This window comes from Melospiza georgiana, chromosome 4 (assembly GCF_028018845.1).
Source record: "Melospiza georgiana isolate bMelGeo1 chromosome 4, bMelGeo1.pri, whole genome shotgun sequence".
NCBI classification, from domain to species: Eukaryota; Metazoa; Chordata; class Aves; order Passeriformes; family Passerellidae; genus Melospiza; species Melospiza georgiana.
The window spans coordinates 65888497-66007224 of record NC_080433.1 but is presented as its reverse complement, the minus strand read 5'-3'; the positions used below and the strand labels follow the sequence as shown (position 1 = coordinate 66007224).

Below are 118728 nucleotides of genomic sequence, written 5' to 3'. Positions count from 1 at the left end.
CTGCAGAGAAAGGAAAAATAAACATTCTCCATACTACTCCATGTACACTTCTTTGTTTTTTTCATCTAAAATGGATGATTTTAGGTTTAATCTCAAAGGATCCCCACTCTCCATTCTTGCAAAAGGTTTATGTTGATTTAAGGTTTATTTTGTGTAACATGAATTGATGGAGGTAGCCTGAATCAGCTACACTGGCTGAAGTAGAACAAATTAAATGAAGGGGACAGGCACAGAGGGCTCTGCTGTGCTCAGTGAGCCAGACATAAAAATCTCTTCTGAAATGGCCTGATGAAATACTGCATGTCTTGGGATGAAGAAGAGACAAAAGAAGATGTGACTCTGCCACAGCAAAGGAGACTCAGGAGGAGATGTGGGAGCTTGTTGGACCTGAGCATGAGCTCCCAATAAAAGGTTTAATCAAAAAGGAGGTAGAGCAACCTCAGAAATAGAGACAAGCAAAGGCTAAGTTTTCAGCCCTCTCCACTCCTTCTTGGTTCATGCAATTTTGCAAGCACTTGATAGCAGCCCCACCTCCTGTTTTTGGTGAGACCAAAGTCCAGAACTTGTGGGATACAGAAAAATCCTTCCAGTCTCTTGCCAATAGCTCAGGACTATGCTGCTTCCTCCCACTTTTCCCTCCCTCTCCCCCACATAAACACACATGGAGGGGAGATAATGGGGGGGTGCAGAAATTAAATGTGCTGCTGATCTCAAACTCCTGCAGATACAGGGATTATTTGGAGAACAAAGGACAAGCCTCTTAGCTGGAAAAGTGCTGTGAAATGCAATCTATTTCTCACTTATCAAACAAGATTGCAAAGCAGAGCAGAACTTGGTGTTTGGAATACTGCTGGAACTCACACCTGCAAGGTTGCTCACATCAGGCAAGCTGCTCAAAATTTTACCCTTTCTGTTGTTGGGCCCTGATTTTTCTTCATGCTGTCCCCACAGGTATCACTCTTAGCTGATATTTCATGGTCAGGAATGATTAGGCTACATTGTGTCTGCCAAGGGAGATGTTCACTTAACAGGACATCTGTGGCTGAATAACCATTACTAAAACTGTTGTGAGAAATACTCTCAGTTGCTAGTTGCCTTCTCCAGATCCTCTCTTTATCAATAGATGATGGTGGATGATGAAGTTCTTCTCAGTTCTGCCATGGCTGCCCACTTTAGGTCTGTCAACCTTTTCCTTTAAATCTTTGTCCCAATATTTCCTCCAAGCAGTAATAATGCCATTTTGGAACATTTTCCTTCTATATCAAGAGCTGAGATCATAAATTTGTAGTACTTCTTTGGTAGACCATGATGTCACAATTGCTTTTCAATCATCCATAAAAGGTCTCTAAACTCCTAGTATTAAAAAAAAAAAAAAAAAAAAAATTAGACCCAGATAACATAGAAATCTCAATATGAATTCAGAGGAAGCAAAAAGGAAAGAAACACTTTTCTCTGCTTTTTGAAAGGGTGTTGATCAGTTTTTTTCACCACCTGATTATGCTTTCTGGAGAATAAATCTGAGATAAAAAGCATGGCAATTATGGGATCTATATATATGCATATGTACATATATATATATATATATATATATAAAACTTGACACAATAATTTTGAAGATACAAGCAATGTTCCTCTCTTTTTCCTTCCACAGGCAAAGTCTGATGGGAAAGCTGTTCTGAGCCATTGCCAAGCTGGAGAAGACAAAAGAACAGTTTCATAACATTGACGTGTTTTTAGATCAAGCAGCTGGAAGTACTGTACTTAATGGCAGAAAAGAAACAATTATTTTAGTAACACATAAAAGAAAATAATATAGGGCACAAACTATGCAGCATTTCATTATTTCTTAATTTGTTTCATGTGATCATAGAGGTTTTGAGGCTAGAAAAAGAGAATGTGTTTGAGAAACTCTAACTTAAAATGTCTGGAATTTATAGGCAGCTGGAAAGCAATGGGAGTTAAAACAGCATTTCCAGTGTGATGCCAAGGGTTTGTTTGCCTGTCTGACACAAACACTCCTGCCTTTCAGCACCTAAGGGAAGTTCCAAACCATGAAGCAACAATTTGAAGATGACTGTTATGTCTTCAGGAATTCTTTTGTGCATGGATGATGTTCTTCTTCTGTGTACATTCACCAGACAACAGTATTTTCGTGTGTAAGTCTTTCTTTCTTTCGTTGTAAGTCTTTCTTTCTTTCTTTCTTTCTTTCTTTCTTTCTTTCTTTCTTTCTTTCTTTCTTTCTTTCTTTCTTTCTTTCTTTCTTTCTTTCTTTCTTTCTTTCTTTCTTTCTTTCTTTCTTCCTTCCTTCCTTCCTTCCTTCCTTCCTTCCTTCCTTCCTTCCTTCCTTCCTTCCTTCCTTCCAACACTTCCGACACTTCCGACACTTCCGACACTTCCTTCCGACACTTCCTTCCTTCCTTCCGACACTTCCTTCCGACACTTCCTTCCTTCCAACACTTCCTTCTGACGCTTCCTTCCGAAACTTCCTTCCTTCCTTCCTTCATCACTTGTAGATACCCATTTGAATTCTATTTTGAAAAAGTAGCTATTTATATATTCATAAAATAGACTTGCACATTAAATGTTAATGTCAGGCTGGCAATAAATATGGAATAACAGGATGTTTTATTAATGATTGTATAGGAGATTATGACACCACTGTTAGATAAAATATTTGTATACATTCTTGGTTTTGATTTGTCTGAGGACTCAGTTTCCTATTTTGGGTGGTGCATAGAATTCTTCCTGGCTTTTCTACAAGTAGTGCATATGACAAAGGTGCTCCTGTGACAGGATTTTAGTTCAGACAAGGAGCAAGCTTCTGAAGGGCAGCTCCTGACTGTCCCCTTACTGCACTTGGGTCTAGGGGCACATGAAGTGAATCTTTTTCACATGAGCTGAACTAGAACAGGCTCAGTGAGACAGTATGGAAAGTCTCCATGGCTCCAGCCATCAGGGAGCATTCAGGCTGTGTGGGAGTCAGTGACCCATAAAGGGCCTGGGGTTGCTCTTGGTGCTTCAGCACCTCGTCTTTCTCCAGGGCATTTTGGCCCTATTGCACTGTATTGCTTTCTAAGTTAGACATGTCGAATCAAGCCCAGCAGTTTGGCTAAATTGTTTGAAAACTGCTTGAAGCATTCACTAAAGATTAATAAAACTTGTGAAAGAACAGAAATAAACAAAAAAACCCAATTAGGTAAATTTGGGGTTTTTATTTTTGTTTGAGCTAATCCTTACAGCTCAGGGAGAATACATGTTGTATCTTTTTCCCCTGCAAAACCTCATTCCTAACAGAAATTTGAAAAACTTTCAGTCTAACATCTGGAAGGACAATGTGAACCCAGCACTACCAGCAGAATGTTAAAACACTCCTAGTGCTCCTCTTTCTGCATTATCAGTTTAGCCTGCTACTGCTAATTTTTATGGGACAATTAATCAACTCTCAAACTCCTAATGTTACATCTGTAATACTGTTGTGATATTTTGATTTGAGGTGCAGAGGTTAGATCAGCAGTTACTGAAATGTTGTTTTATGAAAAAAGCAGAATACTTTTAAATGTGACTCCAGTTTTTTTTTGTTTGTTTTTTTTTTCCAGTTTTTGTTTAGTGATACTCACTGCTAGGCAAATAGTCTCTGCTGTAAGCATTATGGTTACTTCAGATATTCTTTAATAGCCTTTTGTTCTGCAACACTCAGTTCCCAAGCAGAGTGGTTTCTCTCTCACTTTTGTCTGTTTTGCTGTTATTCTTTTTACTGCTCCAGATCATCACACCCTTTAATTGTTACTCTTTTGAGGCAGGACAACTGTTGATTATTTGGCTTTGTGTTTTTAATAGAGCCGTTATTAAGCTTAATAAGCATATCTACTGCCGAACCTTAAAAAGCAATAATTATCTTATTATAAGTAGATCTCAAAATCCACCCCTAAAGTGCAAATGTTTTCTCCTTGGTTTCTTCTTTTCCACCTCTAGAAAATAGAAGACACTAATTTAGAGAGAGCATGAAATTTATATTCCCCGTAGTTGCTCTTATAACTGATACAATTACAATGAGTTTTATGTGTTAGTTCCTATGCAACCCATCCTTGCATATGTTTAACAAGTCAAGCCTATTACAGTTCCTTTTCTTAATGCTATTTGTTTTATAGCATTTATGACTATAAATTGCTACAAGGAGATTATTGCTATGTGCTCTGCTTTCTTTGGTCTTACTGAACGTGGGAAATAAAAGAGATGGAATGAGATTGTTCCAGTTTAAATGCAGTATCTGCAGCCAGACTTGGACATGGTGGGGGTGCCCCAGTGCAGACAATGGCACCCCCAGAGGGCATCACCCCCACTGGAGCAGGCTCCTACATCTGCCTGGGTCCAGCCCAGCCTGGATTCCACTGCTAGCATTTGCTAGCTCTCACTGCTCCCAGCAGGAGCCTAGACACCCATCCCCACATGCACATCTACTCTGGAGGCTTTAATACCAGAAAGATTTCCATCCAAGTCAACTGATTCTAAATTGCAGCTATTCAGGTCATCAGGCAGCAGCATATTGGAACTGAATAGCAAATCTCACTGTGAAATTTTTTCCCCTAGATGAGTCCTCAAGAAAGTACAGGAGGGAGGGCTCCTGCTTGAGATGGTCCTTTGGTTCCATGGAATTGATGCCCAGAAGGCCCAGGCAAGCCAGTCTGTACAGCAGGTGAGAGGCCACATTTTCCATAAACTGTCCTTCAGCATGAAACATATTGTGCTGCAGAAAAATAATATTAACTGAAACACTGCAAAACCAATCACAAGGATGAAGCAGTTTATGCTATTCACACCATAACCTGTAAAGGTTTTGTCAACAGATAGGAAGAGACACAATAATTGTGCACGTGGACTTAGGAAACATGAAAATGAGCTGTGGTTTTCCTGTTAGCACAGTTCAGAATAGCACAGCTGGCCACAGAACAGTAGTTTTAGAGCTTTTCCTCCTTCCCATTCAAACTGTGGTTCTTTTAGCCTGATGGAACCTACCACACAATCCCTTAGACTAGTTTTAGAGTTGTCTCTGTTTTTTAAATTTTCTTTGAAATTGAGTTTTTAAAATTTATCTGAAGAATAACTGAAGAGCAAGGCTAATAGTTTAAGCATTAACTTTGGGAAATATTTGCATCCTGTATGTGTGACAGCAATGACTAACTGGGGGCTCAGCTAAGTGATCTACAGTAGCACTACAGGGTGCCATTAAAGGTTGGCTTGTGGGATAACTGGTTCCTTAATCTTGCTCTGACAACCAGACAAAAATAGGCAAGTGATCGGTCTTACTGATGTTGCCTAACAAGTTTGCTCTTTTCCTGTTGTTTCGGTCCTGCAGCAAATGCTACAGGCAGGAAAAGCTGGATCTTCAAACTGTGTAGCTGAAGCTGTAAGAAAAACAAGGAATGAAAACAATTTTTCTTGCAGAGAGTCCGCCAAAAAAAAAAAAAAATCAAATAAAACCTAAACCTCAAAAGCCCACCACAATCTGAAGCATTACTTTTACAGACATGTTGTTGCTGTTTGTTCTGTTACATGCAAGCACTGGGATGCATTAACTCCTAGGCTTTATTTCTGCTCAGGTAAGCTGCTCAGGGGCCCATGGGCCTTCCTTGGGAGTCCCAGGCTGTGGTGTGGAGAAAACACACACTCTGGGCACCTGGGGAACTGACTTCAACAGACAACATGTCAGGCTTTAACACATTTACATTTCATAGGTATTTTGTAATTTTGACAACATTTCTCTTAAAATCTGCTAAGGTATAGGGATGGGAAAATCCTGCACAATCCTACAAATCTACAGTAAATTGTTGAAGCAGCAAGAGTTGACAAAAACAATCCCAAGGAGTGACTGAATTTATCTTTAAGAGATAGTATCTTTTTTCTGTGGCCATGACTTTAGCACATCCCTGCTCATCACTGACCTGCCCTAAGAGCTGAAACACCCCGAGTGAAATAATCCAGCAAAACACGGAGCAGCCTGCAGCTGAGAGTGCCTGCAGCCACTCTGCCCACAGAGGCAGGGGGAGCACCCTGCAGGCAGCAAGCACAGCTGGCACAGGGCACAGCTGGCAGGGAGCACAGCTGGCAGAGGGCACAGCTGGCAGAGGGGACACTGGCAGGGAGCACAGCTGGCAGGGAGCACAGCTGGCAGAGGGGACACTGGCAGGGAGCACAGCTGGCACAGAGCACACCTGGCAGGGAGCACAGCTGGCAGAGGGCACAGCTGGCAGGGAGCACAGCTGGCAGAGGGCACAGCTGGCAGAGGGCACAGTTGGCAGGGAGCACAGCTGGTAGAGGGGACACTGGCAGGGAGCACAGCTGGCACAGAGCACACCTGGCAGGGAGCACAGCTGGCAGAGGGCACAGCTGGCAGGGAGCACAGCTGGCAGAGGGCACAGCTGGCAGAGGGCACAGTTGGCAGGGAGCACAGCTGGTAGAGGGCACAGCTGGCAGGGAGCACAGCTGGCACAGGGCACACCTGGCAGGGAGCACAGCTGGCAGGGAGCACAGCTGGGAGAGGGCACAGCTGGCAGGGAGCACAGCTGGCAGAGGGCACAGCTGGCAGGGAGCACAGCTGGTAGAGGGCACACCTGGCAGGAAACACAGCTGGCACAGGGCACACCTGGCAGGGAGCACAGCTGGCAGAGGGCACACCTGGCAGGGAGCACAGCTGGCAGAGGGCACAGCTGGCACAGGGCACAGCTGGCAGGGAGCACAGCTGGGAGAGGGCACAGCTGGCAGGGAGCACAGCTGGCACAGGGCACACCTGGCAGGGAGCACAGCTGGCAGAGGGCACAGCTGGCAGGGAGCACAGCTGGTAGAGGGCACAGCTGGCAGGGAGCACAGCTGGCAGAGGGCACAGCTGGCAGGGAGCACAGCTGGCAGGGCAGCTGCCAGCCAGCCCAGTGGCCGGGGGGGGGAAGGTGCAGTTCCAAACTTCAGCTCAGAGCACAGGGGCCTTTCTGGCTTCTCCAACCAGCAGAGTGGTGACATGGTAAAGCACCAGTGGTGACATGGTAAACTGATGCAGCACCAGCCAAGCCCTGTCTTTTGGGACAGCAACTCAGTTCCTGACTAGGTGGATTACATGATGAAAAGGGAGATGATTAAAAGAGGAGCAGACTGCAGCCAGTATGTTCTGAGGATGGGTAGTTTTCCTTGCTGCAAATTGTCTTGCAGCCAATCCCTTAAAAGTTTGTATTATTTAAACTCATGTGTACAAAATATTGCTTGCCAATGGGGAGAATTTTTCCTGGCTTAGGTGCATTGATTTAAGTCTCCTAAGACACTCAAGACTCCTGTTCTGTATTTCCTAAGGCCTCTTGAAAACAGTATCTGCTGCTCATGGCCAGTCTGTGCTTGAGGACAGGGCTACAGCTGATCTCCTGTTCTACAGCACTATAACTGTTCAAAGCTGCTGTCCATCTTGTCTCCAATTTTGTATTCAACTTGCTTCTCTCTCAAACAGGGCTTTGGATATTAATGGAATGATCCATATCTTTGCATCTTATAGGAATGTGTTTGCATTGAACTGCACTGCACCATTATTCCAGGGCACTCAGTTTACCATGAAATTCCAATCACTTGATCAATCTACTTCTTTTCCTTATAATGGTCTCCATTATATTTTATCTGTGAAGTTTCCCAGTAGAGGATAAATACATTGAATAGGACTGATCCTGATCCATCCATTATAGATGCTCTCTAGAATTACTTTCTGAATCATATTCTTTTTAGCATATGCAGCATTCATTTTGTATAGTGCTAATTTTTAATCAACACATCATTTGGTGAGAAATTAAATCAAACCCTTTAGTAAAATCATTGCATTGCATTGTCTCCATTCACAGATTTTATCAATAGAAGTAATTATCCAGCATTATTTGTTTTCTGTGTGCTCTCTGTTACCCATCCTCTGAAGTTATCTTTAAAATCCACATGTTGAACCTTAGCCTAATTTAATCTCTTTGAGGCAGGAACAATTCCAGTGTTAAGACAGTGCAGAGCACAAAGGGAATGCAGAGAACTATTAATAATAACTGTGTGCCAGCTATTCTTCAGCTCTCTGCTGTGAATTAGTTGCTTCACATTCATTGCATTACTTTGGTCAGAACAGAATTTGAAGTACCGAGTCCAGAAGTACCAAAGTACTACAAGTTACGTCTTGAAGTGTCCAAATTATCAAATTCTCCCTTTAAGAAGAATTTTAGAGCTGATGTTAGAAGTTCACACTTCTTAAATAGAACATACACACTCACCAACACCTGAAAAAGAGAAATAATTAGAATTTTTCTCCAGGTAGTAGTAGCAGGTAGTTATTATGTGTAAATGATGTATTGGTGACTTCAGAGAATGGTGCAGTGCAGAGGAGCATCGTCACAGTGTGATAGCAGAGACATTGCAAATGGGGGCACAGGATGCCAAGTGTGAGAGCAGAGGGGGAAAAGAGAGTGCTTGGGATGTCCTCCTGCTGGGCACATCCCAAGAAAGTCACCTGTGGTTGGTAAGGAAGTGCAGTTTGAGAGCTGGACAAAGCCAAAAGGGCTGAAAGAGCAAAGCTCACCACATACAGTAAATTTGGATGTAAAATGGAGTTGCAGGGCAATGAGGCAAGAGCTTGCAGGACCAGTCTTGAAAAACTGCCCCAAGTGAGGGTTCTCATAGTAGGGAGGAAGAAACCATCAACACCATACACCTCCTTTCAGCAAAGAAGGAACTCCATCATGGACAGCACAGCTGGCCTGGCAGAGGGCATGAGGAGCTGATGCTTGCTGCAGCCCTCTTTTCCTCAAGCACTGCTGATGCCATCAAACACAGCACCAAACAGCAAAGTCCATGGCAGAGCCCAAGAGCAGAGCTAGATACTAGGAAGGTTTTGTACAACAGTTTTGACTCCATTATTAATGTCATTCTGAATTGATCAGATAATTTGTACTGCAGCAGGAAGTATTATTGGGACTAGACAAATCTTAACAACGGTCTATTGTATTGTAATTAGTATCGAGATTTTCATTGGACTGATAAATTCTTGGCTTCCATATAAAGTGTTCTCTTTCCTGCCCATATCATGATTTTGAATGCAACATTGTTCTCAGAATTCACTTTTATGTAATAACACTGTTATGGAACAGTGGCAACATGAAAAAACATTACATCATAATTTAATCCTGTTAATTTTTAACTTTATTCTGAGCAAGTCGTTTTAAAAAGATAGTATTTTTTTCCGTAGTCGTAGTTCCATATTTTTAGATAACTTCTGCAATTTTAAAGTCTGCAATAATAATGTTGCTTATACAATTGAAGCTGTCCCTTTTCATTGTAAGACCTTTTTTACATATCTGATCTATTCCTCAATATGGCAAACAGATCATGAAAGTATTTCTCTCTATGGGACTGTAAATAAAGTATATGCATTCCACTGACATCAAAAATGAAAGAGGACATGAGTAGTTAAAATCTGAACAATTCTGCAGCTCTAAAATAAGATACTTATGTTTCAAAGGCCTTTCTCTGCAAAGAGGAAGGGACATTTAGAAATGTTTTAAACATCAAAAAATGAGAGTTAAATAAAGCTATATATCATCCATTTTTTTGTGTACCAACTATTTTTCATTTGCATTGCAGATGCAATTTCGCAGAAAGAATACTGGAAGAAAAAGCCTTTGATGGAGAAGTTATATGTGTTAGTATTTGCATTTCTCACCCTATTTGTCTTCCTTTACTACAAAAAAAAAAAAAAAAAGAATAAATTTAATTAATTAGATTTAGATAGCAAATGTCTGTAAGAAGCTTATTTTGGAAAGCAGCTATAAAAGGAACAGCATATTTAAAGAGAGCTTTACAAAGATAAACTGAAATGGTAATATTAGAAATTCAGTTTCAGACAATAGAAAGAATAAGGTAAATGTAAAGTGCAAAGATTCACTGTGTAGTGAAGTTTTGAAGAGTAATGTAAAATAGATTCTCGTGCTGTATCTGCTTTTTAGGAACACCAAGGGCTGTGGGGAGGACACGAGTCAATGGTGCAGAAGATGGTATGGCTTGGCTGCTGCAACCTGAGAGACTCTTTCACTATGTCAAGTTCACAGTCTGTTTGGGAAGCTGTGCCAAGGATGGTATTAAGACCTACACTACCTTCTGCCTATGATTTGGACTTCTGTAAGGAACAAAAATTAATGGTTTTGTTAAAAAAAACAAATTACAATAACTTTTGTAACCTGACGTTTATTGCTTTGCCACATTATGTTATGCTGTGGAAAGCTATCATCAGACACTGTCAGGGTCTCTAGCTGGTCAGAGTGACCCTGAGAAAAGTTGGAAAGTCTCCTTTCCCAACCCAGCACTTGAAGAAGCAGTCAGGGCTCTTCATTTCTCGGTCTCAAGGTAGTTTATTGTTTCTTATCTATAAAATTCTTTCTCCTGCCCTGCCGAGGTCCATCCAGCAGGACAGTTCCAGGCACTCTGCCTGCCCCTGGGGCAGCGTTATGTCTTTATACCAAAAGCTACGTGTACAATGTTTACAATTTCTTTCCAATACCTCTCACCTATGTTAGACAGTGAGCTTCTACTCTAGACCAATCTGTAAGTGCCAACATCACAGCAGAAGATGGAGGCCAAGAGGAAGGAGAAGAAGAAAGGCTGGACATGCCCAGATTCCTCCGTCTTGCCCCCCTGAACCCCCATTCTAAAATCACCAAAAAATCTATTTTTCCATTCTGTGATAAATTCATTATCATTCTACTTAATTTGTTGTGGCTTGCAGATCTTCATCTAAGGTTGGTAACTTGCTCCATGGGTCATAATCAAAACCACAAGCATTTTTGGGCTCTGCGCCAGGGTCTCTGAGACCTCTGTCAGAGGTCTTGGCTGCTCAGGACAGCCAGAGGGATGCCCTGGGTCCTGACAAGACACAAAAAAACCCTGATCAGATTTGAGACGATAAGCAATAAAGACTTTTATCACATTGATTTGCTGTGTTGAGAAAGGCCCCTGTGTCAGGCCAACAGGAGCACTGTGGGGCTCAGTGCAGGGTTCACTGTGGGCCCCAAGTGCCCAGGCCTGCACTGGGTGTGGGTGCCCCCAGACAGGGATAGAGGAGGGGGTCTGAGGCTGGACAGCAGCTCTGCAGCAAAGCCCTGGGCAGACAGCAAACTGAACATGAATGAGCAGAGATCACCCAGGCCCCACAGCACTCAGGGCTGTGGCGGCAGACCCAGCTGCCAGGGATTTCCCTCCCCCCCAGGTCACATCTTTGAACTCATTGTGACCACTGCTAGAAAGACATTCAACTGCAGAGACACGTAAGTGCAAGATCATTAGAATGATTAGGGAGCTGATGATTAGATCACAATGAGCAAGAGGAGCAGAGGGAACTCTCCTTGTGTAGCCTGGAGATGAGAAGGATGAGGAGAGTAACTGCTGCTGTCTGTTGCCTGAGTGGGGCTCTGATGGTACTGGGAGTGATCTCTGCCTTGGACGTGCACAGCAGAAAGGACAAAAGGCAACAGTCACAATCTGCAGCAAAGAGAAATCTATCTGGATAAAGGGCAGATTTTTTTAAGTGTTTAGATGTTGGGAAGGGCCACCTGGAGAAGCTGCAAAACTCCAGTCTTAGGGAGTTTTAAACGTCAGCTGAACAAGACCCTGAGCAAGTTGTCCTTCCTTTAACAAAAGCCATGCTCAGAGCTTTGGCAATGGCCATGCTCAGAGCAGGAGGATTAGGTGAAACATGGAGGTCACTTTGAACTCCAATGATCCCACCATTCTTTGATGAAAACCAGCAGGTTTCCATGCTTTGGATAATGTGAAACAGGGCTTTCTTTCCCTGCTCAGTTAGCTGCCATGCCAAGACGGCCTCATGATGTATTGAGGCACATGTAAGATTAATAGTTGGACAAACATCTACAGCAATAAGTAAAATGAAAGCTAGTGATTTTTAAAAGCTGGATAAAAATGAATCTTTAGATAATAATGAAGAATTAACTGATTTTCATAACTAAGATTTTCTACCTGGAAGGGCTGTTAAGTCTAGAGATGTTAGAATCATAGAATACTAGGTAAAACATGTTTTTAATTTGAAAATGGATGATAAGGTAGGTTTTGCAGCATGATTCCTAAACTTTCCTTGCCGTACCAATCTGCAGTGAGTGCCTTTTCAGCCAATGCCAAGCCAAAGCAAAGGTTAGTCCTGCAGAAGATAAACTCAAGATTACTGATGGAGCTGCAAAAAGAAGCTGAGTTCTCACTTTGGCTGAGAGTGACCCTTTCTCACCTCCAGTGCATGATACAGCTCCTGGGATCTGAGTGGCACTTAGGAGAATGCTCAGGAGTCTGCTCCTACCAGGTACCAGGCAGCAGAGGATTTTATTTTGTATTTATTGAATTAGGACTGGTTCTTGGATTTAGGAATGCTGCAAGACTAAAACTGGACTGAGTGTTGGTATTAGTGTTATGCATAGCAATAATGTAGTGCAGTATTATGTAGAATTAACAATTATGTGTAGGAAGTTTATCCCTGTGTTAGGAGCCTAAGTTTGTTCTTTATATAGATTAATGCCAAAAACTGGCATAAATCTATATAAAGAACAATAAATATTTTCCCAAAAAGCTTTTAAAAAGTAGACACTTTCAACAGTAAAAGATTTTTTAGTGCCTTTCCCTTTCAGAAGTTTATAACGCTTCATGGGAAACACACAAACTAGACTCAAAATATATCTTGCAATCAAACTTCAAAAATTACTATATATCCCCACATAGCTATGCTAATTATACCACTATGGAAAAGATACACCAAAACTGTAAATAATTAAGGACCTGAAGTTAATATTTAAAGTGTAATATTAATTTGTACTGAATTATCTGTTAAATTCAAGAGGGTTAATTAGTTCATTGATCATTTCAGTTTTGTTGATCTCCTTTAAAGATGAATTTGGCCTAGGTTGTTTAAAATACAATATATTTAAGAATCATTCTAACCCTTCTCTTAATCATGCAAAGTAAAGGTAATTTACCATTTTAAAAGCTATTGAACTAGCTAATTTAATTTTTGTGTGTCTATAGTTAAATTTTAAATCAAACACATTAATATGAGACAAGGAATCACTATTCAAATAAAACATTTTTTTCTTATTTCAAGGAGTTTCGTGTTTATCTCTGAAGCACATTCAGAATTAAAGTCCATGTGACAATTTTAAAATTGGCCATATACTTTTTCTTTAAATTTGTTTTAGAATTCTTTGATGGTTTGTTTCCTTTTTCTTTATTTTTACCACCAGAAAAAAAAAATGGAAGTGTTTATGAAGTTGCTTTCTCAGCTGGGACAAATGCTGGTTGTGTTGGCAGCAAGCCAGTATCTTTTTTGCAGAATAACTTGAAGACAACTGTTCTATGGTTACCTAAATAGTGGAATAATTTTCATATAATTCTTGCTACTGTGGCTCTGGAAAGTATGCTGCTGGTATCTGGCAATTGCCCCAAACTAATTAGTCCTTTATTTTTGAAGATGAATGTTTATTTCACAGTCGAATAAATAATGTGTATGAAGTCATTTTAGGAAAACAAATACTGTTTTTATCAGGATGCAAAACCCTTCTGTCCTGGTTTAGGGCAAATTTGGGGAGAAGTCTCTGAATGGGATCCTTCTAGAAAGCAAATTCATTGGCCTCTCCCTCAAATGGTTTGGGAAAAATATTTCCTTGGCGAAAAGTGGAAAAACCCTGTTTATTTAACAAGCAAAGCATTCACAGGCATAAAAAATGAAATTATATTAAACAATGAAACCTCTCTCTGTTCTGAAGAGATGTCAGACTCAGGAGGTCCCTGTTGTGGCTGCAGCCCAGCTGGCTCAGCCTCTCCCAGCCCCGGCCCTGCTGAGCCCAGGTGGGAGCTCCAGGGGCTCTGTGGGCGCTCGCTCCAGAGCTGGGCTGGGCAGCCCCAAGGAACAGGAAAATCACTGTCAGGGAGCTGCTCTGCCCCAGCCAGCTAAAAACTGACTGGAAGCAAAGGAGAGCTCTGTCCTGCTGTCTGTCTGTCCGTGCTGCAGACAGTCCAGGAGCAGGAACTGGAGCAGTGAGTGCAGCTCCTGAGCACAAACTGCTGCTTCTGTTCGCCCCATCTCAGCCTCAGAACCAGCCTGAAAGGTGCAGAACTTAACATCCAGCATAAACAGAGACAGCTGGGGATACAAACATCATAAAGTCACCCAGGGCACCTTCTAAAAAGAAGAGGAAATGAAAGTTTCTTTATTAGACACAGAATTAGGAGTCCTGACACTCATCAGCACAGCCCAGTCCATGGTGCCGATACAGTTTAATTTTTCGTATTCTGTTAAGTAACAGAATCTAATTTACCTCCCATTTGAGAAATATTGTGCAATCTTCAGTGGTATTTTAAAGCTGAAAATAAATAATGGATCAGGTCTCATTTGAGTAATTTGTGGATATGAGTAAGTACATTGAGAGAGCAGAATGTGACATGTGAGAAAATGGCACTATTGTACTTTGTACTTCTCACACAGGCAAAGCAATGGTGCAATGAACCCTCCAAGCCCAGCAAATGTTAAGTGTGAGCTTTACACCTCACTTAAAAGACAGACAGCTGCTGCCCAACAACACAGTTATGAATTCAAGCATATGGTTAAATGCATTCCTGCATTAGTGCCACAGTTGTTCTGGAAGATGGTCAAACTCATTACATTATTTGGGCTGGAAATTTTCAGCCTCATTAAAACCTTAATTGCTTGAATGTTGCCATGAAATGAGAAAATCTGATGGACAGTGTTCCCAAAAGACAATCCACATGCTGTTAACTGTTTGTTTAAGGTATTTTAATTGAATGGAAAATAATATAAAATAAAAAATTATGAATGAGGGAATAAATGAGGATGAAAAAAGAAGAAATATTCCTACAAAATTCACTTTTCTATCTGCGGTTCTTTTCTGTTTTCCTGAAAGAAAAAGAAGAAACTCTGAAGTTCTTCTCTAGATATTTTAGTGACTTGCTAAATGTCAGTACTATAAGTCACACTGCCTTTTTGATAGTTCATTAATAACGCAAAATTAACCTATATCATAAATTAGTGTTTGGTAACTAGGATGGCAACTGTCATTATAAAAGGCAATCAAAATAAATGCTGTGAAGTTGGAAAATTTAATTCATAGTTATAAATGAGTCATGAGTGATTAAAATCAACTTCTCTGAGAGTTTGTATAGTCACTTTGGAGCTTGCTTCTGGTAAATTGGAAGAAAGAGAAGACAGTGTCCTGCAGTAATTGTATTTCTTCAAAATATGTTGTGTACAAGGACCTCCCTTTTGCTGCAGAGATCTCCCAGCTGTGTAGGAAATGGCCAGGCTCGCTGAGGGGAGCCCAGATCACTGCAGAGCTCCTCCCCTGAGAGAAATTCAGTGTCTGGTTGCACACTGGGAGAAAGCTATGACCTCTGAGTAGCTCATAAAATTGTATACTGAGTAGCTCATAGAATTGCATTTTATCTAAAATGACAAACTTTCTTTGAGTAGCTGAAGAAAAATCCCCTACTACTAGAGGCCTTGTCTGGAGGTAAAAGCCAAAGTGATTAAATGGATCAAAGTCTGCTTTGTCAGACTGAGCATATGACCTTGAGTCTCCTATCGAGGACTAATGATTGATAATTATGGGAGTGGAGGTGTTTCATGATATTCCTATTATTTCTCAAGCAGTTATTGCTGCCTGAGTCCTTATAGGTGGAGGCATAAAATCAATTGCAGAAGCCAAATTAACATCACAGATAGTACTGGTAAGATCTGTTACCCCCTCAGGGATGCTTTCAGCTGGGAAACAGAATGTTTTATATCCTCACATGATTTTACAAATCTTTCCAGACACAATTCCTCCTCTTTCCAGAACCCAGACCATAGGAACCCATTGTGTGGGAGAGGCTTCTGCTTTCTGGTTCGGTGTCTAACAGTGAGTTATCAAATATGACAGAAAGTCTTAAGTCTGAAGTTTTTCCTCTCTGAAAATAGAACCATGTTCTCTTTTTGCCCAAAGGGCATTTGTCGGTTTCTTCCACAAAATAAGTACAATCTTGGGAAAAAAAATAATCAAGAATTCAATAAAGTAAATCACATGCAGCCTTCAAAATTAATTTGGGACAGAGCTTCACTGTAAGCCTGACTGCATGAAAAATAATACATGGAGGAGCCTGGCAACATCCTGGGATTTCACTGATCTTTGAAGGAATACAGAAACACCCACTACTTTCTTTCAAAATGAGGAAGCCATTGAAATGGTATGGGCACATACGGTGACAAGTGTTTTGAAATTCCACTATCTTGGCTTACACTGATAAATTTGTGAAAGAAACTGTTAAAAAGCAATTGACAGAAAAGTTTGGGTTTGCTTCTTGCTGGCTAATTAGAATACGGCGTGTTACCCTGACTCTACAAGGATCCTTCTGGGAAGATGAAATGATAAGTCAAGCTCATATACCATCCAGAGTATTTATTTATGTGAGTTCAAGTGTGTGACTATTGTCAAACAGTGGATCCAACAGTTATCCAGATTAGTCCAGGTCATCCCCCTCACTGTGTACACATTTGTCTGAATATTTACAGGTAGGTCATAGATAAGCAATTGGTGCTTGACATCTGTGTTGTAATCTACTCACAAAGATTAAATCTGTGTCTATTGTGGCAGAGTTACTGATTTCTTCCATGCCTAAAATGGCATGACCCCATATCTCCTTGATGTTATCAGGAAATACACAAAGTCACGTGCATGAGTACTGAAGCCACCACCTGGGTGATGGAGGAGGATGCAGCAGTTTGGGCATTGCTGCTGTTGGGTTCAGAAATTCTGTCATGGTTTTTTTCCTAAAAGGACTGAGTTTGACTTTAGTTGCTATGAAGAAAATAACTGGATAACATACCTTTAAATTGTAGAGGCTATGGGCTTATTTCTTCTGCATTAGCCAAATTCACAAAGCTTTGTTAAATAACAAACTTTGCTTGTTAAATAAACAGGTTTTTTCCACTTTTCTCCAAGGAAATATTTTTCCCAAACCATTTGAGGGAAGAGCTGCTTGTATTTGCTTTCTAGAGGGACCTCATTCAGAGGCTTCTCCCCAAGTTTGCCCTAAACCAGGACAGAAAGGTTTTGCATCCTGATAAAAAGTGTTACATATGAAGACTTGGCCTCCCAAGATGTATTGCTAATGGTGGCATTGATTTTATGACTATTCTGGAAGCATGCTAAGGAAAAATATATGGGTCAAGATTAGGCAGAGAGAGAAACTGTGAAACATATTATTCCTAAAATATTTGTAACAAACAAATATTTTCTGCAAATCAGCTGATATTTCTTAGAAATATGGAAGGCCTAGAAGTGATTGGGCATGGAAGGGAAGGAAAAAATAATTCCAGTCATCAAGAGTAGACCAAGAATATGGGAAGTAACTGAAGAGCAAGAAGTAGATTCTCCTCTACCTCTTCTGAGACTAAAATACTTCCCTGAATTGATCAGCTGATCTTGTCACAAACATCTTGAGGTTTCATTTTGGGGCTGTCTAATCTTATGTTCATTGAAAAGAACATTGTTATTTAGAATTTTTGAGATTAACTGTATGCAGACAATCTTCTTATTACCATCCTTTCTGCCATAGTAAACACTTAGTTTAGCAGAACCTGGAATTAACTGCTACCATGAGCCAGTCATAAACTGTCTTTCTAGAAATATTATTTAAAATGCATCCTTACATTTTTCTGGTAGCCTGTCCACAAATGAAATCTGGATGGCCAATGCTCAGTTGAAGGTGCATGAATAATACTTTTTCACACAAAAACATCTAATCAATTTTCCTTGTCCTTTAAAATGAAACCTGAAGTTCTGAACTTTAATCTGACTTTTTTAACAGTTAGAAGCCTGTACTAAAAATACTCCCAAGTCACATTTTTAGAACTTGAGTTCCACACTACTTGCTTCACTCTGAGAGCCAGAAAAAGTGCTCAGTAGATTTAAAATTCCTCTGTTCATAGATGTAGAGACCTTACTATGCAGTACTAGGTGTAAGATGTGAAATGGATTCCATTACACCTCCTGGATGACTCTCAGAATGTTTCAGCAGTCGTTGCCATTTTGAAGAGCTCTTGAACTACCTGAAAATTGTGTCAGGAACCGACACTACTTAACCTGGTTCTATGGAAGAACACTTAGGATGTGGCAGGAAGAAGCCTTATGGTTGTGCTGCTGATCTCTTCTGGCTGGATCAAAGTGGAAGAAAATTTTAAATAATACAGGAAAATTACCTAGTGCTAAAGGTACTTTGATACATAACATAGTTCTAGTGTAAGTGAATATAATATAGAGAGACAAGAGTATTTGTTGGATAGCTGTCCTTTGTGTGTATGAAGAGGGCAAGTGCTATTTATACTTTGTGATTTTATTCTGCATGGAAACAGTAGAGAGGTACACAAACAAAAGCATCACTGATTTCACCGTGGTACAGAAAGGGTGAAATGATTATCTGTCTCTGCACTGATGACTCACTAACCTTCCCCACGCTTATGCCATGGTGACAAGGTTTCCTGGGTCCTCACGACAGAGGTGCTCCTGTGCAAACAGCAAGGATAGGTTTCAAAGGCTTTTAAACACAGAAGACCTAGATACTTTTTAAGAAGAAGAAGAAAAGTTTTTTTTTTGACACCTGTGAGACTGTATACCCTAGCCCTTGAAAAGTAGTCTTTAAAGTGAAACCCTGAAAGAAGTGGAGAGCTTTTCTTTATGTCTAACCTCTGAGTCTGACACCTCCTTTAGACTTTACTTTCACAAAAATAAAACTTCATCAGTATTTGTGTGTTTTGAAAGCAGATCACAAAATCATGGAGTTATAGGAGATAATTCATCCTAGAAGAATAAAGGGACTGAATGTATCCATCAGCATGTTTTATTACAGATGTTTTTTAAAGCCTGTAGCCTGTATTCAGCCACGGTTCCTGCCTATGGTTCCAATAGTGATGGTGGCACTGACGGTTCCACTGGTCCCAGCAAATGCTAAATTCCTTGTCTCTGTTCAATGGATTGAAACAATCAGCACTAGCAAAGGAGGAAATTAACTATATTAATCAAAGGCAGGAAAGAAAGATACAACAATTCTCAAACTGCAGTGTGCATTAGGATATTGGAATTGTTTCAGGGCTGTGTTCAGTTATCAGAAAGGACCGAGTTATGGCTAAGTTCACCCCATTCTTCAGGGTCTTGAAAGAAGCAGTTTGGTGGCATCCATGATAAAAATATGACATCTGATTAATGTCACTTGAGAGATCTATTGAATGAATGCTTGAAGAAGAACAAGGGAATATGTTCATCACAAATACAGACTGAGTAGGCATGTCATTGTCATGAAAATGCGTTGCAGTCACATTGTTCTGTTCCAATAATGCTGCAGCTCACTTCTAAGCTCACTTCTATAATCATCCACCTATTCTATCACATAACTAGAATAGATGCCATTTCCAGTTCCTTAACTTCCTACAGATTTGTCTGTGTGTGGTTTATTTTTTTTAGTAGTACAAAGATTTAATCATAAAGCTTCTTTTTTGAGATGTCTAATAATGGCAGAAAGCTGAGGGGGTGGAGGGAAGTAATCAATGTTTGCATCCTGTGGCATTCGGCTGCAATTATGCTGCTGAAACCTGGAAGCTGTGATGTTTTAAAGCAATCATCCCGTGTTACGCATTACAGCTATTCTGGAATCTCTAGTTTGTTCATAGTTTATGCTATAATTACTGCAAATATATCCCTCATTCCTTAAATTAGGTTGCAGGTATTGAAACAAGTTATGTAGGCATCTGATAATTAGCAACAGCTAGTAATAATAAAGTAACAATCACAAAAGAAAGCAAGGAAAATATGTCCTGCTCTCCATTGCAAAATTTTGAGAGAGTCACTGATGTCATCCAAACGTCAGCTTACCATATACCACACACAGCTCTTATGCTTCTTTTTGCACTGTAATCTTATAGGTATTTTGTACATAAATTTCAGATACTAAAACTGCCTCTCTCCTAATACTTGGACATTGTTCCAGTCCCCACACCTTAGTGGCATTTAAGAATCAGAAAATACAAGGTGCCTCTCTGTAATTTTAATAATGTATATTTAGTCCCATTGGTGCCTATCTTTCAACTACCCCTTGGTTTAGTTTTTAGTTTCTCTTTCCCATATAAATCACTCTCAGTGCATGAGAACTATGTACTTACTCTAAGCTGAAACATTCAAAGACAAAATAGTTGTGCCTTCATAAATGTGGTGAGAGAAGATGGATATCTCCCCAGCAACACAGAAGACTTGAATTTCCTTAACTCGTCCATTATTTTCATAGGATGCTCTATTTATGGAATCAGCAATCGCCAACAATTTCCATTTTTATAAGTAGAATAAAATATTAAGATCAGATAATAAAAAAGGATCAAAACAAACCCCCACGTAACCAAAAGTAAAGTGGATTAGTAGAGAATAATGTAAGATCATGTCACACTTACATGATATAATTTAAATTACTCACACCTATAGAATTGTAACAGCTATATCATTTATAGTGATGTACTATCCTTATTCTAATAACTCTTCAAACATTTTCAGTTATTCATGCCATGCCCTGTGGGATACACTGATCATGTTTGGATCCTTATAGGGGATTATAAAAGAGGGAGGAACTGTATTATAAAGCTGAAAAACAGTTTGGCTTTTTTTTCTCAAAAACTGTTCTTTAGCTTTTAGTCATCTAGTAGCTTGTTTGTACTCAGCATTAGCCTCTCAAGACAGCATTGGTCCTACACCCATCACATTACTGTACAGACAAAGACAGTAGTGAACTAAATTCCTTCTTGGGTTTTTTTTGGAGGTTTTGTAGTTTGGCTTTTTAAAGTAATTTTAGCTGTAGGCTTACTGGTTTGGCTGCCTGCAGACATACCTGGAATACTTGTGAAGGTATGTGGTTTCTTGGCTGTACTGAGAACTTCAGACAGATTGGTTTAAGAGGAAGTACTTTGGAGGTATCTGATGAGAAATTGCTCTGTGCTTAACAAATTGCTCTGGACAAGAGAATGAAAATAAGGAAATGAGATTTCAGGTGATAACTTCCTGAAAACAAAGAGCCAGAAGATTAGAACTGGGATGTGGTCAGGAGTTTCTGAATCAAATATCCATGGTATCTTCCTTGAGTTTCTGCCACCGGAGTTGTGTTTCAGACGTGCTGTGCACCGGGAGTATATCTCCTGTACACAAGAACACGTTACTGTTTTCTGCATTCCCACTGCTGTTCCTTCTGTTTGCTATGAGCTAACCAGGTGTTGACATTCAGGTTCTCTTACCGTTATCATGATGTACTACCTGAGATCAAGCATTGAACTTGAATTACAGCAACAAGAATCTAGAAATGAAATTCAAAATGAATGTATTTTGGTAATGTTTGTGGCTTTGGAGTTACATTTCTTTTACGAATAAACACATTAAACTTCTTTATTGCTGTATGTAAAAGTCTCAACAGACAGAGGAGTAGAGGAATTCAGTACATGATTTTGGGTTTCAGTATATCATTTTCGGGGACTTCAACCTGTCCTACATCTTGTGTAGCTAGAGACATGACATTTAATTTGCCTGCGCCTTAACTTCCCTCCTCTGACATGGGGATGGAAACTCTTCTATCTCTCTTTAAACTGCTATGATGAGAAATAAATATTGGGGACTACTTAGATGCCATAATAATGGATACAAGTTGAACACATTACATACAAGATGATGGAATTGTCATGATTATTGTGAACTAGTATGAACAGATTCAGGGCAACTGGATTGGTGGTCTTGGGGGGAAAAAAAAGGAATGGGTCTGCGCACGTGTGGGAGAGCGAAGCCCCCGTTTTTCAGTGTGTCACTGCACGCAGTAACCGAGGTAAATTCGCCTGTTTTGCAATGGGAAGGGCTGCAGGCTTTCCGAGGGCATTCACCGCCGCCGCGCTCCCTTTGCCGCCGCCGGAGCCCCCACCGGCCCTCACGGGCCCGGCCCGGCCCTGCCCTCCGGCCGCTCCGCCGCGCCCCCTGGCGGCCCCGGCCCTGCCCCGGGCCCCGCCGTGCCCGCCGACCGCGCGCCTTCGCCGCCCGCGGCTTTGGTGGGGGCGGCCTCGGCAGGGGCACCCCGCGCCCGGCCTTGGAGTGCGGCCCGCAGCCGCTGTCCCCGGGCGCTGTCCCCAGCCGCCGCTGCGGTTGCTCGGGGCGCAGGGACCCGCACACGCACATCTCTCACCCGCACTAACGCGGGAGGAGCGGATTCCCCGCACAGCCCGCGGAACGGGACTGAACGGCGCGGGAGTTTCCGTGCAGGAGCCAAGGGGAAGACACCGGGGAGCTCCCTTGTTCACTAACGCGCAGGGAAGAGATTCCCCGGACAGCCTGCGGGGCGGGACGGGACGGAACGGCAGTTTCCGCGCAGGGCTCAGGAGGGAAGAGACCGAGGAGGCGCGGGAGCGAAACCGCTCGGGAGCGCACCCTGGGCACGCCTCCAGCAGGGCACTTCCCCGCCGCGCCGGCCGTGGGGTGGCGGCGGCCCCGGTGCAGCGCTCCCTGAGGGCTCCGCCGTGTCCCCGCTCGGGCCGTCGGGCTCCCCGCGCCCGGGGCGGGCACGCGCGGCTCCCGCTGCCGGTGACGTCACGGCCCGCTCCCGCCTCGCCGCTCCAGCCGGCGGGCGCATCCCGCGGGTGCGGAGCGGAGCGGGCTCCGCGCCACGGGCGGCAGCGGCACCGCGCCGTGGAGGCCGGCAGGCGCCGCCTCCTGCTTCCCTCCCTCCGTCCGTCCGTCCCTCGTTCCCGCCCGCGCCGCTCTGTCCCATGTTCGGGCTGGGGAAGCCGGCGGGGCAGCAGGAGCTGGGCAGAAGCGGTGGGCTTCCGAAGATGGCGTCCGTGGGGGATTTTAACGTACTCAGCTCCAGCATCCCGGCCACCAAGGTGGAGCTGTCCGTGTCCTGCAGGTACGGAGCCGGCTCACGGCCGCGCCACCCGCTCGCCCCGCGGCGTCGGAGCGGGCGGACGGGCGGGGGCCGCTCGTCCCGGGCTGTCAGCGGAGCGGGCGGGAGAAGGGCAGTGCGGGACGCCCTCCGCACGCCCCGCGCTGTGCGAGCCGCTCTCGCCCCTGCCCTCGGAGCGGAGCGCGGGCAGCCGGGGATGCCGCCGGCGCATCCTCGGGCAGAGCCGGGCGCAGCCCGGGGCCGGCTGCCAGCCCGCTGCAGCCCGCGGGCCGCGCACCGGGCGTGTCCGGGCACCGGTGCTGCCGCCGGGCCCGGGGGCCAAGCGCCGGTTCCGGGCTCTGCCGAGACGGGCAGCGGCTGCCGCCGCCCCGCGCCCTGCCCGGAGCGGGAGTCGGGGCGCGTTACCCGGCAGATGTTGAACTTCTGGAGCTGTCCCAAGCGCCGCGGTGGGGACAGAGACCTTCCGTCCGCAGCGATCCTGTCACGGGTTCTTCAAGGCTCTCTTGCAAAACTTGGGAGTACGGGCGTGTTGTGTTGCCTCGTCATGTTTTATCGTAACGCTGCTGCCGAGAAATTGAGGGAGTGCCAACCCAAATTGCCGAGAAATTGAGGGAGTGCGTAACACCAAATGTAGTGTCTGTGGTTTTGTTCGTTTGACGCTTGTTTATCGGTGTTTCAGAAGTCCTGTTTTCTCCCGTGATGCAGAGGTTTTCTCGTTAGAGGTCTAAAAATAGTTTTTATTTGTGCGCTTTTTTATTCATGTTCACATTCCGCGACTTCCTTAAGTATTTCCTAGTAGTTGCAAAGCGGTGACGCCTTTCGCCAGCAGAGTTGGCAGCTTCTAGCGGAAAATTTGAACTGTCCGTGTATTTCCTGATGGGAAATGCGACAGAGTTTCTTCTACAGTCCGGTGCTTCATTTTGTAATGTAGCTCCTCATTTTATAATGTTGCTGTTTACCTGTAGTACTACCACGATAGAACGGCAGTGTAAACTTAGATTGTCTGACCACTCCCTCTCTTTCCTTAGTAAATGAAGTCTGATTTGATGTTTCATGAAGTGTGAATTTCAAAAGAAGGCTGAAGCAGTGAGGAATAGAGTAAGATTAATTTTTTAACACTGAAACACTTGCCGGGCTGACATACAAACACCCCGTTGTACTTGCTGTCTCTGCAAGGTTCACAAGCACCAACTTTGTCTGAGGAAAGGTGTGCTGTAATGTGTAAAAACGATCCAGGACCTTTACTTTACTTTTAAGTTCTTCAGATAGCCTGTCACAGTTACAGATATCAGAGCACTTATGCTGAATTTGACCCAATTCACTTAGTATGGGAATTCCTTTGATTCCAGGTATGATTTGTGTATACCTGCCATGTTTCACAGTAATCCATCAGGTAGTTCCACAGAAATGCAGGTACAGAACAGAGTCAGTCGATTCTGACCTTACTTGTAACTAATTTCAGTATATAGTTTGCAGCAGCAGTTTCTCTGTAGATGTTGTTAAAAGCCATGTCAGTTTTGTTAAAACTTTTTAATTTGTCTTGATGTCAAGTGCAGAAGGATGGGAATTTCCATGGAGATTCCTTTCTTCTCTATGTGCTGGATGACACTTTTTGATTACAAAATTATGCTTCAGAGCAGAGTATAAAATGAGTGACACTAGGGCAGAGATTAATGGTTAACACGTTTGTGATTCATCTGTAAACACATTCATTGGCTAAAGCTTGTGAAATGTGGTGTTAAATGAAACTGTGAAAGACTGCGAGAGCAAACTGCAAAATTCAGAGAATGCTGAAAATTCTGTAATAATTAGCAGTTGTGTATTCCTAAATACCTGGAGAGAAATGCTTTTAACAACAGTTTGGGTCATGATGGTTCTTTTCTTTGGATTTTGATGAGTTGCAGGACCAATGTGGTCACTAATTTACATCAACAGTTGTTAGTTGATAGCTGTAATTTATTCCTAGGTTTTTTTTTTTTCTTGGGTTTTTCTTTTTGTTTGGTTTTGAGGTTTTTTTTGTTGTGGTGATGTTTTGTGGTTTTTTGGTTGTTTTTTTTTTTGTTGTGTGTGTTTTTGCTTGTTTTCCTTGGAGGACATGAGGGAAGTTCTTCCAGTTTGTACAGGTAGTGTAACTTGTGGTCAGTGAAGCAGTGTTTGTGCTATAAAGTAAATTTGTGACTCTTCTTCCCCTTTTTCTGTCTTCCTGTCTGTCTTATTCAGTAAGGACACACTTTCTATTCCTTTAGCTCTCAATTCCATGTGGCTTATTTGTCAGCATTTCCCAGTTTACCGGTATCCTCACACTGCCAGTGTTGCCAGAGTATCCAGATTCAGCACTATGCAGATGGCATTGCACTACTTGATGTTCTCCAAGCCAACCTGGTTTAGCTTCAGGGTCACATCAGGTTGCCTTTAGGAGAAATGTGTCTCATAGGATGAGAAATTCTGTAAAAATTGTAAAATCCAGAAGTGTTTTGGTTGTCAGGTAATGCTCTTTCTGGAATTTCTTTATGATTAAAAGGTTTTTATATCATCTCCATAGCTTTTGAATGCCAACATTAGCTGTAACTTTAAAAAATGCTAGAATAGAAAGAAATTAATTTAATTCTAGTTATTACTACTCCATACCTATCAAATAAAAACTTCACAATTCTTTCCTGACTCTCTAAGATGTAGTTTATCAGGAAGCAGAAGTCTTTGACTCAAGAGCCAGCTCTAATCTGGCAGAAGAACTTACATATGTATCCCAGAGCATCCTCTGGTGTTGGTAATTGTCCATTGTTGTCTGGATCAATTGCAGTAGTAGCCATGTCCCTCTGCACCCTGTCTCTCCCTTCTTCACACATGCTGAAGGGCATTTATGATCTGATGAAAATGTTACTGTCACCTGCCATGCAACCTTTATTTGTCGCTGCCTGGCATAATTTTACACAATTGTCATGTGGTGAAGGACCAAGACCTTGTTCCTGCAGTCTGTGTGAAAGAGTGGAAATAGGCTGCACTCTCTCCTTCTACTCACTATGTTTTCCAGCCCAAAGATTCCTCTTCCTCTGCAGGGGTGTTTGCACTGCCTGCAGGTTATAACCCTGTGTCTAGACAGGACTTCTCTCTTACCAGCTCTGTGTGTAAGCTTGTGGTCTTATGTGAGCTTCAGGTAAGCTCCAGGCCATATACCTGTCATCCTGTTTTCCCTCTGCTGATGTCCTCCACTGATTCCAATCTAGTTAAGTCTTGGAAAAACTCCATATTCTGTTCCCATCTTGCCTCTGTTAGTGCTGTTACTATGTGTTGTCTGAAGTAGTTTATCTAAGGCTGAGAATTGCAAGATTGGGGTTATGTAGCTTGAAGTTTGTGCTCTGTGTGAGCATACAAAATTCAGTGTAGTTTAATGGGTTCAAGTTTTTAATTTTTTTGTTATGATCTGTATAATGATGGTTTCTGTTTATCATGGTTACTGTGTGGACAGGCCTAGGCTTTTTTCCTGTCGTATGTGATAAATCTGCAGCCATTCTGCAGTCTTGTGTTAATAAAAAAGTCAAGAGTTTTATTATATCTCATGTTAATATTTATTTATGGACTTATCAATCAGAATTATCTTATTGAGAGTGTTTTTTTAATATCTGTAGGAAAGTGAAGCTGTAGTTTTATCATTTTGACTTCTCGTAGTGTATGAAAGATGACATGGTTATTGGAAAGATGGTTCTAAAATATTGACAGAGTGCAGGGTCACTTTGCTAATTCAGAACGTTTGTTACGATAATAGTGCTCTGGAAGGCTTTATGTTCAATCAGGCAGTGTCTTTATTGGTCTGGGTTTATGTTGGATAAACTCTGCACTGCCTGTGTTCCCACAACAGGCGTTATGTGCATAAAGGCACCACAAACACCTGGCACAGTTAGTTCAACAGGAACACAGTTGGTTGCCCATGCCTGTTTCGGATCAGTCCTATGTCACTTCACAATTTCTACAGAAATCTAACATTAATGAATGAGCTGAATGGAATTAAGCATTCCCTATTCTCAGTAATTGAAATTATTCAGTTTCAAGTTTCTTGCACAAACAAACAAAACGTACCACATCAGAACTTTTTGTTTTGTTTGGTGGTGTGAAAGTCTTAACCAGCCACTTCCAAGTGTTTGCAATACCTAAAAGTATGTTAAATTATATTTTTGATTATCCTATGCATTGATCTCTGGCAAGATGTCTCTCCAGCCATCATACTTACCTTCTGGGTTTTTTAAAAATATTAATAATTTGTTAGAAGTGTCTGTTGCAGAAAGATATAACGATAAAAGATATATTCATAATGAATCATTCAAGCTTGTAACTCTGTATAGTAAAAATACAGAATATAAAATGAATTTTGATTGTAAACTTGGTTTTCATCTTCCTGCTTTCTTTGTGTATGTATTACTAGATTGGATTAAAAGTCCATGGAGTGGTTATGTGACTGGCAACAGAAGGTTGATCTTACATTGTTTTTTTTTCTTTGAAATGATACTACCTAGAGAACCAGCTGGTTTCAGATGAGAAAAAACATACATGGTTTACAGTGTCCATAGTCATGGAGGTGCATTCCTGATAGAGTGCAAGTTTAGTTTTCACCTGTGTGTCTCTATTGTTTGAAATTTAAACATGCAGCAGTGTGACTAATGGAATTCAAAGCAGATCGTTTGCACTACGGGTTCTGTCTAACGACAGCTGGTGATGGAAAGATGGATGCTAGTGTCTTTACAAACAGTTCATGGGTGAGTGTCTTAAGGAGAAATGGGAGTCAGTGTCTTTGAAATGGGTCTTAGTGCCTCTGCCAACCTCAAGTTGCAGAACCCAGACAATTTGACTCCTGAACTTGAGGGTAATAGACAAGCGGGTCAGCACAAAGTCTCTTGCAGAACCCACATAGCCCAAATTTCTAAACTCTGGTGGAAAATGACATATTCAAAGGGGGAATGTGGTAGGTGGTTTGGGAAGGCTGCGCCTTCCTAGAACTGCAGCCCCTGGGGAAGGGAAGAGGTCAACGTGTGGCCAGGATTTTAGGATAAAAGGGGTCGGCATCCTCAGAAATCTCGAGAGAGAAACCCCACGCTCGTGTGGCCAGGTGGACTCTCTCCCTTCATTCAAATAATGGCATAGGACTCCTCTGTCTCCTTCATGGACAGTAGCTTGTCATGGAGTGATTTTCCACACACAGGGGACAGGCTGTTTTTACCCACCCCTCAGAAGGTAACTGAAAGTTCTTTCTAGATCCCTCGTGGTGGATTAAAGTGAAACGAGACTGAATGACCAGTGTGTATACACATGGCTGGTTTATTTCAGAACAGTGTGGTTCCATTGCAAAGGAGGTGTGTATCTGCTTTGGTTATTATTAATAGAAATATATAAAAGTATAACAATATCACTTAGGAAAATATACAAGGAAAAGAAAGGGTAAGAGTACAAAAGAAGAAGAAAGATAGCACTACCCGTCCAGCACTGAGACTCGATTGTTGCAATATTGTTGTCTTTTGGTCAAAGTTGTGGTCACAGTCTTTATCTCTTGGGGCTGGAGAAGTCCCCCTGTTGTGGTTTGGATTGGAGGAAATACAGGGAAGTGATGGGTGGGAAGCAAAGATTCAATGGGTTGATAATATATCTTTAGGTGGGAAGGCCCAGGTGCCTCCCCTGGGAGTGGAGCCTTACACTATGAAATATTGTGGCTCATGCACAGTCTGGGGCTGCTTCAGGGGACTTTGAAGGTTTGTGGCCCTTTCTAAGGCATGACCACTGTTTCTCATGACTGCACAGGTTGAGCCAGTTGTGACTTTCCAGAAGCAATTAATACCTTCAGGCTTACCTGTGAGTGTCCCCATACCTCCCCCAGGGGGTGGTTTTACACTTGAGTCTCATCAGGAGAGGACATTGGCATGATAAGAAGCATTACCCCATCTTGCAGGATCTGCTTCTTACTGGCCTTTTTGGTATGGTGTGGTCATCCCCTGGTGGCTGGGTGTGCACCTCCTCTGCAGCTGGGCTGTTCATAGAAGATCAATGGTTTCACCACACACCCAAAAATTCTTCTCCTCCCCTTTCTTTAGGGGGTGCCAACCTGGCTTCAGCAAAGCACCTGTTGCTTTTGCAAATCTGATTTTTGAGTCATTAACCTTTAACATGTCAGTTCTCATGCAGGCTTCAGGTTTCACACAACCTTGGGAGTGTCAGGACTTGTTAGGTTGTGTCTGAACGTGCCTTTGCCTACGTGGAGCTTTGTTTGGCTTTACTTAGCTGCAAACCCAAACCCGCTCTCTTTTTTTTTCTAGTTACTGGGTGGCTACTGCTTAGTTAGTTTCATTTTGGCTTGTGCTTGTATAATTGTGTGGTATAACCATATTTCCTTCAGTAGTAGCTAGTAATTATTATGTGTATAATGATGTATTTGTGACCCTGACAGAATGGTGCAGTGCAGAGGAGAATTTTCACGGTGTGATAGCAGAGGCTTTGCAGGTGGGGGCACAGGATGGGAGTGTGGCACCAGAGGGTGAAAAGAGGGTACTCAGGATGTTCCCCTTGCTGGGAACCCCAGTGCTGTAAAGAGGTCACCAGTGGTTGGTAAAGAAGGGCAGTTTGGGAGCTGGGCAGAACCAAAAGTGGTGAAGGAGCAGCTCTCAAGCAGATGTCATACAGGCTGTGTGTGGTGTGCAGTAAATGTGGATGAATGCAGATGAATGAAGCCAGGGCATGTTAACTCAGCTGGGGGTTCTTGGAGTGGGGAGGAAGAAGTCAACATCATTCTCCTGCTGAGAGCACCTCTTCCACCCCTGCCACCACTGAAAACTTCATGGTTGTCCTCCGACAGGAGGTGGGACACTGATGGGTGGCTCACTGTAACACCCTCCCTCAGCTGAAGCCCCCTGTCCTAGGCCCAGAAAGGTGCCATACAGGAAGGCCTGGCAGCAGGGAAAGGTCTAGGAAATGTGCAATAACTATTTTCATGAAGACCTTCTGTGGTAGTATTATTTTTCTCAATTTTTTATCTGCCCATCTGAGCAGTGGCTCACTGACAACCAGTCCTGCACTGGCAGAGAAAGGATGAATATTACACTGATGGTATGTACTTCCCTTTAAAATTACTTCTTTGAGATATACCTTTTGAAGAGTTGTTTCAGAAAAACTGCAAAACCAATCTAGGTTTTATATGCTGTTGTACATTAATGAAACACTGTATTAGATGTACTATCCATTCCTAAAGAAATCAGAACTCACCTAGGGCAGCATATCCATGAATTTGGATGGTCTGAGTGAAAGTAACTGGAAAGGAGTGGTGAGTTGGCACTAGATTGAAAAGCTCTTTTGACCACCAGCAGTCATTAGTGCCATTTCCCAGGATACACCACCAGAAGCTCAGAGCCAGAGACTGTTTACCTGCCCAGCCCTAACAACAGAAATGTGGATGGTTTATTCTGTTGATTTCAAATAGAATTTTGGGTTGGTACTGAAGCAGAGTTCACCAGTTTGTGATAGTACTAATTGGTCTTTTTTTTTAATATAAACTGGGATAGTCTAAGATTATGTTAGGTCTGTTTCATCTGCACAAATGTATTTTTAAACCCAGTACTTTCCATCTGTTCCAACAGAATTCCTGTAAAACTATTGCTGTGTTAGAGTAAATAAACTTGGCAATTCCTTTGGGTTTTTTTTAACCCTCAGGAGCAATCAGCAGTTTTAATAGAGGTTTCATCCTAAAATTGTTTGTGTACATCTAGCCAGAGATGGTTGTGGGTTGTGTGGAAACTCATGGAAGCACTGCTGATCTTACCCTTCTCATTGCTTCTCCCTTTCTTTTTTCCCTTATGGCTTCTGAATCAATATAGCTTGACAATGAAAGTTACTGTGAGGCTGAAAATTATTTGTTTTCTGGTGAATTACTTCTCCAGAGGTTATGAAGAGGTATTGTGAATGTTTTCTTAAGCTTGCACATCAGAGATATGTTTGCTTTCTTTCCGGTTCTTCCAGTGCCCTGAAGAGTGGGAATGGTTTGAACAGAAATGAACAGGTCATCCTAATTGCCTATTAGTCAGTAGAGTCACTGTTGTCTCACCTGTGAGCCTATTGGAAGAAAACCAATTATTTTGACAATAATGTGAAATTCTGAGAAATTGTCTGATCTGCTGTTAGGTCCAGGGCATTTAGAATCTAGAGATCTGGAGGGTAATAGCTGCCTTTGTTGTGCTCTGACAGAATAGAGAAGGAGAGGGTAAATAGCTGTGGAAGGGTGACTGCTTAAGCTGCCACTGAGTAATTTGTGCAATTGCTCTGCAGGTAGGTCAAGTGGGCTCTTCACTGGAGTGGGCTCTTTGGATCCTACGTCAGCTTGGGACTGATCCTTGCACGTTCAGTGGTGCCATTGAGGCTGAGGGGTAGTGCCTACTAGGTAATAATACAGTTATGTTACAATTAGGAGTACAATGAGTACTGTTCTGCACATTAAAATGTGATTAGGATGCTCCTTTCATTGTCAGGATCTTCTGTGAAAAAGTGATGTGGGCCCATCATTAAGTGAAGGAAACAGAAATACTTTTATTTAATGAACTAGGGACAATTCCTTTCCCCATGGATTGATAAAAGTGTGAGAGAACTAGTGTGTGCTTATATAATACAGATATGATATACTGAAAATATATATTTTCTAAAATTTAATTTGCATGAGTAACCAACTGTGTTTGCAAACTGCTGAGTGCTTTATTTCACAACCAAGAAATCTTTGCATGCATTTAAATGTAAGTCTAAAGAGGAAGAGAAACATAAACCCAGAGAGATTTTGACAAATTAATCTGAAGTGAACCCCATATTTATCATTCAAGATGTCAGAGCTGTTGAAAGCAAAGTATTTTTTCCTGTCAATACAAATTTTTAATTTTTTTAAATTTTGAAACTAGAAAAGCAGATTTTAAATTGCTCAGTTCTGTAGTTACTGTGGTCTATTCTTCAAGGCCAGAATTCTGTGATTTCTGATGGGAGAATTGAATTTACTTCTGCTTATCAGCTTGGTGTAACAAAGACTTAAAAATGTACAGAGAAAGAAGTTCGGATATTGATCACTAAAATAAAGTAAAATTTGAAGGGAAGTGTATTTGGATAAGGAGAGTAAATGCTACTTTTTAGCATACATCTGACAACATACACATAGCACATAGTGGGTTAGAGATTGTAGGAAGCATCAAAGGCTGTGATGGTTCCTGGTGAGCCACCACTGCTGACTAGATCAGTGAGGCATCTGTTTTATACATGTGTCTTGTTTCAGGTTAAACATTACAAAACACTTGGCATTAGGGGGCGTTTCTGTACTGAGAGGGGGGTCAGGTGCTGGGACAGGCTCCCTAGAGAGGTTGATGCCCCAGGCCTGGCAGTGTTTAGAGGCATTTGGGCAATGCCCTCAATAATGTGATTTAACTTTTGGTCAGCCCTGAAGTGGTTGGGCCTTTGGACTGGATGATCATTTTAGGCTCCTTCTGACTGAAACATTCTATTCTAAATAACTTCTTGAGCACTGGACTGTTATTTTGATAAATTCTTACTGAGTTTATGAAACTATGCAAACAAAGATAAATATGTTTTAACTTTATCTTATTTAATGATCTCTTTCTTTCCCACCCTGGGGAAATGGCTCCCATTATACAGAAAAAAAAAATGATCCTGGCATTTCCAGTATTATTGCCATGGCTCCCATTAATTTTTTTCCCGTTAGACAGCTATGATGTTGCAACTGTTTTGGAAGGTCCACACCAGAATGGGCAGGTGCAGAATGAATTCCTTCCAGATCTGTGCTAGTAGAATAATGATTTCTGCACAGATGTTCCCAGGCTTCCTTGCTATAGTTTTTCATGTTTCACAAGAAAAAAGTTTTGTTTTTTTCCCCCTCTCTCATAATTGATAGAAATTCCTTTTCTATTTGCATTCTTTATCTGCAAGACTTAATGGACCTAGACAAAAAATATACTCACCAAGTTCATTTAAAATACAAGTCTGTTTCTCTCAATACTTCGGTTAGAAGAAAGAAAAAGAAGTTTCAGGTATTTCTGGTTTCTGAGTTTGTGAGCTTTCCTGAGACAAAACAGCTTACTACCAAAGACAAATACTTTTCTCACTAAAAAAATACACTTTGTATTGCTCAGCATGTTCAGAAAGTGCCAATGAAAATTAAGAGTGCAAAGACCACCTAAAGTTCTAGAAATCCATTCAATCTGCTTTCTGGTTTGTGTTACCATTCCTTGTAGATTGTCCTACACACAGTTACTGTGTAGTTTTCTTATATTTAAAGGAGCACTTTGATTGTTATTCCCCTGAAATGAAAACTCACAAATGTAATTGAGCAGCCTGTTGAGGCGTTAGGTTATTTACTAGCCAAATCAGAGTTGGTTTTTCGTCCTGTTTGTTTTTTTTCTTTAAAGTTCCTTTTGAAATTGGCTGCATTGCTTGAACAGCTTGCCAGTTCTTACATGACTATTTTGGTTGGCTCTTTATGATTTAGACAGTCAGGCATGCTGCAAACTTTGCTGAAGACATTGTTTATTTGTAGGAAAGTGTGTGAAGGGTTGAATTGAGGGTGTTGCAAGTTGTACTAGTTCAAAACCATGACTTCATTGTACGAACTTGTGGTGTTGTGAGGTCCCCAGGACGAGGGGAGAGATGAGAATTTGACTCCATGTTCTCAGAAGGCTGATTTATTATTTTATTATATTATATTAAAAGAAATTACATACTAAAACTATAATAAAGAAAGAGAAAGGCTAAACAAGAATGAATAATAAAAACTCATGATGACCAGAGTACTGACACAGCTGGACTGGGATTGGTTCATTAAGTCAACACAATTCACATGGAACCAATCAAAGATGCACCTGTTGGTAAGCAACCTCCAAAGCACATTGCAAAGCAATCTGATAATTATTGTTTACATTTCTTGTCTGAGGCTTCTCAGGAGAAAAATCCTGGGCAAAGAAGATTTTTCAGAAAATATCATGGTGACACGAACTGACCTGAATTATAGTGTTAAACTTGCAATCCTTTCAGGGATACTGCTTCTGTAGAAATGTTCTTAACTCATTAAAGATTCTTTATCTTTAGATTCTTTAGGATTCTTTTAGAACCTGTAGATTCTCATCTACAGATTCTTACCTTCTTTTTATGCTGTTCCTGTGGTGGCTGCTTTTTGCAGCTGCTGAAGGTATCAGGATCAACTGAGCCTTCAATCCCAGGCCACTCTTTATGTTAGTATATATATGGGAAAATAGAGGGGAACAAAACTTAAAAAGGAGCAGAAGAAGAGTAGGAAATATCTAAAGAACTCAAAGCACCTTATCTCAGTATAAGCATGACTAAAATTCCTTAATCCTAATCTACAGTGACAAGCACTAACATAGCAATTATAAGGTCATTGTATGGTCACCATGAAGAGGAATTAAAATTGTTTGGAATTCTAATGGGAGGCCTGTTCCAAAATCTAATGTACTATTTGTTCCATATAAGTCTGATTTTGAGGTTTTTCTGCAATTCATTTTGGGATAATCCAATTCTACCAGGAATTAGTGGTGTATCTAGATATGTATAATTAAGGAGGAATAGGAGGCAATTTTGATTTTGGGTTGGCAATTCCAATATTGCAGAACTTGCTGTACTGTCTTTTAAAGCAGTTTGTAGTGATTGTTGTCAACTACTGATTTGGGTTCACTGATTTTCCTGGGTTTCTTAATACTTCCAATTTATATTTGCATGATTTTCATCATGGTAGGATATGGTTTCACTGAGTATAATTGTATGCATAAAAATTACATTTCTGAATGGACTAGAGAAGTTCAGAATAATTAGTGTATGCAGAAATCAGGTGTAGTCACAAGTAGTGATATTAAAGCTAGTGTGTACTTTAGCTAGATTAAGTAAAACAGATCTGCCCAATGTTCTTTTCAAGCTGTTTTTTTGTTCAGATTGCTTGTTCTGAAGTGTGAACTTGGCAATACCTAAATTTAGAAAACAGTATATTTTCATTGCTGAAGTCTTAATTGGACCACTTAGAACACCTGTATTGAACAAAATATTAATGTGCTTTTCAGTACTGTTCAGTAGCACAAAAATAATGGAATTTAGATTGAATGAGAGTCGTTAATGGTGACCCTTGAAGAGGCTCTACTAGTTATTAAAAATAATCAGCTATAAGGGATATAAACTGGTTATTTTCCTTCCTTTTGCTCTGGTGTAGGATCAAAGACCTTTACTAGAAATTGTAGCTATCTGACATGTTGTTGAAGACAATGGATATTTCACATCATGTCTCCCACTTTTAACAGTGAAAGATGGTAAAACAGTGGAATAAAGTTCAACTTCTCTGCCTGTGGTGCAGGAGATTCAATTTATGGTTAAACCTGTTCCTACTTGCTCTGTAGGTCTGCATCGAGGTCAGCTTCCATTTGTAGCAGTTTTTCCCTCATAGATACAGTCTGTATACCTCTGGTTATTTCTGTTTTCACTGAACCCCAGTGGCTCCATATCTGTCTTAGATTGCAAGAAATTGTAATGTCCTAAACATTATTGCTTGAATTGAGTGTTTGTCACTGTTATGAAGAAGAGATGATTAGTCTGAAATGGCATTTTTGTTTGTGTGTTCCAGTATTCCTTTTCCCAAAGGTACAAGAGTCCTGACTTGCAGTCAGTTTGTGGTCAGCTGTAATGTCTAGGACTATTTTGACATAACTGCTGTATATCCAGCTCCATGTAGATATGCTGCATTTTTGCTCTAAGTTTAATACTTTCCAAAGTTTATTAGTTCTTTCTTATCTCTTTTCAATGGCATCCTGTTTTCAGAACATTCTTCTAGTCTGATGAGACAGTTTTTACAATTTATTTAATTTTTTTAATGATGAAATGTTGGTAACTGTGCTGAGAATGGTTTCTGGCCAGTCCTGATTCTTTAGAATTGTTAATTTAAGTCTGTTTATCTGTGAATGATTCTCAGCTGGCTGAAGTGTGGATATGATATTGGGACTGAATTCCATAACAAAATGAATATTTTTTCCCAGGTGTGTCCTGTGTATGGATTAGTTCTCTTTACCTTACTTGTCCATGACATATTCTTGGAGATACTTCCTGATGGCTCTGAAATCTCATAGCCAAGCTTTTGAGTAAAGTCTAAGGTTTTTGGGTTGAGCTGACAAGTTAATCTCTGGTAGACCTTTTGATTTAAAGGTATTTCTCTTCCTGATGCCTGTTACATGTATATATAACATACATGTGTTTGTTTTTTGATTCATGGTATTTGAGTATATGAGACACAGTTTGCTCAAATCCAAAATGGATAATAAAATGAAATGTAAGCTGACTCCAGTGTTAGTGCTGGCTAAGTCTTGTGTATCAGGAGGGGAGAAGACTGAACTGACTCTTGATTAAAAATTTTAAAAACGCATGTGCATTGGTATCTGATTTGCATATTTCACAATTTTTTTTATACCCAAGATTATTTTTATCTCTTTTTTTTCTTTTTAGAAATCTTTTGGACAGAGATACATTTTCTAAATCTGATCCAAGTGAGTATATAGTATTTTATTGTTTCTTATTATGTATTTTAAATGTGCAAACACTGGAATAAAATTAGGCGGGTGATTCTTTTCAGTGTCAGTTAGGTTTACATTGACTTTGTGACAATTGCTTAGAATAATTAAGCTACACTTGAATAAGGTACACTTATAATTAATGTTATGTGAACTGGAAATTTAAAGACTGTTATTAATACTGCTTTCCTGAGCTAAATAGTCTTTTATTTAGTATTTAACCTAAAGTTTCCTAAAATTAATAAATTCTGGAAAGTTAGGTTGCTGTTTCTGTTTTAGTATCTGTTGTTTTAGATCTTTTTTAAAGCTATTAGGCAAAATACTAAATAAAATAGAAGCATCTGTTGCTGCTAGTACATATTGTCCACTAATCTTAGAGTCAAATACTGAAAAATAAAATTAGGTTAATTAATCTCTGGGAAACACTGTCTTTCCTGATCAAAAATGTATGATGGTTTTTTAGTTAATCTGTTCAGACTTGTAAGCTACTGACACTCACTTTCCTCATAAACTGAGTTATGACAGGATCCCCTAAAACTCTCATGTCTATGAATTTATGATGGGATTTTTGATTTAAAATCCATTGCTGTTTTCCTGTATATGAAAACTTTAATAATGGAACCGAGATCACAAAAAAATTCCTTTCTTTTCTGATAATGTTACTCAAAGGATTTTTGTGTGGTTAATAGACTGGTCCTTAAGTTGTGGTGTCGTCTCTCCTACAACTCTCCATTTGCTTTCATCCATAAGTTCAATTTCTTTCTTTAAGCCTGGGCTTTTCTTCCTTGGGATACCACATATTGTGCTTACTGGCACTGGAAATAACCCAAGACATATATACTTGTATCAAGTCTCTGGACATGCAACCATGTCCTGATATTTGAATACTGAGTCATTCGTGTACTTTTGTTAGAGTATATGTTTTCATTCTGCATCAAGAAAAAAATCTTAGGAGAGACTCCACAGTAAATTTTTGAAGGGAAAAGCTTCTACTTCCTGGGGAAAAATGACAAGAAGTTAGGAGTATCTTTGAAATTTGTAACCTGTAAAGCTTTAAAAACAAACAAACAAAAAACAAACAAAAAATCAGAAGACATAGGCAATGCCATGCCTTTATGTGAAGATCATACAGAAACAAAACTGAGTGTTTTGCATATTCATAAAGAATTTTAGTTGACTAAAAAATTTGGTGAAAATTAGTTGGGGGTTGGATTGGATGTTCTTCAAAGGCAACTAACAATTCTGTAATTCTGTTAAAAAAGACCCTTAGTTAAGCTGTTCTGAAGAATGCTCAGTGACCTGTTGCCTGTAATGAATTCAGAGATCTCTCATATTGGCAAAAGTGATAGGGTGTCTATAGTTCTTAAGCTCAAATATTATTAAGGACAAGTGCTTCGCGTTTTTCTCAGCTGGGGCACTGTATGAGGCATAAGTTGCAGGGTTTGGGTGTGTTTGAGCTCTCTGCAGTGTGAGCTGTGTGGGGAAGGCCATGAGCACCCTGTGACAGTCACAGCTGGTGCCAGCCAGCTCTGGAAACCACGGCAGGAGTGCTTGCCTGTGCACAGTGCCCTGCTCAAACCTGTCCCAGTGAGAATGGGCCAGCAGCTGCAAGCTAGAGACAGGGCTGCTGGAGGTACTGCCAGAGCCACACGAGTGCAGACAGACTGCTGGGGATGCCTTCTGCAGAGGAGATGCTCCATGCAAAGGGCAGCCCCTCCAAAGGCTCTGTAGCCCGTGCGCAGCCCCAGAATGTGCAGCTGGGCAAACCAAAGTGATCCTGACAGGTGGGTGACCCCTTCTAGGAAAAACATGGAAACAAAGTGGCAGGATAACCTAAAGAAATCTTAGTATCTATTTTAAAATGTTTCTGAGAAGTAAACTAGTGGTGTGTTTTAATGGATTCAGAGTAAATGGAAATATTTTAAAAGTATCATAAACTTGCTTATCAATTTGAGACATATTATTTTTCAATTAATGTAAATAGCTTTTTAAAGCACTCAAATTGGTGCTGTGGTTTAGGCTCTGGTGTCCAGTTGTGAGTGCCCAATTATGCTGCCAGTCAGGCCTGTCTGTCACAGGTAAGCAGTATAAAACCATGGAGTGCAGTAATACTGTCCTTGGTGAAGAGAGAAGGGGGAAACTGTTGACTCTGGAAGTACTCATCCTGTATTTGCACTCTAGAAATTCCTTGTCAGAGCAGCTTTGATTTTGGGTATTCTCCAAACAGGGTACATCCAGTTTTAATACTCTGCAGGTTTTTTAATAGCCATTTAGTTTGTTTGTACTGTCCTTTAGCTGGCCACAGAGATATGGCCCTACTGTAAAAGGGGTGAGTAGTATAAAACATTCTTGTTCTTCTCTGTTTGGAAGTACAGCAGGACAGCTTTCCTCAGTGTCTATTCATTGGACAAAGGCCATTCTTAGACTGTTCTGTATACAGTAGGTTTATTCTATAGCTAAAAAGGGTCAAAATCAGCATCCTGCCACTGCCACAATTTCCACTTTTACAGCCACTGAATTTGCAGCCATTAGATCTCAGAGGAAAGAACCATGTAAAGTCATTCTGAATGCTGAGGTCTCATTGCTTAGGGCTAGGCCAGTTCTAATATGCTTTTCATACTCCAGTGTATTTATCTAAGGATCATACTGGTAGGGAAAATGCAATTTTATCTTCTTGGTCTTTTTCTCAGAGGGACATACAGGAATGTAGCCGACTTCCATGTCAATATAAACAGCCTTCTCCTGAAATTAAAAACAAACTTGTGATTTTCCTGGTTCTCTTAGGAGATATGCTTGGCCTTTTTTATACTGTAATTGCTAGTCAGTATTCCAATTCTGACCACTTCCCTGGGATCTAGAATATTCATGCCAAGTGGAATCTGTCACTTTGCATGCCCAGAGGCAAGTGACAGAAGTAACTGTAGAGATAGTAGATATAGATTGGATAGCCATTGTTCAGGAAGTATTTCAAACAATACTGAATCCTCTTAGTGACAGTGCTTTCTGCTCAGTGGAGTGAAAGCAATCATATATATTGATTTACTGTAGTGTTTGGAGCATTCTGCTCTCCTAGTTTGGAGACCATTTCTTCTAGGAATATGTTTTTTTAAATCTATGGGTTTTATTGATTTGGGGTTTTTTCTTGCAGAAAGCTGAGCTAAGGTAGTGCTTCCTTGATGAGGTAGGGATAAGACCTTCTGAGGAGATACAGATTAATGATTTTGGCACGTTTCTTCTGTCTAATGACGGGCAGTATTGTTTTCTTCCCGTGCTCTGACAACTCAAGCTGAGCCCTGCAGAGCTGTGCTGGCAGCAGCACACTCCTCCTGGGGAGCCCTGTGGCTGCTGAGTATTGATCATCTGAAGAGCCCAGGATCAATGACTGAAAACACAAAAACTCTTCCCTGGGGAATCTCCCCATGGAGCATAGTAACAATTAGGAGAATCTCTTGGCAGATGGGACCTTAGGGCATCTCTGCCTGGAAGGTCTAAAAGCTGGTCAGTGGAGAGTGTTGGGGAGCCCTGCTGGAACTGGTACCATGGAAAGATTTAGGTATTACAGAGAAAAGGTCATTTTCATTGTGGGTAAGTCTTCCTTGAAATGGAATGGATGTGTTGTTGTGCTTGGGAAAACGGGGATGGGCAATGTTGATGTAACAGCAGTTGCCAGACTAAAGGATAAGCATATATTCATTGAAAGGGAAGGGACCTGAGCAGGTATGGGGGGCCCAGTCTGTTTGGGAAAACAGGAAGTGCAGGCTATGATAATCTATAATATTTTGGGAACTGTGTCTATAACAGAGTAAAAGTGTTGACATTTCCACCTTCTTTTTCATTACAACGCTTAATTAAATTTACCTTGAGTATGACATTGTGGTGTCAGTGTCCAGTGTCCAAAAATTACTAAATATTCCTGAGTATAGATGTAGCTGTATCTGCTCTGGGAACAACTCATACAGCAAAGCCTTCCAAAAGGGTTTCTCAGTTACTCTTCATTAGTGTGCTGCTGTGAACTTTCTCATTGCTCCCTCCGTTTTTGAGACTGTGAGAGAAAAACTATTTTTTTTAGTTCTGTCTTAGGATGTGGTTGCATGATATGATGGCTTTTGAAATATTATTTATCCTCCTGTATTCCTTCTTCTCCCTTACGACAATGCTGTTAACTGTTTTCTGGGTTGCTTTATGGAGCCTTTAATCTCTGGTTTGAGCATTTCAAGTGCTTTAGATCAACTTTTTCATAATTATCTGCATTTCTCCAGTTGGATATGAATTTGACAAAAGTTTTTTAGTGCTTATTGCAATTAGTGTACCAGGATCTTTACAAAACTCTCTCCAAGAGCCATTTGAGATAGTGAATCTTAACATTGATGGAGAACAGTATCATGGTTGGTTTCCCAAAATTTATGGGGTGCATTTTAGAGGAAAGATAGAAAAGTTGTAAAAAATTTTCTACATTTACAAAGTATTTATCAGAAAAACTGAAATATATGTATTTTCTATAGCTTTCATTAGGGCTGACTTTTTTTGAAATGTCAGTTTGAGATGCACATGTGTATGTCAGACTTGTACCTTTTACTAACAATAAAATGTTGTAGGATGTGGCTGCTTATTAGTCTATATTTTTTATTATATTTAAAATATTGGCCACATCTGCAGCCTAGAAGGGCTTATTGCAGTCCACAGCTAGTAGAGGGTTGTTTAGCCTGAAGAAAAGGAGACTCAGAGGTGGCCTTATCTCTCTCTGCAACTCCCTGAGAGGGGGTTGTAGTCAGGTCAGGACTCTTTCTCCAGGCAGAATCGTCAGAACGAGAGGACACAGTCTCAAGCTGCACCAAGGGAAATATAGGTTGGATATTAGGAGGAAGTTTTTCACAGAATGGCTGATAAAATACTGGAATGGCCTTCCTGGGGAGGTGGTGGAGTCACCATCCCTGGATGTGTTCAAAACAAGACTGGATGTGGCACTCGGTGCCATGGTTTAGTTAACCATTAGTTGAGGTGTTTACACACCTTTAGTTAAGGTGTTCAGGGCATGGCTTGGACTTGATGATCTTGAAGGTCTCTTCCAACCTGGTCATTCTGTGATTCTGTGATCTTCCACTGATCTCTTCTTTGTGGTGACCAGTGACAGGACCTGAGGGAATGGCCTCAAGTTGTGTCAGGGGAGGTTTAGGTTGGGCATTAGAAAAAAATGTTTTTCTTCAGAGGGTGGTTGGGCACCACAACAGGCTCCCCAGGGCAGTGGTCACAGCACCAGCCCTGACAGAATTCTGGAAGTGTTTGGCCAATGCTCTCAGGCTCATGGGGCAGCTCCTGGGGTGTCCTGTGCAGGGCCAGGAGCTGGGCTGCGATGATCCTGATGGGTCCCTTTCAGCTCAGGATATTCTATGATTCTACAATTCTGGATGAATAGGCAGAAGTTCAGTAACCTACAGAACTTTCTTTAGCTGATTTCATAGCTTCTATTTCATTCTGTTTTCTCACATTTTCCCCTTTCACTTCATTCTTCGTGTAATACACTCCAGCAGGCTACTCCAGAGTGTGTTGTAAAAATAGGCTTTTTGGTTTGGCTTCACTTTACTATAAACAGTAACCAAAGGTAGCACATGATTGTCAAGGGTTTATCTAGAGTAAATGGAGAAAGATGGACATCTCCTGAGAATTATTTTGAATATTTTTTTATAAAAGCTTTTTTTCATCTACAAGACATCTTACTTAAAACATAAAAGTGTTAACTTTTAGCTTCTATGTGAGCTGAAATATTGAAATTGCTTTTTTCTGTTTCTCCTCTTATTTGCTACTGCCTAAGGGGATTTTTTTTTTTTTTTTGTATGGAGCAAGTGCATTTTAAGTAAGAAGAAAATGTAGTTAGAAGGTTGACTTCATTTCTGCTTTCGTCTCTTGATGATTCTGACTTCACTGAGAACAAAATCAAACCTCTACCTTTGCTGTTCAAGACTACAGTCTAAAACAGTATTATTTTTACCTTCTTTGGAAAAACAATGATTCGTGCAGGAAAAGAATAAAATGTTGTTGAGGAATAAAATGTTGAAATATCTGTATTTCTCTTGTTTACAAAGGATTTGAAGAGGAGTTTCAGGTAAATATTCCTTTATCATAGTTTTCTGCAACTAGTTCAAGACTGTAGAAAATAAAGTTTATAATGCTCCTTCAGTGCAAATGATTTGTACTTAAAATAGTGTTTAAAAGACCTGATTATAATCACTGCACCCCTGTCACCAGTCCTTGTGATAAAAGCTGCAGCTTAATGTGTAGTGAGTGCTCTACTGGAAATAGAGATCTGAGTGACACCTGTGGGATTGTTCTCCTTGGGTCTTTCAAAATCAGGTTAGGTCAACAAATTTAATTGATTCTATTTTTTATCAGGCCTTAGTTTAAAAAAATAAAATACACATATGTGAGATGCTTAAATATATATAAATAATTTGAAGCAAAATTGAGGAAGAAAACCCAAGAAGTCTTTTTTTTTTCCTTATTTTACTTCTATTTCCCTTGTTTCTTTTCAGTAGAGTCCTAATTTGTTTTTTGTTTTTTGTTTTTTTTTTTTACTTTAATTTTCTTCTCTCTCGACGGAAGTGTATTTTAGGGTAATTGTGCATTAGATAATCTGGAATAGCCTGACCACCCACATTTAAAGAAGACCTGCTTTTATCCAATTTTGTCTTTAAAGACTGTCAAGTGCTTTGCTGGAGGTCAGGCATAAGTGCCACCTCCCATTTTAGAAGCACTCCATTTATTAGCTGATTTCTGCACCAGCTAGACCACATGATCACCAGTCTGGTTAGGCTTGTTGACAGCTGAAGGAAAACATTACTATTTAATTGTCCTAGTTACTATTTTCCACAGCACAAGAGACTACAAAATTAGTTCACTTAATTGAAGGATATGTTAAAGTTTGAAAATAACCAAACTTTTCTTTTTTTTTCCTTTCACAGTCTGTGTTTTGTACACACAAGCAATTGGAAACAAAGAATGGAGAGAGGTAAGCTGCATATTCATAGATGTATAAACCTTTTGGGTATATTTAAGGCTGGGGTCCCGTGTACTAGCAAACATTTAAAATATAGTCACACTGATTTCAGTTTCCTTATCTGTATCACACATTTCCATCAAAAAAGAAAACAAATTAGGGAAAACACATGAGTTTCCCATTTTACAGTCTCCCTCAGATAGATTAAACCAGACTTGGCTGTCAATTTGGATGGGGTTTGTGGCTCTCAAGAGAGGAAGACATTCAAACATTCAAACAGGACTGAGCTGTGGTGGTGGTCAGTGTCAACAAAACTAGTCTGTAGCTGTGGTAAAGATCTACCTTTGAATTTTTTCTTTTAATTAAAATATTTTCAACTTGAGAGGGGCTGAGGCACCTCCTATAAACAGTAAGAAGGAAAAGGCATTTGCTAAAATGCAACCATGCATTTTGCATGCATCAGAGAAGGGAGTGTTGAAGAGAGAGCTGAACTGAGGTGAAATAGGAGATGGAGAGTCCAAAAATGATACATTTGCAATATAAGGATTGTGTTCCTTAATATTTAAAGCTGTCTGAAATAAACAATATATGCGAGCTTTTGCTTGCTCTTGTGTTTGGTTGGGGTTTTTCTTTGGTATGCATTTCTTCAGGAAACAGTGGATTTTTGTTACTGATTCCAATTTTTGTGGATTTTTATTGGCTTTGGGAGATGATGTTGATGAAGTTTAGGTCATACAATACAAGCTATGCACCACTCTGTATTGACATACGAGGTCTTCTGCCACTCTGTCTTCATCCACAGGTCTATTCATGTGAATGCAGTCATTTTCTTTCATGGCATCTGTTTAGGAGAGTTTTACAGGCTGTCATGTATCTCACATATTCCTGGTATTGGCAGTCTAATTATACTTCCTTATAGCATATAGCTTAAACTTACAGTTTTCTTTTACAGTTTGGAAGAACAGAAGTAATTGATAATACTTTAAATCCAGATTTTGTGAGAAAATTTATAATGGACTACTTCTTTGAAGAAAGAGAGAATCTGCGGTTTGATTTGTAAGTTAGCAATTTTGACTCTTGTATTGCAGCCTCTGTGAGCATGTAAAGTTTTGTCCAGCATAAAATTTACTTGAAGAGAGATGGTATCTATTGACATAGGATGAATTAATGTAATACACAGTTGATTTAGCATTGCATCCTCAGAAATAAATGTGTAATATAATAATGACCGAATTTTAAGAAATTGGCAGATGTTAACTAGTCAAAGTACAATTATGCTTACAATTGTTACTTTCAGAAAATAGAAATGAAAAGATGTCAAAACGTTAATATATTCTTGCGACACAGCCAGCAAATCAGGTACAGATACACTGTCCAGAAATAAAATACTGTACAGAGCCAAAATTTTCTTTACTATGCATCTAAATATACTAAATTTTAAGATTTTAAAACAACAGCAGTTGTTCAAGAAGTAAATGGCTTCTGACATTTTTCCAGATGTGCTCATTTCATTCTACTGGTGGAATTGTTTTGACTTTAACTTCATTATTTGGAAAACAGAATTGAAAGTCCAGTTACCAGGTCATGTCACCTTTGCATGTCATCTCTTACATTTCTGATTATTTCAGTCTTTGTGAGAATCAAGGTTGTCTTGTTTTTTTAATTTTCATCCTCTTTTTTTATTAGCAGTTCTTTCTTAACCCTGCCCTAGGAGAGAGTATGAATAACCCTCACAGATAATTAAGTTTTTGCTGCAGTTTTGCATCACACTATGCATTGTGGCCACAAATTTTCTTTGTATGTCCTTTTTTAGTTGAAAACCCCTTTTCCTATTTCTTTTCACTTCCTTTGTAAGATGTACTAGACCACCTATTTCAAGGAGTGAAAGGAAATACTAAAGCCAGGAAGATTACAGGGTGCTTTGAGGTGGCTGGGTACAAACCACAATGGAAGCCTGATGCAGACTTTATTTGTAGTCTTAAAAGTTAGGTTTAATGTCATTCAATCTGTGGAGTATAACTGTTGTGGGTTATTTAAAATAAGTTTTAAGTCAGAGCTAATCAATTTGTGAAATAAAGGATTCTTCTCCAGGTATAAAGCAGTGTGTGGAAATCTGTGTCTGTTTGCCTCCTGCTTCTCATAGGATGCAGGGTTTGGGGAGGGAGCAGTGCAGCAGAAATGAGAAGTGAAAGAACTGAACTGAAAAAGAGAAAGCTCAGTCAACAGAAAGAAAGGGGAGTCTGTAAAGACCTTCTGGATAAATGTTGTCTGTAAGGGACTTGGAGCTGGGGCGGAAAACACAGTTCCCTGTTTAATTCTTTATGTAGTTAGAGAAATGGACTCCTGTCTGTTTATGAAAAGCTGTAAATATGACATGGTTTTTGTGCTCATCAGAAAGACCTGACTGCTTTCTGCTGCTGTCCTGGGTTACCTGGACACAAGTCTGTTCTGAACTCAAAGCTGTTGCTGTCTTTGCCTGCAAGTGGCCATATAGTGATATTGTGTGAATTTACTGTAGAGCCCTGTAACAGTGATAGATGAAAAATTAAATCTCTTAGAACTCTGAATTAGAAATGCAAATCTCACATAGCCACTCATGGATTAAATCCCAATTCTGAAGCTTTAGAAAGCTTCCTATATTCAGTTCCTTGGCAAAATTATGTACCACAGTTGGCCAAAGTGTTATTTTTCAAAGAAATACCTTATATGAATCATGTATTTTGAAGAGGAGAAAAAAATCAAGCAGCAAGTATATCTTTGATATTTAGTGCATCAATAAATGAGCATGACCTCCCCCAAAACGTACAGCCACAATGTCACAGGCCCCTTTCTGCTCACTGCTGGTACTTAGGAAGTGATTTTGCCAGTGAAGTTGTTCATTGTTTTACTTCTGTAGCTATCCCTCAGGTCAATTTATAAGTTGTGTTTTTCTGTTCAATTTCACCAGTTTCCTTTTAATTGGAGGTTTTAACTGAAGTTAATAGTATTTGTAGGAATTTCTTTTCTTTATGAATATGTTTCTGAGGCTTTGGCCGTGCTGCAGCACATCCAGCTGTGTTATGGCATTCCTGCCATCCTGACCTGTGATCTGGTCCATGATGCATCCCAGCACCAGCTGTGCACAGCACAGAACATTCCATGCAGGACAGCCTGACATGGGCAGTAGCATAACAGATGAAAACTTTTTCAGTTTAGTAACTGGCACTGAATCTGAACAGATTATGTGATAAAACTATTACTTGGATTATCTGATAAAGATGAAAGACTATCAAAGTATAGAGATTAGTAAACTTGTATTAATTTCTTACATTATTTTTTTCAATATCTCTTAAATTCAGAGAGTAACTTTTTTTAACTCTTTGACTTGATTATGGAAGGGAAATGATGGCATTTTATAGCTGGAGGAAGGCCAAGATTATGATAAACTCAAAAGAACAAGTAAAACTCTTGCTGAAAGCAGTTTAGTTTATTGTTAGTTATTTCTATTTGCTTATTCAAATGACTGAACAATTACCTAAGAAAATAATTTACAAGTTAGTTTGTTTTCTAGGGTTAATTTTTATTTTTTGGCCTGCTTTTTGCCATCTTTCACTGTTCAAAAAGGAATATCAGAAGAATTTCTCTTTAAAGTTCGCACTTTGTTGAAAATGATTTAATTTCAAATAACTAGTGAACCATAGTCCTATATATGATGACTCAGTTTGTCTTCCTTACTGGGGAACTTCCATTCACAAATCTGTATACATTTCACACATGTCAATAGGTGAAAGAATTGTTTCATTTTTGTTTCTTTACTTAATTGTCCTCAGATATGTAATCTGGCAACTCTGATATAAATTTTTTTTTTTCCTAAGCTATGATGTTGACTCGAAGAGTCCTAACCTGTCAAAACATGTAAGTTCTTCCTCACTACTGTAATTCCTTGTGTTAAAGTGCTTACATTTCTTAAGTTTGTTTATTTTCTTTTGACTCTAAGTAATACCAGGTACACAGAGACAAATACAGTGATTGACTATGAGTGAAAACACATAAGTATAATCAGTATAACGTTAATGGGACATTTCTCTTGCAAAGGGAATATTTGAGCATGCATGTATACCTTTTCAGATATGTAATATGCTGCAATTAGTTGATAATTTTTGGGTCCTAAAACTGAAGCATGTTTTTATTGTGTCTCAATGTTAGAAGAAACCTTCAAGACAACATGAATATAAAAGTGAGAGTGATGAAATAGTAACTTTAACATTTAGAGATGCAGGAGTAGAATTCAGAGGCTTATCAGTTAATTTTTTAAAATCAAATACAGGAAGGCTTTGGTAAGAGAACCTTTGAGAACTTGGAGCACAGGAAAAGAGGATAGTAGAAGGAATACTCTGTGTGTGTGCTTCACAGTGAAAAGATGAGACTTTTAGCCATTGATCTGCAATTACATCCTCACTGTAGTGGTTGTGCAGTGCCTTAGAATTACATCTTTAAGTGTAACCTACTGTTATATCAAATAGGTGGTAGTGAGTGTGTTTATGATTGACTGTTGCATAGTTATTACTAAGATGTGGCGTTCAGCAGAATCTGTTCTTCAGTAGGGAACAGCTGAAATAAATGGAAAACCAAATTTCAATGTATGAAATATGAATTCTGAGTTTTTATGTTTTTGCTTTTCAGGATTTTTTGGGACAGATGTTTTGCACACTGGGAGAAATAGTGGGATCACAGGGGAGCAGACTGGAAAAATCAATTGTGTAAGTATTCTGGAATGTTGGGTGAATGGATACTGCTACATGAGGCTAGAGTTGTGGGGCTTTTTTGCTGTGAGTTATCTTGATATGCAGAATTGACAGATATGGCTTTTAAGAGAGAGTATAACAGTTACATGCAATAGAAATCTTACTTTATATAGGCTATGATAATTTAGGTTTCATTTTGGACAATTAGCAAAGGAATTAACTAATCCATAATTTTTGTCAATCTTGTTACATCTTGCATTAGAAATAGCTTGAGTGTACTAAAATGCTTCTGTTTTGCTTTGCAAATTAGCACATCATAAACCTTTAATTACCTTTTGTTCAAGCATTTGAGTTCCTGCAAAAAACTTTCCCAAAGACACAGTGAAGAATCAGCTGACCAGATTATCAGATTTCTAATAAAATCACACAAAATTATTAACATCAGCAAATATTGTGGTTATTAGACAACAGTATTTTGTGATTCTCCCCTTAATCCCATTCTGGATATTAAACTTTTAAAAACATATCTAGGAAATAACCTTGAGGACCGGTACAGTAAGTGTAATAATAGAGAAGTTGTGTTAGGATTTGTGATTAAAAAGGTTGTCTGTGAACAAATAAGAAGAGTGTCCCAGTGGTAGGTGGGGGAGCCAAATACTTGCCCTGGCTGCTTTCAGATCCATCCCAGGAGAGTCATCAGCTTGTGGAAACCCATCTCCACACACTCAAAGATCACAGAGGCACAAGGCACAGGCAGGGGAGCTCCAGTAACACAATTAAGGGAACAACCCCTGCCCAGCTCCAGCACTGGGGGATAGCAGCGCACAGCAGTCACTGCTTGGTCTGGGCATGTTTTAATTCTTGATGGCTGCACAGTTTGAGCACAGAAATCCTGTCTTGTCAGCTGGAACTAGAGGTTGGCCCTACTAAAACAACAGCTCACTGACTTTTCACTGTGTAGGCCTGGCTCATGCCAGCTGCCACAGCACATTGCACTGCCACAGCTCCATGGACTGAGCTAAGTCATTGTCAGGTGGTTCTACTGGGAGCCTGTGGTCACTTGGTCAGAGAAAGTGCTAACGTTGAAGACACTTATATTTAGTAAGATGAATCTTACCTGACTTTTAAAAAGTCTTCAGATTTGGTTCTGTCCTCAATTAGTTCAATTATTCAGCACAGAACACTTTTTCTGAAATTTATTTTGAATATGTAGATTAAAAGGCATTCATTCAGCAGTTTAGCATTTGGTACAGGTTAAATGAAGTCTGAAATGAGTAACAAGTGAAGTTTAAAGTTTGAAATTATCTATTAGAAAAGAAAAAATATCAGTGGAAAAGAGGTCTTCAGAGACCTCTTGGCCTGTGTAAAATATTATCTCAGAATAAGCATTTCTCAGGTCTGGGTTCTGATACTATCTTGTATGGTAGTTACTAAGTGGACCCAACATGTGGGTAGGCACATGTTAATGAGAGAATGTTTGACTTTTTATCAGTTCTTCATAGTGTCCCTGTTTATTCTGTCATTGCTGCTTTTGACAGTGCTGTGACTTGACAACTGTCCCTGAGTGATTGTCCTTTCTGGACTCTCTGAAGTCTGGGTGTCAAGGACACATTTCTGTTATTCATGAAACTTTGCAATGCATTTCAAGGTTGTTTGCTTTGTAGATGTGTGTTTAGTATCTCTTAATAGTCAAACAATGAGAATTTAATTGACAATATTGCATGTCTTCCCTTCTTAGGGATATTTACTGTTTTGAGTTTACTGTTCTCTTTATGAAGTCAACTCTGTGTTCTCACAGCATGAATGCTCTTTATGATCTATGAGTTAAGAGAGCTTTATCTTTTCACCATATTTCTGAAGTTCATTAACATTTTCCCTCTTCAGTTCTCTGCCAATGGATTACAAAGAGAAAGCTTGGTGCTGTTTTAGTCCCAATCAGCCACCCTACAGAAGTAGCACTTTTTATCCTTAAGCAGTTTGAGAAGCTTGAATTCCATTCTCTGATTGGCATTCAAGTAAGCTCTGATGTTCCTTCAAAATGAAAATTAGATAGACTTGAAGCTTATTATTCTCTAGAAGAAGCTCTATCTACTTTAGGCATTTGCGAAAGTCTTACACAATTCAGGACTCCATGGCTGGTGTGAGCTGTCCAGCTTCAAGTCAGATTGTGTATTATTAGGAAAGGTTCCCTGAGGAAGTGAAAGGGTAGTCTTGTCCTTCCTCAGAGTTAAAGTAAAACATCTCAAGCCTAGAGGGTCACCATTGCTGTGGTCAGGCAGGAAAGCTGAAACACACCCTGCACTGATCTTCATGGCAAGTACAAAAGTGAAGGTACACAATTCACATTTTTCTTTGCCTACGTGGCATGCATGCCTTGCAGTTTCATTGGTGTTACAAGCACCGGTGAATTGCACCTCTGAGGCATGAACCTTACAGTATTTCTTCTTGGCAGTTGTGAGATTGTCCCCTGAACCTCTCTCTCTTTTCCTGAGACCATTAAGGACTTGGAATTTTATGCAGTCTGTCACAGGAGAGTGTCTGGCTCCCAGTATTGTAGTGTGGTAGCCTGTTGTCCTTGTGACAGTGAGCATTTTTTGCTCAAGAACATACTTTAGTGTTGCACTTTATTTTACAGGCTGGCCAGATACAGATGTGAACTGTTGTTTTGGATAATTTGTATTGGAAAATAATTCTAGTAATTCAAAGAAGGTGAAATGGATACTGTGACATTTTAACAGTAATGTTTGTTCTCTTTTCCTGTTGGGTTACTAGATTCATTAAATGCCTTCTCAAGACAAGCTCCATGTGTAGGATTTACTCTGCCTGGCTCTCGTGTTCCAGCTGTACTGGCATGAAAAGATAATGTGCAGATTCCTCTACTTCCCAAAATGCTGTGGTTTCCTTTTTCTCTCAAGAGCGTCACCTGCTCAGACACCATCCAGAATTAGATCTCTGCACATTCTGTCTTCCTTGAGAGAAGATGCTAGCCACATTTATAACTCTGAGCAATGGTTTTTTTCAGGATCTGCGAAGTGCATTCCTGTAGGGATTTCCTTTGATGAGGAGATAGGGCATTGCAAAGCTTAATGAGCATTCTATGCTAGTTATTCACATCTGAGTGCCACTGCCTGCTAATGAGGCTCTACTGGAGCCAGCTGGCCTATTATGTGGAGTTCTTTTTCCTGTCATTTTGCTGTGAACATAACTGATAGAAAAATACCTGAACTTCCTATATTTGTCCTGTCCTTTTATCTGTGGGTGTGACTATCAGAGGGCCAGGCTCTGCAAATTCAGGGATAAGCCTGTAAATTTTTGAGTGACCTGAAAGATGTTCCGTCCTCTGCCTCATTGCAATTCCAGCTTGCAAAATTGGAGGCTCTTTTTTTACCTCTCAGATTTGAATTTCCACATAAATGGCCATCTTTTACACAGGCTCTATAAAGGTCCTCCTTTCAGTCCTTGTTAAAGCCCAAGTATTCTTCAGTGTCCTTTTAAACTTCTCTTGGTGCTGCAGATGTGGTGTCTCAATTGTGGAATCATTTATTCTGAGGAGACAATAATTATTTCTCAAGACTGTATCTTATACAGACATGCAGGTATTGTTGAAAACCTTTCTTTGATAATGGTTGTCTGTTCTGTTCCTCTAACAATGATCCTCTACCTGCTCCTTCAAATACTGTCCAAAAAGAGGTGATCACTGTAGAGAAGCCTACAGGTTCTGGACTCTCAAGCCAGTAGGCACACTGAAATGTAGATTTTCACATTTTATTTTCCTTTATTTATTTACCAATTCACTTAGGATAAACCAACTTTTTTACACAGGATAAGTGGCAGAAGAGGGAAACTGAATTGCATGCCATCAGCTTTGTGACTTGAAAACTTACCTTGTGCTCTCTGTATCAGTTGTAATTTTCATACATGATATTAAGGAACTAAGGTGATATGGTTGTGTATTTTGCAGAGGAATTCCTGGGAAGAAGTGTGGAACAGTCATAGTAACAGCAGAGGAACTAGGGTGTTGCAGAGTAAGTGTGCTCATTGCTTTCCAAAAATAACATGACAATTATTTTGTGATTTTACACTGCACTGGATAGTTAATGGTATAACTTACAAATTTGCATTTTGTGATTTATGTAAGAAGTTAGAATATTGTTTTCCTTTAAGTTGCTCTTAGTTTCAGGGAGAAGAAGCAGAAAGAAGCAGAAGCCAATGCTCAATATCTCTTGCAGTCTCTCTAATGCTCCTTCATGTCCTCACTCTCTCAGTCTCTTGTAATGTCTCAGCAGCTGTCACATACTTGATCTTCTGGATTTTTGTACTTTATCTAAATTTTTACAGCTCATATTCAGAATGTCAGAGTTTTGGAATCATTGCATTGCTGAAGTTGGAAAAGACCTTGGAAGATTGTCTAGTCCAATACTCCTGCCCCTCTAAGGGCAGGTTACTCAGGGCTCTGTGCAGTTGGGTTTTGAGTCCAAGCAATTTCCACAATTTCTCTGTTAAAGCTTTTCAGCACACTCAGAGTAAAAAGGTTTTTTCCTTATATTTAAGTTAAGTTATATTTAAGTTAATTTCTCACATTTCAAGTATGTACATATTGCAACAGTTTCTTCCTCTGGATGCCACTAACCATAGGCTGTTTATTCCCTAGTACCATGTACTTACACAAGTTGATAAACCTTCTGTTTTCCAGGCTAAATAGTCTCAGCTCTCTCTGCCTTTCCCCAGATGAGAGATGGTCCAATCCTTTAATCATTTTAGTGATGCTTTTGATGAAATTGCTTCAGGGTGTTTGTGTCTTCCTTGTACTGGGGAGCCTAGAACAGTGCTCCAGGAATGAAAAGTACTTCAGGAGTGGCCTCACCAAAGCTGATTCTCTTTAACTTACTGTCAGCACTCTCCCAAATGTAGCCCAGCAGGCTGTTGGCCTTTGCTGCCATTGATCAACTTGGTGTCCACCAAACCCTCTCAGTCCTGTTCTGCCATGCTGCCAAGGTTTGGCCTGCAGCCTGTCCTGCTGCATAGGATTTTTCCCCTTCACGTGCAGTACCTGGCATTTTGCTCTGTTGATCCCCTTGAGGTTCATCTTTGTTAGTTTTTCCAGCCTGTACAGATGTCTCTGAATGACAGCATGACCATCTGTTGTATAAACTGCTATTTCTAGTTTTGTATTGTTTGCAAACCTGCAGTGGGTCTACTCTATCCATCATCCAGGCCATTAATGAAGATGTTCAGCATTCTTGGCCCATTTTTGATGCCTCAGGTACACTGCTAGTGACTGGTCCCAGGTGGACTTTGTGCCATTCAATATGACCCTTTGAAGCCCAGCAGTTCAGCCATTTTTCAGTGTCCCTCACTGTCCAGTTTTCTACTCTATAATTCATTAGTTAATGATTTAGGGGAGGCACTGTATAAGGCCAAGCTAAGGTGAAGAATAAACAACATCCACTAGGCTCCTCTCGTTCAATCAGCCACTCATTTTGTGAGGAAAGGTTTCCAGTGGATCAGGCATTAATTTCGCCTTTGTAAATCCTTTCTGATGTCTCTTAGCCACCTTCTTGCTTTTCCTGTGTTTACATATGTTTTCCAGGATTTTTTGCTCTCTCATCATCTCAAGGCTTGAGATAAAACTGTCTTGGATCCTCTTGCCCTTTCTCAAAGACAGGAGAACTTCCCCTGAACATCATAACTTTAGAGAGGTAACTGAAGGTGGCCCCACAGTAATATTGGCCAACTCCATCAGCACTCTCCGGTGCATCCTATCAAGTCCCATGGGCTTCTGTATGTCTGCTCTGTTTTAAATGTTCCTTTCCTGGTCCTCCTCTACCAAGCACAAGTTATCCTTGTTCCAGACTTTCTCAGGTCTGGGTTTCAGGTTTCCAGGAGTCTCCAAGGCAAATCTTAGCAGTAAGATAGAAAGCTATGAGAAAGACATAGAAAAGCTGTGAGAAACATGGACCTTGCAATGTCCTTTGTCACCTGGTTTCCTGCCCCACTCAGTGGTGAGCCCACATTTTCTGTCATCATCCTCTTGTTGCTGTTGCGCCTCAAGATCTGTTTATGGAACAATCTTCCAGCAGCCCCTGCCCCAGTTAGCTGGTGATTCTGCTGCAAGTTTATCTTTGCATTCACAATCTTTTTCTTGTTCTTGACTTTGCCCAAAGAGATGCCATGTGTGACTTCCAGTTTGCCTGATCACAGCAAAGAAACTTGTCTCTTATTTGTTGTCAGGTTGGATGTACTTGGTACCTTTCAGGCTCATTTTCTTGAAGGTTCCAGACTCTTAAGAGCCAGCAGCCATTTGCTTGGCAGGCAGTAGGAACAGACAACAACAGCTCTAAGTCACTGAAGGAATGAGGCTGAGCCGTGCCTGACTGGAATTTTAAAAATTACTTTTAATATACTTTCCTTGCCTATGCATCTACTTCTTTCAGAATGCTTGATATCAGGAAATCCTTGAAAAATCCAAAGCCTTTTTAGCATAGAAAATTGTTCTTTTTCTGGTGTCCCTACAAAGAAATTCTTGGTACCAACCATTCAAACTGCGCTATGAAGACATTGCACAAATGTGGATATGTAGGGAGCATTTGGAACACAGATACCCCCTTTTATTTTGTTTCCTATTTGCATAGTTTAGTCAAATTTTGTTTAGTATAGTAGAGTGCATGCAGTCTGTAATTTTTTGTTATTACCCATTTCAGGATTCAGTTTTAATGCAATTTTGTGCAAACAAGCTAGACAAGAAGGACTTCTTTGGGAAATCTGATCCTTTCCTTGTGTTTCATCGAAGCAATGAAGATGGCAGGTAGGTGCCTGTTAAGTATTTTTGCTGCTAATCATTAGGCAACTTAATTATTTACAGACAATATAGTTCTCATTTTTTTTTACACTTTCCAGATGAAGCTGTGTTTCTTTTATAATGTTTGTTGGACTTCAATTTGTCGTGTTAGGCAATATAGGAATAAAACTTTTACAAGAAATTGATCAAACACTGCAATTGAGGGTTTTAAGAGGTAAATGTCTCGTAAATATAGAGCACTATGACAATTAATAGTAATCAAATAGCTAAATAGTGTTACTTTTGTGAAGATATGGTATGCATTTGAATTAAATAGAATTCTCAGAAAAATTGTAGATGCAAAATACGCTAATGCTTAGAAATTGTGTTTAGATAAAAACATTTTATGATGCAAATTTAAATTAGGAAGTCTCTTTTATCTTTTTGACATAGTTCCAGGAAATTGAATTTAAAAATTCCTGAAATAGAACTTAATTTTTTTACAAATGGCTGTTTGCTTCATTAATGCTTTAATTTGTTAAAGTAGACTGATCTCTTCTGTTCACTGCTAAGCTTTGACATGCACTGCTCAATGCAACACTCTGCCTTTGTGGGGACCTACTAGCATGTTAAGTTTTCTTGGAAACTGAAAGTCCTCACATCTAACATGTACCAAACCAAGTATCATCATACATGATGCTACTTTTCTGTGTAGCTTAACTGGAACAGTTGTTAACATAAATCTGTTTATGGGCGTGTGCATCTATTACCTGTTTTTTTTTGTCTTGGAGGCAGATGATAGGAACAGTATCCTGAGTAAACACTGCAAGCCTGGAGGAGTTACGGCTCCTTTGTGAGTGGCATTGAGGTCACTTGTGAAATTTCTCTGGGTGTTACTGGGAGTGCTGGCACGCGCAGCCTGAAAGTGTAGGTGTTTGGTTGGGGTGCAAGGAGGACATTCCCTCAGAGGATAACTTCAGTTGCAACTGGATGAGGAATTTCAGTAATGATTTCACCAGTGACCTTGTTCTTGCTTTCTTTTGAACAGTTCAGTCCCCAAGATGGGGGTTCAAAAGAGGTATTTTAATTTTGCATCATTTAGAGAAAGCAGAATATGTGAATACAGTTCATGAGAGAAAGTGATCATTCAGTCTCAGAGAGAATTACATGTTTTACCTGAGACAGCCCAGGTTAAAAAATTATGGACATAAAATGGGGAAATAAAATCTGAAAGCCATTATTCCCTTGGCTCAGTTTCTTAATCTCTAAGCAAGAGTCAGATCGTCACAAGATTGTTTCCTTTCTGGATCTGTGACTAATTCCTGCATGTACAAGGTCTGTTTCAATTAGTGGGGTGGAAACTGCTCTTCCCTGAAATACTCACTGCATGATTGTAGTTTCTGTTGAAGTTTTGGGTAAAAACATTTAAGATTAAGAGTTGTTTAGCACTTTAGTCTGTAATCTCTCTCCAGCAGGTCTCTTCAGTCTTCCCTTCCTTCTGATTTCACCATATTTCTCTTTTTCTTACCTTATATTTTGTATGCACATTGTATATATGAATTCTTACAGTTCTTTTCATTCCGTCATCGATGATGCAAAAGAAAAAGTAAATAATACAAAATGTATCTTAATTAATTTTTTTGTATTAATTGCAGTTTTACAATCTGCCACAAAACAGAAGTTGTGAAAAATACATTGAATCCAGTGTGGCAGGCATTCAAGATTTCTGTCAGAGCACTCTGTAATGGAGACTATGACCGGTAAGGTGTAGCTTAAGCTTTTTTGCATATACATATTTTTTCTCCCTAATTTGTGTGTTCTTTATTTAATCAACATTTTGAAATGATAATAGGTGTTCAAAACCATTCATCACATCAAAGAATTTAGAAAAATAAAGTAAATATGCTTAACCTGTAGGAAATGCTAGTGGTGTTTTCTGGAAAAGGCTCTTTGCTCTCTATGGTGTGAATTAGAAACAGAAATAAAAGACTGATTTAAAGCATGGTCTCTGTGACAAGTGTACAAAAATATTTTTTAATGTTTCAATGAAAAACAATGATGATCTTTTTTTCTTGAGTGACAATGCAATGTCAGAGGATGCTGATAAATGAAAGGCTTTAAAATACATAGATCAGTAGATGAGAAGCACAGAAGGTAGTCATCTTCAGATTTGAGGTTTTCAGTGGTGCCATGCAAAAGGATCTATCTTCAGGTGGTAATAATAACATGTTTTTAATCAACATCTTACCACTAATAAGAAACAAATTAGTTCAGTGGAAATGGGTATTTTTAGACTCCTTAAAAATGGCCGTGTTGGTTACTCTTTCACTTAGACGCAGTAAAAACGAAGCAATTTTTTAATGAGCATACTCAAATAGAATTTTTTACTTGTTTTTGGGTTAATGTGCATAATGCATAAGCAAAATAGTATTCATTAAGCTAGTCTCTGAACACTGCACTGTTTATCATATTAAAGAAATAAGTTTTCATATTAATTAGAAAAGATGTTGTGGTGCAGGCATATTGAAATAACTCCAGCATTCCAAATTAAGGGAACTTGAAAGTGTAATAGCACTCCTCAAATTATTTTTGTGTATCTACTGTTGACCTGCTTTCAACATGATGTGCTCAGTGAATAAAGGCTCCATGGAACTTCATAGTCCTACATACAGCAATCATGTTTCAAATTAAGAAGTGGTCCTTAGCTCTCAGATTGATTCAAATTAACCTGCTGATAGTCCAGAAAGAACTTCAGTCCAGAAAGAGGTTTGGGTTTTTTTAGTTAGAAAGCCCTTCTTTCTAATGGTGAGGATTGACTTCCTGACATCCACATGGTAACACATAAAAACACAAACCCCAGAGGTCTCTTTCAGATAGTGATAGTTTTCACAGATAAAGTTTTGGTGCTCTGCATTCTGTGATAGATGGGAATAATGTCATTAGTAAAAATATGTCATGGTAAATGTTTATTCTGATGTTGGGGACACTAAATATTCAGCTAGTGCATGCTTCTGACTGAACTCTGTCCACATTTTCATATGGAATGACCAGGATTTGCTTAATTTTCCTCAAACTATGCAATTATACAGTGTTTTCAGACATCACAGGAATGGCATTTCAGTACTTAGTGTCTAATGTGTCTTTGTTCTTTTTTTCTCCTAGTATGAGCTTTCAAAAAGCACTTAGTTACTTTCTGCATAAAAGTTTTAAAACAGAGATACCCATCTCTAACCTTGATTATTTTTAAATGAAAGGGGTTTTTTAATATTAAGCTAGGAAACCCATCCTCTAAACTGTGTCCTTTAAGGTAAAGGTTAAGTTTCAGTATGTGAAGATTGGAAAGGTCTTTTAATATCTTGCAAATCATGCAAAATAGATAAAAGTCAAGATCCGTAATTAATCCTTTAATATGAAATAAATTTCATATTAAAGAGAGGAGCTTTATTCAAGGATGAATTGCTCTTACTGCAGTTACCTGTCTGAAGATCCTTCTCAGGAATTTATCTTGATATTCTTAATAATTTATTTTGATCTGAGTTTTCTCACTGAGATGATTCTGCTATTTGGACACAGATTTGTTAGACTATTCAAAACTTAAATCCAACTAAACCTTACATAAATCTTAACTTAGTGGTGTGTTCTGTCTGTCATAACAGGTTTTGAAATGGAAGTAAAATAAATTGTCTAGGGAAAAAAATGTTGTGATATTGCCTTTTTTTGCTGAATTCCTCTGAAGGTGAAAGTAGTTTCCTTTGAATGTTGAAATACTTGGTAGGGTAAGAGGTTTGAAGTTGTTTTTCACTTTGTTCTGCAGAACAACTTTCACTTTCATCCGTTTTCATTGTAAGGGAACTTAAATCCAACCTGAATTATGCAAGAGCTGTAAAATACAACAAATGGTTAGGAGCCTTTAAATTTGAGTTGAAAAGAGGTACATGCAGACAAAGCAAGTCCTTCTTTTCGTATTTTGAAATAACATAAAAATATGAAAAACATCCAGGTGTGAATTTTTTGATATTATATTGTATATAATATCAGCTGTTGCTCAGCTTTATCTCCAAAGAGGCCCTTCTTAGTAAAGAAAATTAATCAATAGTATTTGACTGTATGTAATTGGAAGAATAAGGAGCAGCTTCCATGGACGCAAATTGCAAAGTAATTGCTTAGATTCTTGTCCCCTCTATTAATAAGACCGCCCTGATGACTTCACTTCATGTGAAACTGTTCTGAAGAATAAGACTAAGTTACATTGTTGCTTAAAATATGGGAGGTGTTATTTTTCTATCCCATGTTCAGTTGATTTTAGGCCAAATTAACTGCTAGTGGTAGTTGAATTTGCTTACATATGTGCACTTTCTGTGGTAAAAGGAGATGAACAAAGCTGCCTAATATCTGTATCCTCATATATCTTTCCTCTTTCATCAAGGATGTTGATGATAATATGCTCTTTAATATTTGCATTTTAAAAAATCCACTCTTGAAGTATGTGAAATATGATTGATCTTTACTTGGAAAATATCTGGGTTTTCCTTTTTATCTGTTTCCCAGTCATCCCTGAAGCAAGGTTAGAGCTGCCCTCAAGGGTTCACTTTACTCTTAAGGAAACAGTTCTTCAAAAATTTGATAATACTTTAAAGTTTAAAGAATCATTTATTTAAAAACAACACAGAAAATTCAGAGCATCAGCAAGTAAAAATATGTTGGTCAAACTTCCAATGTGTTTAATTGTTTCCTGAGTTTCCAGTGTATTTAGCTTTTGATTTATGAATAAGTGTTGTGTAACCTGACAGGCTATTTACTGCCCCATGAGAAATGACTGAAAAATTCTGGTTTTTGAGTTTGACTTAATTAATGCACCCCTATGTTATTAATCTTAAAGGCAATCTGGGTACATATTTAACATTTTAATAGGGTTGTGTTGTTGTTTTGCTTTTTTTTTTTATTTTAGGACAATTAAAGTAGAAGTGTATGACTGGGATAGAGATGGAAGGTAAGACATCATTTCTGTAAAACTTAAGGGTTATTCCTGCATGTATCTACACATTGCAAAACATATAAATATTTAGTGTCCAGCATAATATTAGAGAAAGTTAGTTATTTGTCAATATTTAGAGGTACAGGTACTGGAAAAAACTCTTCTGTGGTACAGCTCTGTGTTTTGCAGTTGTGGTAAATGCTGATGCATTAGCCTATTTCAAACCTGCTGTGTGTATATTCATCCATGGAACATGATAAAATGCCTGCAGTGGCTACTCATGGTGGCCTAAATATTGGAATATAGAAGACACCTATTCATTGCCTTAATTTCACATTGGGTCTGAATGTTCATTTCCACATCTGTCTTCACCAAAATGTTATTGTAAACTCTGGAGTTGGAAGACCTGAGTTTTGTATAACCCCCTTGAGAGAGGACAGTGGAATATATGTGGAATTTCTGTTGCTAAATTCAGGAAGGATCTGTTGTTCTTAAGAGCTGTGAACCCCAGTGTACTGGCTGTACATTTCTTTCTGAAGAAATGAGCCTACCAGATTGCCTTTATTTTGACAGACAAGGTACAATTATCATTTAACACAGTGGATTGATACTTCTTGTTATTTTAAAAATGTTTGAGCTTGTATCTTCATACTTTAAATAGAAACTGTATTCATAAATCTTGGTACTAGAACTGAAATTTAATACAGTAATATGTTTATTTCCATTTATCTTTAAGTTAGTCTGGCTTAATTATTTCCTATTAATCATAATTTATATTTTAAAATATATGGATATGCACTTGCCTTTTGATTTTTAAAACCATATTATTTATTCTACAGTAATGTCTCTAATACAGCCAAAGCAATTTGCTTCTAGTACTATAGATAATGATATTGTGCTTCTGTGGCAATGTCTTGTAATCATAGTAGGCAAATTTATCCTGCTACTGTTCATTAACTTGCTGACAAAATCCAAAAGCCTTTTCAGCTCTCTTGTGTTATAATTTTGTCTTTTTGGTTTTCTATCATGAATCCTGTTGATTTACAAGCATTCTTATCTCACATTTACCCTCTATGAATACCTGCCAGTGTAAATTCATCCTTCTTGATTAGATATTCATTGGAGAGAAATAACATATATACATAACATATTCTAGCAATTAAAATAAGTGTATTTAAATTTAAAAAGCCATGCTAGCAAAAAATCATTGCATCCCTATTAGAATTTCTATTAACATTCTTTTCTGAATGAGATTTGGCAAATCCTTAAAAATTTTATGTGTTTGTGTATAAACCACATTTTTTGAAAATAAGCTAGCAATGAAAAGTTAAATCGTATTGCCACATTAATAAAAAACAAGGATTATGTTTTATCAAGGTATCAAACCCCATGTGCTGCCGCACTTTATCCAAAATCTGTAAGATTTAAAGGAAAAGGAAGAAATCTGACAAATAACACTAAGTAACTGCCAGTCTGATTGAAATCTGGAACATACTGTGCATTTCAGGCAATCATCAGCCTCTCCAGTCTCAAATAGTTTCAAATATTACCTGTGTTTCCTCACATCACAATTGGAATACCTATAAAGTTAATATCTAAAAAACAAAATGAAGGACACCATTTACATGTTTTCCTTTTTATTCTAATGATATGATTTTTTGCTGCTTTTTGCTTTCTGTCTATTTTAAATTTAGAAGCACACAGAGCACTGACATCTTTAATGTAAAATTCCTCTGAAAGGTGACATGGAACTCATCTTACATGACTTTAGACAATGCAAAAATCAGACAAGTAGATTGAACTAATCATTTAAGCTACTTCAGAGGCTTACAGGGGAAAATGGTCTGATTGAATCCATCCTACCTGGAATAAATTGCCAGCTGGTGGTGTCTATAAACCTACAGGGTGATCATAGCAAAACCTAAGTGCCCAGTTTAACTCTGACATTGCCAAGTATATCTGAAATTAATCCCATTCAAGAGTTACTCTAACAATTTTTTGTACAACTCTGCTGTTCCTCAGTTTATATTAATTTCCATCTGTGATGGACAGTTTTTATAAGCTGTTGTTACACCAGCTGGACACTTCACCACACTGGATCTTTTTGCTCCAGAGATGTGCAGACTGGGCAGGTCCAATCTTTGAAAGATTGCCTGCTCTCCAGATAGCAAAGCAAGTTATTCTGAATATTACAGGCTGTTCTGCAATCAGGAAGACAGAATTACAGCACATATACTTGATTTCTGAATCATGACTTGACTGGATTTTGACTTCCTGAGTCTTGACTGAGAAGTTTTTTTCCCTTTTCCCCATTCTGTGTTACCTGTGCTTTGGCAAATAGCACCATGGTGCTTTGGGTTGAGCTGCTTCCTTCATGTTCCTAAACTACATTGTTGAAGTAATTGAAATGTAATATCATGATCATATTGTTGTCATCAAATAGCTCTTATTTATTTTCAAATATTACACAAAGCTTCTTGACAAAAAGTAATGCATTTGTAACATTAACACTATTGGTAACATTAACACTATTAATTACTAAACATCCTTTGTGTCAAACCAGTTTTTGCATAAAAAATTTTGCATTAAGATTGTCAAAATGTGAACAACTTGTTCTGAGCTTCTAAGAGCTGTGACAAACCCCAAAATATTTAATGCTATAAGAAGTCACAAAAGTTGGTTTTGTTACTGGGCCAGTTGTTTGACAGAGTCACATTTTTAGGTTTTTTTTATTGAGTGTCATTATATATGAAGCAGACAGATATAACAGAAGGAAAAAAAATAAGATACTGCACAACTTCACATTAGCAATACTATGATATTTTTAGTTCTCTCTAAAAAGTTTCTCATTTAATTTCAGAAAAAAAATCACTTTGTATACATGTTGCGAAAGTCATTTCACAGTCTTGACATTTATGAACTGTTACATAGAAAAAGGGGGGGTTTATAAAGGTGTAAATATTGTCATGCTAAGCTGGGGCCACAGAAGCATTCATCTGAGAATGCCAATACTGCAGGAGAGATTTTGAATTTCAGATTCTAAGCTCTTCCACCTTATTTTTTGTCCTTCATCTTCCTTCTCCACCTAGGTAGTTGATTTTTACATTCTTGCGTTTTATCCTTATTCATTATGATTGTCCTTTCCTCTCTTTTTTTTTTTCCTTTAGATAATAAAAAAATTCAAAGTTTATACAATTTTTAAAATTATTTTCAGCACTTCAAAACACAGGGCTAAAAGTGGAAAACCTAGGGAGATGGGCTTTAAAATAATGTTGTGTGCTAAGACTCTCTTTTTCAATGTTCTGATATGCCACTCATGGATAAAAATTTAGGAAAATTTGGTGTTGGGCAGGCAAGGAGAGTAAGTACTTTGGATTCTCAATCCAGAGACTAATAAGGAGATCCATTTGCTGAAGTGTGATGATTAATATTACAATATTTTCTTAATGACTTATACATCTGTCAAAGGCACGTTTTGTCCAGCAGGCACTCAGCCATCAGTGCCAGTCTCGTGGGGGCATGTCCATCCCCCTGAGTGCCCAAAGCAAAGATCCTGGCTGATGCTCTTCCAAGTGCACAGGGCTCTCAGGCTGGTTCTGTTTGCCCAAACCTTTGCAACGTGATTCATCAGAGGAATCACATCTTTCTAGCTCATGTTTGGATATAGCCATAGGGAAAGGAGCTTTCCAATGTCTCTTGGAATTACAGCAGCAATTACTTTTGAGCAGTACAGATTCTTTTGCTCCCCAGGGACGGTCCTGTCTGGCATGGCTCGTGTTTCCTGTTTGCTGCAGCATGTTTGTAGGTAGTCATTGAACTGTTGTTTGGATTTCTGCCTTAAATATAGAACCTGATTTGAAAATGAAAGGTTAGAACTGTTAGGAAAGGGAAAAGTTCTATTTTAAGCAATATATATTTTTCTCCAGTGCCATGGTTACCCAAGGTTAAATACAAATACACCTTGTGGATGCTTCCTCTATTCCCTGCTCAAATAGTCCTTGCAGTCTGGAGGGCATTTCAGCAGAGATATACCTCCAAAATACATTTCTTAAGAGACGTCTTTGTTTTGGAAGCAATTTGATGATCTCCCAGCTGAAAGGGGAGTGTTTCATGTGAGGTGGTCCCTTTTGAATCTGGGTAATGAGAAATATCTTTAACATAGAGTATTTCTCAAGCTTTCTTACAGTATGCTTTGCTTATCAGCATGAGGACTGAACCTCTTATTTGTTTGATTTACATATTTTGTGAATTCATGCTGATTTCAGAAAATGAGCTTTATATTTGAGGGGTTTTTTGTTTAATTTCATTATGAATAAAGCAAGAAAGAAATTTCATGTTGCTACGGATTGTTTCCATTTTTCATCTTGCAACATTCAGATTTATTTAAATTTGCTTTTAATATTTATAGCTTAATTAGAACTGTGCTGAATTTCTTAAAAAGAAGTTTTGCAAGTCACAAAGTCATAAAACTTTGCATTTCTATTGTAGCTTACCACTGGAGGGAAGGTAGAACAGTTAGCTTCATAGCTCACCAGATGTGGAGGCAGAGTGTAGAGGAAATGCAATGCCTTCTTAGGGCACAGCTGGAGCAGCACTGGGGAACGTTCAGCTGGGCAGAGCAGAGAATGGAGTGGGACTTTTGGGAGCTCTGCAGTTGGGGCTGAGCCCTGCAGCCCTTCCACCCCAGGTGCCTCTGAGGTACAAACCTGCAGCTCAGTCACATCTGGCAGCCCTGTGGGTGCTCCTGAGCCTGGGCACCTTCCCCAGGGTGCTTCCCCTGCCACATCCCCCTGGGGCACCGTGCTCACAGTGCTCCTGGGCAGTGTGCCAGCCCTGCTTATGCATTGGCAAAGCAGTTTTAAAACTTGAACGACAGCACAGGAGTGCCAAATGTATTCCTGGAGCGGGAATAGAGTTTAGAAAGGAGAAGCTTGATAACCTCTGCTTTGTTGTTAGGCTGAGATCTGCTTTCCAATAATACTATAAGCTGGGTAGCCTCAATGGATTGCTTTTCTCTTCCCAGATGGGAAGACAGAGGAGCTGAAATAAGCTTTGGGTCCTCCTCTTACAATTTCAGTGTCATGTTACACAGATTGGGAGGGCTGCTCTGTGACAGTGTTCACAGGGGTGCGAGGATGAGGGAAGAGACGAGGATCTGACTCCATGCTTCAGAAGGCTTGATTTATTATTTTATTATATATTATATTAAACTATACTAAAAGAATAGAAGAAAGGATTTCATCAGAAGGCTAGCTAAGAATAGAAAAAGAAGGAATGAATAACAGAGGCTTCTGTCTCGGACAGAGAGTCTGAGCCAGCTGACTGTGATTGGCCATTAATTAGAAACAACCACATGAGACCAATCCCAGATGCACCTGTTGCATTCCACAGCAGCAGATAACCATTGTTTACATTTTGTTCCTGAGGCCTCTCAGCTTCTCAGGAGGAAAAACCTAAGGAAAGGATTTTTCATAAAAGATGTCTGTGACACTGGTCTTTTCTGGTTTAAGTTACTTCTTTCCTGTGTTCAGTAACTCCCTTTCTCTCACATAGCCTCATACACAGTTCAGAGCCTCTAGTGCCAGTGGTCATCCACTGAGGAAATGGTGACAGTTTTTGGCAGCCTGCTCTGTTTTTTCAGGTTCTGTAAACTTACATTGGGGTCAGTCACTGATTTACAACATAGTCCTCATAGAGCAGCTAAGTTAAGCAAAAGACATCAAAAAGATTTAAGCTTATCCTTTCTAACTTTAAATTTGCATTACACAAAACAGAAGGAATAATAAAGATTTTTAAGCAAATTATATCTGTTGCCATTACTTGTCTCTTGGGTGTCAGTTCATATTGGCTGTGTGTCTCTTTTGCATTAATAGTTAAAACACATGTTTAAATTCCTAAATATTGTCCTTTTGATTTAAAATCTTATTTTTCAAACAGCCATGATTTCATTGGAGAATTCACAACAAGTTACAGAGAGTTGTCGAGAGGGCAGTCTCAGTTCAATGTTTATGAGGTAAGTATTACAAGTATTTACTCACTCTCAGGAAATAAATGAGAAAACAATGGACAACACTGAAAACAAAGGAAAGCTATTATTGCCACTAATGAGAAGGCATATGTATGGCTATAACCCTTTTTTTTTTTGCTTCTGTATGATGTGCAGGTCTTTGGTATTCCTTAAGGTATCCTTTAATTGGTCTCAGACTGCTGCCATTAAACTTCAGTAGTTTCATAGTCCTAATATAGGTAACAGCAAATATAATGGTTTAGGTGAGCACTAAAGAAGTCAGGGAAGGAGGGTGCTCCAGTTATGTGCTGCACTTTTATTTTGAAGATGAGCAAAGGTGCTGCTGTGCAGAGCAGGACCAAGATAACTGAAAGCCATGGCTTTTGTCTCAGTTAGATCCAAAATCAGCCCCAGAGTTACAGCAAGTTATTGCAGTTTCCTGTGAATAGTGTCATAACACAGATTACTGTGTGCAGTGAAAATGTCCTCTCCTGTTGTATCACCGACACAAATCCTACCCTGCCAGGAGTATTCTGTCATAACATCTTAAGTAATTTTTCAGTTTCTTAAATATGGTGTCAGTATCATACTCCCAGGGACAGCATACATTTCCTAAACAGCTCATGTCTGCAATCCTCCATACTTGGGTACTGCTTCTTCTGGGTTAGTCTGTGCAGTATCAGAGCACAGGATACTGGGCAAATTCTCTTTTAAACATTTTGCTTTTACAAACTAACCCAAGGCAGGTAGAGAAGTTTGAGTGAGTGTCCCATATTTAAAGATGAGGAACTTTGCTAGAACCACCTCTTTGCAATTGAGCTTTTTTTAATAGGTTCATTATAAGTCATGTAGCTTTCTAGGTTCCTGCTGGGATGTAAAATTTTCAGAGGCTAAAAAATGTTGTTTAATTGCTAAAGTTATCTGAAATTTGAAAAAGAACCCCATGTAAATATTATAATCATTATAGTACTGTGAATTATAGGAGAGAAACAAGCTGTCATTTAATTCATCTTTGCTTCCAAGTATATGCCTTGTTTCCCATGATATTTCACTCCAAGCTTTAGTGCAGTTTCTTGCAATTCCTGAGAAGCCAATTGCCAAGTTACCTGAAGCAGAAAGTTCAAATGAATCTTCTCTTTGGCATTTAATGACTGCTGGCAAGCAATATGCTGCTAATTCAGGCCTGACCATTGAATTCTGGAGAGCAGTGAATGCACTGCCACAGGGCAGACAGGCAGCCTGTTACCTTCATCTTCCTCTTCTGGGCAGATGTCAGCAGGAGTCACTTTCTGGCTAAAATTTTGGTTCCACAAGAATTGCTGCATTGTTTAATTGCCACCCTTACACAGGCTTAGTCTATTGCTCATCAGACACTGTTAAATGGAGGGGCAGGAGCTACTTGGGATTTTTTAAGTGTTAATGGGTGTATATGTGTGTAAAGGAGTAAAAGCTTGGCAGAATATTTACTGTATAACACCAGTGTGGCATACTGGGGAAACAGGGACTCACTTGTTGAACATGTTTTGGGGAGACTTCAAATCATCGTTGTCTCCTTCTGCCTTACATTTCACTGCTGTTCTGTGTTGTGCAAGGAATGGGATCTTTAAATGTAATCTCATTTTGGTTGGGGGAGAAAATATTTAGAAGACAAGCATTACTAGTTTGCCCATTTTCAGGCAAAATTCTTTAAATATTTTATAACAGATAAGTGACTAAGATTTCAATTGGGAATGTTTTCATTCCTTATCATGTTCAGAACATCTGTGAGTAGTTTACAGTAAAACTTGGCAGTAAGCCATAAGGCATTGAATTTCCTAGATATGTAGGAGGTGGCTGAATGACCTAATTAACAAAATAATGTTTTGCTTCCGATTCCATGTGCATTTCTGGAAAAGCAGCAGTACATTTTCATGTGTATGTAACAAAATTAACTGAGACTTGCTTTTTGTAGGTATTCAGGAGGGGAAGAAAATTATTGGTGGCTACAGTGAGGAATTTTATGTCCATAGGTTCCAGACATTCAAGAAAATGTTTAATGCTTTGTGGTCCAGCTCCATGAAGAATCTTGGGTATGGGGAGTGCACTAAAGCCCCCCCAAACTCCTGTATGCCAGTCAGGTGGTGATATTGAACATTTTCATGAAATTACCTATTTCAGGAAACTTGATCTTCCTGTCAGCAGATCCTGTATTGCACCGAGTACAGAAATTGGGAGTAGAACAACTCAGGTGTTTCTCAGGTGCTGTGAGGAGCAGATGGAAAAAGATTGACTGGATTGTGAAGAGATGCATTGTGAGGTGACAAAGTAGTGACACCATACACTGAAACACTGTGATCAGGAATGCAGAAAAAGGCAGAATTTTGGGAAAATTCAAAGAGTGTTTCACTGAGCTCTCAGATATAATGAACCTTCTCACCTCTGTTGCCCCCATCCCTTATTTGTCTAATATGAGTACCAGCACTGGCTCCCTGGCAAGTACCATGAAGATAAATTCGCTGGTTTCCAACATGCACTGAAAATAGAGCACTTTCTGCATTGAAAATACCTTACACTTATCTTCATATTGGATCATACTGCTTTAATGCTTGTATCTGTGTTTCTAGGTAATAAATCCAAAGAAAAAAGGAAAAAAGAAAAAGTATGTTAATTCTGGAACAGTAAGTAAATGTATTTTATGTTACTGGATGTTTTTCTTCTTGCTTCAAAGAGAGTGTAGTTGACTTGTAATTTAACAGGATTAGAATACAACTTTCTGTCAAGGCCACAATAAACTATTTACTTTTACACAGCATTTTATTTTTAGATGATTTTAATTTGAAGGGTTTGATAAAAAATTTGTCCAAATGTGCTGTCAAGTCGCCAGTGATTTTCAAAATAAGATCTACAAAAATTTCAGTTAAACAATTGAAACCATTGGACTGAAAACACTTTTTAATTTTTGTCTGAAACATACCTGCACTTTTACAAATAAATTTTCTTTTAAAATGTATCTGCTCAGTTAGCATTGTTAAAAGCTAGTATGCTTATCATGGCAAAATCAAAAAGAGTCAACAATTTTTATTACCAAGGGGTGTTTGTAAATTTATTTTGAAAGATCTCTTAGTATTGTTTGGAATGAGAATTTCTCTTGTTTGATTTGCATTCCATGTTCTGTTCTCATGTTTATGAACCATTTGGTAGCAATGCAATTATTTCCATTCAGCTCTTGCTCCGCTTTGATGTCCTGCCATCCATGATGTTCACACCATCATTTACAAAAAAGCGAAGATAAATTTTGAGGATTGGTATATTGGAAAACCTAATCAGTTACGAGAGATGTTTTGTGTAAACACATCCACCATGTGGGTTTTTTCCACATGAACAGTTCCACTCTTGAGTAGGGCTCAGTAGGGCTATTTTCATGCTGAAAAGTAGCCTTGAAGGAATGTTTTGAAATTCTCACATTCTTGTCTAAGTCTGTTTACCAGTGAGAAAATAAACACTTCTTCTTCTACCTTTGCTTTAAATTATGAAAAATTGGCAAAAGCAGCTTGCCTGCTAAAAATTACCATGCAATATCTAATTCATTAGGTAATTTGTTCTTTGCTAACATATTTCTTTTACTAAAATATATCATGTTAAAATCAAGTTGCAAGTCTATTGTCTTGAACTAGTGAGTGAGAAACTGATGTTAAGTGGTTGTTTTCAACCAGTGCTAAATTTTAGGTATGAAATCTGGCATAGGGTACAGAAGGGTAAAAAATATATTTTCACATTCAATTTTCATGTTAATTTTGGGTTAACATACTTTAACATCTTCACAAGTATCTGTCTTCATTTGAAAAAACATTTTACTAATATTTGAACAGACAAAATGAACTGTGTCTTGTTCTTTACTTCCAACTACGTCAAAATTTCCAACAAACAGTTAGCAATTTTCTTTCCTTTTTCCTTCTTTACCTTTTCTTTTCTTTTTCCTTCTCTTCTGTTGGTTTTGTAATTTATTTTTTTATATCAAGTCATCTCTGTCCCCATTTGCCCTTACTTCTAGTAGTCCTTCAGGCTTCCCTTCTGCTTCTCCACATGGTCACTTTCTTATGTGTTTGCCTGCAGTTTTGTTTTTCTTGTCCTCATCATTTACCCAAGATATTCTTCATCCCACAAATTTTTAAATTTTCAAGCCAGGCATAGGCTTGAAAGACCATAATTTTCATTAATAGGAGGTAGAATTCTGGAGAACTTAGAGTGGATATAAATAATTGACTGTTATCTCACTACTGCCTTTAAGGACTATGTACATACCGTGCATATCTCAATTTATTATTGCTTAACGGGTCATTTTGAATTCATGCAATCAAATTACATACTAAGCAGAAGTGTTTCACAATTCATGGTTAGTTTTAAACAAAGCCTAATAGAGAAATAAAAATTTCCCTGCATAAAACTTGAAGCATTAGTAGTCATTGCCTATATGTAAGTAAGTACTGCAGCCACTTTGGGAGTTGTTTGTTTCCATTTTTTGACTTTTAAAATCAGATGCAGTGAAAATATTTGCTTAAATTAATTAGGAAGAAGAGAATCAGCTGTAAGAGCAGATCAACCAATAATATTACTGTGTCCAGTGGGAAAATGCATAGAAATTTTGGTCTTTTTTGCAAGGCTATGCTACTAATAGCCTGGTAGAAGATTGTTATGGTCTTCTGTTCTCAGCTAGAAGGGCAGTTTGTGATTTTAAGCTTAGCTGATCACTCAGTCACACAGAACTGTGACAAAGGAAGTTGGATGGAAGACAGAATTACTACATGTAATCTCATTCTGAGTCTAAGTTTACAACATAGGAGTATTTTCAATTTTTATATTTTGCTGCAAGTGGACACAAAATTTTGTGTTAGATTTCCATTCCCTTTTTATTCCTTGTATCTTTATTCATGGATTTGCTGTGTAGTTACTTAAGCAGTTTTCACTGCCTGCTTGCTGCACATATAATGAAAGAATTTGTGTAAATAAAATTAAAATTTTAATTCTTTGCTTCATAAATATTGCACAATATATGAAAATCTTGAATGCTGGATCTTTTCCACTTGAGCTTATACCTCTGTGACTCAATTGCTGAAAATGCCCATAACACCTTTAGATTACTTTGTATTTTGGATCTCTGTCATTTCTGAATGATAAAATCTGGGACTGCTGAAATTTCTTACCAGTGCATTTTTATATATATACAGATATATGTGTATACATATACATAAATACATACATACATTTATATACTACTTTAAAAAAATTATGTATTTCCTATATGTGTATACTTTACTAGATTTTTGCAGTCTAGGCTTGCATCAATACTGAATATGACCTTTAATGTGAGATGAGTAATTACATAAATAATTGTAATTGAGTTCTTTCAACAGTGTTGAAGTGCTCATGGTACAGATGCATTATCATATACCCTGTAATGTTCAGATGTAGGTGCAGTACACAGAAATCAGAAAACATGTATATGGTAACCTGCTCTGGAGTACAATCTTCTGCCCCTTACCTTCTCCTTAAATAAAAAAAAAAAGAAGGCAATTATAGACTTCTCAACCTGTCTCTTCCCTTTCAAGAGCTGCCTGCTGAAATTATTTAATATCTTTTTTAATCTTCTTTTTTCCCTTAATACTGTAGGAAATTACATCCTAAGGACAGAGCTCGAAAAACATTGTGCTTATGTCTCTGCTTGTTCAGCTGGGAAACACACAATTCATGTCTGACTCTCTTTTATTTGCTTTCAGGTAACATTGCTTTCCTTCCTAATTGAAACAGAAGTTTCATTCCTTGACTATATTAAAGGCGGGTATGTGATTAGCAACAAACCTTTCTTGTTTTCACCATTTGTTTATGGCGCTCAGTAGCATCTGTAAGGAGCTGGATTATTTCCTCATTTAGGGGCTGTACTTTCCTACATAAAGCATGCAGATAGTTACTAAGTTAAGTTATGGGACTTTGCTCATACTGTTGGGATTGGACTTGATACTAAAACACTGAGAAAGAGTAACTTCTGACCAGCCAGAGAAAATTTGATTAAACAAAATATATATATATTAAGTTATTTAATATATATATTAAGTTATTTAAATGCTGCCTATTTCTTCCAATTATACTGAGATTTGGTGTATTTAATATTGGCATTTATTTAGACCTTTTCCCCTTCAAAGGCATTTTTTTCAATAGTAATTAAAATTTTTAACGTGTTGGATTTCTTATTTATCATCATTTTTTCTAAAGAGAAGTAGAGACAGAAGTGTCAAATGTCTTACCCTAGAACGTGCCTGGAAATGGTACCAAATCTGAAAAATGCCTGGCTCTTAACATCCCTGCCAGAACACTATACTTCTCTACAATAATGGAAATTTGTTATGCATTCCTAGGCATTTATTTTTGGATTTTTGAGGCATAAAGTCTGCAGATGCATTCCACATGGTTTTAAGAGCATTGATTACCTGTGAAGAAACAAGTTCTATTTTTTGGGGTTTTTTTTTAAGTCTTCAACCAGAGTTCAGTGGAAATAAAAGTCTGTGCTGTGTTTTGACAGTACTATATGGGGCTTTGGTCCCAGCAGTGACAGTCCTACATTCCTGCTGGGGACTTGGGCAGAGGCTGAAAATGGCCATCCATTCATGCTCACCAGAAATTTCTATTGATTGAAGTCTGTGCATGCACAAATGCATGGAGAAAGAGTCTTGCCTCTAGTGGAGCTGTTTCCTTTGAAGTGTGCTGTACAAATATGCCATGACCGTCCTATTCCCCATTCATTCAAAATTCATCTCTACAGAAGGAGCAGGTATAAGGAACTGAGGAGTTGAGGTTTGTGTCTGAATTTGAAAAGAAAATTGTATAGGAGCTGCTTATGTAATCTTTCCAGGGTGGTCTGTCACATTCCTCACTGAGATGTTACAATACAAGTATTTCCCATTAACTGCAAGTCAGAGAAAACTTGTGATATTAATAAATTCCACTTAAACTTTTTTTCTGCTCTTTTGACAAAAGAGCAATATCATTCAGTAGAATGCTCTGTGTTTAAAAGTATGAGCAGTGATACTTATTTAATTATTTTATATAGAATCTTTTTGAGTGATTCATACAATTATTTCTATGTACATGCCAGTGAAAAGTGTAGAAGTACTTGTGTAGAATCTTACCTTTTCTTTCTGCAACATATGCAGTTACATAAACATGACATGAGGCTCATGTCAGGAGGCTCAGACTGAGTTATTTTCTAGGCTTCTCCCTTCCTTTGTTTGTCTCATTTAATATGACTTCATATCAGTTAAAGTCCAGTTAACAAATATTTGAAGGAAGGGGAAAGAGAAGATTTTGTCATTAATCAGTCTGTTTTCCCATCATGTCCTCCAAAACTGGGGTTTTTTAAAGTTCCCTGTTTTTCTTCCATTTAGATAGGCAGGAGGTAGAAAGCACTGATTCTGCAATGGCCACAATTGCTTATTTGCTCTTCCATAAATGGGTGCTAATAAAATACTTCATGTTCAAAACTTCCATTCCAATTCGAGGTGTTTAGAATTATTGGAGATATCATGGAAATCTTTACAGTTTTAACAAATTATAATTACAGTATTCATTTATGGGGTTTTGTTAATGTATTTATGTTTTGAGTCTGCATCTGTTCAATTGGGATATTCCATTACCAGTATCACCTATATAGACTGTTGTTTTCTTAAAGAAGTTTGGAGAATGAAACAGAGGTTTGTCCATAAACTCAGATTTCATTTTACTCCATAAGACTGGATTTTATAGCAGTATGGCATAAAAGAGGAGGATGTCTCTTTTGCATCTGAATATTACATCAAATAGCAGCTCCTTAATAGCTGACTTTTCTTTACATCTTGATACTTAATCAAAATTTTGCCACACTGACCTACCCACATGTTGTGCTAAAAATAATGTATATTTCAAAATCACATTTCTCCTGCTGCTTAATACAGCCCCCAGTTAGTAACATATTCCTGTCAAAACCCCTCCAAATATATTAATAAGTTCAACAATGTAAGGGATACAGTCTTGTAAAGGAATGCAATTGAATTTACAGGAATGTCTGTCAAACCTAGTTTAGTGTCTACTCTTTTTTTGTGTATGGGACAAAGACAAAAGCTCCAAGACTTTGTGGACAGAAAAGATATTTCTGGCAAATGTTTCTAGCTGGTTTGCCTTATTGGAAAAGGTAGTGAGCTAGTTATTTGTAAATCAGTAAAATTCAGGGACTGAATCCTTTTGCAACTGAAATATCTGGTCATCTCTTCTGTCCCAGATTAGTGGAAGATAAGAGGAAAAGTTTTCCTCCATCATGTTAAAAGCCTTACCTTCATCCAGGTCTTTAGAAATGAGCATCCATACATTTTTTGGATTCGAAAGGATTTGGTCATATATTTTTAACTGAACTGCATTGAATCATTGATGGTCAAAAGGGGAATTCAGATCTCCTTTCCTGATAGCTGTTTTAATCCAGGCAGCACACTCCCCACTGTAATGGGAGGCATATTTGCTGTTCACAGGAGGCCTGGCATGAGAAACTTAGAAAGCAAGGGCTGCCATAGCTAAGTATTTTAGCTTTGCCATGTGTTTCTTGTATCCTTGGAGACTATCAAGGAGTAATAAAACCATGTAAGAGGGAGATCTTGAGGAGACTTCATCGGGAAAATCTTCTGTATGTTGTTACAGCATTTGGCTCAACAAGCATCTGCAAAGGGGAAATTATAAGTGGCACTGGGGGTTAGCATGCCATGGAGAGGATGCAGCCTCTTAGAATTAGTTACTCTGACAGCTCTGTTGTACAGTTCTGTGCAGTAAGTGGTCCTCAAACCTTCCACTGCTCCCCCCTGCTGACAGACCAGCTGGTTGTCATTCTGACGCCACAGGGAATCCATGATTCTTTCCAATGTACTGCTTAAAAAACCCTGATCAAACCTAGTCAAAAACCACATTCAGACTTAATTTGTTCCCTTATGTGTGTCAGTACTGATGGAACTCATATTAAAAGATGACGGGTTTCACTTTGCTCTCTCTGTGGCTGTGAGGTGAGGATTACTGTTCCTTTAAAGATACTTTCTTCTTTTCTTGTGGTGTATAGGAGGATAGGGTAAAATCACCTGTCACTTTCAAGTAGATCATGTATTTCTATGCCAACTAAATTATGGCAAAGCAGTAGTGACCTATGCAGCACTGAATCCATAAGGCACATTGCTCTGTTTTGGTATTCCACCTCAGCTGGGAGAGAACATCTTGCATGACCAGAGTTAAAATGTGTCCATGGGAAAATCAGTATTACTGCTAAAAAGAATTAATAATATTTATGGAAGTAAAGTTCTTACTAATTATTTATTTAGGATTTTTAATAAACAATGAGAAAAAGAATGATGGAGTCAAGTAACTGTTTTCAGTGTGTTAATAAGTTAGTGTTGTGTAGCCCTTGGCCTGAACCTTATATAAGAGTATTTTCAGTGTTTATTTCCTCTATTAGAAAGTCAGTGTCCTACAGTTTGTCCACAAATGATGTTACCATCTCTTGTTTATTTGTCTCCATAGCAGTAGTACTATTAATAAGATTTGTGTTTGCTTTTTCTGCAGAACCCAAATCAATTTCACAGTTGCTATTGATTTCACAGCCTCCAATGGTAAGAATAAAAATAAACATCTTATTTGTGTGTGTTTGTGCTGTGCTCAGTTCTAAGTGCACATATGTGTGTGTTTGTAACAGTATTCAGCTGGCACCACCTGGACTCAGGATTCCATTTTGCCAAGCAACAGATGAGAGGCCAATTCCTGTCTAGGAAAGCAGGACAAACAGAACAGATAAAAGTTGGAAAAGCTACATATAAAATTTAATAGCCAGAGGCCATTTGCAAATATGTGTAGCTTTTGATCAGTATTATTGTTTGGTTTTTGGAACTGCTGGGAGAAATCTTAGAAGAACCCACTGAAAAGGGCCAAATAGTTCCAGGGAGAGGGAGGCTGAAGTGGGGCTGAGATAAGTTGTGATCCTCCTCCAAAGCTGCTTTCAGAATGTTGTAGTGCTTTTGTAAATTTTGTCTTAAAAGTGTAGAAATTGCACAAATCTACAAGTTTCTTGCTGCCCTTTCAATGCTGAAATGCAGCTACTTCTGATGAAATGTATTTAGAACTATATACTACTTTTAAGATTTATTTGGAACACTGCATTTTTAACTGATACAACTTCTGTTTAAGAGAGAAAATTCAAGTAATGAAGTGATTTAATTTTAAAGTACATCTGATCCTTGCTTCAACAGGTAACCCTTTACAGCCAACTTCACTGCACTACATGAATCCCTATCAGCTGAATGCCTATGGCATGGCACTGAGAGCTGTTGGTGAAATAATTCAGGACTATGATAGTGATAAAATGTTCCCAGCTCTAGGATTTGGAGCTAGACTTCCTCCAGATGGAAGAGTATCACATGAATTTGCACTGGTAAGTAAATAAACATGTACTTTTTTGGGAGTTAAGATTGTAGTCTTAAGCAGTTACTGGACAAGTAAAGAACAGAGAATGTGCTACATCTTTTGTGCTTACTCTAAATAGTTGTTTCAAAACTTTTCATCATACTGAAGTTACTTCAGTTGAAGTTATGGAGAGAAATCTGGAGTCAAGAAGTCCCTGTAGGCCAAAAATCGTAATAAAGAAAAGTAATAATCTTTAACCTCAGCTGTAGCAGCTTGAGAAACAGATGCTTTAAAGACTTCAGACTGAAGCTAATATCTCTAAAGAAGCAAACAAATCATGTTCCTAGATAAAATTTCATTATTATTCTTACTATTCTGTCTCATTTTCTGGGATCTCTGTCTTTACAGGCTGCTAGTTCAGAGACATAGGGATATCTAAGTGGACTAAAAGATGAGTTGATAAGAATAAATCTGAGATTCCTCCATGGATCAGTTCAATTTCCAACCTAAAATCTACCAGGATTTGCCAGAAAGGGTGATGCTTGTGATTGGTGTTGGTTTATCTACTTGCTTATTTTGAGGTTTTTGTTCTTCTCAGGGTAGGATAAATGTGTAAGAATTATAGCAAATGTAGGTGTACCAGGGGAGTGCTAATCAGTTAGCATCAAAGACATGGCAGCAGATTGGAGACTGTGGATGTGTATTTCTTCTGTCAGCCTGTGCTGGAAAAGAGTGCAACATATCTTACCTCAGGGAAATGTTTTCCACACAGATCTAATTTAAAACAGGTGCAATTGCAAATATTCATTTAAATTGCCGACTTTGGACTTTGTATAGCAAGTCCAAATATATTGACGCATCTTTCAGTTTTAAGGATATTTCTAAAATTAATTTAGTTTCTTTATGAGCCACTGTGATACTTTTACAGAAGAAAAAGCACCACATATGTACATACATACATACATGTACATACATATATATGTGTGTGTGTGTGTATTTCCTTCCTCCACATATAAACTTATATAGGTGTCTCCCATGTAATGCCTAGCAGTGTTTTCAGCTCTCCCTTTTAATGTTTTAGACAAATTCTGTCCAAAATCCCCTTTGGTTGTCTAGATTCTCAGGCAAGCACACTTTACCTCCGAATGAGTACTGGCACACTAAGCCAATGAGGTGTTGGCATGTGAAGGAGAGTAAAATTATTTGAAAGATCATAGATCACTTGCCTGGCCTGACATGGGTCTGGAATTCTGCTTTTGTGTTTGTATTGCCATCTGTTAATAGGTATCCTCATTAAAGACTCATTATGGAGATAGGTAGTAAAATGCCTACCCTGAGAATTTACACTATCAGCCATTTTGTGGGCTCCCAAAGAGTAAATTCCTTTCTTCTTTTGCTTATACCAGGTCAAAAATAATTTTTTCAATGCAGAAATATCAAGCCAAAACAATGGAAAGTTTTCTGCTTACCTTACACACTTCTAAATGTATGAACTCAGGGTCTGGCTACCATTTCTTTTTCTCACATTTTTAAAAGAATAAATCATTGAGCCTGAACTGTGCTCCCAAACATGCTTCCAGGCTTACATCTGACCTGTAATTCATACCTTAAATCCACACAGGGAAATGCCTGTTACTGTTGTATGTGTGAAGGAGGGTTTAATTACACTGAAGGTGGTGTCTTTGTCCAGGAGCCAGCCCCAGTGATCCAGGCTGCTGGGGCTGGTGGAACCTCCTTACCTCAGCAGGTAACACCACAAGCAGACTTGGCACATACACTGGGCATTTGTGGTAAACTCTCTCTGAGTAGATCCTAGAATGCTTAGGTCTTTGCCTTTTAAATATCTACTCTGGGTAGTGTTCATTAACCTGTGTAGTTTTTACTTCATAATTACTTATACTGATTAATCATCTCTTGTTTTTGTTAGAATGGAAACCCTCAAAACCCATACTGCCATGGAATTGATGGTGTAATGGAGGCATACTACAGGAGTCTAAAATCTGTACAGCTTTATGGACCAACAAACTTTGCTCCTGTAATTAATCATGTAGCCAGGTAAGCATCACAGCAGGTGCTGGGCAGAAACTTCTTTGTGTCAGAGCAAGTGCTGCACATAAAAGGCTGACAGTTACAGAGAAAGGTATTTATTGACAGTTGTTTTGTTTATTCAGTCCCATAATTAATTACCTTGTGACTTTGAGTAGGTTTGAAGATCGTATGCTGGTATTATGCAGAATTTAATTGCTGCTTAAAAAGAAATACAGGTGATCCAGTTGACCAGCCTGAGTCCAAATCTTAGCAGAAATCATAAGGAAATAAAATTTTTGTCACGTCATGTTCCTTTTTTGTCCTTCAGAGCTCAGAATTATTACTTCACAGAAAATATGTGCATCTATCAAAAATTTTGATAAGCTCCGAGTTTTTTTAGGTATGTGTAGTTTCTCTAATCTCTGAATGCCCCAAATGTCAACAAAATCTTCCAGGCCTCTCTGTGCCAACAATTCCCAGCTGGTAGTGGCACTTTCAAGGCAACTGTCACCATTGGGGAGCCATGGTGCTCTTATGCAACACCTCATCTCACTCCTCACAGTAAAAACCTCCCTGTGTTTGTAGAAAGTTTCTTAAGAAGGATAATATTGCCTTATTTTGGCAGACAAGATCTTGACTTATAATCTTGAGCTCAAGACCTTGGCAGTGTAATACCTCCATGAATTTATATAGGAAAGGGATATGGCTTAGGTGATTTGCTGAACAGATTTTATTTTATTTATAGACACAAAGAGCTACTGGTTACAAAATAAAAAAGCTGGGATGTGTAAATCATTGTACTGGTAATGTTTTATTTATGAGCTTGCAAAATAGCTGGTTTTAATAGCAAGAGATATTTATGTACTATCTGGTTTGCTGTTGTTAGTTCTACAGACCAGCAGAAAATGGTTTGCAAATTCTGTGGGGCAAAGAATTTTCTGTGCCCCCTAGCATGGCTAGATAGCTCATTTCAGTTATTTATCATTAGAGTTAGTTGTTTTGTCTTCAGATCATACAATTAAAATTATGTACATGTATTTTACATTGCCTGTCATCTGAGAGTATCTGTCTCCTTTAATCTTTCCTCTGACATGATCTCTTCTGGAGCAGTTTTCCATAGATGTGGCACTCAGTGTCTGCATTTGCCACATTATCTGGAAATCTAACCCAACAATTTTTCTGGCTCTTTCTTTTTCTTCAGAACTTGTCATAGCAGCTGAGATGCCTCACCCAGAACTTGGAAATTTATCTCAAGCCTGCTATTCCTTGCAAAAATTGAAAATTTCGATCCAGTTTTATCAAAACATTGGCATAAAATTAGTTCTTTTCCTCACCAGTTGTTTTTCAGGAATATTTGCCAACATTTGCAGAATAACACAAGACTGTCCACCAGTATTAGTAGTCCTTCCACTGAACTTTTGTCTAAATACCAAGTTGTTGCAAACTTAGGGAGCTCCTCCTAGTAGCAAATCAGACTACATTATAGTGGGAAAGTTAAGTGTCTTCACAAGGATTTCTGCTGCGTGATCATCCCTAGAGCAATCTGTCTATCAGTCCAGTTCCCAGTAACACCATTTCCTTCAAGGTCCAATTTTTTGATTATTCTGGTGACTCTCATTGACATGGTACTGCCCTGCAGTTACTCTTTGAACCTACAGTCATCCTCAAAGAAATTTCTTCTTTCCACGTCCCTCCGACTTAAAAGAGTGCCTCTGATGAAATCTCTGTAACCAATGTCAGATATTACTGTCCTGTTGTGATCTTGGTATTCTTTGGAAACTCTTTAGGCAGATAATGATTTTTTGATCCTTCCCCCAGTTAGAGTTACCTAAACGACATGAGATTCGACTTAGTGTCACCTCCCATCTCCCTTCCTTATGTAAGATCTTTCTTGCAAAAGACTTTGGAGCATTTTAATCTGTGAAAATTTTGAAATAACCAAATTTCTGTTCCATTTCTTCAGTGTAAGTATGTAGGCAGTGTTGAGTTACTCTCTCATCATAGCTTGTCAATGCAATCATCATTGAAAAGGTTATAAGCAGTGTGGAAAAGTGAGATAAAAGAAGTCTCTGCTTGGCAGTAAAAACGTGTTCCATGGTAGGTCTTGTTAATCTCAATATTTAATTATCAGTCCCTACTTCCAGCATGCAAATAGGTGACATCCAACAGGGTCACTGCTTGTATGGCTTCTTTACCCATCTGGATCCTGGGGAGAGGCTGGAAGATGCTGATGTTCTGTACATCAGTTGTGGCTTTCTCCAAGCTCTTATAAAAGTTGTGGCTGCAGCATTGTATTTATCAGAAGTAGCTGCCTGCCAATGCACTGTGTTATCATTAGAGAGTTTTCTAAGTATATGCAAGCATCATGCCCATCACTGAGTGACCCAAGGTCTGTTCAGTGAGCCAGGCCTTTCATATTCAGTGAGTTATTTCACAGTCAGATTAGGTATTTGGCCATGTATTCAAAAGTATTCCTGAGGCAACTAATTTTTTTCTTTTATTGCTCTCTCTACAACTCCCTGCACAAAGTTCTACTTCTTGACTTCACAGCACCAAGAGCCTTCATAAAAGCAGGAGCTGTAGTGGCTCTGAAGCAGCAAACAGCTTCCCACAAAAAGTTCTTCAGTTCAGGCCATAGAATTTAGTGAGGCTTTTTGGGCTCACTCTCTTTCAGGACTTTGCAATCCTTCAAAAGCTGCTAATTTTCAAAGAGTAGTTGCTTCTTGGGTCCTTTGACTGAGGTGGGAATGGCACTGGGTGTCACTGTGTGTATTTTATCTTGCATTCCTGTACAGCACGAGAAAAACCTTGAGTCTTGCAGGAAAGGACATTTGTGAGTGGTGCACAGAAATTAATATTGAGGCCAGGGTTGCAGGGTGCATGTTCAGGTCTTTTACAAATCTTCACATAAATGTGAACTATAAATCTGCAATCATGGTCAACAGTAAGTAACCTGGATTTGTAAGACAAAAAAATAAGAGAAAAATATGCAATATGTTGATTCCTGTTAAGTCTTATTTGTGCTATAAACCCAACCATTCAGTATTCATGTATATCCTTCATAGGAAGCTCTGTACCCCATAGGTAATACCTATTAAACAACTTAGGCTTTCTAACATCTCATCATTCTATAAAGCACATTCTGTCCCTGCTCCTTTTGGTAGTGGTGCAGTTCCCATTTTTCACTGATGCAACACATGCAGATTGTCAATCTTGTATTAGTTTTGTTTTTACAATGTTCTCATTTAAAAGTATAAAGTCTGGCTTAGTTATGAATGTCTTTACTTTTGAAATTCACTGTGTTTTTTAGCCCTTGGTAATCAAATTTTACAAATCCAGCTTGTATTCATATTAATTCCTTTTATAAAGGTTTTTTTTACTATTATAATATTGGTTTCTCTTCCCTTAGATATGCTGCTTCAGTAAAAGATGGCTCCCAGTATTTTGTTCTTCTCATTATTACAGATGGAGTTATATCTGATATGGCTCAGACAAAAGAATCCATAGTGAATGTAAGTTTTATTGGAAGTGTTGAAATAATGTTTGTAGGAATTCATATTTTAGGCAATAAAGCAAGTGGATTAATAGTTCAGGCATTAGATTTGTTCCAGGAGTACCCATTTTTTACCAAATAGGAGAAGTTTATTATGCATAAAGATGAAAAGGAAGCAAATGTTGAACTTGACCTAATTAGATAGTGTTTTGTGGTGATACTCTTCTCTCTAGCACTGTATGTTTGTATGATTTTACTCATTTATTTCTTGCATCCTGCTTCCTCATACACATCCCACCATGCAGTTTTTCATAGTAAAATCTTTTTTGTCTTTCTCATAATTGACAGTTTTGATCCCCACACTTTTTTGAAACTGCCCCCAACTTTCTGATCCTGAATGGCAAGCAAACCAATTATCTGATTTCCCTCAAAACAGTCCCTAAAACTCTGTAAGTTCCTTATTTGTTAGTTTCTGCATTTTCTGTTTTAGTTTCTGCATTGTTTTCAGTATTTTTCTCTTCCAAACTGCCATGGGTATAGGTAATATTCTGTATTATGAGCAGGTTCTATTGTGCTTTTGCCTGTGGGAAATTTCAGATAAAAGTACTCACAGAAACACTCCCAGACATGTTTGGAAAAGATCTCTACCAATAGTTTTTAACATACCACAGTGGATCTAGTTAGCTGCAGAATGGTGAGTTGAAAAGCCTACATTAAAGTAATTTAGCATCATGTCCAAGTGAATAGTGCAGAATTAGGTGGCACAGTTTTGAAAATCCACTTTTAGTACCTCCCGTAGAGATTTGATGCTGTTTCAGTTTGTGGGGTGCACATGAAAATTCTGCCCCAGCGTTCTGCCTCTCCCTGGGGACCAAGATGCCCTCAGTCCCAGCCTGCAGCACAGACACAGAATCTGTGTAATAGCAAGCTTGGGAATTCATTCTCCAGCCCAGACTAGAGGTTTGAAACATAATTTCTTTTAGATGAGCTGCTCTTAGGTGACAGAAAGACTCGGTGCAGAGAAAAGGAGCAGCTCTTGGTTCTGACTCACCCTTCCATTTGAAGTCAGTGCATAAGGGAGCAGCGAGTGCAGTTGGCTGATACCTTGTGAGATTAATTCCTGTGCCACCAAGACATACAGACAACCCTTGTTTTCAGTAATGGTTCATTTCAACAAATAATGGCTGCTAGTCTGTGACTGTCTGGAAACACAGCAGATGTGTTAGCTTGGAATAGGTGGAAGTTTGATAATATTTGCTGTCTGGGTTTTTTATGAAGTTGCTTTCATTTTTCTGCATAATCCTTGAAGTGTGAGCACAGTATACCAAGACAGAACTAATTAAATGCTATTCAATAACAGTTTTTTTAGTTTTAATAATATCCATAATACTAAAAAGAGCAGTGATGTCCAATGCAACTTGATGCGTATAAAAGTCAGAGTATATTTCAATTTTAACATTAATTGTGCTTTTAGGCATCTTTCTCATTACAGCATATATGTCAGACACATTCTGTTTTACCAAACTGTTTAAAGGTTATGCTGTCATTCAGGAAATGCCAACACTTGGGTTTATATGCAGAAGTTTAACTCTTTGTCTTTATGCTGTCCTTGCCACTTACTGTTTCATATTTCATTATATCACATAATTCTGTGTCTGTGTGAGTAGGAATCTCTTTAAAGGATACTTTCTTTACAATCAAAAAATAACATTCTAGAAAACAGAAGATTCTGTACTGAGTCTACATCTATGATTTTTTTGACCAGTGTATGCTCCTGTTTAATGTTTAAAATGACTGTAGACATGTTAAAGTTTATCACAATAAGCAACAGAGTTACCAGAATTATCTCAGTAAATTGTCAACCCTGACACTTGCTGAGTGTTCTTTGGTTTTAGTTGATACCTTCTTCATCAGAGGCAGATTCACATTATTTCTATAAACTGATGCTACTATCAGGACAGGAGAGTCCAATATTTAAGATAGTGTCTTTGCAGTTTTAAAGATTTTACAGAGTTTATTCAGAGAAAGCCAGATATCTTTGAATGAATAAGATAAAGTAAAATGAAAAATCTTACCACAGGCCAATTCTATATCTTGCTTGTCTGTGGCATGGATGATTGACTAGAGTAAAATTTCATTAATGGGATAAATGTAATATACAGATTGCTCAAATAGATTATTTCTTTCCTTTTAAAAATTGGCATAAGATCAATGTACAAAATAGTGTCCCATAGTTGCAAGCAGCTGTGTAAGATCAAGAAACAGCAAAGCACATTTAAGTAAATGTCAGACTGTTATTACATACATATTTGCAATTACTGTCAGTTTACAAAAGTTTCTAGTAGAAATTTGTCCTCTTAGTTGTTATACTAATATTAAATGCTAACATGGTTTGTTGTCTTTAATTAGTATCCTATATGATTCAAAGACTTGGTAATGAAAAAATAAAACAGTCACGTGCCTTTCTGTCTTCATGCAAGATGTTTTGTACCACTTAAGCAGACAGTTTACACCACTCAACGTTTTAGGGGGGAAAATTGTTCTTGAAAACATAATTTCTGTGTAGTTTTGTTCACTTTGTTCTCAGATCTCCTATTACTGATAGAGGTTATGTAATGCATTAAACATCTTTTTCTTCTTCTTTTGAAGGCTTCAAGGCTTCCAATGTCCATAATTATAGTGGGGGTAGGACCAGCAGAGTTTGATGGTAAGTGTTCTAGTGGTTTTTCTAATTGTTTTTTAGATTTGCCTACAATTTAGTAATATGTAGCTGTTCAAACAAATATTGGTCTTTAAAAGAACATTATATGAAGTGAGGAGTGAGCGCTGCTGGCATTTCCAGCTGGATTGATTGATTGATAACTCAGTGTGATTACAAGCTACCATGTGGAGCTGTGTAGCCCCTCAGGCTCTCTGTTCAAGCCAGAGCCATATGGGGGCTCAGCATTTACAGTAAAGTAAGTATACTCAATAAATGTTCCATTTCCTCAACACAAATATTTAGATGCCTTGTGAAGTGTCAGTTGAGTGAAAATATTGATCTTACTGCAGTAATAAAATCTTGAGAAAAATAAATACATTTGAGGTGGTCTGGATTAAACAGGGTTTCACTTGGTGACAGGAGTGAGCCCTGCTGTGCAGCAGCATTGACAGAATATTACAGCAGGAGGGAAATTATCAGGTTATTTATATATTCTTTCTGTGATATTCTGGAACACCATTCTCTGTTGTAATAACTAAGCTGCTTCCATTATTTGTATTAATTTATTAAGTGTGTATCACTGCCCTATGAAGTGTAGACATTGTGTGTGTCTGTTCCTCAAAGTCCTAAATAATTTCTTTTTAATTCTAGTACATCAGTATACCTTCTGTTGTACATGAAATATACTTAGCACTACTACCACAGATGTTTAGTGTTCACTAATGACTGTACATGTTAATTTTTGTACAAATACTCTAAATGTAGGAAAAAAGAGGCAAAAACAAGACAAAAATTATTTTGTATAAAATTTATTTTATTTTATTATAAACATTTATTATTATGCTGCTTGGCAAGTGGTATAATAGTAATAATTTTAAGTATCTTACTCCATGAAGAAATTGTCTAGGTGAGCACTTACACTCCAGATGATTGTATGCCATAGTCAGTGCCCAGGCTCCCTTTCTCAGTCAGGACATGTTCTTGAGGTGTTGGGATTCTGTTTGTACTGCAGGATGCAGTTTCCATCTTTGGAGCCACAACCTCAGCATGTGCTGCCTCAGGGAGATTCACCCTGAGCTGCATGCCAAATCTTTGGTCCCTCAGTGCCCACGAGGACAGAGGAATTACTTCCATCTACAGAAATTCCTTCTGCAATAAACAGAAATTCCTTCTGCAATAAACAGACTCCCTGTCTGCTGTGCCTGCAGGAGGGTGATGTTCAGGGTGTCTGCACATTCCAGTGTCCCTGGAGCTTCAGTTCTGCCCTGGAGAGACCAAGCTGCTCCTCTTCAGATCTCCCTGTTCCCTGCATCTCCCAGCCCCTGGGGAATACCAGAGGGGTTCTTAAAAATTTGAAATTTGGGTAGATGACAAATACACTTGGCAGAGCTTCACTTAAAGGATGTGAGGGTGACTGTAACAGGTCACATCAGAAGCATTTCTGCCCAGTGTTCTGTATCTGACATTGCCATGGTTAGTTCCCTAGAGAATATTAAGAACAGACTAAGCAAATTTGATATTTCCCTGAATACTGGCTTTAGGTTGGAGTTTCCTGGGCAGGATGTGCTTTATGTCTGTTTTGGAAATTTTTTAGTGAAACTCCTTCAAACACTTGTTCAGTCTCCTGGTTTGAACACGTGTACATTTTTGCAACAGCATCATCAGGCAACATGCTCTGCAGACACACTGATTTGTTTCTTTGAACAAATAAATTCTGTTAGCTTGGCTCCTGATGGTGTCATTTGCACTTTCTAGCTCTTGCTTCAGAAGAACTAGGTTTGAAGTGCTGGTTTCAGTGAATTTAGCCCTGTTTGGAAGCCCCTGAGAAACTGAGGTGCAGCGCTTTGGTTTTCAAGGCACACACCAAAAGAAGGTTTTTGAACTGCAGATCCAACATCTCAGCAATAACCTGAGATCCCAAATCCATCCATTTCAACACTGACAAGAGAGCAAGTACATCTTTCCACCTGGAATAGCTTCCAGGTTTCTAGACAACAGAGCTTACCTGTGTCCTGCTCAGAAGATACAAGAAGAATTGCCCAATAAATTTAATATTTTTTAAGCACTCCTCATTCCTTAGCATTAGAAGATACTGATTTTTCAGTGTGAATGTGAGTTATTACCTCTCTGTGCTGTTTCCTCTGATATCTTCTGTAACAATAGCTACTGAATATGAATTCTTCTCCACCTCTGAAAGTATATATATATATTGCCTTACAAAACCCGATGTACTTGCTGTTTTGAGAGATGAAAGGACTATGTATTTGTCATAGTCTGTTCTTTTCTGAAGGTACAATAAAGTTAAAAGTATGTATTGTCACCATGAAAAAGTGCAAAACAGCTACAAAACATGATGTATTTTCTGATGCAAATGATCTTAACAGAGTTACCTAAAGAAGAATTGTTGTTTTTTTTATTGCTCAAAAGCATAATTTGTATGAACTTTTTCTCAGTAAGATGATTTTATTGTGTACCTGAACTCATAAGGGTTTTTTGTTCATTTTTTTTAAGCTATGGAAGAACTGGATGGGGATGTAGTGAGGATTTCTTCAAGAGGAAGATTTGCAGAAAGAGACATTGTGCAGGTGGGAGAGAAAATATATTCTCATAGATAGATTTTACTGTTCCTCTTTGTTTTGAATTTTCATTTCTATCTATATTCCTACCTTTCATTTTACCTTAGCACTGACATACTTTATCTTGAGGTGTTTATAACAAGCTCAGAACTCTCTGTGACAGCTCTAAGCCTTTTTGTAACACACAAGAGTGGATCTGCATTTGTTAGGAAATGACCCCTAACTGGCAGGGCATTGCTATAAAGTCTTGATGTTATACAGCCATGGAGAAGAGTTAGCTACTGAGAATTTAGAGAAACATGGTATTTCTAGAAAAATGGTTTCTGGCTAAAAGTAAATCTTGTGTGGAAGCCATATTTCCTGGTAGTGGCTGAATACATTTATAAAATAGAGTGTTTAAGTTGGAAGGGACTTACAACAGACATCTAGTGCAACTGCCTGGCCATTCTGTACTGGGCTGACTGAAAGTTAGAGCATGTTAATAAGGGCATTGTCCAAATGCCTCTTAAACACTGACAGATTCAAACCTCACCTTAGAACTGCCATTTCTTCTTCTTCCTTTATTCCTCCTATTTGTCAAACTTCATGCTGTTCGTTTATTTTTCCTCTTACTTATTTGCACTTATTTCTGTTCAAGACAGGTTGGATTTTTATATTGTTGTTTAATAGAATATATATAGAGGAAGAATAAGTGAGCCATATCAATAGCTCATACTGCATGATAGTTAAGGTCAGATAGCAGCTGATGAATTTTGGGATATGTTTATTTGTTTCCATTTATATCTGCAGGAACTGAAACTTCAAAATGTTTAATGTTACAAATACTGATAAGTGAATGTTCAAGGATTGATTGATAACTGCTGGTGAATGTAATATTTCAATCCAAGGACGTGTTCAAAACGTGTTTGACACCTGATTTTATAGTTTGGTTTTATTAGAACAGAAAAATAAAGAAAACTACATAAATATATGGAAATGAAAATGATCAGAACTCTTTTTTCAGTCTTCTTCAATCTTCTTGCATACGACATTAAAATTCCCTCTTTTTTTTTTTATGGGGATCAGAAATGAACATAAGACAGAAATTAAGTTACTTTCATACTCTCTATGGATACACATTAAAGAAAGTCATGGATTCCTGAATTCTCATAGTTGAGAAGGATACTTTTTTCATTTTTGCAACATATAGAGATAACAGCTGATGAGAAAGTGAGATACCAAAACTCTTTGAAGAGTAAAACATGCTGGTTTCTTTGGTAACTGTTGTCAGATAGTTTTGAAGGTAGGGATGATGTAAGACAGCTGAACAGGAGATAGGAAACAGTTTCTCATTTTGTCAAAGTCTTTGTAGTGTTCCTTGGTGTCCACATTGGGCTGGAGAGGGGCTGTGTGCAGTGTGTTGCTCTGGAAATGTCAGTGCTTTCAGCAGAGCAGTGTGTGGGGTGGGCCCCAAGCTCTGCAAAGCCCTCTGTGCCATCTCAGATTTTTTAAAGCTAATTCACGTACCTTCTGGCAAGCGTTGCACTTATGTTTAAATGCATTTAAATATAAGCAACATAATTTCTCTAATAATAACAGCCCAAAAAGCTTTAAAGAGCATAAATGGATAGAGTTCTAACATATTATAAACAAGATTTGTGAAAATGCTTTGCCTTGAGATTACTAACCTGTGCTGAAAAAAAAATGCAGTGAATGCCCTTTTGTATTTCTTTGGAATTCATTGCATATCAGAATTGTAATAAAATGTTTATTTATTATTAATATATTTTAATCAGAATGTTGCCCCATGCCATATTGAATTACCCAAAGACAGAATTATTTTGTGCTCTTTTTCTGTCTAAATACTAACAAATATTGACTTTATAGACTAACTAAATAAATAAAAAGGAATTCTGTCAAACTGTCTAAATCTGGTTTGACCTTTATTTTGTATCTAGCAAGCTGAAACTGATTTGCCTTTATAAAACCAACTACTCAAATTAAAAAGTGGGCTTTTTTGTGTATTAGATTAATTAAAATTAACTAGTGAAATTACCTATTAATTCTAAAAGTATTGTGAAATATTTTGATTAAGTTAGTACAGGAAAAGTCTGTCTGTTAACAGTGAGTCTCTCTGTGTGTTATATTTGCTACTGGCTGCACCTCATGTAGAAGCATGTTCTTCACTGTCTCTCCTCACTAGTGTGGATACATGTTGTGGGACTCTGTGTTACATGTGTACCAGTTCTTCCTCAATCTTAATTTCTGCTCCTTTCCTATCCTTTTGCTGTTTAAGGCATTTTAGGAGAATATTTACTTATAGTGATGCACCTGCTGTTTCCCCTGAGAATTTTGCATATCAGCCTTTTTAATTACACTCTTAAATTACAGAAAAAGCACTTGGCATTCCATCAGTTTCCCTTTGGTTTCTCCTATGCCTTTCATTCTATTCCTCTGCCATCTCCATGTTAGCTGTCCTTGTACATCTCTAGGTTTGTTTCCCTGTCCATAGTTCCTCCAGCTGCTCTGGCACCTCTGCAGTGTGGGGAGAGGAGGAGAAGAGCTAAATCAGGCCAAATATGTTGTATAATTGCATTTCAAGAATTACACTGTTGAAATAGCCCCACTTTGCTACAGAACAGGGGTCTGAGATTTCCTGTTTGCAGACTAACGGATAAGGGGATCTCTTAGGATGGGATACATGTTCTTTAACTCAGACTGCATGTACTTTTTACACAAGGAAAAAAATAAAGGAGCCTGGATTGTTTCCTTTTGGTATGCCAATAGCACAAGATTCTCATTAAGTATTAAAAAATCAAGCCAAGGCTGGGCAGGTAAATGCTCTAGGTGTTGAACATCTGCATATCACATCACAAGTTCTTTTTTGATCCAATCATTTTTGCTTAGCTTCTTTATGCATTTGTTAATATCATATTAAAAGTGTTCATGTGGTTCAGAGTTCTACTAGGTATAATGCAAAATGATCAAAAATTCAAAGTCATCCTTTCTGTTCTGTTCACTTCAGAGGTCAAAAAAATCTACCCAGCAAGTGCCAGAGTGGAGGCAGTCTGGTGGGTGGTGCAGGAGCAGGGAATGGAAGCTGAGAATGGCTTTCTGAGACAAAATCACCTTCTTGCTTGGAAAGGGTTGAGAGATAACCCAAATATGTCAGTGAAGCACTTGATCACCAACCTGAGCTCGCCGTGGCTCATGTGAAACGGTTCACCCAAGTGAAAGTGTTACACTATTTCTATTAGAAGGCAGGTCTATAATAATTGAGATACAATGTGTATTTATAAAATATATAATATAAAATGCAACTTATGTATGGGTACATTAAAACTGTGTAAGGTAACATGTTCCTATACTCTAAACCCCCTAGGTTAAGCTTTCTTACTTTAATGTTGTAAGATCTGTTCTGTGTCTGAGCGAGCATCTCTCTTGCGCTGCAGTTTGTGCCATTCCGGGATTACATTGACAGAAGTGGAAACCACGTGTTGAGCATGGCAAGACTGGCCAAAGATGTGCTGGCTGAAATCCCAGAGCAGTTTCTGTCCTACATGAGAGTCAGAGGAATAAAGCCATCCCCTGCACCGCCCCCCTACACACCCCCAGTGCACGTGTTGCAGACTCAGATATGACTGCTCTGAGCTGTTGGGCATTTATCACAAATCTCTGGATGCAGCAGTAGCTTCTGATAACTTCTTGGAGCTAGAAAAGTTCTCTTCACATACCAAAATTCTCCTATTAGTTGCATAAGCAACTGGAAAGCTTTTAAATGCTAGGAGCAAAATGTTGATGTTCTGAGACTTTTTTTTTAGTCCAAACTAAAACTTTTTTGATGTATTTATTGGAGGGGGGAAGCACAAGTCGGGTTTTCAACTCAGAAGATTGGGTCCTCTCTGAATATTGAGTGTATATAAATGTATAGGAATGCTATTACTCTGTATCAATGTTTACATGTTACTATTTTTAAATTTCAGTACTTTTATAACTATTCTTAAGAATAAAAGTTTGGAATATTGACTCACATGTCTTCTAGCTTGCAATAGTTTGTCACAAGATAACAAGAGAAGCAATATCTCTTTGAATGTTTGTCCAGACAAATACAAATGAAAGCTAAGGACAAATATATCAATGTGTTTTAAAGTAACTGAAGTGCTTCAATCAGTTCTTAGTAATCCATTCATCTCATGTATTGAAAATTTCAACTCCTAAATGTAAATAACATAATGGCATATGACTTATAACTGGCTCCAGACTGAGGGGGAAGTATGTGTATTTTTTTTAGAGATTCTCCAATTTCTGAGTTTATCTAAGTTTACAGTTTTTTAAACCAACTACTGAAACAAATTAGAATAGTTACTTGCTGTAATTAATTAAAGAAAATTACCTCAATCCAGAACTATCAGAGTGTTATAGTTGACTCACTGAGCTCATTAAATCATATAATACATTCCTTAAAGCACTGGAAATTTTGCATCAGAAATGTCTTTTGAAGTGATTACAGCAGATGTTTTATAATGGACCATTTTAAACTCAAAAAATTTTAAATCTTAACTATTTTTTTGTCTAGATTTCCCATTCAAAGGGATATTGGGCTTAATAATATTTGGGTTTAATATTCTTATTTAATCACATTTCCATTCAGGGTGCATGAATAATAAAGGTAATTAAATGGTTTTAAAATTGCACAACTATGTTGCTTTGTTCACAATTTTGTGTACGGAACTACCCAAAAGAATTTATTATATGCCTGTTGATATATAATTACAAAATGGTTTTGCATGTATATTTTGTACAAAATACACAGTTTTGTGAGTTTGTGTCAGATACATTTTATTTAGAACTAATGGCCTTAAATTTCACAGAACTCCTGAAATGATTGTGAATTGCCTTCAGATACTGTTTAAACTGAACATTATTATTTTTGTGTCACAGTTGTAATTGTCTTGTATACGTAATTTTTTCTTTGCATATAACCTGTTTACTAATTCTGTTTCTTACTACTGTATGTTGTAATGTACAGTATAAAACTAAGGTGCATTTTTTAAGCATGAGAAGTTTTTTGCCAGAAAACATATCTTCAATATTAATGGCATAACTACGTAAATGCAGAATCTTCCATTTTTAAATATATTTAACTTCCTTTAACTATTTCATGTGGGAAATTACGTTTTCCAAATAATTATTCTGTTAACAAAAACAAAAAAAAAATCTTTTTTTGGTAAAAAAAAATCTTGTTTTATTTTTATTTTGAAACAGTTTTTACATAAATATGGAGTTTAATTTTCTCACCAAAATATGTATTTCTTAGTGGATTGATGTTGCATGAGTGAAATTTGATACTTGGCAACTACAATTTTGATGAAAGTGCATCATAAAGAGTAAGTTTAAATCTAATATATGGTGGTGGTGTTCTCCTTTCATCTTCTACATTTATTTTTTGCACGAACAGTGTTGGCACTTTTGAAAAATCTGAAGTTATACAATGCTTCTCTTGTTTCATTTGATTAGGCAAATCTTTATGCTGATATTTGTGCTGGTTCCCAGTGGGCCATGTATTCATCACTAAAAGGCCAGAAAACAAACTTATTCAGCTGAGAGTAATTTATTAGCTCTCATTTAGCCAGTACCTTTATTAGTTTAAAGATTAATCTCAAAACTAATCTAGCAGTTCATTTAACAAGTGAAAGAACTTTTAAAGAAAGGAGTTACTTCATCAAAGTTATTCTGTCTATCCAGCCTAAGCACTATTCTATTCTATTCTATTCTATTCTATTCTATTCTATTCTATTCTATTCTATTCTATTCTATTCTATTCTATTCTATTCTATTCTATTCCACACTGTCAGGGTTTTTTTTCTTCTGTTTAGTATTGGGTTCTAAACATATTTAATGGAAAGAAATAGTTGTGATAAGTGGACTGAGGACTCTAGTGGCAAAGGGCTCTTTCCAGACCTGTGAGATTCCCTATCTCTATGCTTGGCATCTTGAATCTGTAACATGTGGGAATCATTACATAATCTCACATATTAACTCTCATTCCAGTTTTTTTGGGACGAGAGTTAAAGCTCTGAGCTTGAATTTCTCAAAAAAAATCACCTACAGATTTTTTTCTCCAAAAAATCACCAGCTGTTTTTACTCCTGGCTTTATTCTCAAGAAGAATGGAACACAAAATTATTATTCCTTCCCAAGAAATGCTAGCTGCTATCAAAACATACTAATTTGCCACACTTGAAGAGTAGCAGATGGTTTTTATGTTTAAAAAAAGTAAAAGGTGACACATTATGTGACAAATTAGTTGTCCTGAGAGAAACTGTTGGCCTTGATAAAACCTCTCTTCCACTGGTATCCATCTTGGAATGGATATTCATAATACATGCAGAAAATTTTCTGGCACAAATTTCCTTCAAATGAGGAAATTCACTCTTGAATTAGACTCCACTGGCTCAGGGAGTCTAATTCAGGAGTGACTCCTAGGTTTGATTCAGACTGGTGAGGAATTGATGCCAATCTGGAAGAAGAAACTGGTTTGATCTTGGTTACAAACTAGAACTTTGTCATTTTAGGCAAAGATGGAAAGCCGTACAGTAGAATTTACATGGACTTCAAATCAGCTCTGGTCTACAAAAAGAGTTTGTTGTGTGGTGCCACAGGGAGGTGTCTCTAGGAGATGAAGAGGATTCAGGTGGGTTTAGGGATTCTCTAAGAAGTTGCATTTTGGAAAGCTGGAAATTCTCACCTAAGTAGGAACAGATGAAATTCACTCCAGGATACTTAATAAAATGGTTGAAACAAACAGAATGATAAATTATTTATCATCTTTAAGAACTAATAAAAAGACACATAATGAGAAGTTACACCAGTGCAGTGGGAAACCTGGGAGCATAGTAAGAGGCCATTACCAGAAGTTCTTTAAAAAGAAAAATCAGCGAGAATAGAAAGAATATGTGGCTATGTATAAATGTAAAAGCAAGATATGTGTAAAAAAGAGCAGAAAAACTAAAATAATTTTAGGACTATAAAAGCCTAATGAAACCTCTACTAGAAAGGGAAGGAAAGTTAAATCAATTATTTAACAAAAGGATGAGCATTTAGTCCATTAGGGAAAACCTAAATACTCAGTGGGTTTTTTTTCCTTCAAGCTTCACAGAAGAGGGATAATCATTGAATTAAATAGTCAATTAAATAGTCAATTAAAAAGAAATACATCCAGTCTAAGGTTTACCTCTACCAATAAAAATTTGCTACTACTACACAGTTTTGGAACAATTTTCTTAAAAAGCAATATAACGAGCTTTAGGATAAAAAAGAGAAACAGCTGCTTTGAGAAGACATTTTAAAAGCAAAGCAGGATACTGGCCTTTTTGGAAGTGTTGTGAAGTACTCTAAGGCTGGTTAGATTGTTCAGGAAAATGCTATCAGTCTTCCATCATCAAACTCAAGAAACAGAACAATTGCTATTCTCTAGGGACCTTCTTGCTTTTGATATTACTCGGCCATTTCCATTGATGAAGCAATATATAATATTTTGTTATTAAATTATTGGATTTTATCAACTGGAGGTAATTTAATCACTTCCAAAAATTGGATTAAAACTTGAAATTATTTTTATGAATTAGAAAAATTGCCTAAAAGAGAGGAACAAATCCAATCAGGACAAATAGGTAAGAGTACTGGAGTAACAAAAATCTACTGCACAGTTACAGCACTTTTTGGCTGTGCAGCAATTCCTTAGAACAGTGTCTGAGGCTGTAGGGGATCACAAAACAGCGAGGTGAGGGTGTCATAAGTAAAACATTGAATAATGGCCACCTGAGATAATCCATGTTCTCACATTAATAAGGCTTTGGCTCATGCAGTTTTGAGACTTCAGATATCATATGGATCAACTGGAAAGGCTCAGAGGGGCACCGAGGACTGCCAGAACAATTTGGGTAAATGATCAGGGAGGATTTCTGTGGGGTGCCCTCCCCACCAGAGGTGATCTCTAACTCTGAGCTCCCAGAGCAAGGGAGCAGCCCTGCGGAATGGAGCTGTGGGGAAGCAGGTGGGTGTCACCGCAGCAGAGACATTTTCAGAAGGACAGACTGCCCGTTCCCATTGCTGGGTTGCTGTTTTATACTGTTCATCTTTTTCATGTGAAATGCCCTGCACTTTTAGATTGCCTTGTAGCACTTAGACACATTTTCTGCAGCACTCCATGGTGGATTTTTGCTTCTTTGCCACTGAGTTGGTAGGGTATGGTTTCAGGTGTTCTTTCCAGCCAGCATTATGCATTGCCGTGAGTGTGCAAGTGGCTGTAGATGACTGGTGTTTTCAAGCTGGCCATCTGAAGAAAGGGTGTGGAGTACTTCAGTTTGGAGCATGTGCCTACAGCTGAACACTTGACAATAATAAATTTCATCACTGGAATTTTTATTTGATGATTTTATTTTGCAAACCATCGAAGGCATTGAGGTGACTTGAGTGTTCTTACAGACATCCCATCCTGCAGAAGGTGCACAAGGCCTGTGAGACACCTGCCCAGGAATCATGCAGTGTGGTGGGAGAGCCTTCCCAAGCCCCTGCAGGCTGTGCCTGTGCACTGAACAATTCCATCACTCCTGCACTGCTTTGCTTCCCAGGCAGCAAAAATCCTGCCCAGCTCTGAGAAGAACAAGATTGCAGTGATGACTGAGGGGCCTGTGTGTCCCTGTGCCACAGGTTGCTCTGTGGTTTGCTTTGCTCCCGGCTGATCATGGAACCAAAGCAATTGACTGGATGTGCACAGTGATTAGCACTGAATGCTGTGCTTTAAACTGAGTGGGCCATCAGCACACAATCACCAGCCAGAGGGAATCCAAGGAGAAGAAAATTGTCTCTCTTCCATGAGGAAAGGGCTACTGCAGACTGAGGAGAAGATTAAATACTTCCCTGGTACAAGGCAGAAAGGCTCTGAAAGGACCTTGGTCTATGGCTTTCTGTGAGCAGGAGGGAATGGAAAATATCAATAGGTGCCAAACCTGGAGGAAAGGAAGAGTCCAGCAGGAGTCTCTCCTGGCAAATGTTGCCATTAATGCAGTAAACAAAGGAGTTAAAGGCTACATTTTTACAGTGAAGGAAAGTATTAGCTCACCAGGACTGCAGGCTGGGAAGCCTGAATAAATTAAAAAATTGTTTTGATGAGTGGAAGGGAAGGTCAGGGGAAAAAATGGTGGAAAATATTACATGCAGGAGGGAGATAAATAAGCACAAATGGAATGAAAATAAAAGACACCTTTATAAGCAGCAGTTTGGTACTAAATAATTTGTAGATTACAGCTGAGCTGCAAACAGAATATGAATCAAATTGTGATACTGCTGCATAAAAAGCAAAGATCACCCTGGAAGATGATGACAGCAGGTGTGTTCATATTGCAAGAGAGAGAATAATTTCTCCAGGCTCAGCTGTGCTGAAGCCTGAGCTGTGTCTGGTCCATGGGGTCACACTTCAGGAACAAAGACAATTTTGAAAGAGTCCAGGAGAGAAAAAAAGCAGATGGTTTTTAACCTGTGAGGAAAAAAGTAAAGCACTTAGGTGTGGTTTGTAGGCAGCTAACCAGGAGGAGTGTGGTGACTGTGTCTGTGCAAGGGTGCTGCTCTCAAAGGCCAGCACTGACGGGTGATGCTGTCTTTGGCAGCAGGGGTGGCTTCCATGGGCAGACAGACAAACATCCCAAACTGTCTGGAGGCCCCTTCTGGTGCATCTCAGGGAAATGACATCATCTTTGTCTTAGAAATTTGTTCAGACACTGGAGAGTTGCTAGGGATTCCCTCATTGTGCAGCCTCCTTCTAAACAGGGAAATAATCCATTAAATAGTTAAATATCCTCCTAAAGCCCCCTTAGAAAGTCCTGCAAAGGTAGGTGGCCTAATTAAGAAAGGATAATGCAGAGGGAGAGGACTGGAGTGCATGGGTGGTTAGGAAGGCACCAGGAGGGCTGAAGAAAGCCCTGGTGAGATCTTGTCTGCAATACATGTGTGCTTCCAGTCACCTGTTTCCACAGTAATGGCTCAGAGGCTCATGGACACAGAGACCCTTAGGAGACTTGCACCCAGTGGGCAGGAGAGGTAACCAGCCCCTGTGTGTGACCAAAGGTCATCAGGAGGGAAAATCTCCTGGTGAAGGTCAGCTGAGGGGCAGGATATGCCAAGCAAATTGGTGTAAGTGGACAGCAAGGTGGGAGTCCCCACCTGTACACCTGAGGTTTTGCAACAAGGAAGAGCAGGAAAACTGTCCCATTATTGATAATTAAGTACAGTCAATTCTACAGTCGTGACACCTTGGCTTGACGTACTCAGTCAACTGATCTTACCAACCAAAACCCAGCAAAACCCAAAAATATTCCCTGTGATTCCTTTAAAAGGGACAGCACACAATATGCTCTCAGCTCCTCGAGATTCATAGCACTGAATTTCTAGGCTGTACTGAAACATGCAGCTCCTTCAGAAACAAAAACTGGTGTTTGCCTCACATCTCTGATTCACTCACTGATAGCTGGCAAATCTTTGCATTAAAACATTGAAGAATCTTTAAGGGATGTTGGAATAAAGCTATTGTTAGGTTAACATTATCAGATGCCTTTAAATCTGTGCTTTGCATGTTTATCATGTTAAAATTCAGAAATAAGTGCCCCCTTTGTGTGGAGGGGAAATCACTTTACAATGCAAGCTGTAATTGCTCTCCCTCACTGACCTTCTGTCGAGCTCATGGTTTTCTCCTCCAGTTGGAGCTGCAGACATTCACTCTTTGGTTGTAACCATGAAAAGTATTTGATAACAAGAACCCCTCTGGTTTTAAACATGAGTCATCCTCCTTTTCTTCTATCTAGACCTCCTCAAAACTTGTCTCTTTTTCTATAACTCAAACCTATACAAATCTCAGCAAGTGCCACTGTGGCAGCCCTACAACAAGCCTAAAATAAAACTGCTTTCTAGCATTTTACTCAGTGATTCAATCACTAGAACTGACACTATGGAGAAATCACACCTGCTAATGAAATTGGCTATTCATCTGTTGATGAGTGCTCTCCAGCACAGGAAGAGGTTTTACAAGCATATAAAACCCCAAACCTACACCTCAGTTGTAGACAGACCACAGTTGCTTCTGAAGAAGCTTTTCCCATCTTGCTAAGCCTCTCAGAAGAATGCAGGCGGAAGGTGATCAGAAGGTGATGCCACTGTGAGTGTGAAAAACCACTGAATCACAGCATGTCATTATTGGAGATATGCTGTCAGCTGCACTGCAGCATTGCCCACTGTCCTGGAAGAATTAGTAAGAAAAGAAATGTATTTAAGCACACACCCACCATATTAGTGAGAGGTTTTTCTGGCACTGTTGGGTGCTTCGTGGTACAGAAGACTTTAAATGCTCGTTCATGCATGCACTGTGTCATTATCAATAGATCTGTCTATTACCTGTCATTGCAAGGAAGTACCAGGCTTCCAAAAACTCTTTTTCACAATGGCAAAACCAACTGAAATGTTGCTTTATTTAAAACCTGTTAGACTGAATAGGAAAAGGAGGATGTTTAAAGTATCACTGTACTTTGTGGGTGAGTGCTCCCCTCCTGAGTAGGCGGGAGCTGCAATATGTGCTTTTCTCTGCAGGAGCTGCTGGCTCTTGCTGTGTGCTGGACTGCTGCATGCTCTGAGAGGAGCAGCAGGGCAGCCAGGGCACCCAGCTGCTGGGTGGCTGTGCCCCAGGCCAGCATGCTCCATCCCCAGGGACAGCAGCAGGCAGATTCTATTGCAGGTGAGCCCTGCAAAGCTGCATTGCCCACATGGCAGGGCCCCTGTGCTGCAGCTCATCAGGCTGAGCAGCCAGAGAGCTCTTCCTCTAGCTGCTGCCTTCTCCCTCTTATTAAATTACAGACCATCCAAATTGTGATTACTCTGAAGAAAACTAAATGATCTTGTCATCCTCATTATGGCATCTGTTAGAAATAAGGCAGTGATAGGTGGAGGAAGCTGAAGACATCTCCATCGCTTTCTAAAATTTGTGTGAATTTCATTAGGAGTGGGAGTGCAGGGGTTTGGCCATGCACTGCTTTGCCTTCCCTGCTGGCTTGTGCCTGTGCCCAGGCAGATGTCACAAGTGTTAAGAAGGAGGGAGAAGTCCCTGCATTATTTGAAAACTCTCCCACCTGTTTGTTTTGTGTGCTATTTAACCTCAAATCTGAGCTTCAGCAGAGACACAGAGCAGGAGCACCTCCCTCTGTTCCCTGTCTTCCCATTGCCATGCTTTCCATCCCTCCACCCTCATGGCTTGTCCAGCACCTTCTGCTGCACACAGGGCTGCAGTGTGAGAGCACTGCAGTGACAGCCACCCCTGTTTCATCATGACACCCCCTGAGCCCCACAGGCAGGAGCTGAGGGAGCAAACCCCAGTGGGGGCTGGCAGTGACCTCCTTTAGGACTGCCATCTGCTGCCTCTGTCCTGGCCTTTAGGGCTGGTTCAACAGCCCTTCTCCTGGAGTTTAGGGCTTCTCTAAAGATTGAACCACTGTGTATGTCCATCATCTGGACAATCTGCTCTGGGAAGAAGTAATAGCCCTCTTTACCCAGAGCAGCCAGCTGTACCTAACTCAGCAGGAGTGTGAGTGACACCTGGCTGTTCAAAGCCACAAAGGGAGCCACTGTTTCTGGGAGCACATTTCTTTCCTCCAGTGTTCCCATCTGGCAGAGGCAGAAGAGTTGATGTCTGAAGACCTGTGGTCCAGGTGCCAGCACAGCCCCTCAGCCAGGGAGACGGGGCAGGTCTGGCTCTGGCAGTGGGCACAGCCAGCCTGGGAGATAAAAGGGCATAAGCTGTGGCCTCACAGATTTTTGTTTTAAACAAAATCCTGAAAGGGATCTCTGGCCTCTCAGCCCCCTCCTGAGAGCAAGAAATCTGTGCTGCAGCAGATGAACAGGAGCTCTTGCCAGGTAGGATATGTGGTGGAGTATTGGATGAGTCAGGCATGGAGCTGTTTCTCATTTATACCTGTGCAGCTGCTGACAAACCTTCAGTTAAACCTAAGCAAAACATGAGCAAAATGTAGGTAGAATCAACAGCTTTGATGGTTTTTAGAATGTGCTTTTTTTGCAAGGAAATCACCATTTTCCCAGCTGCTGGTAGGAGTTGACAGAAAAAGCAAGAATAACCCCCTGTCCTGTCACATCAAAGAGTGGGAGGCAAATTTCATAAAGATCAAAGATGTGAAATGGGTAAAATTCAACAACTTAGATCTTACCTGCTGTCAGAATCACCAGGGTGGTGTTTGTCCTCACAAGGAACTCAGTAAAAAACCAACAAAACCGACACAAAAAGAAAGCATTTGCCAAGTAGATGCTTTCAATTAAGAGACTGTATAGTAATGATAACCATGAGAAACTGTCTTGTTTCTTGCCTCCTTTCTTGGGTTCTCTGCTGAAGTCCATCCTTGCACAGGCTGTCCTGGGATACAGCTCTCTGCAGAGCTGGCAGCCTCGACTGATGGCCAATTATCACTGGAGGGTCCAGGAGTGATTGTACAGAGTCTTGGTCTGCAATGAATTCTCCAGGCTTAAATTCAAGCACTTGGCACTTGAAGTAATGCCATGATAGTGCTCTGTGAAGCTGATGAAAATCTTCCAAGTCAAGTGTTGGCTGTGCTGCCAGAAAAGGTTGTCTTGGAGGGTTTCATTTATTGCTGTGAGTTCTAGTGGAAGAAGAAGGACAGAGCAGAGGTGCTGGCACCTGTGTGTGCATGAGCACTCATCCTGGGCTTAGGGGAGAAGGGGATTTGCAAACACAGTCACCCTGCCAAAGGGACCCAGCGTCTCCTCTCGTGTGTTTCCCAGAGGAGAGGGCAGCCCCACAGCACTGCACTGGAGCAGCACTGGGCTGCTGTGTGGTCAGGGAGGGGTGGCAGTGGCACCGTGGCAGGGATGTGGGGAATGGGGAGAGGAACAAGCCCAGCACAGGATGGGTGTGCAGCCCTGCCACCACTGTCACCACGGGGCACAACAACACGGGGGACACACTGGACAGCCCTGGAGATGCCATTGCCCAGCAGGCCTGGCTGTGGAACAGCAAAGTGGCCACAAGGAGCTCACTGAAGGAGATCCCATGGAAAGATCAGAAATTCTGTGCAGTGAAGGAAGGGAACTGAGCACAGCGCTGGTTCCCAAGGGGAAGAGCGAAGCTGTGACGAGAATATTGAAGGGATAAAACTGATGAGTTGTCACTGACCTAAAACCAGCAGTGGGGAAGCTGCTGTGACACTGGGTCCTTCTGCAGCCTGGTTTCCAGCCAGGTATGTGTTCCTCCTGCAAGGGCAGGAGACACGTGGCTGAGAAGCAGATGGTTTGGGAAGACCAGAGAACTGCTCTAGGGGATTAGAATTTCATGTATTCTATTATATATTTTCCTATCTTTCAGCATAATTTTGCTTTGCTGGAATCAATACTAACCTCAAAGAAAAGAAATGTTTGTGTATTGACTACATATGTTAGTTTATATATTTAAACTTTATATATTTATCTATAAAAATAAATATGGATAAGCTGTTCTAATTAGTGCATTTTAAGTTGTCCAAGGTTGGTGGAGGGTTCAGTAAGTGAGCAGTTGGTTTTTGTCAAATTGATCATGTCCATGCCACTACTTTATTATAATCAGATTTGAAAGGAAGATTGTGTACAAAATATTTCCCCTGGCAGCATTGCTTGCTCCTGCCTAGGAGCTACAGGGCTGCACTCCTCTTATGGAACAAGTCTCACCATTTTCTTAATTAGGAATAAATAAATAAAAAAAGACAAAAGAGCCTTCTTTCATCTGATTAAGTAGATAATAAAAACACAGGCTACCCTGAAGCACAATTGCTGATTAAACCCTTGGATGAGGAATAAACAGGCTGAAGAAAATTTTAATACATAAACATGGGACTGATCCACTAAACAGCCAAAAATCTATCCCTAATTGGGGAGATTCTGCACAAGGGAAAACAGAGACCAAAGGGGAAGATACATCATTTCTGTAAAGAGCAATTTGCACCAGGAGCATGTGGCTGGGGGCAGGCAGCTCGGGCTGAGGATGTGCCTGGAGGAGCCTGGAGGAGCCCTGCGCTGCCAGGGCAGCTGGTGTGGGCAGGGGGCTGGGGCTCTCCAGGCCTGCAGCCCAGAGTTTGGGCATCAGGGAGGGGAAAGGAGAGCTCAGCATTTTCACTGCCCAGCAGTGGAGCTGCCAGCAGCATCCTTCTACTCCTTACCCACAGGGATGACTTGCTAGGGTCAAGACTGGTTTTGTAATATTTGGAGACGTTCAGGTGGCAGCATAAAACTAATTTCGAATTCAGTCAGAAAAGAGACCTCCTTCACTAATTTATCCCTGGGTGTAGCATTTATTTGTGGCAAGTATGATGTGACTAAACCTTAAAAAACAAAGTTCTCAGCAGTGTTTATCTGCTTGCAGCACACTGCATTGCCACTTGCCCAGAAGTATTAAATAGGCTTGGATGCACCAGCAAGCTCTTTGCCCTACCCCTGATGGTTCTGTTTCATTCCCAAGCCCCAGTGCTCAACCCCACCCTGATTCCAGGTCCTGCCGTTCCCTTTTGAAGCACGGGTGTGGCAGATGTCACCGGCAGCAGCAGCTGCTGTCCTGGCACAGCTGTCAGCAGCTGCAGCTCTGAGAGGCTCCTGAGTGCAGGGCTGAACCCTGGTCTGCACCAGCAATGCTGTGAATCACATTGGGCAGTGGTGAATTTGGGGCAGTCTTGGCAGCCTCCTGGCCAGAGGGGTGCAGAACAAAACCTCCCCGTGGTCACATAACAAGACTTAGCTCTCAGGTAGCTGAATGCAAGGCAGTGTGGCATGTTTCCATGTGCTGGGAAAACAGCATTAGTTTTCCTTTCAATTACTAAACATATTTTTTATTTATTCTTTCAATGAATGAACTTCAATAGCAAAAGTCCTAGAGGATGTGGATAACTGAAGATGTAAATCCAAACCAATGACTTTGCAAATATATTTCAAAGCCTATCTGCAAGGACATTAGCCAGGACAGATCAGCTGGGAAGACTTTATTTTTCATCTGTGAAACAGCTAATACCCCCAAAGAAAGCACTGTCTTGCTCTTCTCTGGATATTGCATCCCCTAATTAGTGTAATCCATTTAGTCTGCTCTGTTTGATTTTTCACCCACAGAGGCTGTGAAGCTTCTGCTCTTAAACTTGGACTTGCAGTTACCTCCCCTGGGCAGCAGTGAGGCCTCTGTACCACACAGACTCCTCTTGGTAGGAGCTGGGAATGGCAAGAACAGCACTGTAAATCACTGCTGCTTCTGCTTGCTTCCCTGTCAGGAGAAAAGGGTGATGGGGCAATCCCCACTGAGAGCAGGTAGGTGCTAGGGCAGAGCAGGGCTCAGACACTGGATGTGGCTCTAAATAAATAGCTTAAAATGACCACATTCCTTACATTTGCTGGCTACTCTGGGCTTTGGAGTTTCTACTTTTCCCTCAGTGAAGCAGTGAAGGAAGAACTGCTGCCATTTCCCTTTGGGCCTGTGCCTTTGTGGCACATCCTCCCTGGTGTGTGAGGCAGAGCCCTTTCCATTTGGAGGTACAAGGACAAAAATCAGGTGATTATGTAAGAGCTTTCTGTATGATTTGAAGTTTTAATGATTTGGAGTTTGACATGCTCAAAAGCATGTCAAGACAGCAAGTCTGGGGTGCACACGTGTTGAAAAGTATAATTCCTTGTATATTGAGGAGATAGAGATGAGATACAGCAGGTATATCAGAGCAAGTTGTACCTTACTGCCTTGCTTATTTGGTTTCAGAGGGAATCCCCAATCCCTAGATTGAGCTAGATTATTTTTAACTGTTTTGAGAATGAATTTCAGATATACAACTCCTCTTTCCTTGAAAATCCTTAATACTTGCAAACAAGTGGTCAAATGTTTTTAACATGGTTACAGAGGTAATAGTTGCATTAGTTGTTTAGAAGGTGACTTTGGAAAAATACCGAGAGGAAATGGCTCTAACAGGAACACTTTGAACATTTCAGCTGTTTTACTTCAGCTTCATGATTTCTATTTTGTAAAAAACTGCTATTAAAAATGGCCTTTTGTTCCTTTGCTTTTTTTGTTCCTTCTTTGTCAGGTTTGCTCAGATTACAAGTCAAAACAAAGCTTTTTCTTCTGTTCCATGGTGTAGATTTACTGTCAGAGAAAAATTTGCCTTCCTTTTGTTATAAATGCTGTAATAGACAACAGGCAGATGGTAATAAACCATGTTGAATTTCCAATATCTTGCTGGTGGTGCAAGAGCCACAGCTCTGTCTGCAGAGCCAGGGGTCGCCCAGGAGTGGAAATGTTTCAGGTGGGACAGTGCTGTGCTGGGTTTGGCCATTGCCACATATTTCAGGTGGACCGCTGGTTCTTGGCTCGTTTGTTGAGCCTAGTGAGCTGGGCCAGGTTTAATCTTACTGTCAGCTAAGAAGGACTGAGGAATTCTCTTTTCTTCACCAGTTATCATAGACGCTGGAAGGATACATTGCTGTGCTTGGCTGCCTCAAAGAGCAGTGTTTGTGTGGCAGTAGGAGCTTTCCCCAGCCCCTGGCTGCAGAGATGATGATGGCTCTACCAACAGTGGCTCCTGGAGGATATTTGCCTAAGCTCCAGCTGGAGCAGGGGGCCTTTTTCTCTCTTCTTTCCACCTGTATAACTGTCTGTCAGGAGCTCCTGTAAGACACATTACTGTTGTAGCAAAAAGACTCAATGATCTGCATTTAACATAGGTCAGAGAAATTCTCATAACATTCTAAGACAACCTCAACAGGCGAAGGCTGAAGTGTCCTGCATTTTTCAGAAGACAGATTAAAAATCCTTACACAAAGAATAAGTGCCATATCACTCTTCCCAAGTACAGCCATGGCCTCCTGAAATCCTGACACCTGGTATTAGTTTCAGCTCAGGGCTAGAGCTTTCTGAATTCTGTCAGTGAGTGCAGGTGTTTGATGTTCTGCTTTGTGGCGCCTCACACAAGGCAGATCCTTTGTCTTAAGGAGGAATCCTTTACTGGAACACATGAGAAATATCCATCAGCTGGATCTGATACAAGTTCGTGTGACTTCTCCTCCAAACCACCTTCCCTACCAGAGGAACAGAGAACAGAAGAGTGTTTGGGAGCAGATCCTTTCCCCAGTCTGGAGAGGGGCAATACTGCTGCTCCAGCACATGTGGGGGATGTGGCAGAATGTGGTACCAGATCCCACTGCTCCATCTCCCTGCTTCCCCAACACAAGAATGTCAAGCTCTCCAGGTGATGTTAACAAACACATATCCTCTGAGCAGATGAGGCACAAACCCACTGCAGTGCTGGTTTTTTATCTGCCTCTCTGCCCAAGGAGCTGGGTGACTCCTGGGTGAGCACCAGCCAAAGCTGGGGAGCACACAGGGAGGCAGGGTCACATATCTGCTACACCTGGACATGAAGATGGACCTTCAACAGCAGCTGCCTGATCCATTTGTGTCTACAGCAGCCCTTGCTGCTGCTGAAACCCAACACAGCTCTGGATTACCCTGGCTGTGAAGTAATGAACTTCCTTGGGACACTCGGGTTAAAATGCAAACTGAGCAGTAGGGTGCTTGCAGACAAGAGCTTAAACTCAAAACCAGCCCTACAAGTCTGTGAGGGAGATAGCAGCTATCTGTTCTTCCCTTCAGCATGGCCAACATGACAGTACTTTCCTGTGGACTTCCCTGTGATTATTGATTTTTCAACTAGACAAAATGATTTACAAAGTATGCAAACCTGGGCAAAGGGGAAAAAAAAAGCCAGTAAAAGAGAATTCCCACATAGATTTAAAAACCAGAAAAGAAATTCAAGCAAATCACCTCTCCAGAAGGGGACACCTCATCTTCAATTAAATTGAGTATTCCATCATCCCAGCCCAGCTATTTTACTGATGAATTATTCTGCTGAAAGTCATTGTTTTCCTGCTAGCTTAAATTTATCCAGGATCAGCTTCCAGTCATTAGAGCCCCATTTTAATGTCATTGCACAAATTGATGGTACATATCTTCTGGGTTCTTGTACCTTAGGCCTCCCCTTGGATCTCAAAAACTTTAATGCCAAAATATAATTTATTCTCATTAGCAGTGTCTTGGGACTGCTGTGTGAAAGGACCAAGAAAGTTGGATGTATTGGGCTTTAGCTAAGACACAGAAGAGGATGCAGCAGTAACCAAAAAGCAATAAGTGCTGGAAGGGAGATAAATCAGGTACTTCTGTGAGCCTTCTCCCCTGAGAGCAGGGTGATACAGTGAAAGAGCATAACACAAGCCCTGGCCAAATTAAAACTGATAACATAAAATAGGCATTACAGGCTAGATGATAAATCTCTGCAGTTCCCTGAGTGCTATCAAGATTTGCCTGCAGCCTGAGCTGAGGGTGATGCCTGCTTTGTCCCTCACCAAAGCACGTGGCTGTCCCTGCAGGAGCAGGGAAGGGTCCTTCAGGCCCCTGAGCTGCACCATGATCCCAGAAATGCTCATTTGGCCTCAGCCCTGATGAACAGCATCTGCTTTTGCCAATGCCTTTGCTGGTGATTCCTTGATTCTAAGACTGTTGTAACAGAGTTCCACTGACTGACAAGCACAGGGGTTTTTTTTTGTGAGGATTCCATTAACCTTAGACCTATTTCTTTTCAGGCCAAAATTTTTGGTTCTTGATCTCGCCAAGTGTTGCACTAAATGATCTATTCCTATCCTAACTTTGTGCCACCAGTCAACTGTGAACTCATTTTTCATGTTTTTGGTTAGCCATGGAGAGCATGGCTTTTTCTTCCCCTCTCAAGCCTGGCTTTAAATTGCTGATTGAATCTGCTCTAATCTCCTTCTGGGATCCCAAAGCCCTGTAGGCTGTCCTTATGAGTTGAGCAAACCAAGGAGCACAGACCACTTGTTAGTAAAACAACTGTGAAGTGTTAGCTACAGACCTTAGGTGATACACCACAGATTTTGCTTTCTCTCTCACCTCTCAGTCCCATCAAGTCAAACTCACCAGATCTCACCAGCAGTCCAACACCCAGAGTTAAAGAGCACAGGGCTGATGGAGAACCACCAAATCAAATGTCCTTCTGGACAAAAGAAGAAAGCCAACAAACAGTGGAAGAAAGTCCAATAAGAGAGTGCTTGTATGATAGGATATTCTGCAGTACTGGGTTACTGCCTACCTTTTCAAAGAGGAATTGTTGGCTGGGGTATTTGGAACAGGAATACTTTTATGAGATCATTAATATCAGCCTGTGTATTCATTTGGCTCAAACCTCCAGGGAAAGGGAGCTGGTGGGAAAGCTCTGAACATCGGGGCTGGGATAGACTGTGGAGAGATTGGGGCCTGCCTTATGTCCTACATGAGTTGGCCTCAGTTTTCAGGACAGCCAGCAGGCTTTCTGAACCCTGCACACCTCCAAAGATCAATTTCTTTGGCAAAGAAATTTGCATTTCTGCAGCACCATAGAAATCAATGACTGCTAATAACAGCATCAAGGGGTCACTTCTGGACTCTACAGCAGCAGACAGGCTGCAAATTAGCAGAATTGTGCCAAAATTCTAATTTACAAGGCCTTCAAATATTGACAGGCTTTTCTCTTATCTCATTTCATCTAAGTCTATTTGCTGTATCAAGAGGGCATAGTTAATTTTTGATAAATTTTGTTTGTTCTTTCCCAAAGAAGCTTGTCTTGTAAGTCATATAATACTTCTGAAGACAGGAAAAAATACACAGAGGAAGGAGGTGTTGGAACTGAAGCCAGATAGGAAGGAATCAAAGGATCCATCTGCCTTAATGTTAGAAATCTGTGGTGCAAATATCTATAGATGAGCCCATCACCCTGAGCTCCCTTTCTTGTGAAGAGTGAGAAATGGGCTCTCACAGGGTGTGACTAAGCTGGACTGTTTCTGTCACCTTCCTTAGCATGCAGTGAGTTTTCACAGAGGTTGTGCCTGTTTCTCCCTGGTGACTATAAAGGAAGGCCAGCTCAGATGTGGCCATTTACACACGCAGGCTCTGGCTGCCCTCTGACACCTCTGGGCCTTTCATCCCTGTTGAGACAGACTCTGTCATTCTCTTTCATCTCCAATTCTACTTTTAATATCGTGACTCTTAAATCAACCATCCCAATAATGTAAGAGGATTGAACCTTTTCTCCAGGTGCATGAAGAGGTGAGCTAAGCTGCAGGAGGAAGGGCCCAGGGCAAAGTGTTTGCTGTGTTTGATAACAATGTTGTATTTGCTTACAATGCCAGATCTTTCCATTGTGCAGCTCACAGCTCTACCTCTGCCTGCAGGCAGCAATATTACAGAATCAAAGAACTGTTGATGGGAAAAACCTTTAAGAACATCAAGTCCAACTGTTAACCCAGTCCTGACAAATCCACCACCAAACCATGTCCCTAAGTGCCACATCTACACGACCTTTAAATGCCTCCATGTATTGTGACTCCACCACTTCCCTGGGCAGCCTGTTCTAGTGCTTGATAATCCTGCAGGGAAGAAATGTTTCCTAATATCCAGTCTGAACCTCCCTGGGCACAGCTGGAGACCATTTTCTCTGATCCTGTCATTTGTTACCTGGGAGAAGACAACAACACCCACCTGGCACAGCCCCCTTTCAGGCAGCTGTAGAGAACAACAAGGTCTCCCTGAGCCCCCTTTTCCCCAGGCTGAACAGCCCCAGCTCCCTCAGCTGCTCCACACAGGACTTGTGCTCCAGGCCCTTCCCCAGCTCCATTGCCCTTCTCTGGACATGCTCCAGCACCTCAGTGCCTGTCCTGTAGTGATGTGCTCAAAATTGATCTCAGGAGTCAAGGTGCAACCTCACAAGTGCCAGGCACAGGGGAATGATGCCTGTCCTAGACCTGCTGGCCACAGTTTTGCTGATACAAACAGCACTGTGGGAAGCTGGAGGTAGTAAACCCTACCTTTTAGGTAAACCCTAAAAACAAAGTCAAACCTTTTAAAATAGCTTGACTAAAACTTCTGCCTCTGTCAGTTGTTCAAATGGTATTCTCTTTCTATTGTCAATATATTTGGTCTCCAGTATTGCAGAAAAATAATTGTATGATCTGATTGTATATGCTCACAACAAAAAGTACACAAATACCTTGTGAAAATCAGTTAGAAATTCCCGAAGCACAATGAAAAACTAAAAATATTGAAGAAAAAAAGAAGTGCTATACCCTTGGTGTGTGACATTAAGAAAAAGATGCTTACTTGGTAATGAAGCAGAAGTACTTCTTTCCCTTTCAGGTCATCTTTAAAGATATCCTTAACCGATTTAGTTGTGCTTAATCCATTGAAATTGAGAGTGGTCAAAAATCTAAGCAAGAAAATTTGCTGTGTTGAAGATCTTTATAGAAGACAATTTGTTTAATACAGGAGGCAGCAATTTGCAATATTCCTCCAATATAATTTCTATTAGTCATCACTGCCTCAATGCATCTAGAACATTTACACTTTATCTTACTATCTTTGCTTTCCTCATGCAACTTTATTCTTTCACACAATCTCTGCACACCTGTACCTCCCTATTTTGTTATGCTTTGGTGTCATTTTTCTGCACCCAAAAGATCTGTTTTTTGATTAGTACATTTCTGGAGAAAATACAGTGTCTTTCTCTGCAGCAGACAGGTCCCAGAGATTTGGCATTGCTTGGGGATATTCACATTTCTTGGGCAGGACAATGATACTCCTCCTTTTTCTTCCATATCCACCAAACAAAACCACTGATCTCTAGCCTTGATCATGTAAGCACAGAACTCATGTCATTACAAAACACAAAGCCCAAAATCTGCTGAGGAGATTGTATATTTCAACTCCAGTACATCTGTAAAAAAGGTACCTATGAAAATGTTAATGGACTTAAAAGCTCTGGGAGGCAGTTTGACACACTTCCAGGGGAAAACAGCAGCGTTACCACATAAGCATCAGAGAAGATAAGATACTTTGCCATGGTTACAAATACAAGGACAATAAATATGTCTGATCCTTTTCCAAGAAAATGGAAGGAAAATAACTGGCAAGGTGCCCTCTTCTAAAACTAATTTCAGTATATAAAGGAGCCTGTGAAAAGTATTCTGACTAATACACTGCCAGGCAGAGGGAAGGAACAACCATTTCCGAATGCAAGAGGCATTGAAACCATAACCAGAAATAAAATGAAAGTTCCTTTTGGGCTTTAAAGAGTGAGACCAACCCAATAAAACTGATAACTCCCACTGATTTAAAATTTGCATTTTGTATCACTGAACAAACTCACTTGACACCATCCAGAAGCAGCCTCACAGCTGATGTGACCCCGGAATTGCAGCTTTGGCCATCTAATTGCCCTCTGCCTGGGAGCTGGAGATTCAGCTGGAGGCAGCACAGGCATTGCAGGGAGGTCGTTCCTTCTCCTGAGGAGGCATTTTCCTCTGAAGAGTCTGGACTCAGTTCTGGTACAGAGATGTTTATAACAAGGTTATGGTCAGAGGCAGAGCATTTCCTCCACAGTTGCTCTAGGTACAAGCAGAGGAGATTGCTGTAACTGTGCTGTGTCCAGCTGACACACTCACCAGTACAGAGCTACTTGCTGTCATGCCCACAGATAAACCCTGACTCACCTGCTGTTTTCAGGCATCTGCACTCAGTTTAAGTCAAAAGTAGCGGCCACGTGTCCCTCTTTCCCTGTGTGCTCCCTGATTCCTCGTGTGTGATCAGCTGTAATTCTCCTTAGGGCCTTCAGTCTTGTCTGCTCCAGCACATCAGGGACAGTTTAACACTCTAACCCCTGAGAACAAAAACAGGGGACCCTTGCCAGTCCTCTCAGCTCAGCTCTTGGTGGCATGGCCAGACCTGACACTTAGTGCTCCATTCATAAATGTGGTAGTCACTGTCCCAGGCTGGTGCTTCTGCTTCTCTGCAGATTCAGGGACATTGTTTCAGAGTATTCCATGTTTGCCTTGCAGACAAAAAGATCTAGAAACATCCTTTGTCTTGTGCAAAAGGTAGGGAAGAAATTCCCCATGCCATTTATGGCAGCAGGGTGCCTGACACCCATTTTTATAATGGGGAAAAATGCTTTTAATCCTCAAATTCCCCAGTCGAACATCATGAGTCAGGCACAACGAACGGGTATTTTAGGGCCTTTTGTTGAATTAGTTACAATGGTTAAAGTGATTAAAAGCAGCGTCTGTGATGGGGATGGCTCATAACAACCTCTAGGTCAGAGCATTTGAGCAGCTGCACCTTTCCAACAGAAATCCATGCTCCATGAGGTGCTGGGCTGTCCTGAGCCCCTGGACACTGCTGCCAGGAGTGTCAGCAACAGCTCAGCTGAGTGGGCAAACCAGAGCCCTCACACACACAGGGTGCATGGAGCAGCTGCACAAGCACTGTCTCTCCCTCCCTCTGCTGGCAGGCAGCACTGAGGGTGCAGTGTCTGAGCATCATGGAGAGCCATCCTGCCAGAGGGATTGAAATAAATGCTGTTTTCCCGTTTTCCAGTGCAAAAGCAGAAAGGTTACAGGTTTCTAAGAAGTCCTGTTACCTGCTTTCATTTTAATTCAACTGGATGATTACCATCAGGGCTACTGGGAAGCCCTTCTCCAACAGCACAGGAGAGTTTACAGAATCCAGAATCCTAATTCAGCAGCCAAGTGCCATAGATATTAATCTAGTCATATGTAAAAAGGTGGGATTAAACTTTTGTTGTTGTTGTTTCAATACATCTCCCACTGGAAATCTGTGGCTTGCACAGTAAATCTGAGGTTCATCATCTGACACAAAGGCAATTGCCAGGATATTTTTTGACTGAGTGCCAGGTACCATTGTAGGAGGGAATGTGAGCCTCAGTTGCTCGTGGGCACTCATTTGCAGTTGTAAATAGTGCAGTGTTTGGAAGCAGTTCAGAGTACAGCTGCTGTCAGACACCCTCAATATTGGCTGTTCAGTGCCAGAGAAGCAGTGATTGTGTGAATGCTTGGAGCAGCAGGGGTGAGAAATGCTGGGAGCTCAGCCTCTGCACAAGCCCTACAAGTGAAAACTCACCTGTAGCCTCTGATCACTCTGCTTTCCTGCTTCCATCGATCTTCAATGTCTCACACATCTGACCCCACTTACATAGGCATCTATCCCAGGAATAATTCCCTCGCAGTGAGTGCAGGATTGTGTGTTCTGAGGTCAAGAGCAGCAAGATAGCAATTACAGAGATAATTGTTTTTAATGCAGTTTTCACCTACAGAGTCCCATTAAAATGTTCTTTGCAGAAGAACAGAAAGGAACAATGTTTTAATATTAGGTTTACAAGAAACACTTTATTTCTCCTTTATGATATCCAAGTTCCTTGACAGCAACCATGAATTAATCTTCACACTGTGCAGTTCGATTTTTTTTTTTTTTTTTATGGAGCAAGTTTTGCTCACTGCATCTGAATACTGAAACTTGAAAAACAGTGACAGTGTTTATGGTAATTAAAATCAGTTGAAGGACACTGTTCAGTACTCTCTAGATAGGATTAAAATTCCTTGTGAGTCTCTTAACAATCAACTGGAAAGGCCAGAGTGCTGAGACCTGTTAAAGCAGGATGCATTTTTTCCTCCATCATTTTATTGATGGTATTTGACAATCCCTTGAATTAATTCCTACATGTCCTGTGACAGCTTTTGTCTCAGTGTCACCTGCAGCCACATTGAACTGGTTACATTTTGATTCCTTGGTGTCACCAGGAACAGCACTGGTCAGGTCACCTGCACCCATGATCCTGCTCCTCCCCACTCCGGAGAAGGGAAGCAGCTCCTCCCGTGCCTGCCACAGCTGGGATCAGGGAAGGGAGATCCCCCTGCAGTGCCCATGGATGCACATGCTGGAGTATGGGGGGCCCTGGCCCCTTCAAAGTCCCTCCCACATCAGCTGTTGAAGAAATCAAAGAGCTGCCACAATTCCTTGTGGATATCTCGGTACCACTCACTCCGTAGGGCAGGAGAGGTGCCTGGAGCAGCGTGTCACAGGCTCACTACCAGAGAAGCACCTCTCCCACACTCCCCAGGGACAGGATCAGCCATCCCACATCAGGGTGGGATGTTGGCCTGACCCACTCCCATTGCCCTTTCCCAGGCCATGGCTGCACATCCCCACAGCCCATTGACCTAGAGGGTAACACCCCCTTCTCATCTCTCCTGCCTTTATTCCTCAGGAGCCTGTATCCTTCCATTCCTGCAGTCCAGTCTCAGGAGCCACCCCATGACATCTGTGAGGTGCCAAGAAGATCACAGCCCAAAGTCATCAAGACACACTGCTGGTGTATGACAAACCTAGAGTGGCTATTTCTTGTGTATGTGATACAGTTGAAGCACTTAAAAGTAAGATGGCTTTTGTTTCAAGACCTCTTCTGAGATTCAGAAATAAGCCAAATTATGTGTATTTACCAGAGCCTGATTTCGCCTTCTCTCAGTGAGAGATACAATTTTATTTTATGGGATTTCTTGGTTCTCCACTTCTACTCTGATATTTTACATGCACTTCTCGAAGTATCCTCGGAGAGCATCCAACTTTCAAATTCCATGAGGCGCCAGCAATTTGAAAATATTTTATTTATTGCTGTACCTTGTAACATCTTTCATGTTTCTGTTCTTTTAATCTGAGTTTGAACCATTTCCCCTCTGTTAGAGTAGCTGTTCAATCACTACCAAAGCATCTTGTAACAACAGACGCAAAAAGGCATTCTGTCTCCTTGGTATTTCTTGTCATTAACTTTCCTTCTGCAGTGAGTACTGAACCAATGTGTCATCTGATAGTTTTCTTTCCAATGCCTCCACACATTGTGGGGTTTGTTATTCTTTATTTCTTTTTCTCTTGAATTTGATTTTCTCACTTCCAGCACATAGTGTTCTTTGATAGCCATCCTTGCTCACTTGACCTCAAGCCCCTTTTTTCTGCACTTCTTTCTTGTATGAGTTTACTGAAGAGCTGAAGTAGTCCAAACTGGTCTCCTGCTGCAATTTCCAGTGTGACTACATGCTGGTAGAATTGTATCTTAACATCATTTTGTACAAGGAACTGACAGTTCTTCTGAATGATTGACTTTCAGATTGTTTTTCTACAAACTCTTATTTATTATCTCCCTTTGGCTACTGAAATATCTTTCTTGAAGATGATTGACTTAATTCTGTTTGGTTTGGTTCTCCCACATTCTTTGTCTAAGGGCTGTTACCCTTAATAATCTGTCCCTTAGCAGTTAATATCAGCTGCACACTCATGATGCTTCCAGAGCTCTAGGAAGGAAGCAACAATATAATCAAAGCAGCTATGAAAATGGCCATATTAATTTGATTTGTGAAAAGGAAACCTAAAGGATTTTTAAAGGACCTGAACTATTAACTGACCTCCCAGATCTACCTTGGCTCTTTGTGGCACTTTATGATGCACATTCTCTTCTTGACATTTGACTAACACAGCAGGAGGTAAATTAAAACTTAACCTACCTGCACTAGAGATATATTCACGTCCTCAGTGGTCACAACTGCAGCTCTACTTTCCACTGACATCCAGGAGGAAAAAAAAGCAGCTATCTCCACATAACCTCCAGCAGTTGTGCCTCAAGAGTGCTGCCTCCCAGCAGTGATGCAGAGCAGCTTTGGCAGTCAAACCCAGCTGTTTGTATTCCAAGCAGAGGAACAAAATCCCCTGTGGGATAACCCCTGCCTTCACTCTGGCAGTGGGACTGGCTCCAGGCTGCTGGGAGAGGACACACCAAGCCTTGCTGCCTGGCACATCAGCTGTGGTAAGGCTGCACTCCCTTCATCAGGGCAGTGAGAGAGGGGCTGCCTAGAGAGGCTGCGGAGATCCTCAGTATTCAGGTAGGACATAAGAGTTGCTGGGCCTGACTGTGTTTTGTCCCACTTTTTTCTCAAGGATGGTCTGGATCCCTGCACAAGGGCTTTCCAACCACCATGCCTGTGAAACTTTTAAACCCGTTTGCCATCCCCCTGAGCCATCACAAGACTGGGATTAAAGCAGAGGGATGGGCTGGAGTCTGCCTGACTCCAGAAACACAATCAGCTAGCTGCTAGTGATGGGTTTGCCACTGGGCAAAATCTGTATGTGGCTGAGGCTCTTCTTTCTCCTCCCTGACCAGTCCCACTTGTTCAAAACTTTGAAATTTATTGTTCACTGATTACGTGTGATTTTGTGGCTGAGGTTTACATAGGTCAAGTCAGCTGAACATTTTTGAGAAGCTGCCTTGGAAATGGGCTGCCACAGACCAGGACTTAGCAGAAGGTGACATATGCAGGTAAGGTGGTCCCAGGAGGTGCAGGATTGTACCCAGTCACTGAGACACATCTTTGGGAGCTCACATACAGGTAAGGCAAAGGCAGGCTCTGGGCTCCTCCCTTGCTGCTGCAGGGCACAGGAGACACATCCCTGCCAGGCTGTGTCCCCAGAGCCTCTGAAAGCAAGGCAAAGCCTGGTCCTTCTCCTTTCCTGTCCTTACAGTCACCATCCAAAGGTATTTCTCAGCTACTGCACATGATTGGACCCAGCCCTTTCCCAGTTAAACCAATTCCCATTTCAAATGGCATTATAAAAATGCAGAGACAGAGCTGCTGCTAGGAAGAGCTCTGCCATAAACTGACCAATTAAAAGGCATTAGAGTACTGCAGATAGAGTTATTTCAAAGGCTAATTGCTATACCAATTCTTCTGGCTTTAATTCTAGACTTGAAATATTGCTGCGCTAAGAAAATAAGACTCAGTACATGAGACACACGGGAGAAGATTCAATTTGTAATGATAATTTGAACAATTTTAATAGAGTTTCACCAGCAATATGAAGATTGCCAGTTTGATAATCTGTGTAAATTAAGAAGTAAATCTCAGGCCCTATATTTAAAGTCTTCCTAAACCATCTGGAACACAGTGCAGGATAAGCCAGGTATCTGGCAAATTCCTGATTCTCTTTTCAGAGTAAGACCTACTCCAACTGCAGCACTGTGGCTCTCACTGCAAGAGCTGAGTGCCTGAAGCTGACAGAGGAGAGGAGTTTTAGGCTTAAACTCTCCAAAACCTTCCTACCAAAGCACTCAATATTCTGCTATCCTTGCAGTGGACATTTTAGGATGGTGTTTGAAGAAGCTGCTCACATGCTGAGCCAATAACTTTACAGAAGATGGGAAATAATTCTCTGTAAAGACATCCTCAACAGAAGTACAGCAAAAATTATCACATCAACCACCTGAACCTGCAAAAGCAGTGTCTTGAAACTTTAAAAATCACATGTGAGAAATAAGCTGTGCTTGGCCAACATTTCCTGTCCTGTACAAGGTTCCTGTGTGCACAGAGCCCAGGCTGGTGCCGTGGTCAGCTCATGGGGTGCCCTCATCCTCAAGTGGGATCCATCTCCCCCTGCAGGTACAAGGATAGAGGGAGATTTCTCCCCCATTTAGCCAACTCAGGACCCCTGGCTGCTGTCCCACAAGAGGTGGGGGTGCCAGCTCTGCCCTGGAAAGCCAGGGGTAGGCAGCTGTGGACAGTGGCACCCTAAGATCACCAGGGATATGCATGGTCTTATGCTCTGGCAGTCACTCCATTCTAGTATTTTCTTATCTCAACCTACTCATCTGTCCATGGACTGATAAGAGGAGTTCAAGCCTGTTTTGTGCCATACTCACCAAGAAAGGCATATAGTAGCTTTATTTTATCTGTAGTGCATTAAAAGATGCCAATGGAAAATGCAGTCTGGATTTTTGCAGGAAAAGTGCATGGAATGTCTCTGCTGCTGGAAAAGGATAATATTTTGTCAGTGTGCTGGCTTTGGCTGGGGTAGAGCTAATTTTCTTCACAGTAGCTGGCATGGGGCTGTGCTGTGCATTTGTGCTAGAAGCAGTGCTGCCAGTTCAGGGATGTTTCAGTCCCTGCTGAGCTTACACAGAGTCAAGACCTTTCCTGCCCATCACCCCACCTCGAGGGGTGGCAGGGGACAGCCAGGACAGAGGTGACCCCAGCTGGCCCTGGGGATTTTCCAGACCATGTGGCATCATGCTCAGCATGTAGGGCTGTGGGAAGAAGAAAGAAGAGGCAGAGGCAGTCCAGGTGATGGTGTTTGTCCTCCTAAGTCATTGTTTTCCATGATGGAGCCCCTGAACACCTGCCTGCCCATGGGAAGGGATTAATTAATTGCTTGTTATGCTCTGCTTGTGTGCACAGCCTTTATCTATTAAACACTCTTTAGCTCAACACACAAATTTTTCTTGCTTAAACCCTTCTGATTTTCTCATCCATCCTACCATGGAGGAGTGAGTGGCTTTGTGGGGATGAGTTGCTGGCTGGGGTTAAACCACAACACAGAGGAAAACAAACATAAGAAATTCCCTGATTCCATGTATGTTGTCAAGTTATGGGAAAGCAATACTGTAGCTCAGCTGGTTATATGATACAGGCTTTTAGGAAAGAAAAAGAAATAAAAATATAATTACTAAGTTAACAAAAAAGTTTGATAAGAAGCAATGCTACGTGCTGCTCAACTAGCAATGGGTTTGGTAAATTTGCTGAGGGGGAGGTTTCATATCTGTATTTTGACATTTTCAAAAAGTCATTTTAACAAAATTACAGCCTTGTTGTAATGCATCCACCACCTTTCAGTTCTGGCTTTTCAAACCACACAACGTGAGAGACACCTAGCTTAATTTATGCAAAATGCCCTATATGAAGCTGTATTTTGGTACACAGGAGTTAGAAAATAACCTTACCTAAGAAATCATATTTTCTGATTAGTTTTCCAGATTCCGTTGCTGCTAATTAAGAGTCTACTCCTTGCAGCTGGAAGACAAGAAATGCCTGAAAACCTGTTCCATTTGTGAGAAGCAGGAGGAAGAAGTGCATCTGGCTGAGCTGGGGTTTGCCAGGCTTGGTTGTTTCTGCTCAGTACGCATTTCCAGCCCAGCAGCTCTGAGATCAAATTAGAAGCTTTGTGTCTGCAGCCAGGAGTAGTTCAGCAGTGGGCACATGACAGGCCACCAGCTCCCACAGATGCCCAAACTCCTCCCTTGTGCTGGGGAATGGACAGAAAGCCCACAGGTACCCACAGCAGCCTGCTGGGACGTGGCATTCCACCAAAGGCTCTGCAAAAGATGGGACCATGATTTCATTTGTAAGCCTAATCAGATAGTGAAATAAAACCAGAGAATCAGCATAATTAATTCAAATCTATGTCTGGCAAACAGGTTCTCTGTATGAGCCATCTTTTAAGTCAGCATAAATTGAAGGTTAAGCTGGCCTGCCCCGTTGTAATCAAAGCAACCCACGGGCGGCTTAATTTTAATTACAGCTCCTGGGGGCCATTTAGGTGCTACTCTGGATGCTGCCTAGGCTTATAAAGATGATTATTAAAGTTGTCAGTCACAGATCATGGAAGTTCATAAGCACGGAA

At 39.8% G+C, this 118728-nt stretch overlaps 1 protein-coding gene across 1 annotated transcript; it reads left to right on the top strand.

The window, feature by feature from the left end:
• Positions 1-22770: 22770 nt before the first annotated feature.
• Positions 22771-92653, top strand: CPNE8 (copine 8). The gene is made up of 20 exons (XM_058022236.1): positions 22771-23016; positions 36523-36563; positions 43544-43590; positions 44531-44634; positions 47433-47472; positions 48241-48317; positions 52264-52327; positions 55004-55107; positions 56736-56840; positions 60029-60070; positions 65993-66068; positions 68666-68719; positions 71816-71877; positions 75663-75709; positions 76343-76524; positions 78424-78551; positions 81934-82036; positions 84667-84724; positions 87230-87303; positions 90726-92653. Exons 1-20 carry the CDS (start codon positions 22877-22879, stop codon positions 90912-90914), a joined length of 1737 nt encoding a protein of 578 aa, XP_057878219.1. The 5' UTR covers positions 22771-22876; the 3' UTR covers positions 90915-92653.
• The last annotated feature ends 26075 nt before the right edge of the window (positions 92654-118728 follow it).

Coding starts and splice junctions, on each gene's coding strand:
- CPNE8 (XM_058022236.1), top strand. CDS start 22,877: ATGTTCGGGCTGGGGAAGCCGGCGGGGCAGCAGGAGCTGGGCAGAAGC. Junction 36,564..43,543: donor ATTTTCTAAATCTGATCCAA/GTGAGTATATAG, acceptor TTCCTTTCACAG/TCTGTGTTTTGTACACACAA. Junction 60,071..65,992: donor GACTGGGATAGAGATGGAAG/GTAAGACATCAT, acceptor TTTTTCAAACAG/CCATGATTTCATTGGAGAAT.